The sequence below is a fragment of the Trichosurus vulpecula genome, chromosome 4 (assembly GCF_011100635.1).
Source record: "Trichosurus vulpecula isolate mTriVul1 chromosome 4, mTriVul1.pri, whole genome shotgun sequence".
NCBI lineage: Eukaryota > Metazoa > Chordata > Mammalia > Diprotodontia > Phalangeridae > Trichosurus > Trichosurus vulpecula.
This window is the reverse complement of record NC_050576.1, coordinates 199,956,604-200,100,259: the sequence shown is the minus strand read 5'-3', so window position 1 is coordinate 200,100,259 and position 143,656 is coordinate 199,956,604. Positions and strand designations below refer to the sequence as shown.

General features: G+C 44.4%; 5 protein-coding genes across 7 annotated transcripts; 3 read left to right on the top strand and 2 right to left on the bottom strand.

Moving 5' to 3' along the window:
* Window positions 1-38,641: 38,641 nt before the first annotated feature.
* On the bottom strand, window positions 38,642-45,379 carry USH1G (USH1 protein network component sans). The gene is made up of 2 exons (XM_036753294.1): window positions 45,216-45,379; window positions 38,642-39,866 (listed from the first exon to the last, which is right to left on the bottom strand). The coding sequence occupies exons 1-2, from the start codon at window positions 45,377-45,379 to the stop codon at window positions 38,642-38,644; spliced, it is 1,389 nt and encodes a 462-aa protein (XP_036609189.1).
* Window positions 45,380-48,850: 3,471 nt separating this feature from the next.
* OTOP2 (otopetrin 2) lies at window positions 48,851-58,462 on the top strand. 2 transcript variants are annotated; one of them, XM_036758208.1, is made up of 6 exons: window positions 48,851-49,163; window positions 49,848-49,984; window positions 51,471-51,529; window positions 52,111-52,235; window positions 54,221-55,098; window positions 58,069-58,462. In XM_036758208.1, the coding sequence occupies exons 1-6, from the start codon at window positions 48,851-48,853 to the stop codon at window positions 58,237-58,239; spliced, it is 1,683 nt and encodes a 560-aa protein (XP_036614103.1). In that variant the 3' UTR covers window positions 58,240-58,462. The 2 variants fall into 2 exon arrangements, with proteins under 2 accessions (XP_036614103.1, XP_036614102.1); XM_036758207.1 differs by having other exon boundaries at window positions 54,218-55,098.
* A 2,888-nt stretch (window positions 58,463-61,350) lies between these two features.
* On the top strand, window positions 61,351-70,905 carry OTOP3 (otopetrin 3). The gene is made up of 7 exons (XM_036758162.1): window positions 61,351-61,369; window positions 64,332-64,700; window positions 64,874-65,010; window positions 66,613-66,671; window positions 67,196-67,314; window positions 69,727-70,547; window positions 70,735-70,905. Exons 1-7 carry the CDS (start codon window positions 61,351-61,353, stop codon window positions 70,903-70,905), a joined length of 1,695 nt encoding a protein of 564 aa, XP_036614057.1.
* A 3,763-nt stretch (window positions 70,906-74,668) lies between these two features.
* On the bottom strand, window positions 74,669-103,681 carry HID1 (HID1 domain containing). 2 transcript variants are annotated; one of them, XM_036758081.1, is made up of 19 exons: window positions 103,442-103,681; window positions 96,668-96,817; window positions 94,775-94,945; window positions 92,079-92,189; window positions 91,108-91,214; window positions 89,768-89,884; window positions 84,436-84,658; window positions 83,943-83,999; window positions 82,925-83,065; window positions 82,378-82,468; window positions 81,993-82,144; window positions 81,723-81,801; window positions 80,830-80,994; window positions 80,160-80,354; window positions 78,886-79,019; window positions 78,125-78,205; window positions 77,087-77,178; window positions 76,522-76,680; window positions 74,669-75,874 (listed from the first exon to the last, which is right to left on the bottom strand). In XM_036758081.1, the coding sequence occupies exons 1-19, from the start codon at window positions 103,505-103,507 to the stop codon at window positions 75,811-75,813; spliced, it is 2,355 nt and encodes a 784-aa protein (XP_036613976.1). In that variant the 5' UTR covers window positions 103,508-103,681; the 3' UTR covers window positions 74,669-75,810. The 2 variants fall into 2 exon arrangements, with proteins under 2 accessions (XP_036613976.1, XP_036613975.1); XM_036758080.1 differs by having other exon boundaries at window positions 80,127-80,354; window positions 103,442-103,665.
* Window positions 103,682-122,090: 18,409 nt separating this feature from the next.
* CDR2L (cerebellar degeneration related protein 2 like) lies at window positions 122,091-143,420 on the top strand. The gene is made up of 5 exons (XM_036756671.1): window positions 122,091-122,453; window positions 137,003-137,115; window positions 137,715-137,863; window positions 138,907-139,071; window positions 140,604-143,420. The coding sequence occupies exons 1-5, from the start codon at window positions 122,375-122,377 to the stop codon at window positions 141,502-141,504; spliced, it is 1,407 nt and encodes a 468-aa protein (XP_036612566.1). The 5' UTR covers window positions 122,091-122,374; the 3' UTR covers window positions 141,505-143,420.
* Window positions 143,421-143,656: the final 236 nt, after the last annotated feature.

Sequence of the window (143,656 nt, the reverse complement as noted above, 5' to 3'; positions counted from 1 at the left end):
TCCAGAGCTTTAAAGCCAATTGCCATTTGGAGCAGGGAAGGATTTGCCGGCATCACCATGGAAAAGAGTCCAACTGAGGCTCAGGTTTCAGCCTATCATGAAGTTAGGAGGTAGACTATGTTTGACCTTGATACACAGACTTAGAACAGAGGCTGCTGGAGCTTGAGTGGTAGAGCAGACACCAGGACCCTGGAGCTGGGCCTAAAGCCACTCCTCCCTAGCTGGAGGCAGAAAGTCTGGAGCCAGAGCTGAAGGTGGACATAACGATCTGCACACACAATACTTGGCGCCAAACAATAGCTGTGCCCGTCAATATTTGTGCTCCCACATCTCTAGGCACACTGCCTAACCAACATTTATTCCACATACAGAACAAGAGGAGAAAGTTCTATGATGTGTGACTTGATTATACCTGGCAATAATTCTCTGGGACTGAAGAGTCCCCTGTGGGCCCATGTGTGTCGTACTAATGTCCAGAGTCAGCTTGGTGGTGGAAGGGATAGATGACTGCTCTTGGTGTCAGGAAGGCTTGAGTTCAAATGTGACCTCAGACACGTACTAGTTGTGTGACCCTGGTCAAGACTTTTAATGCAAACACCTACCTCCCAGGCTTGTTACGAAGATCAAATGTGATAATATTTGTAAATCACCTTTAAACCTTAAAACCCTATATAAGTGCTAGCTGAAAGCACAGTAAGATAAAGGACCTGAGGCCTCAGCAAAATTGGGAAACAAAGTCCCAGGCTTCATGCCACTCTGCCCCTCAACCAATGACCATCCCTTGGTGGACTTGACCATTTCAGCTTCAGAACTCTCTCTCTGGGGCCCCACCCCGATTGGTGGGTGCCTTGAGCAAGTCATGATATCTAAGTGGGTCTAGCCATACTTCATATTACTCCTTATCATTTCTCAACAGCCACTCTAATGGTAGATGGGGGGGTACCTTCCACTGGCCTCACCTCTTCCCTTACCAGCTTCGGAACCAACTCAGTACTGGGGGAAGGGTGTGTCAATTTATGACTCCACTCACTCATCATCCTTATAACTTCCAAACCAAAATACCCCCCTAGCCACCACTCCCCATATGTGCTATCTCCCCCACCCCCCCCGTTAGAGCAGAAGTTCCCTCTCTGCTTTTGAATGTACATCTCCAGTTCTTGGCACAGTGCTTGATATAACACAGTAACTATTAATAATAACGAATGCTCTCATTCAAAGCTGGTCTATCAGCCCCCTTACTCCTCTTTTTGTTACATTACTAACTTTTCGTATTAGACTGTAAGCTACATTGCTGCCTCTACTTTTGTATCTCTGTCTCCAGCTCCTATCCTAGTTCTCAGCACACATAGCAACTATTACAATATTGCCAAGCATTAATAACAATAAATGCCATCATTCAAAGCTGTCCTTGCCTCCCCACTTTGTGCTCCTGACCTTCCTTGTGAGAATGCGAGCTTCTTTGAGGACAGACACCCTTCTCTTCTTTTGCATCCTGAGCGCTTAGCCCAATGCTTGGCACACAGTAAGCATCTTAAAATGTATTTATTTATATTTAATTTTTTTTTACATTTTGAGTTCCAGACTTTCTCCTCTTACCCTTCCCCCATCCATCAATAATACATGTGAGGTCATGCAAAACATATTTCCATATTAGCCGTGTTGCAAAAAAAAAAAGCAAGAAAAATAAAGTTTAAAAACTATGCTTCAATCTGCAGTCAGAGTTCATCAATTCTCCTGGACATGAGTAGCATTTTCCATTGCTGAGACATCACCAATTGTCTTGACTTTTGTCTTGCCACTGGATGCTGACTATTCTGGAGGAGAGTGGGATTGATGATTTGCACAGCTCTGCCTCACTTACATCTGATTCACTTGCAAGTCAAGACATCACACTCATGCTATCATTGGTCCTCTTTGAGAATGAAGGACAAACAGCAGCATTCATGAATTGGGTCGTTGTAGTGATTAGAGTAGCCAAGTCCTTCACAACTGATAATCATTATAATGTTGATGTTACTGTGTACAACAGTCTCCTGGTTCTGTTCATTTCACTTTGTATCAGTTCATACAATCTTCCCAGGTTTTTCTGAAACCATCTTCCTTGTCATTTCTTATAGCATAATAGTATGCCATCACAATCACATACCACAAGTTGTTCAGCCATTCCCCAATTGATAACATTCCCTCAATTTCTAATTCTTTGCCACCACAAAAAGATCTGTATATTTTTTTACATCTGGGTTCTTTCCCTTTTTCTTTGATCTCCTTTGGAATACAGACCTAGTAATGGTATTGCTGGGTCAAAGCATATACACAGTTTTGTTGCCCTTTGGGCACAGTTCCAAATTGTTCTCCATAATGGTTGGACCATTTCTCCCTATTTCTCCACATCCCCTCTAGCATTTCTTAGCTATACCCTTTCCGTAATGTTAACCAGTCTTTACAGAGTAAGCACTTAACAAGAATAAAAAACGCTTTCATTCAAAGCTGATGTCCCAGGCTCCTGCCTTTTTCTTCAATCTCTTTGTTCTCTTCTTCCCCTTTACCCACACACCTTTACCCATCACCACCATCATCACCACTGTGTCATGGCCACCATCATCACCACCTCTAAGACCATCATTTTAATCATAACTACCATCCCCATCACCACCAACACCATCATCCTCATAACCTAAACCACCACCATAATTATTTGACCACTGCAACCATATTATCCTCATTTACTGTGTCCTTGTTGTATATAGGTCACCATGCCACGTAGTGAGGATGTAAAGATGTCCTCAATGAACTTACAATTTAGTTGGGAGGGTCAAATATGCCTACCTCCTAGGGTTGTTGTGAGGACCAAATGGAATAATGGTTTACTAGCTGAATGACCTTGGACAAGTGATTTTATTTCCCTAGGACTCAGTTTCGTCATCTGTAAAATTAGTAAGCTAGATGATTTATTTTTAAATTTAAAAATTTTAAGCTAAAACAACAGAAAAAATGAGCATTTCCACATATACAGCAGAATGCTAAAAGGCTTGTATATAAAATTGTGAACCTCCATTTCATATGCTTTTTTTAATCCACAATAAACTCTACACATTTTCCAAAAGTGTTCTGATTGTCTATACTTCCTTTTGAACTTCCTTCTCTTCACTTCTGTACCTTTTATTTTTTTTGGCAAAAGTCTGTCTTCTCTCCCCTCCTCTCTCAACTGAGATAAAAAAAAAAGAAAGTTCCTGTTACAAATATGTACAGCAAAGCAAAACACATTCTTGCATTGGCTATCACCAAAAACAAATGTATCCCATTCTGCACTAAGTTATTCACCTCTCTATCAGGAGGTGGGCACCAACTTTTATCATGAACCCTCTGGATTCCTGGTTGGTCATTACACCAATCAGCGTTCTTAAGTCTTTCAAAGTTATTTATCTTTACAATATTGTTTGTCATTGTATAAAGTGTTCCCCTAGTTCTGCCCACTTATATGAACTTCATCAGTTTATAAAGTCTTCCCAAATTTCTTTGAAACCAACCCCTTCATCATTTCTTACAGCATACTTGTATTCTCATTTATATGCCATCGCTTGTTCATTTATTCCCTGATTGATGGGCACCTCCTCGGTTTCCAATTCTTTGCTGCTAAAAACAGATAATTTTTTTTTTTTTTACATCTTACGGTCAAATTCGTTTTCTCAGGATTCATTCCTACCTTAATCTGTCCTTCCTCTTATTCCCCCTTTTCCCTTCTTTTTCAACCCTGTTTCTCTATTGAAATAGATATGTTTCTATAGTCAACTCTGTGTGCGTGCGTGCGTGTGTGTGCGTGTGTGTGTGCGCATGTGTCCGTGTATGCATGCGTGTGTACGCATGTGTGTGTGCGCGTGTGTATGTGTGTGCATGAATTCTTCTCTCCCTTGGACAGAGGAGAATTAGGTTCAAGCGTCAGTCACTTCTTTCATCTCTTCTTCCTTGTTTGTATAGGTGTCTATTTGTACATCCCAATTATGTAAGATAATTTTCCCTCACCTTCTTCTTCCTTCCTCCTAACCCCCAGTATATTCTTCTTCTCTTCCCTTTTCATTGTTCTTTTAAGAACATCAAGACTTAAAAGAACTACTCCTAGGCTTTCTGTCTAATTAGACTGCCTCTATGACCTGTGATTATGATAGAAGGGACACATGAATCATCTTTCATTTTAGAATGTAAGCAGTTTATCTTTGTTTAATCCCTTATGATTGTTTGCTTCTCTGTGTTTGAACCTCAAAGTTTTCATGCAACTCTGTTCTTTTTATCATGAATATTTGGGGGTCCCCTGTCACTAAAAATCCATGCCCCCATAGAATTATGCCAATTTTTATGAATAAAAAGAAGGAAGCCTATCTCCTTTGTTTTCTAGAATACTATATTCCAAACTCTCCACTTCTTTATAGTGGTAGCTGCTAAGTCATGCACTTGAATTCTTTCTTTCTGACTGCTTATGGTATATTTTCTTTGACCAGGAGGCTCTGGATTTGGGTTATAATGTTCCTGAGAGTTTTCATTTGGGGGTTGCTTTCAGGAAGTGACAAATAGATTCTTTCTATTTGCATTTTGCCCTCTGGTTCTAAGAAATCTGGTCAGTTAGTTTTTATTATTTCTTGAAATATGATGTCTAGGCTCTTTTTATGGTTGTGGCTTCCAGGTAGTCCAGTAATTCTTAATTTTTTTCTCCTTGCTCTGTTTTTTAGATCAGATGTTTTTGCCTTGAGATATCTTATATTTTCATCTATTTTTCAGCCTTTAGACTTTTCTTGATATTTCTTATTGCCCCCTTGGAATCATTCGCTTTTATTTGGTCCATTGTGATTTTCAGGAAGTTTGTTGCTTAATCAAGGTTTTGAACCTCACGTACCCAACTGTTAATTCCCTTTCCAGTTCTTCTTCCCCATAACTCTCATTTATTTTCTTTTTTTTCTATATGATCTAATTTCATTTATAAAACCATTCTTAATTTTTCTCCTTTTTTAACTCTTGCTTCATCTGTTCCAGGAATTCTAGTTGAATTCATGCCCAAGCCATGTTTTTTTTTTTTGAGGCTTTACTTCTAGATGTTTTATAGTCATTCACTTCTTTGTTTGTGTCATGAGCATCTCTAATAATACCTCTTTGTGGTCGGCCTATTTCCCGACTTCAGACTTTGTGTTAAGAGCAGGCTGTGGGCACTTCTTAAGGGAACGTCTGACATGTTGCCACCTTGTTGAAGCATTGAGTTTTGGAGTATTCCAAGATCTCAGGAACAGCTCAGGCTGGGAACCTAGAGGTTGTCAGCACTCCCAAAGTGATCTGATCTAGGACAACATCTGATTAATACCCCTCTGATCTGAGCTCTACAAGTTCCTGACTTGGGTTTGGCTCTGAGCAGATAGCCCTAGAGGCTTGTTCCATTTTGAGTTCCACTAGGCTGCTGCTGGACTCAAGTCACCTAAGAAACTCTGTTGGTTTGATGACAGTACTTCAGTCTCTCCTTTCATTTGACATACGTACCCTTGTTTTTTCTCTGTAGGTTTCAGATTGAGCTAGAAGCTAGAACTGAGATCCTGTATTAGAAGCTAGAATTGAGAACCTGCTCAGCTCCTAGATTCTAAGACATACAGCTTCAACTTGTTTCTAAATTTTCTCAGTATATAGCCAGAGCAGCTGGGTGGCACAGTGGATATAATTCCAGGCCAGAAGTCAGGATAGACCTGAGTTCAAATCCAGCTTCAGACACTCACTGTGTGACCCTGGGCAAGTCATTTAACCCTGTTTGTCTCAGTTTCCTCATCTGTGAAATGAGTTAGAGAAGGAAATGGCAAACCACTCCAGTATCTTGGCCAAGAAAACCCCAGATGGGGTCACAAAGAGTTGGACATGATGGAAACGATTCAACAACAGCCCATCTCAGGTCCCATTTTGAGACTGCTGGCCTGTTTGTCTGCACTGACCCTTGTTTTACGGGCATGCATATTTCCTATTATTCTTCAACTTCCAGGCAACTTTCTGTGCAGTTCTGGGGTGGAAGAAATAATTTACTTTATTTTATAATCAGATTCCCTGATCATCATTCTGTCTAGTAAAAATTTGAAGTTTTTGCTACAGTCGCTATGTGAGAACTGGATGATCTTTCTCCATCCAGGCAGTGGTCAATATTGACTTTGTAAAAAATATATGTCTCGGGGCAGCTAGGTGGCACAGTGAGTAGAGCACCAGCTCCGGAGTCAGGAGGACCTGAGTTTAAATCCGGCCTCAGACACTTGACACACTTACTAGCTGTGTGACCTTGGGCAAGTCAATTAACCCCAATCGCCCTGCCTTCCCCCCTCAAAATATATATGTGTATATATATATATACATATGTATATATATACATATATATATATATCTTTCTGCAGCATAAGTCTATCCCCTCCCTATCAGAAAGTAGGTATCGTCATGTTTCTGAGATCAGTTGATCATTGCATCAATCAGAATTATTAATTATTTCAAGTAGTTTGTCTCTGTGGTATTGTTCTTGTTGTCCTGGCTTGCTCACTCCCCTCTGCAGCCATTCCTAGAAATCTTCCCAGATTTTGCTGAAACAATCCCTTTCATCATTTTCATGATACAATTGTATTTCATTATAACCATATGCCGTAATTCCTCCAATGCATTTCTATTAACGTTTTCTTAAAATTCATTTTTGTTCCATCAAGTATTACATTTATTTCTAAACTGGATATGAGTTAAACTTGATGTAATAAATTGGCTATGGGTGATATGATCAGAGCATGTATGATATATTATCAGAATCATTGCAGTAAGTTGACACCTTTTTTGCTCTCTAATTTTTGCTGATGATCTGGACCTTGAGTCAGAAAGACTTGAGTTCAAATCTAGCCTCAGATATTTACCAGCTGTGTGATCCTAGGCAAGGTACTTATCTTCTATCTGCCTCAGTTTCCTCAAATGTAAAATGTGGGTAATAATAGAACCTACCTCCCAGGATTGTTGTGAGGGTATTAGATGAGAAGTCGGTTTTATATAAATGCTTGTTCCCTTCCCCGTGTTAGCTGGAATAACTTTTATTATACTGAAAATGATAAAGTATGACACAATTTCAGTGAATACTGATACAATAATGCAATGTAGTGAGTGCTTGTTACACAATGTTCCTGCTTTCAGTGATTAATCATCACTTTATAATGTATCTGTCACAAGGTCTGTACTGAGATATGTGCGTCCTAAAAGTCCCTCGGACTTTGCTTTTGGCACCAGGTGTCACAATAATAGCACATACTTCACAAGGGTTTTTGAGATCCCATGAGACAATATGGGTAAAGTGTAGTGTAGACCTTAGAGTAAAATGGAAATTTTTAGGGGTTTTGACTGGACTTGGTTCTACCAGGTTCTACCAGGTTCTAGCTTCTGGTGGGAAACCTCCTCTGCCAATAAGATAATACCTGTAAAGCCCTTAACTCAGCACCTGGCATATGGGGGACACTTACTAATTACTTGTTGCCTTCCTCCCTCTTCCCTCCCTTCCTCTCTTCATCCATTCCTCTCTCCCTTCCTTTCTCCCTCCCTCACTTTCTCCCTCTCTCTTTTCCTTTCTCTCTCTCTTCCTTCCTTCCTCCTCCTTCCCTCCCTCCCTTCTTTCCTTCCTTTCTTTCTCTCTCCCTCCCTTCCTTTCTTCCTTTCTTTCTTTCTCATTCCCCTCTTCCTTCCCATCCCTCCTTCCTTGTGCTGGAGTCAGGAAGACCTGAGGTCAAATCTAGTCTCAGACTCTTACTATGTGACCTTAAGCAAGTCACTTGACCTCATATTCTGCCTTGCTAATCTGTAAACTGGAGATAATGATAGCATCTCTTGGTGTTGTCATGAGGACCAAATGAGATATTTGTAGAGCACTTTGCAAATGTTATAGTGCTATATAAATGCTAGCTATTTTATTCTTATTATTATGTGCCACATACAGATGGACATGTCTTTGTTGAGTCAAGACCTTTATATTGCATAGAGAACTGAATCAAATTTATAAGAATACGAGTCATTCCCCAATTGATAAATGGTCAAAGGATATGAATAGGCAGTTTTCAGATGAAGAAATTAAAACTATCTATAGTCATATGAAAAATGCTCTAAATCACTACTGGTTAGAGAAATGCAAAATAAAACAACTCCGAGGTTCCACCTCACACCTATCAAATTGGCTACTATGGTAGAAAAGGAAAATGATAAATGTTGGAGAAGACAGGGGAATATTAGAACACTAATGCATTGTTAGTGGAGTTGGTGGAGAACTGATCCAACCATTCTGGAGAGCAATTTGTAACTATGCCCAAAGGGCTATTAAAATATGCATATCCTTTGACCCAGCAATAACACTTCTAGGTCTGTATCCCAAAGAGATCATAAAAATGGGAAAAGGACCCACATGTACAAAAATACTTATAGCAGCTCTGTTTGTGGTAGCCAAGAATAGGAAATTGAGGGGATGCCCACCAACTTGGGAATGGCTGAACAAGTTGTGGTATATGAATGTAATGGAATACTATTGTTCTATAAGAAAGAATGAGCAGGTGGATTTCAGAAAAATCTGGAAAGACTTACATGCTGAGTGAAGTGAGCAGAACCAGAGAACCTTGTACACAGTAAAAGTAACATTGTGCAATGACCATCTTTGATAGACTTAGCTCTTCTTATCAATGACCCAAGACAATTCCAAAAGACTCCTGATGGAAAATGCTAACCACATCCACAGAAAGAACTATGGAGTCTGAATGCAGAGCAAAGAATATTATTTTCATTTTTTTGTTTTTTCTTTCTCATGCTTTTTCCCTTTCATTCTGATTCTTCTTTTATAACATGACTAATGTGGAAATATGTTTGATATGATTGTACATGTATAACCTTTATCAGATTTCTTGCTGTCTTGGGGAGGGGGGAGGGAAGGGAGGAACAGAAAAAAATTTGGAACTCAAAATCTTACAAAAGTAAATGTTAAAATCTATCTTTAGTAGCAAGAGGAAGCAGTTCTGTGGGAGGAGGGGAGAGGGCAGGTGAGGGGGAATGAGTGAACCTTGCTCTCATCAGATTTGGCCTGAGGAGGGAATACTCGATTGGGTATCTTACCCCACAGGAAAGAAGACGGAGGAAGATAAACAAATAAAAGGCGGGGGGATGATGGAGGGGAGGGCAGATGGGGGTGGAGGTAATCAAAAACAAACACTTTGGAAAGGGGACAGGGTCAAGGGAGAAAATTCAATAAAGCGGGATGGGTTGGGAAGGAGCAAAATGTAGTTAGCCTTTCACAACATGAGTATTGTGGAAGGGTTATACATAATGATACACATGTGGCCTACGTTGAATTGCTTGACTTCTTAGGGAGGGTGGGTGGGAAGGGAAAGAGGGGAGAGAATTTGGAACTCAAAGTTTTAAAAACAGATGTTCAAAAACAAAAAAAAAAAGTTTTTGCACGCAACTAGAAAATAAGATACACAGGCAATGGGGTGTAGAAATTTATCTTGCCCTACAAGAAAGGAAGGGAAAAGGGGAAGGGAGGGAAGTGGGATGACGGAAGGGAGGGCTGACTGGGGAACAGGGCATCTTGGAGTGGGGGGGAGGGTAGAAATGGGGAGAAAATTTGTAATTCAAACTCTTGTGAAAATCAATGCTGAAAACTAAATATGTTAAATAAATAAATTTAAATTTAAAAAAAATAAAATCTATCTTTACATGTAATTGGAAAAAATAAAATACCATTAGGAAAAAGTACCTCTATATTGCCTCACTATAATAGCAAGTTTGCACTTTGTACAAACTATGACTATGATCTTACCTATTGCCTCGGGAAGAAAAAAGAAAGAAGGGAGAAGGCAAAGGAAGAAAAGAGAAGAGGGGAAATGTGGAGGGGAAATCCAATTACATTCAAAAAATTATTAAGGATTTCCTTTGTGAAAGATGGGGTGTCAGGCACAAGGGAAACAAACCAACAGTCCCTACCTTCAAGAAGATTATATTCTCTTGGGGATTGGAAGTAAGATAATTCTAAAAGCAGCCCAGGTGACTGAGGAAGCTGCAATATCTTTATAGTCACAGTGGGAAATGAAGTCATTTTTCCAAGCTGAACTAGCTAAATGGGACCCAGTAGTAACCTGGAGCTTTGGTAGAAAAGAGTAGGGGAAGTGAGGGGATATTTCTAGAAATTTTCACCAGATTTGGAAACCACACTAGAAGTTAACAGAACACAAAACTGGAACATGAGGGAATATGTTTACACCTTGAGTGCTAAGAAGACAGGAGCAGCAGCAGCCTTATCTCTGGACACTTTGCTTAGTGCCTTGGCCTCTTGGGAGAAGTGCCCAGGCTGTCCTGAGTATGCCAACAATGAAACTTACACATCCCAGTTGCAAAATAACACGTATAAACACCACTTATTTCCTAATCAAGAACTTGTACACCTTTAAAACTAAGATGGAAGGTTACAACAGAAATGGATAGATTTCAAGACATGAGACAAAGACCAGGATGAGATTGAACCTGGGGCAGAAATCTGACAAAAGATTGGAACAGAGGCATAACAAAGAATGTTTTCACTTGGGACGAAAACAACGAAGTGGGAGGGAGTGGCACAGCAGGAGTCTGGAGTGTGAAGGTGGCTGTGATGGCAGAACAAAAGGGTGGCCCCTCTCCTCTAATGTCTGCCCAACTAAAACTCTGATCCCTTGCCCTCTCCTGGGCAAACCCTGTAAAAGGAGAGGGCTCTATGGTAGTCAGGGAGAACAGGCAGCCTGTCCTCTGCCTCTCCTTCTTGCCACCAGGACAAATAAAAAGGTTTGAGGCACTAGGATGGTGGTCTCTGCAATGGGGAGGAAACATCCTCTCACCCCTGTCAGGAGTCTAGGCTTTCTTAGCACCTGGGACAAAGTCCAGACCACCCAACCCTAGTTATGGCTGTGGACTGAGGCAGAGGTAGATTCAGAAACAGAAACATGACAAGATTTGAAACAATTCTTTGAGCCTCTCTTTTCCAAGCAGTGAGGCTGCCTTCCATCTTTAGGCCAGTTTCAGTAACAAAGTCTTTACCTAGACCTGGCCTTGCTTAGCTGATGGTCGCCCCTTTCCTACGAGCTAATTTTAGAAGAAAGGCAACTGAGCTTTCATGTGGTGATGAGTCCCACAGGGTCAACAATAACCATTCTGCCTCACCTACTACAAAGGATACCTTTTAAACTCAAATACTTAGTAATTAATCTTCAAAACGAGGAATAGGATGGGAGAGGGGAAGGAGATAAGCATTTATTAAGCACTTACTATATGCCAGGTACCATGCTAAGCACTTTAAAAGTGTTGCATTTGATCCTCCTAACAACCTTGTGTGTTAGGTGCTATTGCGACCCCCATGTTTTTGTATGCAAAAACTTTTTTAATCATTTTCTTCTTTAAAATGTATTTGTTTATTTGATCCCCATTTTATAATTGAGGAAACTGAGGCATACAAAGGTTAAGTGACTTGCCCAGGGTCACACAGCTAGTAAGTGTCTGAGGCCAGATTTGAACTTAGGTCTTCTTGACTCTGGGAGAATCTAGGTGGTACAGTAGATAGAGTGCCAGGCCTGGAGTCAGAACCTGAGTTCAAATCTAGCTTCGGACACTTACTAGCTGTGTGACCCTGGGCAGGTCACTTTATCTTGTTTGCCTCAGTTTCCTTATCTGTAAAATGAGCTAAAGAAGGAAATGGTAAACCACTCCAGTATCTTGGCCAAGAAACCCTTAAATAGGGTCATGAAGAGTCAGACACTGCTGAACAACAACTTCTTAACTCCCAGCCCAGCTCTTTGAGCAGTATGGCACCACCTAACTGTCTACTGGGGAAGGAGATGATAACCATAGGATCATGGATGGGATCATAGCTCTCTAGAGCTGGGAGGGGCCTCAGAGGCCATCTAGTCTAACCTCCTTATTTTACAGAAGAGAAAACTGACACCCAGGCAGAGTCAGTGATTTACCCAAAGAAGGCCATAGACATGGGAGGTGGCATAGTGCTTGATCAGGAAACTGGAGTTGAGTTAGGGTGTTAAGAATTCAGAGTAAAAAAAAAAAGTCAGAATCATAAGATTGGCTACCTAGTCAATCAACCAACCAGCATTCAATAAGGGCTTGCTACGTGCCTGGCACTGTGCCGGGTAATAAGGCTGCAATAACAACAAAACCAAACCAGAACCCCAAAATGTTCTTGCCTTCAAGGAGTTTGCATTCAATTGGGGAAAACAAAATGTAATATTTTCTAGAACTAAATTTTGCCAAAATTCCTTTGAAAGAACAAATTTGGGGCAGGAAGTGGTTCTATACATATTTTCAGAAAATTTAGAGGAAATTCTATGATGCATTTAAGGAGGTTTATTGAATTTGCCTGTAATATGAGCAAATTGTGGAGACATCACATAGAGGCAAGAAGTCCTGAGTGACAGATGGCAGCATGCTCGATCTTACCTTTATTGGAGAGCCAAATGACATCAACACATCATCTAGTTCTTAGAGTATTAGGGAAAAAATAGTGATAGTAGCCCTTTAGCAATCAGTCTAAGCAATGGACACAGCCATATATAGGACTGACATGCCTAACAAACAGGTCTTTTATCCATCAATTTCTACCACTAGTTTTCAAAGTGTGGCCTCAGGGGTCCTTGAGACCCTTTAAGGGGGTCTACAAATTTAAACTATTTTCAAGACAATACTGTAATTAGTATTATATGTATATTATTATATATTTTAATATTATATTTATAGTATTATTTTAATTTCTAATACAGTAAATATGAATAGATACAACTCATAAATTAAAAGCTCTTTGCAGTGTAGGAAGGGGAAGTCCTCAATAATTTTTAAGAGTATTTAAGGGTCCTATGACTAATAAAAAAAAAGGCTTGAGAACCATTATTCAGTACTGTTCCACAAGGGCACAGAGCTATCCCTAAGTTACATTGAATCTCTTTGGCACGGATGTTGCAAGACTTCTATGGTTCTGATTTGCAATGATGTAGAAAAATTGCTGGATTTGAAGTCAGAGGACCTGTTTTCTAATCGTGGCTCTGTCACTACCTGTATGACCTTGGACAAGTCACTTCTCTAAAATCTCTCTGGGTCTCAGTTTGTTCATCTGTAAAATGAGATTGAATTAATTGACTTTTAAGGTCCCTTCCAAATCTAAATTAATGATCAGGAGGAAAGAAGTAGACTCTGCCAATGAACGTTAAAAAAAAACAGAATCCAACGCATTACTGTACTAGCCCACCACTATCATGGGACTTTTTTTTTAAGAGGGGGCAAGGCAGGGCAATTGGGGTTAAGTGACCTGCCCAAGCTCACACAGCTAGTAAGTGTGTCAAGTGTCTGATTTGAACTCAGGTCCTCCAGACTCCAAGGCCGGTGCTCTACTCACTGCACCACCTAGCTGCCCCTATCATGGGACATTCCGCAGGATTACCCATCCCTTACAGCACACACACCCGCTACATGGCATTCTATTGCCTTTCTGAGATGTAGGATCAAGGGATTTAGATTTGGAAGAGATTCTGGGCCTCAGTTTCCTCATCTGTAAATCGAAGATGGTGGACTAGTTAGTCTTTGATTCCCGTCCAGCTCTAGATACATAATCTGACGACCCTCAGAGGTCATCTAACCCAGCCCACTCATTCCACAGTTAAGAAAATGAAATCCCCAAGGGACAAATACCTAGCCAAGGTCACATGGCTAGAGGACAACAAATCTGGGATTCCAACTCAGGTCCCAGGTCCTCTGACTCCAAATCAATCCCCCTCTACACAACACCCCGCTGATGGCTGTGGCAGATAGAAGATCAAGAGGCTACAGTTTTCATCTTAGCTCTGTCGCTGATTGGTTTGATGGTCTTAAAAGAATAATTTAATCTCACTGGGCCTCAATTTCCTCGAATATAAAATAAAAGGGTTCAATTAAATGATCCTTAAAGTTCTTTCTCATCTGAACATTCTATGACTTTATCCTGGGATGGGTCCCCTAGGGGTTCAATTATAAAATTTAGAGCTAAAATGGACCTTAGTCACCATTAATTTCTCCTCCTTCATTTGACAGATAAGAAAGCCCAGAGAAGCCAAGTGATTTGTTCTAGCGTCCCTGAGGCAGTATACAGTAGGGCTAAGATTTGAACTCCGGTCCTCTAGCCCTAAGTCTCCTAGGATGCAGCCACAACATTCTCGAGTGTAGCCCAAACCGGATTAAAATGTAATTGAGAAGTATTTAACAAAATAAATAAAAATACAATAAAACACGGATAATATTGCATTTAAAACTAAGTCAATGTGCAACCCAAGGTGATCCTTATGGTTGGTTTAATGGCCGCTGCTTCTGTCTAAATTTGATGTTATTGCTCCATACAACATAGTGTTAGTAGCTTAAATGCTATGGAGTAGGGGGTAGGCAGGACAGCAAAAAGAAATTAGCTCTGCCATAGATCTCAGAATATAGAGTTGTGGTTGTTGCTCAGTCATTTCCGTCATGTCCAACTCTCTGTGACCCCGTTTAGGGTTTTCTTGGCAGAGATACCAGAGTGGTTTGCCATTTCCTTCTCCAGCTCATTTTACAGATGAGGAAACTAGACAAACAGGGTTAAGTGACTTGCCCAGGGTCATACTGCTAGTGAAGACCTAAGGCTGGATTTGAACTCAAGAAAAGGATTCGTGATTCCAGGCCAAGCATTCTATTCACTGCACCACCAAGCTGCCCTCAGAGTAGACAGACACAATACCAAAAGAATACATCAGCTCTAGAGGGTTCTTTTGCACCACCTGTCATCCTGTCCTAGAAACAGATTCAGTGCCCAGCTGGGATTTCTACCAATTTACTTCTTCACAGTTTCAGGTGAAACCCAACAGATATTGCTTTGGAGAGTAGTTTGACTGATGAGTATTTTTTTCCTCTTCTCCTTTCAGGAAAGTGGGCAAAACTAAGTCTTCCCACCCACACCTGTTTCTGCCCACTGGGTTTGGATCAATACATGACACGCTCCTCTTCTCTCTGCCGAGGGGAGTGGAAAAAGGCCTCATACCCCCTTTTCAAAGTGACCCGTCAGTCGGGAGATAAAGAGATTAGCTTATGAGGATTTTGATCTGGGGTCAGGGTCCAAGTTTCACATGGCTCCTTTTCTCAGAAAATTTTAAAGCTTAAATACACAGATTACAAAAGTCAGTAAAGCCCTGAGGCCTCAGGCAATTCTTTGATTTGCCAACCTGGAAATGGGATGTTCCAACCAGTTAAATTTGGCATAGACAATTATCCCTTAGCTTTCCCTCTTATCCACGATCTCAATAGTAAAGACAGTAATTCAGTAGCAATAAAAATTATCTTTAGCTAGAAAACCATCATTAAAATACCAATAACCAGTAAGCAAATTTAAAAGAGCAAATAAACACCGAATGGTAAACAATGGCTCATGGTTGTCTATGAAACAAATAAAAGAAAAATAGAGGGATGCAGGAAGAGGCTAGATTCGCCATTGTTCCAGCAGCTTCTCTTAAGTAGGCATATGTCTTTTGTTGGCTGTCGAGTTCCGTTTAGAAGCCTATCAGTGAGCTAGGGAAACAAAAAGACTCCAAATGAAGGAAGATTCGAGTCAGTCTCCTGGAAAGTGTCATGTGTTTCACATTCTGCTCCGTACTCACTACCCTCTGTCTCCATTCCCCTTGTTGATTCTTTCTCCGACTCACTTTTATATCTCTCAAAAGGAGATTTCAAAACTGTCAGTACAGCAGAATGTTTCTGCCCTCCAATTCTAAACCTTTGATTACTTCACTACAACTCCTAGAGCTTATGACTAGTCCCTATTATAAGGCAACCAGGCCAAGGTCTGTATGACCTTCTGCAAGTATGTGAGGACAAAAATGCTGAGGAATTTCTCTCTCTAAGTATGGCATCCCACATGTTTTTATTAATGTGGTGAGCTACAGACAAGTACCTTGCTCCAAGAAATAATAACTCACACTTTTATAGCACTTTAAAGTTTACAAAGCACTTTCATCATGAAAACTCTACGAGATAAGTAGTATAAATATTATTATCCTCATTCTACAAATGAAGAAACAAGTATGGAGAGCTTAAGTGACTTTCTCATTGAGACTCAGATGATAAATTTTGGATCTGGAATCGAAACTTAGGTCTCTTCATTCCGTATTCAAAACTTCTCCCATTTCAGCACAGAGTAGACACCCTATCTTAGCAAAAAAGAGCACCAGGAGTACCAGCCTGGGGACATGCAAGACCTCCTTGGACAAAATCTGACACACATGGGACCGATCCCAAAGACTCTTAGCCCACCCTACATCTTAGTGTCAGGGCCAATAGGACCTGAGTTGTAAATAGGCTTCAAGCCACCTGAACTGGGAATGGGACTCAGAAATCTGGGCTCCCAACATGCTCCATAAGATGTCTCTTCAAAAGTGGTAGGGGAAGGGAGAATGTTGATGTTCCTTTCCCAAGAAAGTTCCTTGATTTTACCCAGAGATGCCAGCTGGGAGTTTGGGGGAAAGTCCTTGTGTACCCACTAAATGCCACCAAGTGGAATGAGGGTGGGTATCATGAAAGCATAAAGGAACAGAAAAAGAACTGTCTTAATTTTCTACTTGTATTCTCAGTGCCTAGTGCTTTGTATATAGTAAGTGCTTAATAAATATTTTTTTCATTTGTTCATTCATTCAACACCTGGACATCTTGATTCTGTCTGAGGCAGTTTCCATGTGCTGAGTCCCTCAGGTCCATCACAGGGGGCAGGGACTCTCTTGCTTTTCTATTTGTATCCTCAAAACTCAGCACAGCTCTTTGTAGCTAGGTATGGAAATGGATAGAGCACAGTAAGGAAGACCTGAGCTCAAATCCACAAAAACACTTGCTAGCTGTTTGACCCTGGGCTAAGTCACTTAACTTCTCTCAGTCTCAGTTTCCTTGTCTGGAAAATGGGGGTAATAATAGCACCCACCTTGCAGGGTTGTTGTGAGGGTCAAATGAGAATATTTGTAAAGCACTTACATAGCACCTGGCTCACAGTAGGTGCTTAATAAATGCTTGTTTTCCTTTCTTTTCTTCCTTCCTTCCTTCTTTCCTTCCTTCCTTCTTTTCTTCCTTCCTTCCTTTTTTCCCTCCTTCCCTCCTTCCTTCCTTCTTTCCTTCCTTCCTTCTTTTCTTCCTTCCTTCCTTTCTTTCTTTCTCTTCCTTCCTTCCCTCCTTTCTTTCTTTCTTTCTTTCTTTCCCTTCCTTCTTTCCTTCCTTTCTTTCTTTCCTTCTTTCTGTCCTTTCTTTCCCTTCCTTCCTTTCTTTCTTTCCTTCTTTCTTTCTTTCCTTCTTTCTTTTTTCTTTCCCTTCTTTCCTTCTTTCCTTCCCTCCTTCTTTCCTTCCTTCTTTCCATCCTTCCTTCCTCCCCCCCTCCCTCCCTCCTGTCCTTCCTTCCTCCCTTTCTTTCTTTCCTTCCTTCCTTCCTTTCTTTCTTTCCTTCTTTCTTTCTTTCTTCCTTCCTTCCTTTCTTTCTTTCTTTCCCTTCCTTCCTTACCTCCTTTCTTCCTTCCATAGTAATCATGTAGACACATTGTTTCAAGCTAGGTACATGCTCAGATCCACCAATGCCACAACACTGGTGTGACCATGATGCATCTTCACATGGCCATGTATGCATGGCATGCTCAGTTGTGAATGAAGTACACACTTGGGGAGGATAAGAGTAGAGTGAGGGAGTCATAAGGGTGCAAGGGTGAATTGATAATTAATTTATGAAATTATGAAATGGAGGCAGGCATGCACAGGTCTTTGGGTACTTGCCAGGAAAGAGCGTGATAGTAGCAGGAAATGAAGTGACAATGACACTTTAATAAGGCACAGAGGCTATAAGGGTGAATAGACACATAAATTACAGAGACAGATAGTGAAAAGGGTACAGAAGCAGATGTTTGAGGTCAGGGGATTGGGTGGTGGAAGAAAGCAGGCAGTATGGGGAAGAGTATGGGGAAGAGAGTATAAAAAGAGGAAGAGGAACAGATAATCACTCATAACCATGGATTAGAGGTGGGAGCACTGAGCAGCCTGGACACAACAGAGATAGAAGAAAACTCAGGGAACAGGAGTTGGAAGTCTCGTTTTTATAGGATTTTGGGGGGAACAGACTAATCCTTAGCTATGCTACCTTGGGATTAGTTTATTAACATATCCAAATCATTTCAAAGTTGACAGTCAAACTTAGTTAACACGTCCACATCATCTGAAAACTAGCAGTGCCCTTCGGTGTTCTCTGGTCTTTTAGAACTTGTCTGAGATTTACACATCATAAAACCAAAAGGCCCTGACAGTGAGTCTTCAATGGCTTCCCCTGGTTCAGCACATATTATCAGGATGAGATTTTTGGTTAATATATGATCCAGTTTGCAAATTATACCCTTTTCATCTTGGGATGGCTTATTTATAACTTCTGGGTTCCCCTTTACAATCTTACTTCTTGCAAGTGCCACTTTATACTGACTACTTATAAACTCTCTATACTGTTATATATTACATATACATACTTACTCTACTGTTATGTTATATATACTTGTAGACTTACTATACTGTTACATATTATATATACTTACAAACTTACTATACTATTCTAAATCACATATGCATACTTACTATACTGTTATATATTACATATACTTACTATATTCACAAACTTACCATATTCTTATATATTCCATATAGATATTACACTGTTATATGTTATATATACTTGCTATACTTACAAACTTAATTATATTGTTAAATATTACAAACTTACTATATTGTTATATGTTATATATGCTTTTGCTATTATAATATATATACTTATACTGTTATATATTATATATACTTATACTTACAAACTTATTATATATTTCATATATATATAAACTTATTATACATATTATACATATTATTATATATACTTACGTTACTTGTAAACTTACTACACTGTTATAGATTACATATGCAGGCTTACTCTACTATTATAGTATATATATAAGTATATATACTATTATATATACTTAATATACTTGTAAACTTACTATACTTTTATATATTATATATACTTACTATACTTACAAACTTAACTATATTGTTAAATATTACATATATACTTACTATATTGATACATATAGTTTATATATGTGTGTATATATACTTATACTTGCAAACTTACCATGCTGTTGTATGTTATATATACTTACTATACTTGTAAACTTACTACATTGTTAAATATTACATATGCATATACTTGGTATAGTTGTAAATTTACTATACTGTTACATATTATATATACTTATTTTTCATATAAATTTCCATACTGGACTAGAATTGGATTGAGGCATGGTCAGGGAGACCAGAACAAGATACAATTTCTGCACACGGGGGCATAAGCGTAGGAAAAGAAGACTTTCTTGCACAGAGCTCGACATGTGGGTGCTCAGCCTCTGGGACCAGCTCCCAAGCCCCCATTCCCACCTCAGATCATTTGCATTTACAATCACATGAGTATGAGAGGAGTGTGAGGAGAACAACCCAGGACAGTAGCCAAAGCCAAGTGGATTTTTCTCCTGATATTATCACAAAGTCTCCCGCTTGGAGCCCCCACCCCCACCCCTACCTTCCAGCAAGCAACAGGTCTCCTCCCTGATGCTGATTCTGATCTTTATTTGTTGAAGTTCATTGGAGATAATTGTTATGTTGAAGAAACAGAGGGAACTCAGTCAGCACTTTGGGAAGATTCTTAGGATAGGGACAAGGGCTACACCTGTGATTTCATTGGTATAGGAAACTCCCAGGTGAGGAAACTTCCTCTACCAATGCAGATTAGCACCTTCTCAGCAACTCGTATCCAGTCCAGGGTCACACAAGTATGATTCAGGAGCAGGACTTGAATCCAGGTCTTTTTGGCTCTTTCCAGTTCTCTCTCTAGCCATTGTTCCATAGTGTCTCTCGGAGATGAAAAAGGATACAGGAGCCTGGAGGAGGCTAAAGGGAGCTGGAGGAGAATAGTGGGAGCTAGGGAAGGGTACAAGGTGAGATAAAAAGATAGAGGGACCTAGGAAAAGATCTGAGAGGATAGAAGAAAATGGAGGAACTATTGAAGGAGGGTAAGGGGCTGGGAGAGGATACAGAGGGTGGAGGGAGGATCCAAAGGGGATGCAGGAAGGTAGAAGAGAACCTGGCTCAGGATCTAAGGGAATAATATAGGAGGCTGGGAAGCAATACAGGGGACCAAGGAGTGTATAGGAAGCTGAAGGAAGATACAGAAGGCCTAGAGAGAACCTAAGCGGATAGATGATGATAGGTTTCAGGGGACTGGGACAGGATATTAGGACCTGGAAGAGACTACAAAGAACTAAGGGAGAATATAGGATGTTGGGGGAGGGAGGGAAAGGGAGAGAGACAGACAGACAGAGGCAGACAGATCTGGGAGAGGATCCAAGGGGGTTGAGGAGAATTAAAGGGGCTGGAGAAAGATACAATGAAACGAGTGAGAATGCAGAGGGATGGAATGAGGGAGAGTGTAAAGGGATGGGAGAGGATACTGAGGGATGAAGACAGAGGGAGAGGGATAGAGTAGGTATACAGAAGACCAAAGAGATTACAGAAGGGATGGTGTTGTTGAAAGATAAGACACTGAAGTGGAAGGAGACACAGGGAAGGGAATGTGCAAATGGGAGGACTAGGAAGAAGGTGGTTTGGAGGAGGCTAGTGAATTGAATGATTCAGAACCTTGTGAAGAGGAGAAGGGGGTTCAGTGACCCCCGCCACCAAAGGCAATGAAGTGAAGTAGGATAGCTGCTGGGTGGTAGGCATTTTTATACCTACTTTAAAATCTTCCCCTATACCCAACCCTGAGCCAATTCTTTAACCCCTTCCCCTCTCCGATGCCATCCAGAAAATAATTAAGGAACCAAGCCAGGCCCCAGCTACCCTATAAGCAGCTGACATTATTCACAAAGGGTGGGGCTGGGGCTGAGGATGAGATTGGGCATCAAGGAGGCCTGGCAGAGTCCAGGTCAGATCTTGTCCCTGGAAGAGTTGGCAGTGCCAGGCAATCCTGAACTCCCCAGCTGTGCCTGGACAGGAGTTGCTCCCCTGAAGGATTCAACACTTCTCTTCAATATCTCAGGGAAAAGGACTTCCTAGACCTTTGGATCCCAAGCCTTGGACATTTGGTAGTCAAAAATTCTCCAGTTTCAGCTCCTGGCATAGTGAAACTCATTGGTCTGACATGGGCCCCCACTGAGGAGCAAGGTTAGTGACTAATATATGGGCAGTTTATATATTTGGATACCTGGCGGATGGAGAGATCCTTATTTCCTCTCCACCCTTGCTGAAGTTATCAATGCTTAGGGTCAATGTTGGGGCTTCTGAGTTAACTGCTTCCATTCCTCTTTTATTGTACAGACGTGGAAATTGGGGTCTACAGAGGTTGGGTGCTTTCTCCGAGATGAAAGAGCAAAAGTCAGGAGTTAAAAACCTGGGGCTATAATTGTTGAAATCCTCAACTCTAGGGAGCCTCCTGAGTACTGTCCCCAGCACACGTGTGGCAGGAGCATCATTGACAGGGACAATGAGGAAAGTTTGGGCATTTTCTCACTAGCAGCCTTGGTAAAAGACCAGGGATCCCCCTCCCAGATTCCACACAGAAGCACCTTTCATAGGATCGTAAGAATTGGAACTAGAAAGGACCTGGTACCTTTAGAGATCACTTAGGTCAATCTAGCTCTACATTCTTGGGGTATAAAGGTGACCTAAAAAAGTCAGAGACTCTAGGTGGGGAGAGACACAAGGGAAGAACTGGGCCTGGGGGTTTGTGTATGGGAAGGAGGCAGTGATGACTGGAAAGGGAGCCTGATGGGAGGGCCTTAGACAAGTAATTTCTTTTTTAAAAGCCTGTTTCCTCACTATAAAATACAGCATTTAGACCAAGTGATCTCTGAGGTGTCTTCTGGCTTTAAGTCTATCATCTTGTGATCATCAAAAGAGTATTGTCTATTAAGTGTCTCATAAAGTGCCTGACAAAAAGGCTTGCCCAAGACTGGTCTTTCTAGGAATTTACAACTTGAAACCAATCGAGGAGGCCGGGTGTGTCTAATGTCTAATCCACAGCATCCTTCCATAGAGTTAATTAAACAGATGGGGTTTTACAAGCTTTGAGGGTCAAATGGGTGTCAGATTGAAGTGTCCTTTTATCTTGAGGGAAGGGCGCAATGGTTGTGTCTTAGGGCAGCGTTTCCCTCTGCATTCTCCCTTGAGAGGAGGGAGAAGCAGTTAGAGCGTTTATCCAACAGGAAAGTAGAACCCTGAAAATCCATCAACCATTAGGAGGCTTCCTGATTAACAGAGAGTAGATTTGATAAATGAGGTCCCATGTTGGTGAACCCCTGATCAGTGGATTGTGTATGAGGAGAGGCTTTTATTTAAGAGACATACAACACTATGGGCTGTAGGCTAGATTCCCTAGGCCTAAAGATTCGTAGAAGGTCTAAGAGATGAGCTAATTAGAGCAGCTAGGTGAGATATTAGATACAGCACTAGACTTTGAATCAGGAGGACTTGAGTTCAAATTTTGCTTCAGACACTTACTTATGACCCCTAAGCATGACTTGCTAGTAAGTGTCTGAGGCAGAGTTTGAACTCAGGTCCTCCTGACTCCAGGGTGGCGATCTATCCACTGTACCGCCTGGCTGCCCCAAGTCACTTAACTCTTATCTACCTCAGTTTCCTCATCTGTGAATCTGTGAATAATAACATCTGCCTCTCACAGCTGTAAGGATAAAGTGAGATAATGCAAAGTGCTTTGTAAGCTTTTAAATGTTAGCTATTGCTTATCATTATCTTTATTATTAATAATAATCTTATCTCTATAGGCCTTCCCCCTCCTGCTATGGGGCCAATTCCAGAGGGTACATTACCCAGGAGTCATGGGTACTAGAAAATCAATGTCCCATTCTTATAAAACCCTACTGCACACTTCTCAGGGGGTGAAGCATGTCAGAGGGGAGATGGCACAGGAGGGGGGAAGAGCTGTTCAGCCTTTGTTTTCAAAGCAGACTAGTGACATCACAAGGGTGCTGTGTTGACTTGCACATGAATCAGATTTAAGTGAGGCAGAGTTGGGGAATGGTCAGATTCACCAACTTGTCATCCAACCAAATCGTCACTTCTTCAGATTGGGCTCAGCTCTGCCAAAGAGGGCTGGCTGAAAGCAAAGAGCAAGGAGGAAGCACAGCATCATGGATTTAGATTTGGAAGGTGATTTTTGTCTAACCCCCTCGTTTTGCAGATGAAGAAACTTCAACCTTTGAGGGAAAGTGACTTGCCCAGTATCACCTAAGTAGGGAGTTCAAACTCAGGTCCTTTGACCTTTGACCTATACTACCATAGTCATGAGGGCCATGGGAACTTTGTCTAGAAAATAGCTTAGGAAGATCAGGTGCCACTTAAGGTAGGCTGAGTAGTTCATACTAAACACACTTTCCATTTTCTGCACCTCTACTGCTGGTATATCCACATTCTACTTTTCCCCTGGTGAACACATTCAAGGACTGAAGATTTAATCATGTGGGCACTTGATCTAGCCATACATGTAGCCACTCCTCTAAACTGCCGTGGACTGTCTTTTGTGAGTTGACTGACTAAAACTGACTAAAACAAAACTTGTCACCTAGCATCCAGCCCACTACTAGACTGATCCTCAGATGACTAACATATAGACCTATACACAGATCCTGTGGGGACTTCATGTAGCACCTCTCAAAATGCAGTGAAACTCAGCCTCTGTGGGCATATATATAGCCTTAGAAAACCCAGGGACTCTGCCATCCTGGAAGAAGACTTTTCAGTGGAAATCCCATCTGATCTGGGTATTCTGCAGGTGGTAGACATCTTTCTCCTGATGAATAAACATGAGAAGATTCACTCTTGTTCAGGAGTAAAAATGGAAACAGGAGGTGGGTGGGGCTAGATCCTCTGGCAATAGCAAAGTAAGGGGGTAAGATCCTGAAAGATCAATGTGGCCAAAGTGAACCAACAATTCCAGGGGACTAAGAGGGGAAAGAGAGGCTCAATTTATTGATATATATTTCAAGATTATTGAGGTTTGCAAAGCAGATAAAGGATAGAAGCCTGGGGCCGAAGGCAGAAATCAGCCTCAGGAAGAGAGCGGGATCATTTATAATAACCCATTTCAGCATCTTAAAATCATCCATTTTTGAAAAGTTTGGGGGTTTTTTGCTAGCAAGGTAGAAAAACAACTCCTTATTGGATCAAGGTCTGAAGTCTCCATGTAATGGGGGTATACAGGTCAACCACCTTGCTTGTAGGTCACCTCTCTGCCCGCTACTTGACTTTTTTCTATAGTTAACTTTATCATTTTATATATATTTATATATATGCACACACATATAATATGTATAATATATGCATACATGGCCACCACAAATTCCTGTCCTAGAATACATATATAACATATATAGATCATTTTGGTGTTATATATACATGTCTATATGTATACATATATATATATATATATATACACACATACGTATACATATAGCTTATTGTGAAAGCCCAATGAGGCCCCTGTTACCCCTCCCTCTTTGGTCTATGTATTACAAAATAACATTAGACTAATATTTTAGTCTGAAGTCCTTGCTCTAATCTGAATGAGAAACTCTTAACCAGGGTTTGTTTGGCCATAAATTTCAAAAGAATGCCTTGCACTGAAATATTTCTAAATCATTCTTATCAAAAGCCTAACCAATATGTAGAGGAGAGGCCTCATCAGCCTCGTTAAGGACTCTTTCCTCAAGTGATTAGGATGATGATAAGAATAATAACAGAAGGAAGAAGTCTTTGGTTAATCCATTGAATAGAAAAATCTTTTCAGTTCACCTTTGACCATGTAGAAAAGAGAATCCTTACAGGGATGAAAAGGTTTCGAAAAAAAGGCTTTTTGGGGGTATCCTGACATGTTAAATTACTATTATTCTGTCTGATAAATGAGAAATTGTTAGCCAGACTCTGAACCTTTACTTAATCATGACTGGAATTTTGTCTTTGTTTGTGAACACTATAAAATATATAAAGACCTTGCCTGGGGAGAAAGAGTTTCAATTACCAGGGGTAACTTTGCCAACTGAATATCCCTTTAAGCAGCAATGTGTGCATATCTATACACGTGTGTGTACATGTGTGTATATATGTATATATGTAAATATGTGTGTACATATGTATATATATACCTCCATATAAATACTCAACTAAAACCTAAAATGCAGAGTAATATATATGTAAAACTCTGTATATACTATAATAAATATATGTTGTCTCTAACAAACCTAAAACTCAAAATGAAGAATTTTGTGTATATATAATGCAACTATATTACTCCCTATATATGCAAAAATACATATATAATCTGACAAACATGAAACCTAAAATGCAGAGTACTAAGCTTTTCTCCCAAAAAATCAATATTATCTTTGAAATAGTAATAATAATAAATTTATACTAAAATCAAATAATACTAAACTATATATACTGTATATACAGTAATAAACAATGAAGTAAGAGTTATATGAAATTAATCTGTATGACATCAAACAGACAGGTTATTGTCTTAATTAACAGCACTAATGGGTACTTTACATATATGATTATATGAGAAAATACCTATGAAAATGTCAAAAATCTGAGACATAAACACCCATATATATCAGGATTATAGAGTCTGCTCCCAACATGTAACATGATAATCCAGCTTGATCAGTCTCATTTATGTCACCTCTCAACCTGCTAATTGACTCATGTTTATATTTAATCTTATCTTTCTGAGTTCTAGGATAATCAAGGAGAATGTTTATCTATTTCTTCAGTTAATACAATTTCAACATGACTCTCAATCAACGAAGCTCAGAGACCCTAGCAATTTATCAAATATTATTTGTTTAATAAACTGGGGGAAAACCCTTCTCCCCAATAGTATTTACTCCTATGGTAATATAAGACTCACCTTATTTCAATTCCCACTTGCACTGATGAGTCAGGTCCTTAAAGGGAAGCAAGCTCCATCTGCTTCTCAGGGTTCTGGGACTACCCTTGAGGGGTTGAGGATGTCTTTTGAATCTTATTAGATGAAGGCCCCATTCTAGTGTATTCTTCCCAATATCGATCTCCAGTTATAGTTATATCCCCTATGTCATTAATTGGTTAGTGCCCCAATGTCGTTTAATTAATTAACATCAATTAGATGTTACAAAAGGCTATATACTGAGCAGATACAGCAAGAACAGAAGTTACAAAGCATTTATCCCAATAACAGGGATGCCTTCCCTTCTCTGCCATCTTGGTCCTTGAGGATGCATAAGACTTGCAGGATTCTGTAAAAAATGCCACTGACCAGCATTTCTTTGAGACTTTTTCTGAGGTCTTCCATCAAAGACAGAGTAATCTTCCTAGATCTTTCCTAGGATTTAGTGAATTGGTGAGTTGGATTCTGAGTTACTCCTCAAGTACATCCTACCTTCTACCCCATCCCCACCCCCACATACATCTCATCCTAAGGAACATACTTGTTCTCTTACTGAGCTTCTGCCGCCATTGAGCCTTCCATTCTTCTTGTGCTAGGGATATACCTAAGTCAAATGCCTCAGGATCCAGTCCAGAATTGGAAGTCAGTGCTCCTGTGACGGTCACATACCCCTCTTATTTCTAGCCACTTGTGAGCTTTGGCAGAGTCTGTATGGATAGTCACAGCGTACAGGTACTGGCAATACCTTCCCTCATTCCCTTTGGCTCACTGGTTGAGATGAGGGAATTAAAATACTCTTGCTCCCCATTGTCACTTCCAGTCCCTCTCCATACCTCCATCACTCAGTAACCTCTCCTCCCTTAAGATCCACATCTACCACCCAATCAAAATCCTGATAGCTGTTGTCTACAGATCTCCAGCTCATTCTCTCCTTTCCTCAGTGAGGTGGTACCCAGATTACATTTTTTCTATCCTCTCCAACTCCTACCCTTATACTTGAGGGTTTCAATATACATATTGACTCTCCCTCAAACAACTTAAATACACAATTCCTCAACTGGCTCACATCCTATGACTTGCTCCTCTACCCCACCTCAGCCACATTTTTTCTTCTCTTACTCTCTTCTTAACCCCTTAGAATCTGGCTTTTGACCCTATTATTCCAATGAAACTGCTTTTTCCAAAGTTACCATTGCTATCTTAGTTGCCAAATCCAATGGCCTTTTGGCTAACATTTCTTCCTTTGAGAACTGCTGGTTCATATCCTTTAACTATGTATTTATTGGTGAATGATGCTTATTCTCACATATTGGAATTACTTCAAAATATATCTTAGACATAAGATTTTTACCTGTAAAACTTGCTGCAAAGATATTTTTCCAGTTAATTGTTTCCCTTCTGCTTTTATTTCCAATGATTTTGTTTGTAAAAATGTTTTAATTTTATCTCCTGGTATCCTTTTTTGTCCCTTGTTTGGTCAAGAATTCTTCCCCTAGGCATAGTTGTGGAAGGTATTTTCTTTTATTGCTTCTCTAATTTGCTTATGATGTGACTTTTTATACCTAAGGTGTATACCCACTTGGACATGTGTCTTCAGTGTCTTGTTTCCTAGAAGCTCATTTACATATGTGCAGACTTTGAGGGTGATAACTGGGAAATTCGGATAACCAGAATTTTTTAGTAACTGTGGGACAATTGTGCATTGCCACTGTACAATTACACATTGTCCATGTGTGAAATGGTGTTCTACACCTAGTTTCTACCAGACTGATTTGCACTTTTCCCAGAAGTTTTTGTTGAAGTCTTTGCCCCCAGTAAAGATTTCTAGAAAGTCTAGATTTCCTCTAAGAACTGTTATATATTTCAGTATATTAACATATTACAATTTGTTCATCCATTCCACGACTGATTGATATCACTTTCCTTCCAGTTCTTCGTTACTACAAAAAGCACTTCTATAAATATGTTTTTAAATATATGGGACCTCTCCCTCTGTCTTTGACCTCTTTGGAAATATATGGCACACTACTGCTAGCCTTTGTCCTACAGTGTAGCTATTTTCTATGTCAACTAGCTTGGTGGATAAAAGTAGGCAGTTTTCTCCTCTTCCTTCCCCAGCTCAAAACAATCTCTGCTCTTGATTAAATTGTCAAGACTCCTAGCAAATGTTAGGTCCATTCCATCACTTGCCAAAAGCCTGTCATTTCTATATCTCACTCTCAGTCACCATCTTCTTAACTGGCTCTTCATTTCCTAAATCCTTCTCTTCGGAAGCCCTTGCCTGCAATTTACAGCCATAAGGAAAGTCCCACCTCCATGCCTAAGGTCTCCAACTTACTTGATAAACTTTAGCAATGCTTTCTAGATTCCTTTATTCCTTTCGGTATCTGGTAGTGTCATCTGTGCCTACATAGAGCTACTGGAAATGGGTAATAGTCATCCCATTGGACAAATCTTTAGAGATTATCTTTGATACATATCCCAGAAAGACATCTCTCTGTTGTTATCAGATGACTCAATACTCAATACACCCCAGGATACAAACAGCTGACTCAGTACTCCCCATAAGCAAGTCACTGACCACCCCTTACTCATCCCTTTTTCTTCTGACCCTTGCTTGGTGATCTTCCACATGAAAGTTCCTGACAATCTATAGCATCATTCCATGGAGGTCAGGCAAGTGCCTCCTACACAGAATGTTCAGTTTCCTCCTCTTCAACAAGAGTTTTATACCTTTTTCTTAGCTCTAAATGTTCACTGCTTCTTCTTCACTCTCTCCTCTGGTCTATATTCTTTGTCTATGGAAAAAATGCCTCAGCTGACATTTTTCTCTTCGTTTTTATTTCCTCACCCCTTTAGACCCTTCTCTGCCCAGTTAACCATGGTAGCTCAAAATTTTTCCTCCCTACAACTTCTTATTTTAAGTAACTTGATCTTTTGCCCTGCCCTTTGTCTGCTACAGTATTTATCTTCCCTTCTAGTCTATTTCTGATGTCTATTTTCTGATTCCTGAGCTATTTTGCTCTTGCTTTTTCCTCCTTTATTTTTTCTGTGTCCTCATGAGGATAAAGCTTCTGAAATCTCAGGTTTGGGTTCCCTATTCTTTCCTATTTCCTATTCCTATTATTGTCCTTGCAAGCTATGCCCTAAACTCCCTAGTTTCTGTTGGCCTTCTCTCTTAGAAATATCAATATACGAAGGATTCATGATGGAAGCATCATTCTGCAGTGGGAGTACTTCTGTGTTCTACCCTTCATTGCTCTTCACCTAAATCATTTCCACCATGCTTCCATTCCATTTCATGATTTCATCACATGACTATATATGCTTAATATACAATGCTTCCTCACCCCATCCATTTCCTTTTATTTCTTCTATTTCTTTGGAAGAAGGCATACCCATCCAGAGCCTCTCATTCACTCACTCACTCTAAACATTTATTATAGTCATAGGTTTCATCCCACTGAGTCTCAGCAATACCTTTGAGGTCAATTTTACCTTCTTTCACTAGGATTTCTAGCCCATCTGAATTAGAAGCGCCTCTGCACATATCCTATAGTCTCCTTAGGGACTCCTACTACTGTTTTTAGGTCTATCCAGAACCTGGTGTGGTTCCCAATTGAAATGTCACACATCTCTTCTTAGAGAAGATCCTTCATTTCTCATGTCTCTCAACAACAATCCTGGAGGATCGCACAATCTTGAATTGTTCCTCCAACCTGAAATTATTCCACTCTAGAATAACTCACCACCCCTACACATGGCACCATCATCCTTCACTTCCAGATGTTTAGTTGGACATATGATGCCACCTGTGATTCTCCAGCTCCCCCTGCTGGTCAGATCATAGTAATTGCAGCGAATACTTCCCAAGGAGATGGTGTGAGATGGGGAGCGGTAGGAAGAGGACCTGTAATCTGTTCTTCCAGGAGAACATGGAGAGCAGGAATCATCCATAGGATTTTATCCCATCTGCCTTTGGGCAGAGGTCAGGGCTAGGGACAAAGCCAGCACAGTAGTGGGAAATGCAAGTACAAAAGGGTGCACAGAACAATGAGCTAGGAGTCAAGAAATTGGAATTATGGTCCTGGCTTCTAGCTGTGTATCCTTGGACAAGTCATTTTAACTAAGCCTCAGTTTCCTTAAGTGAAAAATGAGGATAATAAGACTAGTACTACCAACTTCAAAAAGTTGTCATGGGGAAAGCACTTGGTTAAAGTGCTAAATAAGTGTGAGCTATAATTTGATGATTTCCTAAGTTCCCTTCTAGTTCTAAAATACTAGGATCTAAAAAATACCAGCCTGGGTCAGGCTTGTAGAGTCTGTAACAGCAGCATACAGCCACATAGAGCCATACAATGTAGAAGTGAAGGAGACCTTCGTGATCATCCATAGACTAAGCCCTTCATTATATAGATGAGAAAAGCTCAGGAAGACATTGCTATTTGTCCAATGAAATAATGGCTAGTCCAGGACTAGAGCACAGGTCATGTTGTGGAAGATGTGGTTACCTGTCATGACGGGGAAGGGAAGGAAAAAGTACATGAATTTATTAAGCACCTACTATGTGCCAGGCACTGTGCTAAGTGCTTTACAAATATTATTTGATCAGGAAGACGTCATTCTGAAACGTAATGGCTATGTGGACAGCAGTGTGGAGTAGTAGAAAGAACATTGGGTTGATGGCCTGGATACCCAGGCCCTAGTCACAGCCCCATTACTAACTAGAACTGTCATTTTGGTCATCTCAGTTTTTACATAAAGGGATGTTTGTGGCTAGATGACATCTAAAATTTCTTCCAGCTTAAATATTATAAAATTCATTCACACTTCCCCGATACTCAGTAAATTATCCATGTCTAGATAGCATTTATATAATACTTTAAGTTTTGCAAAGTGCCTACAAATATTATCTCTTCTTATCCTTACAACAATCCAAGCCTCAATTTTCTCCTCTACTAAGGTTCCCTCCAGATCTACCAAGGTCCCACTGCTCTGTGTTGCCTCTCAATTGGCCGGCACCTTTAGAGAAGAGGCTATGATGATTCTCAGATCCCTTTCCTGGACCATAACTGATCCCTGGGAGCCTGTTAGCCTGGCAGCACAATCCCTTAACCCAGAGACAACGTCTAAAGGACAGGAGTCATGTGTGCCCAGGGACTACGGCTCCGGCATCAGATCATTTAGGGAAATTGAGTACTATAGCGGGATCCTCGGTGATGGTGGAGTGGATTGGACTAGATTGCCACAGTTAGGTGCTCTTGTTATCCCCATTCTACAGACAAGAAAACTAAGGCAGACAGAGGTGAAGTGCCTTGCTGAGGGTCACACAACTTGAGACAGTGTCTGAGACTGATTTCATCTCAGGTCTTCCTGGCTCCAGGCTCAGCACTCTACCTATCGTGCTCCCTAAACTTCATCTTTATCCTATTTATATTTTCATCTTGCTCCCCCTTTGAGAATAGCAAGTTCCAAAAGCGTATTATCAGATATAAAACAAGAATATTTCATTTCATTTGTCTTTAAATACCCTCTCTCAAACTTTAGTATGTTTGACTTTTAGTATGTATGACCCATGGCAGAGAGGGATTTAGAAGATAATATAATAATGATGATAGCAATGATGATGATGATGATGATGATGGCATTCATACAATACTTTAAGGTTTACACAGCCCTTTACATCAATTATTTTATTTGATTCTCATAATAGTTCTTTGAAGTGGGTTATATAGGTCTTATTAGCCTCATTTTGCAAATGAAAACACTGAGGCTGAGAGATATTAAGTGACCCAACTAGCAAGTGTTAAAGGAAGCCTTGGGATCCAGGTGTCCCCTCTTTCTACTACACTACATGCTGATGCTCAGTCTATCCACATCCTTCGTGTTTTTAGAAATTTGAATTATGTACCCACCTCTCTCTGCCTTCATCTTTCCAGATGGGAGTCCTAATTATTTTAATCTATCCTGATAAGAAGTAGGTTGACATAATCAGAAAACATAACTTGTAATCTGGGCTTTGACATGAGCTAGTGCAGGGGTGGGAAACCTGTAGTCTTAGGGCCATCTGTGGCCTTCTAAATCCTTAAGTACAGCCTTTTGATCTAGATCCTTAAGTGTAGCCTTTTGATCTAGATCCTTAAGCATGGCCTTTTGACTTGGATTCAGTCAAAAGGCCGCACTTAAGGATTTAGAAGGCCACATTTGGCCTCAAGACTGCAGGTTTCCCACCCCTGAACTAGTCTATGTGACCTTGGGCAAGTCACCTAACCTGGATCCCAGTTTTATTTTTAAATGGTATTAATGATAACCACTCTGCCGATCTTTATAGGGTTATTGTGAGGAGCCAAGAAGATAATAAACGTGAAAGCATTTTATAAAGCACACAGAAGTGGTAGTTGGTAGTACTATTATTGGTATCATCACCATCGTTATACCATAGAAAGCTTTTCCCAAGCCTTTGCTTGTTCTGGTTGCAATCACTCTGGACCTCCTCCATCTCTATTGGGGATTTACTGAGTTTTTGCTTTAGAACTATGCCTCCACTTCTCAGGGCAGGCACATTATGGCTCATAACAGGGGCAGAGAAATGTTTTCCCTTTTGTCTGAAGGATGATAAGCTTCACTGTTGATGCCTCTAATCTAAGCAGCCTTAGCAGCACATCTGATCATTGCTTAAAAATTGAAAAGAACCTTAGGGATCATATCCTGAATATTTAGACACCCCAATTCCATATATTCAATGATAAAAATATGACTGTTAGAAATCCTCTACACAAATTAGACATTTGCTTGGCCCTCTGATATAATGAAGGTCAGTTTCTATGTTTTATTGGGGTCTTGGAGACTATGTTTTAAGATGACCTGGGGCAGATCCCCAGCTGTAGGGGAAATGTGCCTGTCTCTTTGCCTGTAAGCCTTAAAAATAATTAAAAGGGGTACCAGTAGCACTTATAGCTAGCTCAACCGACTAGCATCCTAGAGGGTGAGTGAAACTGAGGCAATGTGTTCCCCAAAACAAGGCGTCCCTCATCAGGAGGGGGAATTATGCCAAGGCCTGCCGAAGGCCAAACCCGAGCCTATTGAAGGCTCAAACCAACCATCTCTGCAAGCAGTGCCTAGGTTGCTTGAGAGGAGAAACCATCTACAGGGTGAGGGAGGAGGAGGCTTACCTTGACTCAGAGAAGACTTGAGACCTCAGACTGTCCCACCACATTGGGCACCAAAAATGTTGAGGGGGCGGACACCAGGAATTCAGGAATCCCAAAACTAAAGTTCCCAGGACTGGAATCCCAGTTGAGGGGGAGTGCCCCTCAAGGACCCAAGTACTGGAGAGGGGCGGGGCCATCTAGATTGAATTCACAATCTCAAGCATTCTTTAAGTTAAGGTGGCAAAGATGTATTACACTTTAGAGTGGGCAAGAGTTCTTAGGAAACCTGCAACCTTAGAGGGGTGCTTTTATAAGAGATTTGGGAGTGAAACCTGTCAATTAGGTGTTTTGGGGTGGGATTAGGGAGTGATTAAAGGTGGTCAGTTCTTAAAGGAACATGCACTTTTTGTATCTTCTACACAGGCGTATTACCCAGAGTTCACTGGGAAATAGCCCAAGAAGGGGCTTCTAGGGGGTATGGTTTTGACTGTGAAACGTCACTAAGTTAACTAGTGGTCACGGCTGACTGGGAATATCTAGGTGGCTTTCATCAAATGTCTTGTTAGACGAAATAAATGTAAGCGAGTGTACATTTGACTATATCTAGGATACATAGCAGTAAGGTCAGTAAGTAGTGAATATTGTCATGACTCAGTACACAGCCAATTATCAGTACACAGGGAGTAGGTAGGCACAGCTGCCTTACAGTATCAGGAGGAGAGATAAGTATTTTGCTAGGGCATGCTACCCTGCTTTGCTAGAGAGAAACTGCTAGGGCCAATGCTTTGAAGCTAGGGAGAGATGTGATTTTAGAACTGGATGTGATTTTGGAATTGGGGTTCAGGCACAGGCACCCAAGCAGAGACTGTTAGAATTAGGGTTCAAGCACAAGCACCCAAGCACCCCATCAGAATGATTTGTCCAGGCCACATAGGTGATAAGGAGCAGAACTGCTATTCAAACCCAGATGCTATGACTCCCTAACCACTGCTCTATGCTGCCTCTCAGCTGGCTGGCACTTTTGGGGAGGAGGCTACAATGATTCTCAGATCCATTCCCTGAAGCATAACTGATCCCTGGGAGCCTGTTAGCCTGGCAGCATAGTTTTGTACTCTTAACTTGGGGACGACTTTTAGAAGACAAAAGTCATGTGCTCCCAGGGACTATGGCTCTGGCATCAGGACAGTTTGGGAAATTGAGTACTATAGTAAAATCCTCAGTAGCAGTGGAGTGGAATGGACTGGATTGCCACAGAACAACAGTACTTTAGAGCTGGAGAGAACCTTAATAGAGGAGGGAACTACAGAAGTGAATGGGGCAGATTAAGAGGACAAGGATCCTAGAGGACAAATAATTATGGATTTAGAGCTGAGAGTGTTCTCATAAGCCAACTTGTCCAATCCCTCATTTACAGATGAGAGAACTGAGGCCCAGAGGGGTTGTGATTGCCAAAAATCATCAGAGGTAAAATTTGAATGCAGGACCTCTGACTCCAGAACCAGTACCCTATAGTCCAATTGGTCTACGTCTGGAGAAGAGATTGGCCCATCTCATAGGGCGCATCTGGAGATATAGGAGCTGAGAACAACCTACCTCAGAAAGGCTTGACCTGCCCCTTAGGCTTTGGAGATGGTAGGAAGTGTCTCAGCTCTAGGAATGGGTTGAGCCTGGACTACCCACCTATTCAGTTCCCATTCCTTTCTCCATCCATTCCTGCTCCCCATACCCCAATAAAGGCAAGTCACTTAAGCCTATTTATTAGCTTCCTCATCTATAAAATGAGGTGGAGAAAAAAATGGCAAACCACTCCAGTATCTCTGCCAAGAAAACTCTAAAAGGGGGATAGGGGTCATAAAGAATCAGACATGACTGAAATAACTGAACTTGTTCCTAAGGGCCAGGGCCTGAAGTAGAACGGAGGAGTGAAGGATCTGCACAGATGCAGAAGCAAACACAGGAGTATCAGTTCCTGGACACACTAAACCTTACCTTGACTCTGTCCCCCAATTGTACTACTCCTTACTACAGACCCAGTAACTCTCCTCACTCTGCCCACCCTACCCGATACCCAAAGATCAAACATCACACCATGGCAGGAAATTCTGTACAAAATAATTATAATCAGAGTGAGTAACAATAGTACAGCAGAAAGAACCCCTGGCCCTCTCCCTCACCCAACTTATATGGAATTGGGGAAGGGGTATGTGCAGTATACGGGCAGGGTAAGGAAGGGGTCTAGGAATTGTGCAGGGGGGTAGGTCATAGCCTGGAGCTGAGTGGGAGAGATATCGGCACTTAGGGGTTGCCCCAGGCCTGGGAAACAGAGCCAAAAGACTGATCAAGATCAGGCTTGGGATGGCATATGAGGGACCCTGAAGGGGACTGGGGAATAGACACCTCACTTTAGGAAGCCCTCATCCCTGCCCATGAGCCTCTTCCTGGGGGAAAACCAAGGTCATAGCCAGCTCAGAGGCTGAAGGAACTAGGAGCTGTGGTGATAGAAGCAGCTGGAGGGTTCCTCAGCGGAAGGGCAGAGGACCAAATAAGGCAGATGGGAGGGCTATTCGAGCATGTACATGAGGATGTGTGTCCCCTGTCTACATCCTATGTATCTTACTATGGATTTATCTGAGTTTCGTCACAACCATCAGCATCTTCTGTAAAAAGTTAATCAACTCTCACTTATCTACTTTGTGGATTATCCACTAGAATTCCTAATCTTCCTGCCACCCAGGACACTCCCAGTGACCCTCCCCGTCCCACCTCATCCCCAGCAGTTGCTCAGGAACAGCAAATTAGGTGTGCTACCACACTGAGCCAAACAGGGCAGCAAAGTCTCATTACAATACTGCTCTCCTTTTCTATCCAAAGGAAGACAATTCCCCCCAAAATACAAACAAAAAAACCCCAAACACAAAAAAGGTTTGGAGTTTGTCAAATATTTCAGATTCCCCATGCTGCTGGAACCTCCCCTGCCCCCACTGGAGTGGATAATTGAGAGCTGACTGTGTTAGCACACGCCTGTACTAGGCACTAAGTCAGGTGCTCTCATATGGGAGCTGCTCTCAGGATCTCTCTCTTCATGCCTCTGTTTGAGGACAGGATGTCTCTGAGGCTGGTGGTGTGTGCCCAGCTCTACCTCAGGGGGGTGCTCATGCCCAGCCTCTAGGTTCATAGTTCAGAAGCCTGTTCCTCTAGCACCTGATGTCACCTTGGCTGTCTGAAGTTTCTCTGCAGGACAAGGGCTGTTATTCTCCTGCCTATATAGTTAAGGGGGAGATGGAAGCATAAGGGGGATGGGGAAAAGGGAGGGACCTGAAGCACATGGCTGAGCTGGATAGAGAATCCAATATTTTTCACTCCTTATTTCCCCAACTAACCAGTGTCAAAGGGAGATGGGTTAGGAGCTGGAGACGGTGAGAGGGAAGGAACATGTTCTCCGTGATCAGCATCACAAGGTAGAAATGTATTTTGGCTGAGGAGTCTGTCTCATAAATGGCTATCTCCCCTCTGGATAGAGGTTCTCTGGAGGAAGAGACTCAGTCTGAGGATCCTCTTCTAAGAGGGGAGAGGTGGCCAGCATCAAGGGGCACCCTTTCCCTCTGCTGAGCCTGGAGCACTTCAGAACCCGGGAGATATGGCTTCCCCTGACTCTGTGAGCTGAGGTTTAATGCATACAAATGCCCTTTGAAGGGTCTTCTGCCAGGTTCAGCATGGGGGCTGGCACCCTCCTATTTAACATGGCCACAACTTTAAAACTATTCATAGTGAGGGTGTGTAAGGAGTGGTTTGGATCAGGACATTCACTATTTAGGTCACTTCCTGTGTGCTCTGACCCCTCACTAGAACTCTAAGGAAGATCTGGTTTTGCCTGTGTCCCAACAAAGAAGCTGTGCTCACCTTCCCAAGTACTCAGGTCATCTAGGACCACAAAAACCCATCTGGGTATCTACACAAGACAGTGAGACCTGCATGCCTTTTCCCCTCCCCACCAGGGTTACAGCAAGACAGGGGAGAATAAGGTGAGATAGAGGGGGAGGAAAGGAAGCACCCTCTATTCCCAAATTTAGAATAATCTTGAAAGAACAGATAAACGAGGAGTCCATCCTCCCAGCAGGACCCAGGCTCCTGGAACTGCAGGACAGGAAGGAAACAAGGGCCATTGGGCTGTGGCTGGTGAGGCCTCTGGTGGTCCCACCGGGATCTGTGGCAATTTGCAACTCATTGGTTTGGGGCAAAAACCCCTCTGTTACCTGTGGAGAGAGGGGAGAATAATAGGTGCTTGCCTCAATGAAATCCTTCATGAATATTAATATCAATTAATATTAAAGAGCCATTGCGGTGACTAGCCCATTCCTAGCCTCACACCTCCACCCCACCCCACCCCCAATAATTTGGTAGTCTCTTTTTTCTGAAGAGTTCCCTGGAAAGAGCTGTAGGAAAGAGAATTTAAATGTCCCACCTACCCAACCTCAAAATCTGGTCACCTCCCACAAGTATTGTTAGATAACTATGATGCTCCCAGGATAGTACCTAAAAACACAAGACTGGTATAGGTGTGTTCCCATTAGGGAATTACCCCCAGGTATAGGACTATGTCATAGATGTAGGGCCACAACCCTGGGCTAAGTGGAGTTGTGGGGGGACCCACTCTGGCACCTAGGATGTTAAAGCTATGTATAGTAAGTAGAGAATAGAGCACTTCCCGTGAAAACTGGGCATTCACTACTCTGGTCCCTTCCCATAAGACATGTGCTTTGGTCCCTCATTAGGAGATGAAGAGAGAGCTGGTGTTTTCTGTGTCCAAGCAAAGAGGCTACCTTGCAAAGGGGGCCAGAAACCTCCTTTTCTTGCTACCACAGAAGGGGCTGCTTTTCCTGGCTCAGTCGCCAGACATCTTTAGCACAGCCCCTCTTGGACTTCCTGCAAGGGGCCAGAGCACATGACTCACTGGAAATGGTCTAAGCACATTCTCAGTTCTATGAGAAGTGCTTGAATCTGACCCTCCTTTCCCCTGATCTGTATGTATAAGGATTCCTTATGAGCCCTCATTTGCACAACTTAAAGAAGATGAAAATTTCCGCGGTCCCTGACAGTTGGGAATGGAGTACCTGGTACTGAGGTTTACATTCAGTCTTCCCCAAACACAGGAAGACCAAGTCACACTCTGTCAAGGCCAAAGTGTATAGAATTCATCTACTGGTTCCTGCTGCTCCCTGTGCCAACCCAAACCTTTGCAAGGACAAATCCCTAGGTGTGTGGCCAAGCACTTCCCCTTCTCTGGGTCTCTTTCCTCTTTGTAAAGTGACCAGCTCATCTCTAAGGCCCCTTCCCGCTCAAAGTCCTATGAGCCTAAGTACTCCCTGAGTAGTCTCACTATCCCGCTTCCTCCTTCTTGGACTTACAACTCTGTGTCCTCCAGGGCAGGGGGCCGCTCCAGCACCTGACGACGTCGTTTGACCGCCCCCAAGATCTTCTTTCTGGGACCTAGGGGGATGCTGATGCTGTGAAGGTCTAGTTCAGAGCAGAGCATCAGGGCATCCAGATCAATCTTCTCCTGCCTCAAGAGGGCCACAAAGTCATCCATGTGCAGGGAGGCAAGGAAAGTCTCTAGCGGGCTAGTCTCAGGCTCCAGGGCCTCATCCAGCCCCAGGTCAAACTCATCCCAAGGCAGTTCATCAAGGCGCTCCTGCAAGCTGTTGGCACTGCCGATGCTATCATCATCCAGGCTTGGCGAGTGCTGCATCCGAGCACGAAGGGTGCCCGCCCCATCTATCCCTCCTTCTTCCCGCCCCAGCCCCTGAAGCCCACTGCTTACATAGTTCCTCCGGAACACCATGGTACCCAGGCCAGGGCGGGTAAAAAGAGAGTCATGGCCTGAGTCTGTGCTGACCTCCGAGTGGGCCGATTCAGCCCCTAGGCCCGGCTCCAGGGTGGCACGAGAGACGCTGTCCTCATCTGAAAGGAACATGTCCCGGAGTGGGGAACGGCCCCACTCCTTAGGGTTGGCATAGGTCCCCTGTCGAACAAACATCACGTCACTGCCCAACTGTAACCCAGACAGAGAGCGGATGCTTTTCCTCCCGTCCTCCGAGATCTTGAAAGTCCCTTCGCCGTGCTTACGCCGCTCCAGCTTCCTCTGGATTTTTGTCTTACCTCGGCCGGTCCCGTGGAGGGTGGCCTGGGAGTAGGGGAGGTGGCTGGCCAGAGACAAGTTCTGGAGACGCCGGCTCAGGGTGCTGGAGGAGAGGCTGGAGAAGCTCAGCGTGTCGGCCCGCTCCGCCAGCTCTCTCCGGTAACGCCGCTCCATGCGCGCATGGTGTTTGCGCTGCAGTTTGGCGCAGTCCTTGATGCGCCTCTCGGCTTCACGGAAAGCTTTCTCTTTCAGCTTGCCCACAAGTTTGGGGTTCAGGCTGCTCTGCTTGGCCGCGATGGAGTCCAGGTAGCGCACGCACTCCATGTGCCCTTTCATGGCCGCCATGTCCAGGGGCGTGTGGTAGTCATTGTCCAGGCACCAGATGTTGGCCCCAAAGGACACCAGGAAGGACAGGCAGTGGAGATGCCCGTTAGAGCCTGCCAGGTGCAGAGGGGTGTTGCCCCAGATGTCGCATTTGTCCGGATCACCTCTGGAATAAGATATGAGAAGCTGTTGACTGTGGAGGAGTTGGGGAAGGGGAACAGGAGGTCAGATGGTACTGCTCTTTGGAACACCTTAGAGATCAGTCAGTGGTGTTACCCCTAGAGAGGAAACATTGGGAGGGTCGGGCTTCAGCCTGGACGTTCATCACTTCTTGCCTCCCGGTGGCCCCACAATGGACCATGCCAGAAGGGTCCCTGAGATGCTTGGAGTCAGAATGTCTCCTGGTGAAAAGAGGCCCTCTCTACCCCAAAACACAGAGGCCCCCTGGGTCAGCCTAAACCTAAGACTTGTATTCTAAAGCAGAGGTTCTTAAACTTGTTGGTGACATGAACCCCCCTTCTCGAAAAATATTTTCAAATGGATAAAATATGATGCATAGGATTACAGAAAAAATCAATTACATGAAAATGCATTTATAAAAATTTTTAAATAGTAATAGCTAGCATTATACAGTGCTTTAAAGTTTTCAAAGCATTTTGTAAATATTCTCTCATTTGAGCCTCACAACAACCCTGGGATCTCAGGGCTATTGTTATCCTCATTTTACAGATAAGGAAACTGAGACAGAGTTTAAGTGATCTAGCCAGAGTCACACAGCTAGCAAGTATCTGAGGTAACATTTGAATTCAGAGCTTGATTCCAAGTCTAGCTCTGTAACCACTACACCACCTAGCTTATTAAAAAAAAAAACAAACCAATAACTTAATGGGTCTCAGGGTAAGAACCCCTGCTATAAAATAAATCTGCATAGAGTTAGGAAGATAGAAAGCCAGAAATACTGAACTAAACAGACAGAGCCAGCCAGAGAGCTATCAGATGGAGTTTGCTACTGATAAAATGTATTTTTAAAAAAATCTCTGAGTACACCAGCTACTATCACCGCCCCAGTCACTGGTAGGTGGGGCTCTGAGGAAGGCCCAGCCCAGTCCCGCCTTCTGCTGTGACACACACAGGGGCTGGGAATCTCAGAGGATTAATATTTGATGGGTTGAGAGAGACGAATGAATTATTCATGCTGGCCAGCGAGGCGCTGGCCCAGAGAGGTGGTGGGCCTGGGGTGTTAGAGTGTATGAATGCCTGGGGTAGATGAGTGCATGTGTGCATATGGAAGACTGTGTGAGCAGTTTGCTCTGTGTGTGTGTGTGTGTGTGTGTGTGTGTGTGTGTGTGTGTGTGAGTGTGAGTGCACTCTAGCAAATGAACTCAAGTGCATTTTGTTTGCAGGGACCAGGGCCAGGCCTGGCAAGCCCATGTGTGAGAGGCAGGTGTCCGGCCTTGGCCTTGGTCTGAAGGGGACTGTGGGGGCAGCCAGGCTCGGGGAGGGAGGGAGGAGGTGGAGGAGAGTGTAGACTGGCAATAGAGCTCCTCAATCTACCACTTCAAAGCCTGTTTCAGGAGGCTTGGTTAGGGGTATCCTTCTATACTCCTGGGTGGGAGACATATCCTTTAGAGATCTCCAAATACTTCTTATAAACCCAACTCCTGGAATAGAATACTTTGGAAATCTGTTACCTTCCTCACTGACAAAACCCCTCACGACCATCAAAGTCACTGTTTGAGGCAGGCTCTGTCTTCTGGAGTAATCGAACACTGTCTCCTTCTATAATCTCCCAGTCTGTGACTGATTCAAGCACTCAGTCCTATCCTCCCTACCCTTCTCCACCCCCACCCCCCATTCTGCTGCTAATGAGGTCCCAGTTCAGGCTGAAGAATTGCTCCCTTGTCTTGTCAGCTTCTCCTCCATTCTTCCACCCCCTAATTCTCTTCCTAATTGGATCCCAAGTCCAGTGTCATGGCAGGCAAATAGAGAGGCCCCACTGGCTTTACAGGAGACCACTGTCAAGTTTAAAAAAAAACAACCCCAAAACCCTCCTCTAAAGTGGGAGCTGGCAATACAACTCTTTCAGGCCACTGGAATCCTCTGATTCCCCCGTGACCTCTTCCCAGAGCCAGAGCAAGATCCCCCTGCCAAGGCAAATGCCAGCAGCCTGTGAAAGAACCTCAACTTTTTTCTATATGGGGAGTGGGGGAGGGAAGAAAGAAAAGGTACAGGAGTCCAAGCCCCTGGACCAACACTCTGTCTAGTGACTTGGCCTCCTGGGGATGTGTCTAGCCTACTCTAAGGCAGTTATCCCACTCTGGCTAGAGCAGGGGTGAATGAGAGATTAAGGTAGAGGGAACAGAGAAAGCAGAGCTCAAGTAAAATGAAGGGATGCCAGATGTGGACCCCACCCGCAAAATGGAGCCAAGAGAGACCTTTCGTCCAAACCTGTCTCTGGACAAGTCACTTAACCTTTTTTGCCTCAATTTCTTCATCTGCAAAATAAGAATACCTATAATTCCTACCACATTGGTTTACTATAGAAATCTAATGAAACAGTATATTCAAGCTTTGCAAACTTTAAGGCACTATGTTATATCATATTGAATTATATGTGTATATGCATAATGGTCAGATATTGTTAATTTAATTACACATATGCAGTGTGAAATAATGGAATGACCACTGGACTGAAGAAGAGAACTGGGTCTAGTTCCAACTTTGCCATTTGCTAACTGAGTGATCTTGGGGAAATCCATTTACCTTATAAGGACCTCAGTTTCCTGGGAAGTTGGGGTTATATTTTATGAATCTATATATTCCCTTTCAGTCTCCTTGGGATCCTACATGTCTTGAGAGTCCCTTGCTGCCAGGCCCCTAATGATTGGGCAGTGATTCAGAGAGAAAGCTAATGGGGTAGAAGGTAGCTTAACAGCAGGTGCTTTAAAAAAAAACTAGCCTGAGGCTTATATACATACAGGCAACCCAACACCTATGCCCCTCACCAAAGGCAACGGGATGGATGCTCCTTCTTCACACTCCTCCCAAATGACCTTTATTTTCCTCCTCTTCACCCCTTTAAGGCCGCTCTTAATGTTGGTTTTCAAAGGATTTTACCTGGTCATAAATTTTTGGGGATACAGTGTGATTGCCTCATATGTAAACCTCTTCCTTGGATGGTAAAGTGCCTGGCGCCTTTAGAAGTCCTTTTCAATGATTGTTTGGCCCAGAGTAAGCTCTTAATAAATGCTTGTTGACTGGCTAATGGATCAGAGTCTTCTCTATTTTTTCCAGGACAGTGATTCTCAATCATTTTTTTTAAATGTCATGGCTTCCCATGGTATTCTAGTGAAAACTATGGACTCTGAGAATAATGACCCTGAGAGTATCATTCTCAGAATAATGCTTTAAATGCATGAAAAACTACACTGAATTATAATGGAAACCAATAATATTGAAATATTTTTAAAACATATTTAATATATTCAATTTTTTTTTAAGTTCACGGACTCAGGGTCAAGAGTCCCTGTAGCTAAGTGACACAGTTGATAGCGCTCTAGGCCTGGAGTCAGGAAAACCTGAGTTCAAATTCTACCTCAGACACTTAATAGCTGTATGACCCTCAGCAAGTCACTTAAACTCTGCCTCAATTTCCTCATCTGTAAAATGGGGATCATAATAGCACCTACCTCCCAGAGCCACAGTGAGGATCAAACGAGATATCTGTAAAGTACTCAGTGCAGTGGCTGCTATATAGTAGGTTCTTAATAAACGTTTGCTCCATTCCCCTTTGGAGGCAGCTAAGTGGCTCAGTAGATAGAGCACAGTCATTAGATTATAAATTCCTTGAGGACAAGGAATGTCTTTTGCCTCTCTTTGTACCACCTCCCCCTGCCCCCCATCCCCCACCCCCATGCTTAGCAGTTCCTAGCAGATAGTAGGTGCTTTGTTGTTGTTGTTCGGTCATGTACAACTCTTGATGACCCTATTTGGGATCTTCTTGGCAAAAACAGTGGAGCGGTTTACCATTTCCTTCTCCAGATCATTTTATGAATGAGGAAACTGAGGCAAACAAGCTTAAATGGCATTCCCAGGGTCACACAGCTAGTAAGTGTCTGAGGCCAGATTTGATCTCAGGAAGATGAGTCTTCCCTGGCTCTAGGCCAGGCACTCTATCCACTGCACGACTTAGAGCTTATCGGATGTTTATTGAATTCAATTGAGCCCTGGGCCTGCAGTCAGGCAGACCAGAGTTCAAATCTAGCCTCAGATATTTCCTAGCTGAGTGAGCTTGAGCCAATCAATTAACCTCTAGCTGTCTCAGTTTTCTCAGCTGGAAAATAGGGATCATAATAACACATTCCTCCCACGACTGTTGTGAGGATCAAATGAAATAATATTTGTGAAGCACCTGGCACATAGTAGGCTTTTAATAAATGCTCATTCCCTTTCCCTTCCCCCTCTAGGGTCAGTCCTTTATTCCTCAACCCCCACCCTTTTCTCCCAGGCAGTTTTTATCCCTTTATTAAGGTCTTGACCACTGGGTTCCGGGCTCACACCATCCCCACAGGAAACCACAAAGGACTGGCCTTCCAAAGGGAAATAGTGGAGAGATGTGCCCTGTACACAGTCATACACATGGCTTCAAAACACATAGGACAAGCTGCTTACGGGAGGGAAGTGTAGGGGCCAGCCGAGGCTGATGAAGAAAAGCAGTGGAGAGGAAGAAAAGCAGGGGCAGTCATATTTCACCCCTGCTGATGAGAGCTGAAAGAGGGGAAACCCAATTAACAGGGGCAGTGGAGCAAGGCAGCCGTGGCATTTTCAGGCTGTACCATACAATATCCATAAATTCCAGGGAATGAGCAGGGAGACAGAGTGAGGCCAGGGGGAGGCAAAGGGTGGTAAAGCCAGGTTGGATAGCCTTCCCCCAGCCTTTCTAACTATGGTGGAGAGGGGACAAGGACACCCTCCCCTCTGTCACCCTGCCATCTTTGACCCTTCTGTAGAACACCTCTCTTCCTCAGGAGATAATTTTTGGAAGAGGATCTTGATCCCTTCCTCCTCCTATTCCTGCAGCTTCCTTTCTCCTAAGTTCTCTGGTCATTACCTTGACTTAAGGACCTGGAACCTCAACCCTTCCTCTCTCAGTCTTGCTACAAATCTACACACAGACACAGATATAGACACAGACACAGACACACACACACACACACACACACACACACACACACCCTGCCCCCTACAAGTGTCACAGGTTATTACACACATGCACCCCATACCTAGGTCAGGTCACAAGAGCTGGGCTTTTGGGGGAGGGGAAGGCCAGGGCACAGGATTAAAAACTAGATCCTACGAGAAAGGTATTCTAAGAAAGGGCAAGGAGAGACTATGGGGAAAGAGGACTGGGGTCAGCAGCCGGGGTCTCTCTCCTCCCTAAAGTTTTCCAGGGAAAAGAAACACCGAGATCCGCCAAGGGAGAAAGAGCCAGGGTAGCGGGGAACCGGGACCTCACCCTCGGCTAACGATGAGACGCAGAGACTCCAGGTTGCCGTGGTAGGCGGCCCAGAGGGTGGGAGTCATGCCATCTTCATCTGGAGCATTAAGTTCCTTCCGGGTGGCTTCTTTGAGAAGGTCTAAGTAGCCATCCCGGGCCGCCCGGTGGTACTGGTCGTTCATGGTGCCAGAGTTAGATGGGACGGGGAGGGGGAAGGAGAGGACTTAAGGCGGGGGGAGGGGGGAGCGGGCTGTGTTATTAGAGCATTGGGTTTGGGAAGGGGGGCGGAGGGCACAGGGCCCGCCGGCCCAGCTGCTACAGACAGAGGCTGCCTAGAGCCTAGAGTCGTGGTTACCCAGACATCTGAGATGCCCTCAGCCGAAAGGCGGGGGAGAGGGAGCAGAGGAGGGAGAGGGGGGCACTGGGAAGATCTCCGCTCGCCGGCTGCACTGACAGCCAGCCCCAGCTCCCCCTGGGTCCTAAGTGCCCTCTATCAGCCTGTCCAGACGGGGTTTACCTCACCGTATCTCCAGATACAAATAAAGAGGGCATCCAGGGCGCACCAGAGAGGACAGGATCAGAGAGCAGCTAAGGGTACTCCTGATAGTCCTTTTTTTGAAAATCATTGCACATCCTTTAAGTGCTCAAATATACCCTTCTCCTGGGCCTTGGTTATTTATTCTGGGATATGTCATAGTGTAGTGGCTAGAGTGCAGGGCTATGCCAGCAGGAAGACCTACATGCAAATCCCTGACTTGTGCCTCTGATTTACTAGCTGGGTAATCCTGGGGAAGTTCCAGAACCCTAAAATGCGCCTCAGGCTACTAAGTCCTTAGGAGCATTCACTGCCATAGCTATGTCGCTGCCAGCCTAGATGGAAGAGCTCCCACGCATAGAGTTCCCGATACTAGTGAAATCATAGATCTTAGTGTATTCGCCTAAGTCTCGAAGCATGGGTGACAACGAAAGCTTAAAGCCTCGGGGAACTTAAAGTGACTGAGAAATGGGCAAAAAAATAACCTTATCCTTCCTCTTTCTCGTCTCGAAAAGGTCCTAGTATCGGGATTTTCTGTCTGTACCCTTCAACGAAGTGGTTTGTTCATCTACAGACAATTTTGTATGTCATTTGCGTGGCATCAGCGCAGTGGTCTTTACCTTGGGGTCCGTGGACCCCCAAGGGAGTCGTGAAGAAATTTCCGTGGATCCGAAAACTGGGAAAGGAAAAACAGCACGATTTCAATATATATGATTTCCTTTGTAATCCTTTTCATTTTATTTTATGCATTTAAAACATTCTTCTGAGATAGGATTCACCCTTGACTTCACCACACTGCCTATCAAAAGGGTCCATAACACAAAAAAGGACGTCTGTATTTGTAGAAGGATAAAATTCACCAGTTGCATGTCTCCCTTCCCTACCCCCCCCCATCCCTTCTCTAAAGATTCAGTGAGTTGTTGGGCTGCTTTAAAATGCTGTGGACTTCCACCCCACCCTTCCCGATTAATAAATAGATGAAGAGCCAGAAGGGACCTTATAGATAATCTAGACCAATTCCTTAATTTTATAACTGAGAAAACTGTTTCCTGGGGAAGTTAAGTGATCAAGGTCACACAACTAAGAAGCTTGAGAGGTAGCGTTCTTTCCATTGAAAGTCTGTCTAATAGAGCAGCTAGGTGGCACAGTGAGTAGAGCACCGGCCCTGCAGTCAGGAGTACCTGAGTTCAAATCAGATCTCAGGCACTAGATATGTTTCCTAGCTGTGTGACCTTGGGCAAGTCACTTAACCCCAATTACCCTGCCAAAGGAAAAAAAAAGTCTGTCTAAGGAAGGAAAGAAGGAATCAAGCATGTATTAAGTGCCTGCGATATACTAGACAGTGCTAAATACTCTCGTTTGTAGGTACTATCACTACTCCCATTTTACAATTGAGAAAAATGAGACAGGTTAAGTGACTTGAGTGACCTTGACAGGTTAATTAATTTGAGTTCAGCTCTTCCTGACTCAAGGCTTCCAGACTCAGTACCTTACCCACAGCTCTATCTAGATGCCTCTAGGCACATTGGGGATGACTTGAAGAAGCCAGAACTTAGAATCATAGAATCTCGGAGTTGGAAGGACCCTCAGGCAACATCTAGAGCAGACCCATCCCTATCTAAGAAGAAATTTCCTTTCCAACAACCCTAACAAAGGATGAATGGGGAACTCAACTGCCTCCCGAGGCAGCCCATTCTCTTCATGCCACACAGGAAATAAAGAGGACCAGCACAGGTATAAAGGTAGGCCCATCGGGTAAAATCAGGGGGTACTTGCCAACTTGAGCCCACGTAAGCACCAGATCGAGCTCGCTTTCTGGGTACCCGACTTGCAGGCTTAGTGATGAGCAAAGCAACTAGAGCTCCTGTAGTCTTCCTCCGGGGGGCGCTGCAGAGCCGGGAAACCACCGCCCCCCCACCCCCACCCCACACACACACCTTAGGAGCCGAAACCAGCTACAATTCCGTGGGATGAGAAGGAAGCCCGACCTTAGGGAGGGGGCTCGCGTAAAGAAAAGGCAGGTGCGAAGAAGTCCTAGGTGGCAAGAAAGAACAGGCGTTCTGGGCTTTGCTTCCTAAGGTCTGGAAAGGCTGGGAAAGTAGAGAGAAAGAAAGGGGTAGGGAGGAAGATGGAGGTGTCACGAAATGTTCCGGAAAAGAAAACTGTGCCGTCGGGTGGAGATGGGAAAGGGTGCTCCAAGCTTTGCGTACCAGGGTACTAAGAGGGTGGGGTCGTGAAATGAAGGATAGAAGGACATAGCTATGGAATGTGAGCTTCTGAGTAGCATGGAGGTGGGTAGAGTTGACTACCAAGAACCTAGGAATACGCTCAGGAGGTGAAGGACCAGGGACTTTGGGGGGCGAGGAGGAAGAAAAGACAGAGGGCAAGGTACCCTCCCCGAATCGCAACTCGGGGCGGGGCTGCGCCGGAGCCCAGAAGCACTGAAAGGAAGGAGGGAGACGGTTAAGGGAGGGAGGCGAGATCAGGAAGGGCCTGTCACCGGATGATTATAAATCTAACCTTATCTCTCTCCCAGGTGCTCTTCCCCAAAATCAGCTCCGAAATAAAATGGATCATGTGAGCGGGGCAGAGAGGTTTATGGAGCTGGGTTGCCCTCCCGCCAGTGGTTGTAAAAACCCATGCCAGCCCAGGTATAAAACGCCCATCCAGCCCGGCGTGGGAGAGAAGAGCCGTCAGTCGACCCCCGTTTTCCAGCTCAGCCCTGGCTCCAGCCAGGTGGGTACTTCTCTGGCAGGGAGCATCAGGCGGGCTTGGGGCTGAGGAGAGCAGAGAAGACGGAGGTGGCTCGCGTGCCCTAAGAGCCCCCAGCACTTGCTGGTGGGGACGCCCAGGGAATTCCATGGGCCACAGCTCCTCCTCCCCTCCCTTCGAGGCGACCTTCTAAATAGGAGGGAAGAGAGAGGAGCGTGGACTTTTGTGGTCCTCAGTTCCAGAATCTTGCCCCTTCGACGGCTTCAGAAAGTGGTCCCACTTCAGAAGTGGCGTTGTTAGGGGAGGGGGTACTGGAGAGAGGGGAGCTCTCGGGGTTGATATGGGGTCCTGTCTGCTCCTCTCCCGCAGTGACTCACCACCTCTACCTTCCCCGGCCGCCACTGCCATGTCAGAGGATCTGGTCCCGGGCACCAGGGAAAGCCCACAACCCCCTGGACCTACTCCTCCCGAAGGATGGAAGAAGGGCGGCCGAATGCTGTCGGTGCTGCTGTCTCTCAACGTGCTCCTCCTCGCCTGCTCGCTCATAAGTAGCGGCGCCTTCAACAAGGTGGCGGTGTATGACACAGATGTGTTCGCACTGCTTACCACCATGATGCTCCTCACCCTCATCTGGATTCTCTTCTACCTCTTCCGAACCTCCCGACTCCCGGATGCGATCCCCTACCTGGACTCCCACGCAGGACCAATCTGGCTTCTAGGTTGGAGGGAAAAAGTCCGGGGGCCCAGGATTGGTGGGGGCAGGGTTGGAAATGAGGTGCAGAGGAGGGGTGGGGGAATATGCGGAGGGGGAGGGAGATTCTGGCCCAAGGTTGTCCTCGGAAGAACTGGGTATGGTTGAATTGCTGTGCCTTGGCATGGGTAGGTGAGCCAGGCTTGGTGAGGGGACCGAGTGGGTCTGAGGGGGACTTGGACTGAGGAAATGGAAACACTATAAAAGGGAGAGAAGCATCTTAAGGTCTGCAAGGTGTAGTGGAGACGTAAAGTCAAAAAACCCGAGATCAAATTCAGATACTCACTTACCATACCTGAATGACCTTGGGCCAACCATTTAACCACATTAAACCACCGTTTGCTCCTCTTTGAAATGGAGGTGGGGAAGGACTTGGAGATGATTTCTAAGGTCTCCAACAATTTAACAATCTTATTGTGGCAAAGTTCCCTTACAGCCCCAAATGTGACGACCCTGATGTATTCCTTGCTTCCGGATCAGGCAGAGGGACTAAGCCACCCAACTGATGGGAACTTTAACCTCTAACTTCTTTGGACACCCCCAACATCTGTCTTTGACCGGTGGGCAGTGCAAGATAGTGTGGGGACTGAGCCACAGGAAAGTTTGAGATGATATATCCCAGCATCTCACCTCCACTATCTCTGCTCCCAAGGTGGGCTGGTCCTATTTGGTGTCTGTACCTTGATCATGGACGTCTTCAAAACAGGCTACTATTCCAGTTTCTATGAGTGTCAGTCAGCCATTAAGATCCTGTATCCCATCATACAGGCAATATTTGTCATTGTTCAGGTAAGTGGGGAGTTCAACGTCTGACTGATGCAAAGGGGAACCCCTGGGATCTATGAGAGGTGCGGGAGGTGTTTAGGAGTTGGGCATTTTGGTTAGGAGCTCTGTTCATGGTTAACATCTGGTGGGGGGGTGGCTTGGAGAGAAGGACTCAGCAACAATTTTTATCCTCAAGGCTCTGGCCCCCTCTCCTTAGCTGACCTCAGCTGCAAACAGACCAGAATTCCTATTCTAGCCAGAATTCTGCCTAGCCTGGGCCAGTTTGGACACAACCACGGGCAAAAGGCAGGGATGATTCAGTTAACTAAGCAGTTGGGAAAAAAATTACCCAATCAATGAGCATTTATTAAGTGCTTACCATGCGCTAGAGACTGTGAAATACAAAAGCAGAAGTAAACAGTAGTTGGGGCTTTTTAAACGAGTGAGATTATTTTGTCAGAAGCCTTCTTTGCCCATTGTCTCTGGACCTGGTAATGGAAAGCACCAATCACCAGCAGGTCAGAGAGGCATGAGGCAAGCTATCCCCCTTCTCTTCTCCCCATTCCTAACATTTTCACTGTTCATTACTTCAGTTAAAATTTCATTATTATGGGGCAGCTAGGTGGCTCAGTGATCCAGAGCACTGGCCATGGAGTGAGGAGTACCTGAGTTCAAATTCTGCCTCAGACACTTGACTAGTTGTGTGACCTCGGACAAGTCACTTAACCCCAATTGCCCTGCCAAAAAGCAAAAAAAGAAAAAAATTCATTACTATAAATTCTCTTCTTTGGGATCTGTGTACTCTGTTAAAGTAATGTCAACTAATACCTTAATGAGGACTCATTGACACCTATTTGACAATAAGAGCTTATAATGGGATGTGACCACAGACAGAACTATGTAGATGTGGTAGAAAAGTAAGTGAGAAACTACAAAGGCCAGACTTTGCTTTCTGGATGATTTGCCTAAGGCCAACCCTACTATCTAAACTGAGGAACTGATTTGGGGGGGGGGGGGCGGGGTGAGAGTGGAAACCAGGAAACCACTCTTGTCTTGTGCTGAGAGATACCTAGGTACCCTCCTGTCTCCACTCCAGAAAGGAACTGTTACAATAAATAATGAAGGAGACCTTGACAGCACATATCATTGAACATGAATTTGTTATTTTTGAGTCAACAGTTGGTGTGCTATTTTTCTTAACCTACTTTGTACACCACCCTTCCCTTGATCTTTCTGGCAAGCATCGGAGAGGTCAGAGGATCTAGGTTCAAGTTCTAGCTCTAATACTTCATCTCTTGGACCATCAATTCCCTCATCTATAAAATGGCAATAATACTTGCAGGTGCCACCTTGAAAGGCTGTCTGGAGAAAGACCCTTGGGAAACCTTGTTATGCTGGGTAAATCTGGGCTGTTATGGATATTATAAAGGCCTGTGAAAGAGGCAGAACATAAGCAGGGTTTCCATTTCAGTGCTACTCAGGAGGCCTCCTCTGTCCTCTATTCTTGTAGACATACTTCCTCTGGGTCTCAGCTAAGGCCGTTATTCATGCCCACCTGGACCTGACCCGGTGAGTACTCCCTGCCTGACTATCCCCAAATTCAAAGCCAACTGCTTTAGTTCTTCCCAGATTCGATGCCAGTTGCTTCAGTCCATCCCCAAAGTCAACATCAGTTGATTCAATATATCTCTAAACTCAATGCTACTTAGTGCAGTGTGCCCCCACATTCACTGCCAATTGCTTCAAAGCCACTGCTCACGTGGTACCACACCTTGTAAGCAGAGGCAAAGGCTGTTCATCTTGGGACACCTGTTTCCCAATTGTCAAGATGAATAGAATTTTACTATAATTTACCAGAGGAGAGAGGAAATGCACCATGTGCATTTGGCCCCCATGAAGAGAGTATCCCCAAGGCATCTTTCTTGGTAGCTTGGTCTACTGGGGACTTGCCAAGTCTGTCTGGGGAAGAATGCCCAACCATACAAATCCCACAAATTTTTTTTGCCTTTCCTAAAACTCCTTCCCTATTCAGAACAAAGTACGAAGCTTTTCTCCCCAAGCTCCTCCCCTGACACATCCCAGGATGGATAGCCCCAGTACAAAATGGGGACTCTCACTAGCCTCTTCGCTCTCCCCTTCCCCCCAAATAGGTGTGGTCTCATGTTCACACTCTCTACCAACCTGGCCATCTGGATGGCAGCCGTGGTGGATGAATCTGTTCACCATGAACACTCCGATAGTAGCAATAGCAGCCAGGCCCGCCTCATTTCCTATGGTGAGTCTCTTGATCCTCATGGGCCCACATACCACTATTGACTCAGGCAATCTCCAGTGGGTAGGTTGAGCTAATGCTCAGGTGAGCAGGCCTCTGACTTCAGGAGATTTGTTGAACTCTCTGCAATATAACTAAGTGAGGCTGGGATAGGGTTCAGGGACTACTATTATTCCCTACTCCTACCTCTGGCTGTGAACAATTCTTCCTTGACCTCTGAAAGGAAGGCTACTCTGGTCTTGATGTCTGGCATATTCTCCTTGTTTGTGCCCATCCCAAAGAAGAGGGGAACCTAGACTGGAAACAGGGCAAGGATGGTTCAGCTGGTGAGAGCAAAAGAGAGCTTGGGGAAAGAGAAAAAAATACAAAGAAGTCCAAGAGTAGGAGACTAGAGAGATAAAGAGTTTGGGGACCTCAAGGAGAAGAAGGAGAAGGCGGAAAAGGAGGAGAGTCTCTTAATTGCCAAGAAATGTGGCCTCCACCCTTCCTCCCTTTCTATAATTTAACTGGCCCTCATTCTCTTAGTTTCTCTAGGGCCTCTGGTTCAGCTCTGAAAAAAAAAATAGCATGTTTTATAAGGCAATGAGGTAGTCACTCAACTCAACCAACTGTGAACCTTCAGTGGGTGGAAAACCATCCCATATTGGCCACTGTGAGGAATCCCAAAGAGAGAGGAGGAACAATGTGTACTCTCAGGGAGCTGGTCATCTAGCTGGGGAGACAAAACACATATCTTCATGCAGATAATTTAATATGCTTGTAAACCTGCATAGGAACAAGCACAGGTTAATAACATACTAACATAATAATGATTAGAGCTGTCTCAAAGAGGAATATGCCGCCTTGAGAAGTGAACTCCCCATTACTGGAGGTCTATACATGATTGTAAAATGGATGATTAATTGTCAGGAATTAGAGGGGGTACCTGTTAGGTATGGTTTGGACCAGCTAGACTTTGATATCCCTTCCAACCAGGCGATTCTAGGTAAAAGCTTCCTGGAGGAAGTGAGTTTCAGCATGGGTTTTGTGAAGTGGGTAGAAGTCAAAGTAGATAGAGCACTGGACCTGGAGTCAGGAAGACCTGAGTTGATATCCTTCCTCACTAGCTGTGTGACCCTGGACAACTCACTTCACCTGTGTTTGCCTCAGTTTCCTTGTCTGCAAAACAAGAATAATAATGGCACTCACCTCCCAGGGTTGTTGTGAGGATAAAATGAGATATTTATAAAATGTTTTACAAGACTTTAAGCACTATATAAATGCTAACTATTATCATCATCATTATTATTATTTTAAAATAAGTTTTTATTGGTATCTTTTGTTTTTACATTACTAGATTTCCCTCTGTCCTTTCCCTCCCCATTCTGTTCCTATGTCCTATCCCCCCAATGTGGGTGTAGCTCCAATATATTAAAATCCTAAATTTGGATACATTCCTAATATAGACACATACCCATAAAGCTGTGTGTCCAGTACAGAAACAACCCCAATGTAGGCAAAGCGTCTTCCCTTATAACAAATACTTTTTAAATAAAAAGGAAGGAAAATAATAAGCAAGACCTATCAATACATTGAAAAAGAGTCTCACATTGAATGCAATGTTCCACATCCCTGGATTGATTAGCATGAGTTTTAAAGGATGATTGGTTTTCTGTTTCCTAGAGCAGGGGTCTATGATGTTTTTCTAAAAATACATTTTGGCAACCACATTTGATTATGATTGGTTTCCTATGTATTTTTATTTTATGCATTTAAAGACATTTTTCTGAGGAGGGGTCGATAGGCTTCACCAGACTGCCAAAGGGGTACACACATGCACACGCGCGCCCGAGCGCGCGCATACACACACACACACACACACAAGTTAAGAACCAGAGGTTTCTCAAGTTGCAAAGTGCCCAAGGACACTTAAAGGAGAATAGGAAAAAGCAGTCCTTTACTCACCAGCATCCCAGCACCTGCCTATGCCCCTCCTCTCTTCCCAGCAGCACGGTCAGGCAGCACCGAGGAAGAGGACTGTCCTTGCAACACAACCTTCTGTCAGGTCTTCAAACAGGGCTACTTCTACCTGTATCCCTTCAACATCGAGTACAGCCTCTTCGCCTCCACAATGGTCTACGTCATGTGGAAGAATGTAGGGCGCCTGATAGGCCCTTCCCACGGCCACGGCCATGGCCATGGCCACACCCCATCCTTCAGCAGCTTCTTCCGGGAAACCTTCTTCATTGGGCCTGTGTTGGGTGTGCTCATATTTGTGGTAGGGCTAGGGATCTTCATTGTCTATGAAGTCAAGGTGAGTGGGGACAATAGTGGGATCCACCAAGCCCTCATCCTCTACTACAGCTTTAACATAGCCTGCCTGGGCCTTATGACCTTAGTCAGCCTCGGGGGCTCTATCATCTACCGTTTTGACCAAAGGACAATGGACCATCACAAGAACCCAACTCGTACAGTGGATGTAGCTCTGCTGATGGGGGCTGCTCTTGGGCAGTACGCCATCTCTTATTATTCCATTGTGGCTGTGGTGGTGAGAAGCCCCACGGACCTGTTGGGTGGGTTGGACCTTGCCTATTCCTTGCTAATGATTGCCCAGCACATCTTCCAGAATGTCTTCATCATTGAAAGCCTCCACCGAGGCCCCCCTGCCATCCAGGGAAAACCAGGCAATGAGCCCGTCCATGGCCTCACCTATGCCAATCAGGATGCTCTGCACACCTTGCCTGACTACCCATCCACTCCTAGACTGGTGGGCTCCACCCCTGCTGGCCCCCAGGAGGCAGTTACCATTATCTCAGCCCCCCAGAGGAAGTGGAGGAGCAAGTGCCTGAAGGATATTTCACTATTTCTACTGTTGTGCAACATGATTGTGAGTAAAGATGGAGAGGTGGTGAAGAGGGGAGGTGAGGGGGTGGGGGAATGGTCACTGCTTATTTGCCCAAAACTAGTGAAGATGTTCTTTAACTCACCTTGCCCTACCCCATACTTTAGAGATCTCCAGTAAAGAACTGGTTCCTCAGGTTCAGAGAAAGCAAAGTGTTTTCTTTTAGACAGACCTCCCCCCCTAAGAAACAGGGTAGAAAGTGAATGAAATAGCCAGGTTTTGACTTCCTGGGAAAGTGATAGGAGAAAGAGGAGCTGGAGGGTTCCGATTAAATGCTGACCCAGGGAAGAGAGAAGGGGAGGGAGGTGTGAGAGCTCATGTAGAGGGAGGGGAGCCCTCATCCACAAACTAGAGATGTGAGAGCTCATTTCATCTTGTGACTTGACTCTTTCTCAGCTTAATTAGAGCAGCAGCAGGAAGTACCAGAGTCCCCTGGAAATGTGAAAACTGAGCAAAATGAAGTGTTAAAGTGTGATGGGGAAGGAGAAGTAGAAGGCTACCACACCCCACAGTGAATCAGCAAAGCTGCCTTGCAAGAAGTCTCATAGATAGATATACTCAACAAATATATAGCCCTGATATGCCAGCACACCTAATATAATCATATCCCGAATATTTAGCCACCTCAAATTCAGATACCTCCCCATTATAGAAACCTCCCAGAATAGTTATATACCCAACACGGAAATATCCTCAATGCAAGCAAATCTCCAATATATACACTTTAAATTTTGATGCATCCCAAATATACCCTTAAAGCTATGTACCCAATATAAAAACATCCTCAATACAGGCATATTCTCAATATAGAAACTCCCCAAATCCAGATATATCCTCGATATAAACACCTTATTAGTGAGACTGTACAGATATACAGAAATATATCCAAAGTAGGCACATCTTCAGTACCTCAAACAGCCCAAATCTGGATACATTCTTTGCCTGGGTTAATTTATATCCTCACTACAGAAACACTCTCAAAATGAATATATAGCTAATATAAAGTACCTCAGTGTGGGTGTATCTCCAATATAGAGACCCTTGACCCAGTGTAGTTACAACCCCCTCCCCCATAGATGTAATTAATACCTCCTCCCAATGTATCCCTAGTATACTCATCACAGACATTTCTAATATATTCCCACTTTAGAAACATCTCCAGTAGAAGTAAAGCTCTCTGTAAATATGCCATCTATACTGAAACTCCAGGACAGGGGGATAGCTTCTTTAAAACTGAAGCATCTCTAGATCTTTGCTCTCATTCGTCAAAGTGCAAGAGCTGATACTTTAGCCATGCACCGGTCTGGGTTTATTATGTGTCTAAGAATTTATCTGATATCCCTTCCGCCTTTCATGTACCTCTCCAGTCACTATAGCCTAGACATGAGTTCCACCAAGAACTAATTCACTGACTGACCCAGGAGCCTGGGTACCTATCTGCACACACAAGCACCATATTCCAGAACAGATTAGGAACTGCTTTTGCCTGGGGCAGCTGAACCTTAGCTTGGTTCCCAGTTTTCCCTTAGTTCTCCCTCAGCCCAGGGGAGAAAAGAGGGGGCAGAGTGATAAGACAGAATAATGTGGCAGGGAGGACTCTCTGTACAAGGGGTTAGAAGTGAGGAAAATCTTGCTGGAGTCCTCTAGCTCAGCCCCTGCCATCTGGGTGTGGCCTTCCCTCATCTCTCATCAACTCTCAGTGCCTCAGTGTTGTAGATATCTCACAAAAATATTTAGAATGGCAAATTTGTCTATGTACACATACTTTCTATACTATATGGCATTGATTATGAGAACCTTAGAGAGCATCTAATCCAACTCTCTGAAGAAATAGGTCCAGAAATGTTCAATGATTTTCCAAAGGTGTAGGTAGTGAATGGCAGAGCCAGGATTCAATCTAGGGTATCTGACTTCAAATTTGTTTCTCTAATACTCTGTACCATACAATAAATGGGATTCAGAGCTAGAATGGCTGAACTAATGAAAAGTATTTATTAAGTACTTAACTATGTTCAAAACAGTGTAAGTGCTTGAGAACACAAAATTTTGCTTGAATTTGTATTCCTAGCACTTAGTACAGTGTCTGGTACATAGGACTTAATAATTGCTTTATCTTTACCTAAATAGAAAATTAAGACAGTCCCAGTGCTATCCTCAAGGAGCTCTCATTCTAGAGGGAAAGGTAACACAATATAGAAAGTTTTAGCTACAAGTAGGATGGAAAGAGCTCGTGGTCCTTAGGGCACTATAGCAAAGCAGATGGTAAAGCATCATCTTCAATGGAAGTGCCCTTAGAGATCATTGAGAATCCCTCTCCACTACAACCTCATGGTCCTCTCCCCGTTTTACTTGGAAGGAGAATAAAACCTTGTACTTAAATATGAAGAAATACCTTCCTCCAATCACATCCGCTCTTTCTTTGTTTCCATACCCTTCAACACTCAGGCAGTTTCAGTTGGGTAGGACCAGGCTAAGGGTGTGTGGTAAGTGTAACCACTGGCTGGCTCCCTTGGAGTTGAGGGGTGTGTGTGTGTGTGTGTGTGTGTGCTCTCACCTGAGCATTTGTGTGCATATGTCTATGTGAATGTTTCTTGAATAGTGACTAAGGCTAAAGGAATATAGAATTGCTTTTAAAAAAAAACAAAGCATTATGGTAGAAAAAAAACAAGAGTCAGAAGATTTAGATTTTAATTCTGACCCAGCCACTTAATAGCTGGGTGACCTTGTGCAAGCCACTTAATCATTCAATTTCCTCACCTATAAAATGAGGAGAATTGAATAGCGGAGCTCTAAAGTCACTTCCAGCTCAAGCATTCTATAAAACTAAGGCTACAGTCCTACAAAATGTGTTGGAGGGGTGGGTAGGTGAGCCAAATCCCTAAAGGTGACTTGGGTTCTAACTTGTTGCTGGATGCTGACCCACCCACCCACCCATCCATTCCCATCTCTCCTTAGCTCTGGGTCATGCCTGCCTTTGGTGGCCGCCCTCAGTTCAACAACGACTTGGAACTGGATTTCTACGGCTACTCCCTGTGGGCAGCCATTGTCAACATCTGCCTTCCCTTCGGAATCTTCTACCGAATGCATGCTGTCGCCAGCTTGCTGGAGGTCTATGTCCTGTCCTGATGTTCCTCCCTTCCCCCATGAGCCTTTGTACTTCCCCACAAGATTTCTAGAACCCAGGCCAAGCTAACAGACAACATCGATTGGTACCCATATTCTCCTGGGTGAGGAAAAAGACAACTCTTTGGACGTTTTAACTTCAGGAGATGGATAGGGGGCCTCTATACCCACTTCCTCAATTCCACCCAAGTCTAACTGCCTCCTTACCCAGTTCTCCCATTCCTCACTTCACCTGCCCAAGGGACCCTCCTAGAAAACTAAACTGATGACAATAACTGGAAGAATGAGAGTTTTAATATATATTTTCACCAAATAGGTCTGCAGTTTGAGTTGGGGTTTTAAAAGTCAAAATCCTTAACTTTAAATCATTTTAAAGTCAAAATCGCTTTTCTCCCACTTTGCCCTCCAACCTATACAATGAGACTTGTATTTTGGTATAGGCTTGGGCCCCTGAATTGATTCAATTTCTCCAAAGTGCTTTGAAACAGATAGTCTGGATATGGGGTGAGTGGAGAATAACCTTCCTTATGTTCCTGAACTCCCCAAAACTGGGCTGCAGGACCCACCCACATTCCCACCTATTGAATCCTTTGGTTTTCTATGTTTTGAGCCAGGAATCAAATAAATTTGTGATTCTCTAACTGTCCCCAATAACTTATTAAAAAAATTATTGATACCTTTTGTTTTAATATCACCTACATCACCCAACATATCCCTTATAACAAAGAATTTAAGAAAGAAAAGTTTGCCAAAACTACCCACACATCAACCAAGTCCAACATTGTAAGTAATGGTCAATATCCATTACCCCCTGCCCCTTTGAAGGAGGAAGGGTAGTATGTTCTCAAATCTCTTCCTTGGGGCCAAACTTGGTCATTATAATTTCACAGAATTTAATTTCTATTGTTTTGTTGTTCTTTTTTCCCATTTAATCATTGTAATTATTATGATTCAGTCAATCAACTAGCATTTATTAAGCCCCTGTTGTGTGCCAGGGATTGTATTGGTTGCTGGAGATACAAAGACAAAAGTAAAAAATGAGCTAATCCCTGTCCTTAAGAAGTTTATAGTCTATCAAGTGGGACAACACATAAACATACATACATATATGTATATACACACATATACTGTATATATGTATAGTGTATGCACATATCTATCTATATGATATGTGTATAGTGTATGTACATATATCTATGTGATATATGTATATAGTATATGCACATATCTATAAACCAAGTACCTTGTGTTTGTTTTATATGTACACAGAGATCACATATATCTATGTGCATATGCAAAATAAACACAAAATATTTGTTGGAGAAGGCACTAGGAGATGGGAGAAAATATTGGGTTAGAGGTTCTGAGTGGTGGACAGCAAGAAGGGCAGTTTGGGTAGACCACAGGGTATGATATGGAGTAATGTGTAATAATCCTAGTAAGGTAGGCTGAAACAGATTGTGAAGGGCTTTAAATGTCAAACAAAGAAGTTTATATTTGACTCATAAGATAATTAGGGAGCCACTAGAGTGCATCTCCTGGTTCTTCTTACATCATTTGGCATCAGTTCCCATAAATCTTCTTATGATTCTCTATATTCATATTAATCCTTTTATACAATGGAGTATGGAATATTTTCCATTACATTCATGTGACACATTTTGCTTAGACGTACCCCAATCTATGGTCATCTCCTCCTACAGTTCCTTGCTCTTTCAAAACAAAATCAGCTTTTGGTGTCATGAGACTTTTATCATTGATCTCTTTATGATATATGTCTAACAGTGGGATCTCTGGACCAAAGGGCATTTTAGAGTGACTTTCTTAGCATAATTCCAAATTGCTTTCCAAAATAGTTGGACCAATTCATAGCTCCACCAACAATGCATTAGTATTTGGTATCAGTAGATATCAGTATCCACTAGCCCTCCAAAACCTCAGTACACTTCATAGCCAAGCCAACATCAATCTGAAGGGTTCTGAGGAGAGAAGAAAAATAATTTCTGCCAACAAGAATACCCATAGAAATAACAGAGACAAACAGAGCCAGAAAGGGAGGAGAAACCAGGTGAGAACCAGTGGTAGGGAAGGCAGCTGCCCTCAAGTTATAACCACCCTAGAGGGCACAAAGACATTTTTGGGGTGATAAGGAGAGGAACCAACAGGGTCCTAAGGGCAGCACTATGGGGATTTCCTCAATTTGCTTTGGGAAGAAGTCTCTTGGCCTGTCTATCCCAAAAATCCCAACATGCAACATGTTCAGTCAGCCCTAGGACCAGACTCAGCAGTTCAGTGACATTCTAATTAGAGGGTGGGAAGGACACACAGAAGAAGACAAAGGGATTTCTTGCAGGGAGGAGGAGAGGAAGCCTCACAGCCCAGTCAGAATTAGACTCCATATTTTTTCCTTCAACCTCGTATGGAACAACAGGGAGAGGAAAAGAAAGAGGAAAGGGAGTATGGATATGGCAGCTGAGGGCAGAAAGAGTGCTGCTTCGTGGCAAGCAGATGGCACAGGGCTTGGCATCAGGGGAAGTTGACATGGAAAGGGGCCATGAGCTTTCTGGAGCAGTTGTACTTAGGTGACTTGGGCACCCTGGGAGAAACTTGTCTCTGTTTCTTTTCTGTCCTATTTCCCCGGGGGCCCAGTCAGGCGCCTCGAATGCATGCCTCCCAGGGTTGGGAAGACCCCCTCAAATCTTGGCTCCCTGCCGCCCTCTCCATCTGACTCCCTTAATTGAAGACTTGATCCCCGCCCAGTAGTCCTTGGCTAGCCAGCCAAACGTCTCCGACCCCTGTAGGTTCTGGCCCGTCCCCTCCACGCCCGACAGCGTGGCCCATTTGCCAACTCGCTCTGAGATGGCCCTGCCCCCGATCCTATTGGTTGCTCTTCCCGGGCCGGGGAAGCCTTGGGCGGTATAATTAACGAGGGATTAATGAGATTTCCAAAGTCAACAGGAAAAATCGATGACCCGCTGGGACTGAGCCAGCTGGTGCGCAGTCCAGCTGAGGGAGAGGGTCCGGGGGGGCATAGGTCGGGGTAGCAGGGGGAGGCTAGAGACACACCTGGACGGAGCAGCCCAGCTCCTTCCAGTTGGTTGTTAGTCCGCAACGATGACAGCTCAAGTCTCAGGTAAGGCGGCTCGGGCCCTGCGCAGCACCCCCGTACATCTCCCCACTTCTGCCATCTGCCCACGGCTGCCCCTAACTGGGATCGAGCTGCTTTGGAAGAAGCGTAAAGGACCCAAAAGCCAGGCTTAAGAATGGGGATCCCGGAGTCAGGCATGGGGCGGGGTGGGGAGTCTTCAGGGATGTCGAGGGAAAGAATCCAGAAGAGGAGAGAAGCCACGATCACTCTGTAAAGACCCTTAGGGGTCCCAGCACCCACTGCCTTTCCACCTCTCCCGCCTAGGCCCCCGCAACACTACTCTTCCAAATTCCAGGCAACAGCCACCTTCCAGACTGATTCTGGGCTCGAAGCCATCCAGAGAGCAGCGCTACCTGGGTCAGTGGGGGGAGGGGGGGGGGATTCTCTGCCTTTCCTCCCCTAGGGCCTCCCTACTCCTTTCGCCTCTGGAAGAAGTGGGAAAAGACCTTGAACCGGAGACCCAGTCAAAGCTTACATCCCCAAGAATGGGGATAAAATCCGGAGGAACAAAAGTTAGGGTCGCTAGGAAAGGGAAGTCAAGGGTTGGAGTAGGGAGGGGGCTGGAGTGATTTTGACCCTTATTTCTACGTGTCCTTGGGGAACTCAAACTATCCGTAACTCCAGACGTCCCCTGGCCTCCTTCTATCACTACCAGGTCCAAGGTCTACCCTGTCTGTGTTCTCCCTCCTCCATTTCCCCTCCCTAACAGCTCCAGGGGATTTCTATCACCTGCCTCTCTAACCTAAACCCACAAACCAGTTTGGCATCTGGTCCCTCCCTCCCCTTGCAACATGCCCAGTGGTGAACAGAGCTGACACCTCAACTTCCTTCTGTTCAGTCCTAAAGCACCTTCTCCAGTGGCCTTCCCACAAGCTGCTCAGGCCTCCTAGCTACAGCTTCGGTTAGCTGAAAGGCTACCATCTCCTTGGAACTAAAGATTCCTGGGTTTGGGGGGTGCTTCCAACCTTATGGGGTCTCAATTCACTGAAGTCCTAAGCTATGAGAGTGGAAAATTAACTAATCTCAGCCCCAAGCTCCCCATTCCCCTGCCAGCTGGAGAAGACACCAAGGGAGAGAATCTTAGCTCCTCACCTCCTAGTCATCTCTCCAATGCTGGCTTGTAGAGCCTTCACTCAAGGATTGCATCTTCCTATCTTCATCCCTCTCTCCACCACCCCTAGTCCCCAAGACCTCCAAAGAAAGCATCCTTCCAAGGAGAAGTTGCCTGTTTAAGAAGAAATGGAGCAAGAAGATACTTAGAAAGAATGTTTTGGGCCTCCCCCACTTAGATGTGAAAGCCCAGGAGAAAAAGAAAAGGATCATTATTGAGGGTCTGCTCAGTGCTAGGTCCTGGACAGCACTGACAGATTGAGTGTCAGATATAGTGGAATCTTTGGACAAGTCAATTTTGCACTCCCGGGCCTCAGTTTCCTCATCTGTAAAACAAGGGTTTGGGTCTCTAAGGTCACTTCCAGTTGTAGACCCTATGGACACTAACCAGGGACCTCTTTGGGACTACTCTCCAAAAACATGGTGCTTAAAAGCTGGCAGGATGATAAAGATGGGGAGAAAAGAAAACCTAACAACTTTAAAGGGGGCAAGTTTATTTTTAAACCTAGATGCATAGGAAGAGTGCAGACAATTGGATAATTTTGATAAATGTTTAAAAACAGATTAACCTAGGCAATGGCAGGGTTTTGAACTTGCCATGTTTATCTCCTTCTAGGTTACTGAAGTAGGGAACTCTTAAAGGTCCCTGAGACAGACCAGATCTCAGAATGAGTGGGAATGATGGGGTGAGAGGAGGAGGCAGAGGAAGAAGGTGAGAGGGCTGCATTGCTTAGGAACTCAATTTCAGTGGAAGGGGGAGGAGAAGGATGCAAAAGGAAAAGAGAGAATCATAGCACTGGATTAGAATTGGAGGAGGAGAAAGGAGAGGAAGGGGCAGGACCGTAATAGTTAAGTTTGAATACTTTGGAGTGGGGAGCACCTCAAGGAGTAACATAAAGAAGGAGTAGAAAACTAGGAAAGAGAACATACATTTCAGCCCAGTGACAGATTGGGAATTCCTGACTCTATAACTACAGATAGGGAAAAGGGCTGGAATGGAGTTGGCCAGAATCAGAGCAGTGAACATATAAAGCTCAGGCTGTTTGGGAGAAGAAAGGGACAGTGGCTGTACTATCTGAAAGTTTAGAGAGGCAGCTAGGTGACATAATGGATAGAGGCTTGGACTAGGAGTCAGGAAGACTTGAGTTCAAATCCAGCCTTAGACACCTACTAGCTGTGAGACTAGGGGCAAGTAAGTCACTTAACCTCTCTGTGCCTCAGTTTCCTCATCTGTAAAATGAGATGGTTGAACTTGATAGCCTCAAGCTATAAATCTATGCTATTCTAGCTATAAATCTATGAGCCTTTGGAGAAATCAATGAAAAAGTGGGGAGTAATCCGTATTTTTTTTTGGTAAGGGACAATTACAGAATTGGCCTTCACCCACTGGCAGATACCTGGTTAGGTTGGTGAAACTTGGTTTCTGAGGTATCAGAGGCTGGTGAGGATGCAAAAGGAGGGAAAAAGAGAAATCCATAAACTGACACAGGAAGGTGGAGGCTCTCCTCCTACCCCCACCCCAGATAACAGCTAGTTGTCCCATATTATCTGACTCTTTGTGACCTCATTTGGGGTTTTCTTTGGAGTGGTTTGCCATTTCCTTCTCCAGATCATTTGGTGGATGAGGCAAACAGGGTTAAGTGATTTGCCCAGTATCACACAGCTAGTAAGTGTCTAAGGTCAGATTTGAACTCAAGAAGATGAGTCTGAATGCAGACCTGGCACTCTACTGTGCCACCTAGCTGCCCAGACAACCACTAGGGGCAGATCTAAAGTTATATTGAGCTTGGTGTATACTCACATTAAAGTCCCACTGCCCCTTCCCTGCCCTCTCAAGACCCTCAGGGGATCCCAGAGACTTCGACTAAGGAAGATGAGAAGGAATTGGGGGCCCCTGGCCCCAGAAGGGATAAGTCATGGCTGGAGCGGCACTTCTCCCTGCTCCTTCGTCGAGATCGGCAAGCCCAAAAGGCCAGCCAACTCTTTTCTGGGCTCCTGGCACTCAATGTGGTATTCCTGGGGGGAGCCTTCATCTGTAGCATGATCTTCAACAACGTGGCCATCACCCTGGGTGATGTCTGGATCCTCCTGGCAGTGCTCAAGGTGCTCGCCCTCCTTTGGCTATTCTACTATGTGGTGGGTACCATACGCCTGCCACACGCTATCCTGTTCCGAGATCCCCACGCTGGGCCTGTCTGGGTTCAGGGTAAGTAAGCATGTGCCTCGTCCTTGTTCAGCACCAGCAGAAGAATGATAAGGCAGAGACCTGGGTCCAGGGATAGGGATGCTATTCCCTAGAAGAGGTAGGTGGGAGGCACAGGGTGAGGGGAGAGGGCTGGGAAAGGATGGAGAAGGTTCTGATGGTTCCACCTTGGCCAGGCTCCCTGGTGTTGTTCGGTAGCTGCACCATTCTTCTCAATGTCTTCCGAATCGGCTACATTATCAGCCACATCCACTGCAAGTCTGAGGTGGAAATTGTCTTCCCCATCATCGAGATTCTCTTCATCAGTCTTCAGGTGCTGCTCCTTCTCCACCCCGCCCCAGACAAATGCCCTCACACTCTCACCTGTACTACATACTAGCCACACACCCCTTGGTGTGCATATACACCTACACATTACACATCTTCTTGATGTGTATGAATACACCCATGCACTCCTAGACACACACTCCTATGTACACTCACATCCCTTTGTAAACTAAATATAGATACACACACATATCTATCATCTATCTCTATCTACCTATCATCTACCTACCTATCTATCTATATCTATATATAGATATAGATATAGATATATATATATACACATACTGCCTTATAAATGTGTAACCTAAAAAGACTCACACAGGGTGTGCCAAAAATCTTAGTGCTATTTTAAGTTATTAAATCTTAAAGCTCTAATAGTAAAGCTACTGCTGCTTAATATAGTATTTAGGAACATACCTACAAACATACAATCATTCATTCTTGCTCACTCTCTCTCTCTCTTTCTCTCTCTCTCTCTCTCTCTCTCTCTCTCTCTGTGTCTCTCTCTGTGTCTCTCTGTCTCTCTCCCTGTGTGTGTGTGTGTCTCTCTCTGTCTCTGTCTCTCTGTCTCTGTCTCTGTTTCTCTGTCTCTCTGTCTCTGTCTCTGTCTGTCAGTCTCTCTCTCTTTGTGTGTGTGTGTGTGTGTGTGTGTGTGTGTGTGTGTGTGTGTATGTCTCTCTCTGTGTCTCTCTCTCTCTTGCCCCCCGGTAGGCAGGTGGGAGGGAGTGCTGTGAATAAAGCATGGAATTAAAGTCCAGCAAAGCTGAGTTTAGCAACTTTCAGCATGGAGGACCTAGATGGATCAGGAATTCATCATTCTATTTCATTATTCTCTTCCCCAGTGGCATGTCTGACAGCTGGAGTAAGGAAGACCTGGGTTCTGATTCTGCTTCAACCACTTCCTAGATGTGTGACCTTGGGCAAGTCACTTAGTGCTCTCAGACTCAGTTTCCCCAATTATAAAATGGGGACAATAATAGCACCTACCTCACTGAACAGTTTGTGAGGATGTAACGAGATAGTAAAATAAATGCTAAAAATTTTGTAGACATATAACTGGGGAAAAAAATAAAATACTATTTTAAAAATAAATAAGTAAAACGTATATGTAAAGGGCTTTATAAACCTTTAAAGGACTATGTAAATTCCAGTTACTATTGTTTGCTATGGATAGAGTGGTTATAGTGCTGGGCCTGGAATCAGGAAGACCTGAGTTCAAATCTGGCCTCAGACGTTTTGCTAGCTGTATGGCCCTGGGCTAGTCACTTAATCAGGGGTTTGCCTCAGTTTCCTCATCTATAAAATTAGAATAATAATAGCGCCTACCTCCCAGAGTGGTTGTGAGGATCAAAAGATATAACGATTGTAAAGGGCGTAGCACAGTATCTGGCACATAGTAAGCACTACATAAATGTAAGCCATGATTACTATCGCTATACACGTACTCTTACGCAAACTAAATGTAGACCCCTCCTACACATCTATACTGACATGCACAGACATATACACTCACTCTTTGCACCCCTGTATCTCCAGTCTCTCCCCACCCCCACAAGCTGTGATCAGCTCAAGTCCTTCTTCTTTTCAGACCTATGTGCTGTGGAGCCACAGTAAAGACTGTATTCAGGTCCAGATGAATCTCACCAGGTGAGAAGGGCTTCCTAGACCCCTTCCATTCTTTTTTTTTATTGTAATCTTTTTTTAAAAGCTTTTATTTAGTATTTTATTTTTCCCCAGTTACATGTAAAATACAATTTTAACATTCGATTTTAAAACTTTGAGTTCCAAATTCTCTCCCTTCCTCTCTCCCCACCCGCCCCAGTCCCTTCCATTCTTCTCTGAGCCCCTTGAGACACCACACTTTCTTGCCCGCGCCCAACAAACATCTCCCAAAAGACCTATCCTGGTTCTACAACTGGGGAATTCATTGCGAAATGGCTTCAGTGGGTCTCTCCCTGGGCATCACCCACACTTAAATATCTGTGGCTCTCACTCTTAGACTCCCAGCAGGAGCTTCTTGAGGGCATGTTGGGAAAGCAATCAGGTAGGGGAGGGGAGCTGAGGATTCAGGACCAGACTGGGAAAGAGTTATGGGATGGCCCAGTATCACGCTCAAAGTCTGAGTGGCTCAGGGTCAGGGATCAGGCTATCAAGCGTTTCCCCCCACCCAGGTGCGGACTGATGCTAACTATGGCTACCAACCTGCTCCTCTGGGTACTGGCCGTCACCAATGACTCCATGCATCGGGAGATCGAGGCCGAACTGGATGCTCTCATGGAAAAGCTCACAGGTATAAAGCAGCCGCAGGGGCCGGTGGAAAGAGAACCAAGCCAGGAGGCAGGAAGCCCCGGTTCTAGTCTAGTCCCAGCTCAAACTGGCTTTGTGACCTTAAGGTAGCCACTTACTCCTCATGGGCTTTAGTTTCTAAAGTGATAGGATTGGAATAGGTGACCTTTAAATCCACCCACTTCTAACATTCTCTGATTCTAGGATGCCCACGCCTTTCTCTCTGCTGAGCCCTCATATCCCTGATACAGTACAACCCACTCCCACAAATCCTCGAGGCAACATGGTATAATAGAGCTGGAGGAATGATCTGTCCATCCACATCATCACATCATTATGCACTCACAGAGACATGCTGTCCTCATCATTTATATTCACACAGGAACACATGTATTCATGACTGGTAATATGAAGATGTGAAAAAAAATATGATTTTTCCCCAAAAAATGTTCCAAGCATCACCCTGATATATATATATGTATATATATATATGTGTGTGTGTGTGTGTATACATGTATGTATGTATATGAATGATATATGTACCCTGGTATAAATATAAATATACAAATGTGTATATGTGTGCATGCATATATATGTGTGTATGTATACATATCTATGTATGTGTGCATGTGTGTAATATACATATCTATATGTATACATATCTATGTATTATGTATGTATATACATATCTATACACATACGTGTATGTCTATATATACTTATCTGTCTATATAGTTCTATATATACGTATGTATGTATTGTGCAAATATGTATGTGTATATGTACCTATCTATATATGTATGTGTATATATATCTGTCTATATATACATATGTGTGTGTGTATATATATATACACACACACACATATGCATGACAAGACATGGAAAAGTTTGTCTTTAGTGCTCACACTTCTGCTTCCTCTTTGACACTCACCTGTCCTGAATTCCTTGACAACTTCTACCTTCCCCTTCACAGCATCTATCTTGCTCCCAAATGATGGTCTGTCAGCTAATTTCTGCTAAACTATTTCCTGAGAAGGACCTCATGCCAGGGGCATTTACATTGTCATAGAAGATTCTCAAAAACTAAAAAGGCTTCAGGGTTAAAATGAATTAATAGTAGCCTGAGAGACAAAGGAGGAGAGAGATTTGGGCAGGGTGGGGAGGGGGGGATAGAAGGAAATCAGCATGTATATAGCACATACTGCATGCCAGGGGGGCCATCTCCAGTCATCCTGATCTAGATCTTGCCACTGGACCCAGATCGCTCAGGAGGAGAGAGTGAGGCTGGTGACTTTGCACAGCCCTCCCTCCCTTAAATCCGATTCACTTGCAAGTCGTGGCATCATCTCCCTGATGTCATGGTCCTCTTCGAGAATGAAGGACAGACAATAACTACATGCCAGACACTGTGCTAAGGGCTTTCAAAATGTTATTTCATTTGATCCTCACAACAACTTCGCAAGGTAGGTGTTATTATTGTCCCCTTGTTTGCCCAGGGTCACACAGCTAGTAAGTGTTTAAGACGAGATTTGAACTCAGGTCTTCCTGACCTGACTTAATCCACCTCATCACCTAGCTGGTGGACAGGGAGGATCTTCGTGGTGCTTCACAAATCACGTCAGTCCAGCCTGCAAACCTGGAACTTACACCCACAAACACACACACGTTCAAGTCTGCGTGACATGGCCACATGCATATATCAACTTTATACTTTTCATGCATTCAAACCTGCACAGCCCACTTTCAAGGGCACATAAACTGATTAGGTAAAAGCCAGGTTTGCTGCTCAGTCATGTTCGACTCTCCATGACCCTGTCTGGGGTTTTCTTGGCAAAGATACTAGAGTGGTTTGCCATTTCCTTCTCCAGATCATTTTACAGATGAGGAAACTGAGGCAAGTAGGGTGAAGTGATCACACAACTAGTAAGTGTCTGAGACCAGATCTGAACTCACGATGATGAGTCTTCCTGACTCCAAACTGCTCAACAACTGATTCTTTGGACAACTGTCCAGGACCTTCTTGTATTGGATCAGGAAAAGGGATGGAATCAAGAGGATGTGGCCTCTGGCCTGCGATTGGAGAGCTAAGGGGTCAGTCAGCATCAGACCAGCCAGCAACAAATTAAAACCACGTCCCTGGCTGACGTCAATAACCTTATGGAAATGGGGAAGGGGGCTTCCGCCCCCTACACACTTTATGTGCCCTGTAAATATTTCTGTGACAGTACAAAATTTCTGCATTTCTCCCACATTGTCTATCAGGTTTTCTTAAAGCAAAGACCATCTGTGAGTCTATGAAATGACCATACTTTTTCATACACAGGCCCGCTTTTGTCTTACTTACTAATCTTCTACCTCAACCATCCTTTCCTCTCTTAATAGCCTCATGAGACTTTCTCCTCTCCCTTCCCTAGGCAATGAGACCAACACTTGCCTTTGCCTCAATATAACTATATGTGAAGTCTTTCAAAAGGGTTACCTGATGCTCTACCCCTTCAGCACCGAGTACAGCCTCATCTGCTGCGCCACCCTGTATGTCATGTGGAAGAATGTGGGTCGAAAGTTGTCTCATCACGTAACTGGTCCCGGTCGGCCCAACTTCCACCTCCATGGGGCCATCTTTGGTCCCTTGTTGGGCTTCCTAGTTCTAGTGGCAGGGGTCTGTGTCTTTGTCCTCTTCCAGATCCAGGCCAGTGGCCCCTCCATTGCTTATCAGTACTTTACCCTTTACTATGCTTTTTATGTGATTGTCCTGCCCATCATGACTCTGGCATGCCTGATGGGCACAGTCATACATGGTCTGGAAGAGCGGGAAATGGACACAGTCAAGAATCCCACTCGAAGCCTTGATGTGGTACTTCTGATGGGTGCTGCCCTGGGTCAGATTGGTATCTCCTATTTTTCCATTGTGGCTATTGTGGCCACTGACGTCCAAAAGCTGCTCAACAGACTTATCCTCGCCTATTCAATCCTCATCATCATTCAGCACATCGCCCAAAACCTCTTCATCATTGAGGGTCTGCACCGGCAGCCACTCTGGGACAGACCCATTCAGGGCCAGAATGATAGGACAGAGGAGGAGTGCCCACCAGGGCTTCGCCGAGGATCCATGCTGGAGCTGGGCCAGGGCCTTCGTAGGGTATCCCTGGCCTATATCCACAATTACAGCCACCTCAACTGGAAGCGTCGAGTTCTTAAGGAAATTTCCATCTTCCTCGTCATCTGTAATATCACGGTGGGTAGCTGATGGGCTCAGGAATGGGGCTGATGGAGCCAGTTGGCTAAAACGGGAGGTACTGGGTCAAGGATAATGAGCTGGCTAAATGAAAGGTGGTGAAGGGGTTGTCTCTACTACAGCTATGAGCTGGTGGGAGGGGAAAAGGTCCTTCTCAGTCAGTCACCCATCTCTTCCCTCCCCCCAGATGTGGATGATGCCAGCATTTGGCACACACCCTGAGTTTGAGAATGGATTGGAGAAAGATTTCTATGGCTACAGGACTTGGTTCACCATTGTCAACTTTGGCCTGCCCCTGGGGGTCTTCTACCGAATGCACTCCGTTGGGGGGCTGGTAGAAGTTTACCTTGGTGCCTGATTCAAGGAAGTCCACAGCAAGACATCCCAGTTGGCCCTGGCACTGTTCCTGCTTCTTTCCTCCACCTTGATCCCAAGCCACACAGTTACAGGGGCTAGTAGAAGACACCTGCCCCAAGCCTCTGCTCCATCTACAGCCAAGAAATCTGAGTATCCCTTCATTTGAGCAGAGGCAGAGACTAACTAGAGTGGGTCCCTCAAAGTCTCACTGATTCCAGAAACCATCAACTTGGACATTTGGGGACACTCTGCTGTCTTCTCCGGAGTCAAGGATGAGGTCCCAAAATGCTATGCTGGGGTGCTAGTGGGAAGGGCTACACCTGTTCATGTTTTTAATTTAGATCACCTGAGAGCTCCAAATGGCACAGCTGGCAATTCAATCCTGTACATGCTTGTGGCTCTTCTTAGAGACAGTGTGGGTAACCTGAGCCAGGGGTCTTATGAGAGTTTGGGGAGTGGGAAGGCAGTTGTACCCATTTCTAGCAAATGTCTTAGCAGGCTAGCACCTGCCTGCCTCTGGGCCTGTTTGTCCAACCACTGCTCAGGGCCATTTTCCTAATCTAAGTCAGAGCAAACCTATCATCTTTGGGGGGCCACTCCACTCTCCCTCCCTTACACCAAGCCCTACACACACACAAACACACACACACACATACACTCTGTCATCTAACAAGCTCATTAATTAGCTGCCAAGCTATGTTGAACTCCTCTCTCCTGCTGCCATGAAATCTGTTTGTTTGATCGATTACCTGCTCCTTTTATTGTATTTGTTCCCGAAGACAAAACAGTCACTCAGCCTTGGGAATGGAGGAAAGGACTTCCACTCTCCTGCAGTGGTGCTAGGCAGTGGGGAGGAGAGACACCCAGAGAATATTTTTTGCCCTGGTGTCATCCAGGAGTACAGAAAGTAATGGATCCCCACTTAGCTCTGGAGGGAAACACCTAGGATAAGAATGAAGCCACTTTGGGGGAGGGGAAGCTGGCCTCACCTTACAGAAGCACCCTCTTACCAAGTACTCCCAAACCAAGATAAATGGGGAGCAGCTTTTCTCTTTGGAGAGGGTCAGTTAGGAACTGGGGGTGTGTGTGACCCGGCTGTGCCTGTGTCCAAGCCCTGGACACTCCACTGAGTCATAAAGATGTACAAAAGGTAGAGAAGAGAAGCCAGGTCACTTTTCAGGGCTGGCCTTGAAAATTCTCTCCCTTCCTGTTTTGACCTTCATCTAGCCCTAAGCCCCAGCATCAACACTAGGCTGGGCACAGAGTGAATCATCTCTGCCAGGAAGCCCTAGCCCAGGCATTCTTTTTATCCTGACAGCCTGGGGACCACCTGGAATGGGGCTGGAAGCAGGAGGAGAATGATGGACTGGAAGATTATTAAGCTGGCTTAAATGAGCTGACATGGTGAATTAAAGAGCACAGTGAGGTAGAGAGAGTGCTAGATTTGGGTTCCTTTTCTGGCATTGCCACTTAGTATCTGTGGGATTCTTCTCCACTCAGGACTGCACTTCCTCATCTATCAAATGCAGGGGAAAGTCCTTGTCTATCATTCCGAACACACCCATTCTCATCTGCTCAAATAAAAGCTAAGCAGAACTAAGTCAATTAGTGCTTGGATAGAAGACAGCCTTAGAATACTGGGTGCTATAGACATTTTTTCCAATTACCAGTGTGGTTCTAGGGTCAGAGGACCTGCATTCAAATCCTGCCTTTTCTGCTTACTACTCACATGACCTCCGGCAAGTCACAACCTTCCTTGGCTTTGGTTTCCCTCATTGGTAAAATGAAGGCCTTGGACAAATAGCTTCTGAGGTCCACTCCAGTTCTAAATCCTATGTGCTCTGAGATCCTCTCAAGCTCTAACATTCTATGAATCTATGGGGAGGCAGTGGGATATTGCGGGGGGGGGGGGGTTGATCAGAAATCCTGGGTGATGTAGTTTTTTCTTTGGTAGCAGTGGGGCACAGGGGAAAGTACACCACTCTGGAACCAAAGGTTGTTGTCATCGTTCAGTTGTTTTATGGTTGTATTCGACACTTTGTAACCCCATTTGGGGTTTTCTTGGCAAAGCTACTGGAGTGGTATGCCATTTCCTTCTCCAGCTCATTTTACAGATGAGAAACTGAGGCAAACAGGGTTAAGTGCCTTGCCCAGGGTCACATAAGTAGTAAGTGTGAGGCCAGATTTGAAACCAAGAAGATGAATCTTCCTGACTTCATCCTCAGTACTCTATCCACTTTATGATCTAGTTGAACCCAAAGGACTTAGATTCAAATCTCAGTTTATGCCACTTACCAGCTGTGTGTGTGACTTTGGCCAGGTCCTTTGATTCAACATCTCTATGTATTTAGCATGATGCCTAGCACATAGTAGGCACTTAATAAAGGTTTATTGTCTGGCTGCCTGACACTGAAACAGACTAGGGGTAAGAGGACAGGGCTGTTTCCGTGTTGCCCTCAGGAGGGAGAACTCAAAACTTTGGGCGGGCATGGTTATACTCAAAGATTTCATCCCCTCTTTTTGCCCACATAGCCCATGGGTAGATTGCCAGAGACTTGGAGACCCAGTTAAGCTACCCCCTGGAGCTTATAGAACGATTTTAAAGATAAGGGCCCAGAAGTAGCCCAGAGAGAAGGACTAAGACAGGAGTTCTGAACCTCATTTTTGTCCATGGACACCTTTGGCGGCCTGGTAAAGCCTATGGATCCTTTCTCAGAATGGTGGGATTGTTATTGTCATTTTTCAGTCATGTTCAACTCTTTGTGACCCCACTTGGGGTTTTCTTGGCCAAGGTACTGGAGTGGTCTGCTATTTCCTTCTCCAGTTCATTTTACAGATAAAGAAACTGAGGCAAATAGGGTTAAGTGACTTCCCCAAGGTAATACAGCTATTAAGTGTCCAAGGCCAGGAAGATGAGTCTGACACTCTATCCACTGAACCACCTAACTGCCTTCTCTCATAATAATTCCTTTAAATGAATCAAATAAATACATAGGATTATAAGAAAACCAGTTCTATGGATATAGTTATCAAAATACTTATAAAAACAAGACAAAAAACATAGTTTATGCCTTCCAAGGTAATAGCCTCTGGGCAAGTAAGACCCTAAGCAGCATAATAACTGGTACTTGGGCTCAATTTAAGGGTCTATAAAATACTTTACATTTATTATCTCATTTGATCCTCAAAAGAACCAGAAACACTGTCCCGGCGTCCCAGTTTGCCTCCGTGAAATGCCAGACCAAAGCCAAGTAAGCACATCCTACTTAAGTGAAGTGTCAGCGTCTAGAACTAAAGGGGATCTGAGAAGTCATTTAGCATAAGAACATTCATTTTAAGGATGAAAAAAAAACTCAGGCCCAAATAAATTAAGATATTGACTAAGGTCACACAGATAATAAGTAGCTGACTTGGGATTGGAACCTAGCTACTCTGCTGCTGTATACACATCCTGCTTCGTCTTCATATACATGGGCCCCGAAGGGGAGGCCACTTAGCAGAGGGTCCCAGGCAAGCCCCCCAGGGTTTTGCCATTCCCTCTAACCTCAAGGAAGGTTTTTCCACCAGCTACCCCAGTACCCTACCAGATACATACAAGTACAAACCCTCACTGCCCTCTGAGGTTACTCTCATAGAAAGGCAGTGACAATGTCTTAAACCAATGTCAGACTTTTAAACCTGGAACCAAGCCCTTATTCAAGGGAAACACTGCCCCTCTTCCCCAAGGAAGCTCCCTCCGCCCTTACCCCAGACACACATACACAGCCAGGAAAAGGGAGATTTTAATTTTGTGTAAAGTAGCAGATTGTACAGTGCGTCTCTAGTGCTTGAAAGTTAAGATTGTACTGACACAGGCAGAGAGCAGGGGTTAGCCACGGATGGGGAATACCTGGAAGAACAGTGTTGGAGGACAGGGCTGAGGACTAGGGGTTTCAGAGGGGACAGCTGGGACAGCTGTGGGGAAGCAGGGGGAGGGTATTTTGGACTGTCTTCCCCTGACGCCCCTCCACTTACCCAAGATGGGGGAAAACGGGTTCTCTGCCCTTCAACATAAAGCTGTGATTAGAATGGCAGGGAGGGTTGCTCCCACATCTATGAAAAAGATTCCCATGGGAGAGGGCTTTGTACAAACATGAAAAGTGAACATGGGGATTAGATGTTCACCTAGGCCATGTCCATTGGACTCAGACTCTGGGTTGGAACTCTTACCCTCTTCTTTCCTCAAAAAACCCTAAAAAGCTCCCTCAGCCCAATTCTTCCTATGAGCTGCTCAGCCTCAGTGACATATTGGGTATGAAATGAGTAATATTTTGTAGTGGAAGGTAAAGGGCATCCCAGCATTCACACCTCCACTTCCCCACTACTACCCAGATGTTGGGGACCCCAGACTAAAATTACCCTTCTGAGGGGCCCAGGACCCTCCGAGTCACTTACAGGGAAGACCTGGAAGGTCTGGTCAAAGAAGAGGGTGAACATATAGAGAGTGGTATAGAAACAAGTCTTCAGGGGAGCCAGGGCTATAACACAGACTTGAAATGGAAGGGAAGTAATTGATTTGGTGGGAGTTGGGCCCTGGGACACCAAGAGGTATTTACTGAGAGGAAGCTTCCTCTTCCGATTTCTGTTGTTTTCTGTAACTACCACCAGAACCAAGAGGACTTCTTAAGCCAGGTATGGGGAAAGGGCACAGCTGGTTCCCCTCATTTCCCCCAATCCCTGGGCTCTTGGGGAAGTTAGCCCTTATAGCCTCCCCGCCCCCCTTCCTCAGGCCAAAGTGATAATAAAGCTTGAAATGACAGTCAGAAGGCAGAAGGATCAGAGCCAGGTAGGGGTCAAGGGCCCAGGGATCACCTTGGCACCCAAACCCTCAAACCCCTTCCTTCTCCTCTCCTTCACTCTCTTTTGCTCACACCCGCTGGATCTCAAACAGCTTCACGTCGGTGTCATACCAGACTGGTGGGTCCACATTCCTGTGAGGAATAGGGATGGGGGCCAGGCCCCCAAGGATGCTGGGTGAATTCAAGGAAGGGATAAGGGAAGAATTAGGGAATGCTGCTACCCAAACCCCCTCTATCCTCGCTTTCTCTTCTGAGCAAAGGGCTCACATCCAACCTAGTCTCTGTACTAAGCACCCTTATGGACTCACTAATAAATCCATCTTCACTAGAGACAAGGAGACTCAGGGTCAGAGGAAGTCCTAAATCTGAGCCCACAAAGGAAAATGCCCTGTTAGTCACTCTGGAGCAGAAGTTCTTAACCTCTGCTGTGTCTTGGACCCCTTTGTCAGTCTGGTGAAATCTACAGACCCCTTCTCCAAATAATGCGTTAAAAAAAACATAATTGAAGGAAATACTCAATTTCAGTTATAAGTTAATGAAAACAGACATAATTTTCCCCATTTAATTTCACCAGCCCCTTGAAATCTATTTACTTGGTAGAGGGACCCCAAGTTAAGCATCTCTAAAGGCTGAGCCAATCCCATATGACATGGTGTCAGCTACAGCTGGGGGAACCCTGTTCCTTCAGAGACTAAACAGCATGCCAGGGACCTTCACTCATTACTATGGGGTTGGTGGCTAGTGATTCTCTGTCCCCAGTCCTCATCAGACCTCTTTACCTTAGATATATGACACCCCACATGTAGGTGCGGAACCACATGGCAGTACCCGAGTTGGCCTGGTATTTGCGGATGAGGATGGGATGGGGCACAGGTAACAGCCCCACTAGTGTGCCATGCTGGAGAAACTTAAGGATTTCTGATTCATCTGTCAGCCCCCTGGAGAGAAAAGGAAAGGAGTGGAAGGCTCAGAGGATGCTCTAGGCCTCTCTCTTATGAAAAGGTCAGGGGTACCCTGGACAAAGAGTTATAGAAAGAGTAGGGAATAGCAGAAAGATACTAGACTTGGAATGAGGAGAGACTTGTGTTTAAATCCTAGCATTATCCTAGCTGTATGACCCTAACCTCAGCCTCAACTTCCTTATATTTAATATGGGAATAATAACTTGCCATATCAACTTCACAGAGTTATTGTGAGAAGTGTCTTTTAAACCTTAAAGCGCCATTAGAAATGTGAGCTATTATATAAGGGATGCCCAATGAACAGCCCATGGTCTTCCTCCTGCCATCTCCTCCTAACCTCTCCACATCCCTCCCAGCTCCCAGCCCTCCTGCTCAGACTCACTTATCAATGCAGATCTTCTCCACCTGAGGCACCAGGACCTGCAGCAGCCTCATGATGGTCTGGAGTGGTAGCTTGGACTTCCAGGAGAGGACCTACAGGATGGACAGAGTCCAGCCAGAGGGAAGGGAGAGGAGATCAGAGCCTAGCTGGGGTGGGATCTGGGAAATCAATGGTACTATGCTCAAGCCCCCATCTCCATGCACAGCCATCCATTCCAAAGACAGGGAAATCAAGCCCTAGGTAGGCATGGAATCAGATTTGAGGAAAACTGACTGAAATCAGACCCATGGATATTTATTTGTTGACTATTTATTGCAAAACACTGAAGGACCAAGGAGTATTAACATCATTAGAGTCACAACCAGAATGTATTTCATATAGTACTTCAAGGTTTTCAAAGTGATATATATATATATATCACATATAATATATATTTAAAGTGCCATATATGTACATATATATATATACATATATATGTATGTGGATAGATAGATACACACACACACACACACACACACACACACACATATGTTGTTGTTCAGGCCATTCAATCGTGGCTGACTCTTTCCTGACTCCGTGGACCACAGCTCACCAATACTGTCCATGGGGGTTTTCTTGGCAAAGATACTGGAGTGGTTTGCCATTCCCTTCTCCAATGGATTAAGGCAAACAGAAGTTAAGTGATTTGCCCAGGGTCACACAGCTAGTAAGTGCCTGAGGCTGCATTACTCAGGCCTAGCACTCTAGCCACTGAACCATCCAGCTGCCATATATCTACATGCATATGTATATATATATATATATATATATATATATATATATATATATATATATATATATATATATATATATGTACATATTTCTATTCCATACACGTACCTATGTATTGTTTTCATACGCATGCTCATGTGAAGAAAGATGTGACATCCGAGACCACTGTCCCCTGGATATGGATCCCCCACAAAACACAGTGCACTCAAACTAGGGACATTCAGCTCCTCCCCACCCTCCAAGGCTTCAGGGCACTTGTTCCCTCACCCAGTCTGGAGTTGGGTTCCACTGCCCACCGGCTGAAGCAGTGGGTGATTGTTGCTGTTCTCGACAAGCTTGGCCAGGCTCCTGGAGCACAAGAAAGGAGAATGGGATAGAGACGTGAAGGGTAAAGGGGAAATGAAGGGAGCTGCTTCCGCAGTCACAACCTCTCAGTCCAAGCCATTCTATTTGCCTCTTTAGAGCAATGGGGATAACCCTGGGAGCAATTGTAACCTAATACCCTTTGCCCCAAGGGTTCATGCCACAGGCACCTCTCAGCCCCACCCCCCTCTAGCTTGGGCCCAGCCTAGTCTGTGTGACAGGTTTAGGGCTGGGGTGGGGGAAGGACTAAACAGAATGACAAGCCAGGGTAAAGGCCAACTGCTGATAAAGAAGATGGATGAGTGAAGGCCAAGGGTGTGAACCCATTACCCTGAAAGGAAGAAAGAGGAAAGTTTGGCCAGGGGTGGGGAACCTTTTCAGACCCTGTGGGAACAAAACCTGCTTCTCCAACCACACCCCAGGGGAAGAAACCACAGAGCAAGTTGCACTGCCCTATGGGCTCTGGCGTCAAGTCAAGAGACAAATGATTGCAGAGAGCCCCACCAGGGGAGGAACTCCAAATTTCCCTTGTTCTTAGATGCTAGGCAGTATACTTCCACACACAGGGGATGTCAAGCATCTCCTCTAGCCAAGGCCCTGCGTACCCCCAGGGAGGGTACCACCAGCTTCTCCCTTCCCCTGGCTCTTTGAGGCTGGAGCCTCACCCCGTTCCATGGCTCTTCCTTGCTCTTCCTGGCTGGGGAGCTGCTCTCAACCGGGCTCCGACGGGACTCGGGCTCCAAAGATTTCATTGTTCCATCCTCAGACACCTGTGACTTCTCCGTCAGCTTGTCAATGCCTTGGGGTGGCGGGGGAGGGGGGGAGTGGAGTGATGTTGGTGAAGGAAGATAGCTAGGTTTGGGCAACAGGTGCACGTTTCACGTTTCTCCCAGCCCCACTCCCACCTTAACTGTGAACGCCCCAGATCCAACGCTTCTCTATCCTGTTTTTAGCCTATTCCAAAGTTTCTCCTTCTCTACTCCACCACTAATATTCTATTAATGATTAGTTCGTTTTACCAATGGGCTAATGTAATGGAAAGAATACAACACTGGAAGGACCTAGCCTGTGGGAATGTCTACACATGACACATATGACTTCAGCACGACTCTGTAGAACTCACCAGCCTCATCATCAAAAATAATCATCAAAAAATTATCAAAATAAGTAATTATGGATATAAAGGGGCAGTAGAATAGACACAAAGATTACAAAAAACAAACAAATCCAGAAGCCAAGGGAAATGTGCAAATATCGAAGACCAACAGAGGTGTGTACTGAGGCGTGGCAGGAGGTTCACAATATTGGGGTTCAAGTCCTAACTCTGCTTCTATTACTAGCTGGCTCAGGAGTTCTTGACCTTTTTGTGTCATGGACCTTTTGACAGTCTAGTGAAACCTTTGGAACTCTTCTCAGAATGATAATCTTTTAAAATTATAATTTAATAATATTTTTTTTAAATTCATAATTGAACAAAGTATTATATTTCAGTTAGAGGCTAATGAAAATAAAGATGTAAATTTCTTCCTCATCCAAATTCATTGACCCTTTAAAACCTATCCTTAGACTTTTTTCATGGACCCCAGATTAAGGAGCCCTGTTCTAGAGTTTGGGTCAATCCATCTGACATGGCAGGGGCTACAGTGGGAGATCCCTGTTCATTTGGATCCCAGCTTCAGAATTGCTATACTAGCTGTCTGACCTTAGACAAAGTCCCTTAACCAATCTGGGTAACTAGCCAGACTACATAATCTCTCAGCTTTCTTCCAGCTTTAGCAATCTATAATCCTATCATGACCCCTCCCTGCTGCCCATTTCCTTGACATAAATTGAGGAGGAATGACTGCCCAGGTGATGTCACCTCTCCAAAGAACCTATTCCTGCTACCTCCATGCCGGGGCCAAACCTGGTGTAGCCACTAGGCTGGTCTTGAGGGTACCAGGCTCAGCAGGTGCAGCAGGGCAGGAGCCCTCCATGGAGACACCCTCCTGGGAATTGGTTCGAGATAGGGTTTCAGGAGTTCGCCTTCGACGCTGCAAGGCCTTGTGGATGGAGGGCATGTCTGTGGGCAGGTTGGCCAACTGGTGGAAGACACTTCGCTTTCGAATGATGGCATAGACAAGGTTTGAGTTGCCTAAGAGAAATGGTGAGAAAAGTGGGTCAAGACAGTAGTTACGCCTAGATTCAGAAAGGTTGTTATCAGGAAGAAAAAACATACTCCCACTCAGTCCACAGGGATTTGCTAGATATGGTGAATTTGAAGGGACTAGGAACATAATCCCAGGTATAAGAGATAGTAAGAAACCCATGAGAGAAGGTAAAAGGGGACCAATGGAAAGCCACCAAGAAAAGCTGACACTAAGGCAACAAGCTGGCTGGCCATACCCAAGAGCACAGATGTTTCCACCCTATACACTACCCATAACCTTAGAAGCCTGGAACCCAGGCTACATCTTCAAAAGGGCTCTGGTCACATTCCCTCATCTAGGGGAGGAATATAAATAGCCCCCTCCCCAACTGGGTCACAAGGGTGACCCCGGGGATCTAAGAAGCCCTAACAATGGAGACAGAACAGGTGGATGGGTGGGCCGAGGAAGGAGAGTTCTCACCATCAAACTGGTACTGAATGATGTTGTTAAAGACCTCAAGGAGAAAGAAAACCAGGTGATGGTTCTGGACCGCAGAAAACAGGAACCAGGTGGTAGAGAAAGCCTCCAGGAGGTGGAGTAGCTTATTGGCTGCAACCATGGACAAGCTCTTGAGATATGGAGACACTGGGAGGGGGAAAGGGTGAATTACTCTGGGCAGTCCCTAAAGTCCCCAAACCACACACCCGAGGCAAGGTTTGAAAATCATCACTGCCCCCCCCCACAAGCTCCCCTTTCTGCCCTAGAGAGCAGGGATTTTCTAGCATATGAAAACATAAGAAATATAACCTTCTGCGTGTAAAGTCCTAAGCAAATACCTATCTCACCTGCCCCTGCCCCTGGCCCTACCCTGTCCAGGGCTGGGTCTATTATAATAAGAATTTGTTGTCGCTGTTCAGTCTTTGTGACCCCATTTTAGGGTTTTCTTGGCAAAGATGCTGGAGCGGTTTGCCATTTCCTTCTCCAGCTCATTTCACAGATGAGGAAACTGAGGCAGACAGGGTTAAGGGGCTTGCCCAGAGTCACACAGCTTGTAAGTGTCTGAAGCTGAACTCAGGTCTTCTTCCCCAACCTCTACCTCCCCCCAAACCACGGGCGTAGTTGGGTTCTATTTCAGAATACCTAGCCCCGCCCCCTAGTGATCTGCCTCCCACAGGGGCCCCAGGGACAGGAGGCTGAGAGAGGGCAATCCAGCTGCTCCAGTCACCAGATCAGCGCAAACTTGGTCCTTAAGGTGCCTTATCAGCAATAATGGGCCAGGAAGATTGGAAGCCACCCCGGCTGCTTTTGGGCCTGAGGACCTGGTGCCCCCTGGTGGTGAAAGTTGGGATAACCGATCCTTTCACCGGCTTTACCATTCACTATGATGGTGAGCAAGCAATCAAAGAGGGGCTGTAGGCGCTGATGGCCGCTGGTGATGATCTTGTGGAACACCTAGAGAGCAGGGTCAGTAACAGGAGACAGAGAGGGAGGTCAGTACCAGTCTAGACCCTTGGCCAGCCGTAGTACAGTCCCACTGCTCCCTCCCCTCCTGACTTCCCAACTCATCCATTGGGTGTCATCACCGCTAAGAACTGGGGCAGAAGAGCACTGCCTGATGGGTAAAGGGAAGCAGCTGTTCTCACCACAATGAGCAGGTCAGCATGGGTGCCAGTGAAGACGGGGATGTCCATGGGAACTCGAACGGAATACGGCTTGTTCAACCGAACCCCAAAGTTGCGTTCTCCACTCAGGAGCAGCAATATGAAAACTCCGATGTGCATCAGGCCCACTCGAGCTGTGGACATGGGAGAGGAACCACTTTGGCCATGAGAGATGGACAAGGGAAAAGGTCAGGAAAGGGATGGAGCAATGGGGAGAGGGTTCAGGGACAGAGACAGGGACAACCTGTATTTTGTGGGGAGTATGTAAGGATATAAGATAGGTGGATCATTTGGGAAAGTAAAGAGGTTGATTTCCCTGATCCCCAGGGACAGAGAATGAAATAGACCCACTCCTTCATGAACTCACACTGATCAGCTCTAGCATCATTGAGGAAGAAAAGGATGGGGACGAGGATATCCAACACGTCACTGCTCTTCAACACGAAGAAAAGGAATTTCTTGAAGTGGAGAGGCAGATGAGAGCAGAGGAAGACAGGCCTGGATCAGAATGGGGAGGAGGTCCGGTGCCCCAAAGCTGAGCCTCCCCAAGGGACTTCACCCCCCCATACCTATGAGTGAGACCATAACCCCCATCACTAAGTGGACCCAGAAGACCTCATTCTCTCACATTTCTAATAGGGCTCACAAGATCTTAGCACTTCCATCTCTGAGATGTCTCAGAAGACCTTCCTCCAACATCTCTGAGTAGACCTAGGAGTCCTCGCCTCTCTCCCATCTCTGGGCAGACCCAGAAGAACTTAACCATTCCCCACTTCTGAGCTAACTCAAGACACCTCACAACCATCAACCCCCACCTTCAAGTGGACCCTTGTGGATCTCCTACACGATTTCTGAATTATCTCCCCTTGGGGCAACCCAGTTCCTTCCCAGAGGGTCCAGTTAAGACTGCCTACCTTGTTGAAGTCACAGAGCTTCCAAAACAGAACTAGTAATTCCTGATGGAACTGGATTTTCTTGGCTGAGTTAGGCAGGTACGTCTGAAGCAGAGGGTTGGAGAGCAACCGGGCCACACCCTTAAGGATGAACTGGAAGTCCTGTAGTGATACAGGGTTGGGAGCCAGCCTAGGGCTAGAGAACCACGGTGATCCCCACCATCCCCCCACTCACACACCATTACCTCTGGCATCAAGTCTAAACTCAGCCTCAATTTTGAAGCTTAAGTTTTTCCCATACCTGCCTCTGTCATAACCCTTTTAATCTCACTACCATCATCTCTTGTCTCCACTGACTCTAAAAGTAAGACCCTCTCCCCACAGTAAGACAAGGACATTTCCAGAAGGCCAGGCCACTAGTCAACATCCAAGGGCTCAACCCACTGCTGTTCCATCTTACTCCCCACAAAATACAGGTCGTCTCACAATGCTGTATTGTTATTACCTTTGAAGAAAACTGACCTTCACTCCCTGAACTCTTCCCTAAGCAAGCCACCCTGTTTACTGTCCCCACCAAGGACTAAAACTCTCACAGACTCCTTCTCTTGATATGAAATCCCCTCTCCTCCATCAAAACACATCCTTCCCCCTTTAAAGTTTCACTCCAATGTTTTCTCTTCCAGAGACATCTTTCCATACTGTTTCCTCCCTAGTTTAGGTCAATTCAACCTTTTCACTATCTTCTACCCTTCCCCTTCCAAAGCATGGAGTCATTCTCTCCATGCATGGAATAATGTGTATCACTCATTGGTATAATACATCTTTTGAAATGTATGCATGTGTATGTGTGAATGCATGTGTGTCTATGTGAGCATTTGTGTGTGCCCATGTCTACTTCTGTTCTGGCTTCTCTGCTAAGCTGTGGGGTCTCTGAGAGCAGGGACTATGACTCCTCTTTTCTCTGCATCTCCTTCAGAGGTTCTGCACAGAGAAAGGGCTCAGCCCCTTCCCATTTGAATAGGGGCAGCAAAAGACTCACCTCCTCACGGTGAATTCGGGACAGGTAATTCACAAATAGATTCTCAGGGCCTGGTGGCTGTAGGGAGGGACAGGCGCTCTTATTAGCAACAGCTAATATGGCTTGGACCCCACCCCAACCCACTGAGCCTCCTTCAAGGCCTTCATCCACCCCAGGAACCTCTCTAATAGGCCTAGAAGACTAGTTGACAGGACCTCGACCAGGTAGGACCTTGTCAAGTAACTACATCTTACAACATTTTCAGGTACCCAGAGCCTACAGCAATAGTACCAGTGCCCACCTGCCAATCTCAGGCATACCAGGCAACTTGGATTCTGGCACCAAGATCTTGTTCCAGGCTTCTGATATGGGAAAAGTCATATGCTACCAAGGTCCCAGGGCCTGGAGAGCAGTCAGTCCCCCTGCTAGTCGGTCAAATTATGCTATGAAAGAGACCAGTTTGGGGATGCCCCTCACCCACCCAGGGAGGCAGGAGGTGATGTTGGACCCTTACATCTGCATCATCCATTACAGTGCCTGTGGTAGTTCCATCTACGCTGGGGCTGGTGCTGGTGGCGCTGTCATAGTCCAACGTCACAATAAGTACTTGAGCTGCTTCCTCCACTAGTGGCTCTCGATAGTCAGAGAACAGCAAGTGGTTGTAAGGAATCCCGTAGCCCACCGGGTCATAGGCACAGACGATGTTGAGAAGGGAGGTGAAGAGTGGCAGGGCGTGTCTGTGCAGGAAGGAAGGCAATGGTGGATGGGCTGCCATAGGTGATGGGGGAAGGATCAGGGAGAGGGGCTAACGAGGCCCCGTATCCACCTGCCCATGGCTGAGATGGCACAGGTACCTTGTCCTCTTCCAGGAGCTAAGAGGGCCCTTCCTCTCTGGACTCAAGCTAAGAACTGAGCAAGTTTGGGAAAGAAGGGCTCTCCATCAAGAGCCGGAGTAGATAATAATAAAAAATGACACGTCATAGTTATGGAAGGCTTGCTTTCCTCATCATAGGGTCCCTTTGGGGCAGTCACACATCCATGCCATGGAAAACAGAGCCTCTTAGAGCTCATTTCCTCCCACCTCCTCACTTCTTAGATGAGGAAACCAAGGCCTGCAGAACTTAGATAGTTGATGTCACACAGGCAATAAGTGACAGGGCCAGGATTTGGCCCGAGGTCCTCCGAAGTCAGATCATCCCACCATTTTTTAACTGTCTGCTACTGGCTCATTAAGGGCAACAATTAACACCAGCAGAACCGAGATTAGGCTGGAGGCAGGTGTGAGGGAAAGAGACCCTTTTGTTGTTCAGTCATTTCAGTCATGTTCGACCTTTTGTGACCCTATTGGGGATTTTTCTGGCAAAGATCCTGGAGTGGTTTGCCATGTTTTCCTCCAGCTCATTTGACAGACGAGAAAACTCAGGCAAACAGAGTTCAGTGACTTGCCCAGGGTTATACAGATAGCACGCGTCTGATGCCAGATTTGAATTCAGGTCTTCCTGACTCCAGGCCCAGGATATCTATCTATCTAGTGTGTGTATATGTGTGTGTGTGTATGTATATATCTATATAGAGTATATCTAGATATCTATCCATGGCACCACCTAGCTGTCCATTGTGTTAGCAGTGTCTAAGGCCGGATTTGAATTCAGGTCTTCCTGACTCCAGGCTTAATCAATCTATCTATCTATCTATCTATAGTATATATACATAGTATATCTATATGCATACAGATATACTATATAGATTGATATACTATCTGATATACTATACTAGATATACCATAGTGTATATATACTACAGTATATATAGGTGGTGATTTTGAAGGGACTAGGAACATAATCCCAGGTATAAGAAACATTACAAGAAAGGGGACCAATGGAAAGCCACCAAGAAAAGCTGATACTAAGACAACGAGCTGGCTGGCCGTACCCAAAAGTACAAAGGCTTTCACCCTGTAAATTAGCCATAACTATCTATCTATATAGTATATCTATATGTATACAGACATACCATATATACTATATTTATATTCTATAGATAGCATATATGTCTATGGATAGTGTATCTATCTACAGATAGTGTATCAATCCATAAATCTATAGCTAGCATACCTATCTATAAATCTACAGATTGCATATCTGTCTATAGACAGTACATCCATATATGTATCCACGGCGCCACCTAGCTGTCCATAGTGTTAGCTACTTTTGCTATTGAATACAGTGTTACTTAATGTGCCAGGCACTATAATTATTATTGTAACTATCACCGGATAGTGCTTTTTACAATTTCCAAAGCACCATTGCTTTGGAATGTATGTTTATGTGTTTGCATACGTGTGTCTGTGTTACAAATTTGCAAATATATTACATATTATCACAGTTCATCTCCACAACAATCCTTGTGAGGCAGGTAGGGCGTTATCCAGTCTAGATATTAAGAAACTGACGTGTAACAATGTTAGTTGACCTATTCTAGGTCAAGCAGATAATAAATGGAAAAATCAGGATTAGAATTCACGTACTCTGACTCTCCGTCTTCCATATCACATTGCCTCTGAGAGATGAAAAGGTGTAGGTATGGGTTGGAGAGGAGTTATTTGGGAGAAGTCCATTATCCATGCTATTGAATGTATATTTCATTTTATGATGATAGAAAGGGGACGGGGCAGTCAATAGAGCCATGTATGGCTCCTGGCTTCAGCAAGGAGAGATAGAAGTCCTAGTTCCTTTCCTTTCTAAAGGGCACGTGAGGTTAAAAAGGCCTCTACTTTGTAGGGACCCAGTCTAGTAAGTGAGTGTGAAGGCCAGCCAATCAATAAACATTTATTAAATGCCTACTACGTGGCAGGAACTATGTGCCAGACAACTCCCTAAGAGAGTTGTATGCTGGCCCGCTCCTTCTGTGAGAGGGACTCTGGGAATAAAACAGATCATCACAGGAGCAAATGAAGTAACATAAGTAAAATTTGTTTGAAAATTTCAAAATATTTTACAGGGTGGGCAGCTAGGTGGTGCAGTAGATAAAGTACCAGGCCTGGAGTCAGGAAAACTCATCTTCTAAAGTTCTGGCCTCAGACACTTACAAACTGTGTGACCCTGGGCGAGTCACTTAAACCTGTTTGCCATGTAAGTCCTCGTCTGTAAAATGAGCTAGAGAAAGAACTGGCAAACCACTCCAGTGACTTTGCCAAGAAAAACCCAAATGGGGTCATGAAGACTCGGAAACAACTGAACAACCACAACATTATAGAGGGCATCCCATTACTCCAGTAAGACTTCTAGACATGTTACATAAAAGGTGTCCATTCAAATAAATCCATCACATTACACACATGTATATTTGATATCTCCACCTCATTAGGTTGGGACAAGACACCCCATTTCCTTCTTCCTCTTTATAACCCCACAGGATTCAGAACAGAACAATATGCATGAGTGGTTCTGTTCTACACTATAAAGTACTAGTCTCCAAAGGGGAATGTGTGCACCTTCAGGGGATGTGTAAAGAAAATACTAGAACTTCATTTTAGATTTATTTTTTAATCTCAAAAAATAATCAATTTTTACTAATATTTAATATACTGATTAAAACTGGTGCCCTCACTCATACAGTCTATATGTCAGTCATGCGTCACCTAGGAAGGTGTCCTGAGGGAAATATGAGAGATCTATAATAGCGAGGTGGATGATGCCACCTTACTCTGAACTGTGATGTAATGCAGCTTATATGCATGTGATTACTCTGTTACCTAATTTGAACTCAACTAGCCCTCACAAAAAGGACAGGTATCTAAAAGGATTCCTGCAAAGAAGCCACAGATTGAAAATAACACTAATAATTGCGAGCACAGACAAACAACAAGAAAATGGTAGAGCTAACACTTTTCCTGCTCCTGCTATGAGCTCTTTGTCAGTTGCATTACAAAGTAAAAACAAAGATGATTTAATCAGGATTGACAAGAAGTCACCCCCGCCCATAAAAATAATCAAGAAAAGGGGTCAGTTTCAGAGAATTATGAGAAGAATTATATGAAGTGATACAGAGTGAAATGAGCAGAACCAAGAGAAAAATTTATACAAATTATATCAGTTCTGTGAAAACTTTAAAAGATTTAAGAATTCTCATCAACACAATGACCAGCCATGACTCCAGAAGACTAATGATGAAACAAGTTATCTGTATATATTTGGACATATTTGACCAATTAAAGAATTTGTTCTGCTTGAATACACATATTTGTTGCAAATTCTGTTTTTCTTTTTCCATTTCAGTGGGAGTACAAAGGGGAAAAACAAGTTTTTGTTCATAGAAACTAAGACAATTTTTTTTCCAAATTATTCAAAATATGGATTTATATCCACTATAATTAATGATCAATTTTGCCTTAAATGTATACTGTGCCTTGAAACATTACCTAATAATATATTCCAGCTAAAATCCCAACTTCTACAGGAAGCCTTTCAAAATCCCTCTTAATTTTAGTGCCTTCCCTTTGTTGATTTATTTCCCATTTATCCTACGTAGCTTGTTTGTACATTTTTGTTGTTCATTTGTTTCAGTCGTATCTAACTCTTCCAGACCCTCTTTGGGGTTTTCTTGGCAAAGATACTGGAATGGTTTGCCATTTTCTTCTCCAGCTCATTTTACAGATGAGGAAACTGAGGCAAACAGGGTTAAGTGACTTGCCCAGAGTCACACAGCTATTAAGTGTCTGATTTGAACTCTAGAAAATGAGTTTTCCTGATTCCAGGTCAGACTCTCTATGCACTGTGCTACCTAGCTGCCTATGGTTGTACACAGTTGTTTTCATATCGTCTCCTCCATTAGATTATGAGCTCCATGAGGGCATGGACTGTTTTTGTCTTTCTTTGTATTCCCAAAACTTAATACAGTGCCTAGCACATAGTAGACACTTAATAAACACTTGCTGACTACCCAATAAGAGCAGGAAGCCGCTGGGAAAAGCAGGACATTTAAAAACTAAGCTTGTGTTGCTGAAAATGTGCCACTTAGAAAAACTCTCATCTGCACACTTTAAAAACTTGGACAGAAAATTTTCTAACTTATTTTGAAATATTCCAAACTAAGACATTTAGTGGATTTTTAATCTGTTTGTCAAAAATATAAGAATGTGACGTCTTTTTAGTTTGCAACAACTGACTAAAGTCAGAAAGCTGAATTTCAGCCATAACCTTTTCATAATCAGTGGATTGCACCAAAAAATTATTATATGGATTTAGGAAGCACAGCCAATTATGTATTTTTTTACATCTGGATCTATGTATCTATATCTTTCAACTACAACATCCATAAAACCAAGTGTTGAAATAGACCAAATTTAGAACCAGACCTTCTCATCACTCCATAACAGAATGTTAAACTAAGATTTTTAAAAAATAAAGTATATTCGATTACATTGCTCCGACTATAGAAATTACTAATAATATTTTAGAGAACACTGTAATTATATCTTTATTAATGATCATGTAGTAATAATTTTTAAATTATTTCATATTTATCTCAATCTTTGAAAATTTTTATTTTGTACATATCTTATGAGTACATAATGTCAGTACAGTAGTACATGTATGTAATTTATCAGCCAATAAATATACATATACTGGGGTGCATATTCAGCTTTTTTTCCCACTGATGCAGGCTGCATGATCAAAAAGTTTGGATACAAATGCAGCAAAAGTGGTTTTTGGATGATGATGAATTACAACTCATCACCGCTGGGGGCAGGCAGGCAGACAGACACACAGACAGACACACACACACACACAGACAGACACACACACACACACACACACACACACACACGCACATAAACGCCTCACCTGTTCTCTGTGGAGCAGAAGAATTGCACCCAGGGATTGGCACTGCTGCTGTCAGGGGCTGGGGGCAGGTACATCGCCTCGGAGAAACAAGTCAGCAGCAACTTTAGCAGCTCGGTCCTAAGAGAGTAGAGGAGCCAGTTAGGACCCAGAGAGCCCCTTCCTGGCACAGATCTCCACTTCGAGGGCTCAGCATCACAGAGTCACTGAGTTGGAAAGACCTTCAAAGGCCAACTTGTATGTGCCCGAGAATCCCTACATCAAACCTCAAACTGATGGTTAAACCTATTACCTCTCAGCCAGCGCACTTCCACTTTGAGACTACTTCAATTGTTAGGAAGTTTTTCTCCAACTGAAATCTGCCTGCATCTGGATTCCCCCCACTACTCCTGGCTAGTTCTGTCCTTGAACCCGAGAAAGAACAAGCCTAATCCTTCTTTAATATGACAGTTCTCCAAATACTTAAAAAAAAGGAATCTCCCTTTTTTCTCCCCACCAAATATCTTCTTTTCTGAGCTTAAAAAAAGGGGGTGGAGTTTCTTCAACCAAATCCTCCTATATCATTAGACTGTAAGGAAGCTCCTCTTTTGCCTTTCTTCGTATCATCCTCGGTGCTTAGCACAGTGTCTGACACATAATAGGGACTTAATAAATGTTTATTGATTGACCGACTGACTGCCACAATCTCAAGACCTTTTGCCATACTCATCACCCTTCAGACAATGGGACATTCTACATTGAAAACAATATTCCAGGTGTGGTCTGACCAAGACAAAGTATAGCTGGGACAAATGCCTCTTTTAGTCTGGACATTATAACCATGTAAATGAAACTTCAGACTGAATTAGCTCTTTTGGTTTCCACATCACAATGTTGATTCATATTGAGCTAGGGATCTACTAAAACCCCCACATCTTTTTCATACAGACTGTTGTAGCCATGCCCCCCTCATCTCAGGCTTGGGAAGTTTATTTTGTTTTTATCCAAGTGTAGGGCATTATATTTATGTTGCATATAAGCATATTGTATATTTATACTATTAAATTTCAGCCTTAGGAAATTCAGTTCATCATTTTAATGTGTCCAAATTCTTTTGGATCTTGTCATCTGACATATTATACCTCTCTCCCAGCTTTGTGACTCTTCCAGAACCACTCTGTTTTAGCATCCACTATATTTCTCTCCAGGCACTGAATAAGGACAGACAGAAGGATTTACAATCACTGATAGGCTAGCTGGGAGGGGAGGAGAATGGGAAGAAATTCATCATGCCAGACATCCAGCAAGAACATGCATGCACAACCATGTATACCCTCTAGGGTCTGGGCTCCTGCTGGGCTCACCGGTTCAGGTCATGGGTATAGTTGGGCTGTGGAGAGTGGGCAAAGCCCACACCAGCTTCCCAGATGTACTCACAGCTGTCCAGGGAATGAATGTCTTCTGCTGAGTCCTGGGGGACAGGGTTTGGGGAAAGGAGGGATCAGGCTGGGGGAAGAGTCTTGTGGTTTCCCTCCTTTAAGAACAGCATTAGACCTAGCTGTTTGACCTTGGGCAAGTCATTTAACCCCAATTGCCCTGCCTTCCCCCCTCCAAAAAAATAGCATTAGATGGTTGATACCCCATTTCCCACCTCCTCCAAAACTCTAGCCATTCCCATCAGTAGCCCAACCCTCTCTCTCTCTCTCTCTCTCTCTCTCTCTCTCTCTCTCTCTCTCTCTCTCTCCCGGCCCCCATACACCAGCACCCAAGCTTCTTGCTATACAAGGGGAGAGACATTTTGTGTAGAAACTATAGGAAGCTATTTTTTCCCTCCACTGTAATATCCATTCTCCGTGCAAAGGATGAAAAGCAGGAGCTATTGGGGGGAATGGGTGTGGGGGGAAGGGGGGGAGGATGCCAGCCCTGACTGGGGGGAGAGGAAAGAAGTGAGTCAGAGGATACCTTTAACGTCTAAGGGGCAGGAAGGAAGCACAGCCCACTACATGAGATCAACCCTACCCAGACTAGCAGCCAACTCAGTAGGAGATCATGCACATCTGTCCCTCAGGCCATGCACAAAACAAGAGGCTTTCTGGCTTCTTTAGTAGCTGTCCCACCACCCCACCACCCCAGGGCAACACCAAGTACAACAGCTGTGGCCAACAGAGGCCACACTTGACTCTAGTCATTATCCACACTCTGGCTTCATCCCCAAGACCATTCCTATCTCAATCCCATAGGAACAGAATTTTTTTGCTACCCACAAGATGAAGAAGCTAGCCCATGGGCATGTCTCCACTTCCTCAATACACACACACCACAAACCCCAACTTACCACAGCACTCTTTCTATGACTCTGGACTGTAAAGTCTGGGCAGAAGAGCAGGTCAGCGATGGCCAAGAGCAGGGACTCCGCCAGGGGCCGGGCGTTCTCATCCTCTTCACCCTGCCAACAGCAGGAATATTCATGGGCTGACTGACAGCCAAACCCAGGAGCTTCTAAGACTCAAGAGTCATATACTACTAGGGCTATGCACCCAGACAGGTACACACAGACACAAGATGAAAGAAAGAAACCACCAGGCTTTGGAGAGGGAGTTCTCCACATCCTTGTATGATTTGCTTTTAATGATTTTTGATGCAGTAGATAGCTTCCTTTGTATAAATCTGTTTGCATGATGTCTTGCCCATTAGATTGTAAACTCCTTGAGGACAAGGACCTGTCTTTTGCTTCTTTTTGTATTCCCAGTGCTTAGCACAGTGCCTGGCACATTGTAAGTGCTTAAACATTTCTTGAATTGAAAGGCAGAAGAAAGGCAATATCTGCTTTGAAGGGAAGTGAAGGGAAGTTCCTCAAGTGTCAGGAATGGGAGGGGGGCTCAATTTTGGCTAACCAGGAAGCCAGGTGGCATAATGGGTAGAACTCGGGACTTGGAGTCCTGCCTTAAGTAACTTACTAGTTGTGTGACTGGTCAACAGCCTGTTCCCTCATCTGTAAAATGGGGATAATAATAGCACCTACATTACAGGCTCTTTGTGAGGATCAAATAAGATAACATATGTCATGTGCTTTGACTATCTTAAAGTGCTATTTAAATGCTAATTATTGATGACAACAATGGTGATGATGATGGGGGTGGTGGTGGTGATGATGATGATGATGGTGGTGGTGGTGATGGTGATGATGGTGGTGATGATAATGGTGGTGATGGTGGTGGTGGTGATGATGATGGTAGTGGTGGTGATGGTGGTGGTGGTGGTCATGGTGGTGGTGATGGTCGTGATGATGGTGATGGTGGTGGTGGTGGTGGTGGTGATGATGATGATGGTGGTGGTGGTGGTAGTGGTGATGATGGTGGTGGTGATGATGATGATGGTAGTGGTGGTGATGGTGGTGATGGTGGTGATGATAATGGTGGTGATGGTGATGATGGTGGTGGTGATAACAATGGTGGTGGTGGTGGTGATGATGATGATGGTAGTGGTGGTGATGGTGATGATGGTGGTGATGGTGATGATGGTGGTGGTGATAACAATGGTGGTGATGATGGTGGTGGTGATAACAATGGTGGTGGTGATGGTGATGGTGGTGGCGGTGATGGTGGTGATGATGGTGGTGGTGGTGGCGGTGGTGATGGTGATGATGCTTACCAGGAAAGGAGCTGGGGACAAGGGTCATTCAGAGAGAGACAAAGGTCCTCATATGTGTCCTCTCTCTAATCTCCTCAGTTAGCAGCTAGGGAAATAGCCCAATCTATCTTCCTCCCACTTTCCCAATCCCTCCCTCCTCCCCCCAGGCCACTTGCCTGGCATCTGACTCAAGAGGTTGAGGGTATCCTAGGCTTAAGTGACACATGGCCCAAAAGTTTCTTTGAAATGGAAAGCACCCGGGCTTTGGGGTGCCTGGCACCCAAGGCATATCCCTGGTGTTCTCTACCATCCTGTTCTTCCTTCTTCTGCCCCATCTTCCTCTCTAGCTGATTGCCATCACCTTTGTCCTAGCCCCCAAGAGACCTAAGACCCTGATGGGAGAAAATAAGGACCCAAGAGGGTAGAGGTGAGGGAAATGGAGGCCTGGGAGGAGGGAGACCAGGAGTCTGGTATCCCGTTTTCTACCCATCAGCCTAAATTCTCACTCCTTCCATGCCACATCCCAGTTAGGGATCCAAGAAATGATGTGAGGACATAATGAAAGGGAGTCATCCCTTTAGTATAAGAGATCTAAACTCTAGTCCCTTCTGCCACTAAAAAGCTATATAGACTTGGGGAAATCACTTCCCCCTCTGGCCTTCACTTTCTTCATCTGTAAAATGAGGGGATTGGACTAGATCAGGAGCTCTTCACTCGGGATTTACGGACCCCTTTATTTCAGGAGATCTAAGAAATTAAAATAATCTTTATTTTAATATAAATGATACTTAATATAATTAATATGAATAATGAAATGATGAGTAAAAACAATAGCTAGCATTTATATAGCACTTCAAGGTGTGCAAAAGGGGCAGTTAGGTGGTACTGGGCCTGGAGTCAGGAAGACCTGAGTTCGAATCCTGCCTCAAACACTTGCTAGCTGTGTGACCCTGGGCAAGTCATTTGACTATTTGCCTTAGTTTCCTCATCTATAAAATGAGCTGGAGAAGGAAATGGCAAATCATTTCAGTATCTTTGCCAAGAAAACACAACTGAAACAACTAAGCATCAACCAAAAAAGGTTTGCAAAACTCTACACATTTGATCCTTATAACAGCCCTGTGAAATAGGTGTTATACCCCATTTTACAGATGAGGAAACAGAAGAGACCCAGAGAAAGGAAGTGATCTGCCCAGGGTCACATCACTGGTGTCTGAGATAGGACTCAACGTGCCACCAAGCAGACTGCCCTCTTCCTACAAATCCTTGCTCTTCCCCCTCCCCTCTTTCCTGGAACATAGACATGTCCTGGCCCCTTCTCTCTCTCTCTCTCTCTCTCTCTCTCTCTCTCTCTCTCACACACACACACACACACACACACACACACACACACACACACACCCCTTCTTGGCCGGCTCCAGGCACTGTGGACCAAAAGAAGCCCCTCCAATCAGGATCTTCAAAGATGTAAGGCAGCACACGGGTGAGGAGCCGGCAACAGTTGAGGACAATCTGCTTCTCTTTTTCTGAGTGGCAGCCGCTCTCCGATCCCTGCACCAGCTTCTCTACTGCCTGTCATTAGAGAAAGAAGGTAGGAAGACAAGGGGTTCACTGGGACCACATCATTTGTAATTAAAGGTTGGGGGAACTATTTAGAATGTGAGCTCCTTGAAGGCAGGATTAGTCTCACTTCTGTACGTGTATTCCCAGAATCTAGCACAGTAAAGGCTTAATAAACAGTGATGATAAGAGAGAAAACACATAGTGTCTGCGCCAGTCTGGTACCAGCCTGAAAGGAAGAGAGACCTTAACAGGTCTGGGCCAAGGGATGGATCACAGCCCTACCTCACTATACACCCCACAGTTCTGTCAAGATATTAGGAGACACTGTGTTTTCCAGAAGTAAGGCCCAGCAAGCAAGCAGTGCCCTGAGCTTGGCGTAACAACAATCCTTTGCGCTCACCCTCTGGAGGATCTTTCCCTCTGGCAAAATCACATAATTAATGTATTGATTTGACCAGCACCAGGTGTTCTCTGGTCATGAAGCCCTGCTATGAATCAAACTTGTCACATCGTTGCTGTTACCTCTCATTGTCAGGGCTACGGTTCACTGCACAACCATTGGTATAATAAGTATTGAGATCTCCCCACACCGCCTCGGGTCCCCCACTAGGAGCGGGGCCCTGGCACACGTGTCTAGGTCCCCTCCTTGCTTGCAAGCCATTTTCCCTCATTTTAAAATCAAACTTCTCTTTGATTCCTGACTCTATCTCTATTCTACTCTTTTTACCATCAGCCATCCACAGGTTAGAGGCTGGTTCGGTCCAGTTGACAGTTCTAAGCTATAGAAAGGAGGACTCTAAGCTCTAACTCCAGAAGAAATGCTCCTCTCCCCTGAGAGTACTGGGGAAACGAGGAGGGGATAGATACCCCAGCCAACAGGAAATAAGCATTTCAGGCAGAGCTGGATAGGAGGAGGAACATGGGGTGGGGGAGAGGAAGACCTAAGCCCCGCAGAGACCACCCTGGACACCAGCTTAGGAAGCAAAACCCAAAATCATTTGCCCAGTCTGGAACCCTGAAGTCTAGTGGGTGGGTAGAAGAGGCAAAATCAGGGGTATATATGGAGAAGGTATAGTCACTGATATTTCAGTCCTGTTCAACTCTTCATGACCCCATTTGGGATTTTCTTTGGCACAGTTTGCCATTTTGTTCTCCAGTTTGTTTTATAGGCGAGGAAACTGAGGCAAACAGGATTAAAGTGACTTGCCCAGGGTCACACAGCTAGTAAGTGCCTGAGGCTGGATTTCAATGCATAAAGATGAGTCTTCCTGATTCCAGGCCCAGCACTCCATCCACTACAGCACCTAGTTGTACCACCTGGCAGCTAGGTGGTGCAGTGGACAGCAGAGGCGGGGAACCTTTGGCCTCGAGGTCACATGTGACTCTCTAGGTCCTCAAGTGCAGCCCTTTGACTGATGTAAAGTTTGGATTCAGGCAAAGGACCACACTTCAGGACCTAGAGGGCTACAAGATCTCCACCCCTGGTCCAAGAGAGCAATAGATTTAGAATGAAAATTACTCATCTTCCTGAATTCAAATCCAGTCTCACACACTTACTAGCCTTGTGACTCTGACCAAGTCACTTTAACCCTCTTTGCCTCAGTTTCCTCATCTGTAAAATGAGCTGGAGAAGAAAATGGCAAACCACTCCAGCATCTTTGCCAAGAAACACCTCCCCCTCATGGTCTGTGGGATAGAAGGAACATCAGCCCCCCCAGGGCAGCCCCTCACCTTATAGCACAAGGTGGCCAGGTTGGACGGCGACTCCTCCCGCACAGCCCTGATCTCCGCTGCTGGAACCAGCGCAAAGACATCCTGTACAGAGGTGGCTGAGTCTGCCCAGAACTGGTCCCAGAAAGCATCATCAGTGGCCTCCACAGGCTAGAAGGGAGATGGAGAATCCAGAAATGTCAGTACAACCACCTATCTTGCCTCCCTTAATCCTGAGGATTATGCAGAAGACATGGGACTCACCCACCCTTCCCCTTGGCCAAAGGAGATCTCAAAGGACAAAGAAAGGGAATATCAGTGGTTCCCTCAACAGTCTCAGCCAAACTCCAGGATCACAGGGAGAGCCCCATGACAACCTCTGAGACCCCCTAATGGGAGACAGTAGAGCCTTTAAGGGACCTGGTTACTGTGTAGGCAGTAAACAAAGGAGCCCAATGGGGAATGGAGTCCGGCCAACACAACAGAGCCCATTGGGGAGGGCTGGGCACTGTGGTCAGAGGAGAGTCAAAATCATGACATTTTATTCTGAGCTACACCAGAGAATAGCTGTGTGACCCTAGATATCTCTGTCCTAGCCTAAGTCAGGCAAGGTGACCCCAAATAAAAAATTCTGGCAGTGTCTAGGATCTTAGGCCACTGCTACTTCCTTCCCTCTGTTCACAAAAACAGTATCCCTCCTCACTAAAGCCAGTCCCTTTACTTGTACCCCCTACTTCTTCCAAGACCTTCCAAATATAAACTCCTCTGGTATTTTAAGCCCTTCACAATCTGGTTCCAGCCTACCTTTTAAAATTCTTAAACATTATTCCCCTTGAAACACTCTACAGTCTGGCCAAACTGGTCGTCATCCACAACATTCCATCTCCTGTCTCTGTGGTATTGCACAGGCTGGCTTCCATGCCTGGAATGCACTCCCTGCTCACTTCCAGTGGACTCAGGACTTCTTAACACCGTACCTAGCACATAGTAGGTGCTTAATAAATGCTTGTTTCCTTTCTTCTTCCCTTCCTCCCTTCCTACCTCCCTCTTTTTCCTACCTTCCTGACTAGAATCTCTATCCTTCAAAGCTTAGCTCAGATAACTCTCCCTGCCCTACCACACATACATACACACACACACACACACACACACACACACACACACACACACACAACTGCTAGTACCTCCCCTCCCAAATACTTAGAATTGTACATTTTTCTCTCTTTCAGAGCAGGGACCACCTTGTTTCATTGTTTTTGGCTCTCCAGTGCTTAGCACTATGCTTGGCACATACTAAGTGCTTAATAAACACATATAGACATAAACATAGATAAATAGAACGGAAGCACCTTGAAGGCAAAAATTCTTTCACTTAAGTTTTTGTATCCCCAGTACCTTGGACAGTGTCTGGTATACAGTAGGTGCTTAATAAAAATTGATTGACTTATCAACTCCATTAATCACCCTTTCTCTTTCAAGTATTTTCTTTTTTCTTTTTCTTTCTTTTTTTTTGGTGAGGCAACCAGAGTTAAGTGACTTGCCCATGGTTAATAGGTGTCAAGGATGGATTTGAACTCAGGTCCTGACTCCAGGGCCAGTACTCTATCCACTGGGTCACCTTGCTGCCCCTTTCATGTATTTTCAATCTTTTCCTTCCTACTGGATCCTTCCTCTCCATCTATAAATATTATCAAGTCTTCCCAACCCTTTTAAAAAAGCATTTTCTTAATCTTTCTAAGTAGCGCCTTTAACACTTAAAAAATGTTTGTTGAATTCAATTCTACCCTGGCTAGTTGTCTCTCCTCTCTTTTACTGCTAAACTTATCAGAAAAATCAGTCTACCTCACTACTCTTGCTTTCCTCAGCTCTGTAATCAAGCTTCTGCCCCCACCATTCCACTGAAACTGTTCTCTCAAAGGTCCATAGTGACCCCCTCATTTCCAAGTCCAGCAGCCTTCTTTGGGCCCCCATACTTCTCTACTTCTTCTTGACACTGCCACAGGGTACCATCACCATCTTTGCCTTCATAAGCACCACCCTCTTCTGGTTATCTTACCTCCTCTCTCACTACTCCTCTACTTTCTCATCCTCTTCCCAATCCCATTCCATGGGCATTTCTGAAACATCTCTTCTCCTTCATTTATTCATCCCTATGGTTTAGAACAATCTTATTCATTCCTTCAATCAGATGACACACAAATCTCTATCTCCAGGGCCGAACTAGTCTTGCAGTTCCAGACTCAAATGCCTAAGGACATCTCTACAATGATGGATGGTCCATTGAAACCTCAAGCTCAACATGTCCAAAACCAAACTTTTTTAATCTTTCCTCCTCAACCTGCTTCCCCTTGAATGTTTGTGCTGTCCCTCCATTCTCCCATGTTAACAATCTTGGCATATCTTTGACCCTCCTCTCCCCCTCACCAATCCTATTCAATCAACAATTAAGTCTTGTTAATTCCTCCTTCATATCTGTTGCAGTCATCCTTTCTTTTCCAGTCCTAGATTGCCATCACCCTAGTACAGATTTTCATTACTTGCCCAGATTACTGAAATGACCATCATCATCATCATTATTATCATAGATAGCATTTATAAAGCACTTTAAGATTTGCAAGGTGCTTTATAGATATTATTTCATTTTATCCTCACAACAACTCTGGGAGGTAAGTACTCTTAGCATCCTTTGCAGATGAGGAAACTAAGGCAGACTTGCCCCCAGTTAAGTGACTTGCCCAGAGTCACACAGCTAGTAACTATCTATGGCAGGATTTAAACTCAGGTCTTCCTAGCACAGTGCCTGGCACATAGTAGATACTTAATAAATGTTTGTTTCCTTGTTTCTTTCCTTCCTTCCTTCCTTCCTTCCAGTCCAGGGTTTTGTCCACTGTACCACCTAGTTACCTTTTAACAGCTTTTCTCAATTTCATTTTCTGTCCCCTCCTAGCAATCAATAGGGAACTCCCAGGTAAGAAAACTCCCTCTTCTGTGCAGGTCTGTACATTCTCTGCAGTTTATAAAAGAGTTGCCTAGAGCAGTGAGAGGTTAAATGACTTGCCCAGAATCACAATGACAGCATGTGAGCAGGACTCAGGTCTTACTGTCTTTGAAGTCAGCTCCCTATCTACAAGGCAAAGCAACTCTGCAGTTTTATACTGCTGTCAAAATAACATTTCTTTCTAGTCTGCTCAAAAAATCCTCCATGGTTCCCTACTGCCTACTGAATAAAGTTCCAACCCCTCTGCCTGACATTTCAAGGACTGGTACAATGTGGCACCACTCTATCTGACTTTTTCTTATTTTATTTCTTTCCATGAACTCTGTGGTCTGAACTGGTCAACTCCTTGTACCCCTGAATACTTCCATCTCCATGCCTTTGTGGTCATTCAGTCATGTCTGATTCTTCATAACTCCATTTGGGATTTTCTTGGTAAAGATACTAGAGTGGTTTGCACTTTGTTTCACAACTCTCTGATGCACTTAGCTTGTGAATGTAATATATTATTTGAATTAGTGTCACTTCCTCCATTAGACTCTAAGTTCCATGATGACATATATCTTGAATAAATGTTTGTGGAATGAATATTTAATGTATTTTTTCCAAGTAGGAGGGAGCAAACAATACAGGCTCCTCTTCACAAGCCCATCTGCTGTCTGGCCTCAGTATTCACAACTAGCTCTGTCATGAATTCAGAGGTGGGTAAATATCTTAAAAGTTGTGGAAACCCTCATAGCTGGTTTTTATATTAACTAAAATTGAGGAACACCACCTCTCTAGGGCTCTGAGGAAACTGAAGCAAATGAGGCTAAGTGACTTGCCCAGGGTAACAAGGCTAGTAAATGTCTGAGGCCAGATTTGAACTCAGGAAAATTAGTCTTCCTGACTCCAGGCCCAGCATTCTACACACTGCACCACCTAATCCATGGCTTGACTTATGTCCTATGCCTAAAATGACCTCTCTCTCCCTTCCCCAACCATTGCTGCTTGAATTCTTAACCATTCTATAAATCCCAATTCAAATGATGCCTCTATCACTAATGCCTGCTGTTGGCAGAGACCCCCAAATCCGCTGTTAATGCTCCCTCCTCTTCAGATCTCACCAGCAGCTCATGACAAGGTAGCATTTCCACCACCCACTGGCTAAAAAAAAAGGGGACCAGGTGACTGACAGGGATGGTGGTTTCTTTCTGGAGTTGTCCAGTTCAGACCTTAGAGTTCATGGAAAGGAATAAAATAAGAAAAAGTCAAATTGGGTAATGCCACATTGTACAGGGGAGATCGAACTTTATTCAACTGGAATCTTCAAAACTATTTCAAAACAACCACCACCACCACTCTCTCCCTAACCTTCCCATCAGGACTCCACCCATTTAGGGAAAGGGACAGGAAAGAGAAAACCATTGAGAACTACAAGGCACTCCGAACCAGGGTCAGATCCTCTGCTAGGGGCTGGACTACCGGGTTAGGAAGAAAACAGGATGCACCACAGGAAAGCCAGAGAGGCGGCTCTAGCCTCACTCACAGGAAAAGGCTGCTGGGTTCTTCTCACCTCCTAACCAGAGCCATCCGTTCAAATCCTAACACTGTCCCAAAGAGTTTGAGGCCTGGAGCTTACTCAGGTAGGTCCCTGTTGCTCCTTTCCTCATCTAGGGAGAAGGTACTGACTGTTCTGGTCTTGGCAGGGAAACCTGGCTTCACTTTCCTCATTTTCACAACAAAAGTAACACTTTTATCACTTTCCCTCCAGGCTGGGATTACAATCAGGGATAGTGAGTATGAAGTAGACCTTTGTAGGGGAAGAGAACTTGAAAGAAAAAAACTCTCAGATACCCTTTTCTCAGGTTGGCTTCCAAACCCTACTAGGTCCCTTTCGGGAACAACCACCTATCAGCCTCTTTTTAAGAGTTCACCAACATCCACTATGCCAAAAGCCACATGTCACATTCCCCAGCCAGGGTGTGTCAACCTCATAGGTAAATAAGTGAGCTTCCCACCTCTCCATGTAGTACCTTACATGTGGGAGCTTATCCTTCACCCCTCTCTCTCCTCTGTGCCCAGTTCTGGCTCTCCTACCCACAAATCCATGGATTTAGAAACCTATGCCAGCTTGAACCGGAGCCTGAGGCCAACAAGGTTAGCTGGAAACACAGAGGGGCTGAGAGGGTGTTTCAGTTGGGAAGGGTCTCCTTGCAAGAGCAATCAAGCATGTACCTGGGAGTCTGGGAAGGCAGTATCGGGAGAGCAGCAGTGGCCAGCCAGCTTTAGGGGGAGTCAGTGTTCCACCCTGAACACAATCCCAACAGTGGGGGAAAAAAAGGAAAAATAGAGAGGCCCTGGAGAGTTGCAAAGTCAAAAAGAGCCAAAATGAGAAAAACCAAAGAGGATGGTCATCTGTAATACCTGTTGCTATATTTAAAGTATCATAGATCTAGAGCTGGAAAGGGGCTTCGAGGCCATCCGGCCCAAAACCCTGTTTTACAGAAAAAAAGAACCTGAAGCCCAAAGAGATTAGAGGGCCTGACCACTAGCAAGTGGCAGAACCAGGCTTGAAACTCTGTTCCTATGAATCAAGCCTGGGACTGTTCCCTGCCCCACTGAGAGTAACACAGGATCAACAGGATTTTAATAAGAACCCCAGAGCATTTTGATTAAGGCATCTATGCCATCTGATTGGAAGAACTCAAGGGATCAGGATGGGTGTAGGAGGTGAAATGGGAAGGAAAGAAGCTAAGAAAAACAGAGCTGTTTCTGACCATAGGTAAGGAGGAAAGCAGATCTCTATAGGGGAAGAGGCGCAGAGAAAGGTTCCCAATGGGGAGGGAGGGAGTGCTAGCAGGTGCCCCCAGGGCCCTTTCCAGATCTCACAGTCTAGGGTTCTATGGTGCCCCCAGGTTGGGATGGAGACACAGTTTGGGTTCTGCTCAACGCAGGCGAGGGGCCCAGTATAGCTATCAGTGTTTGGGCTGCCCAGCTGGGTGGTGGGAACACCTGTGCCCCTGTTCTATCAATCAACCCATATACTCTGTGACTGTAAGAGGTGGCAACAAGGGGGCACCCCAAACACATCCCCGCCTCACCCCACAAACACACACATACAGCTTAGAGTCACAGATCAACTTTGTAGTCGGCTGCCTCTGGTCTGGGTCATAGGCTTCCAAGAGTTAGGGCAACCGGCAGGGCACTTGCCACCACCCCCTCCCCAGGCTGGGTTTGCTACAGTAGGCTTAGGAAAGTGTCCAGGCCCTCTCTTGGCCCCGGGGCCATTAGAGCCCAGCCAGGCCCGACCACAGCCAACGCACACCAGCTGTTTCCCCCACCAGCCCCGGCCTTGTTTGCACTGAGTCATCGAAGGCTAGGAGTCCGGACCGACTGGCACCCAGGGTGGGTGGGAGCCGGAACCGAAGGAGGGAATAGCTCCTGGGGGGAAGGGGGGGAAGGACACGGAGGGAGGGGGAGGGGAGCGGAGTTGCCAGCCGGCTGCTTCCAGGCGTAGGCACACGTCAGCCTAGGACAACAACCACCCCGGGAGCCAGGGGCCTGGGGACTCCCGGGGGGCTCCTCTGCTCAGCCCCGCACGCTCTCCATCACACAGCACCCACCTCCCAGACCAGTCCCCCCCCCCCCCCCGACGGCCGTGGCTGTGGCTATGGCCTTGAACAGAGTCGGCTTCCCTAGGCGGCCGAGGAGCCTGCGGTGCAGATCGGCTCGGCTCCCCCGAGATGGGGATGGGGATGGGGATGGGGAGGAGCGGGGAGGGGGACGCCCCGGCTCGGCTCCCTTGGCCCGGCCTGCACCTGAGTCTTGGTGGTGAGCTGGATGACCGCCTTCCGGAAGTTCAGCTTGGAGTCGGCCGTCCCCATGTCTCCTCCCGGAGCCGCCCGATCCCGGCCCCGCCGCCACGGGGTATTCTCCCGATGGCCGAGCAGAGCTCCCCGAGTCCCGTGCGTCCCCGCCTTGCTCCACCTCCTCCTCCTCCAGGCCCGGCCCTCCGCCGGCACCTGCCGCTCCAGCCCCGGCTCCCTGCGGCCCTCCCCATCGCCGCCCCGCCCCCTTCTTCATCACTGGCCAGCTCACTCCTCTGCCTCTCTCTTGCTCTCTCCCTCCTTCCCATCCTTGTCTTTGCCTTCCTCACCCCTCCTGCCCTTCGATTTCTGTTTCGCCGCCTTCTCCACTACCTCGCGTTCACCATCGCTGTCTTTGTCTCTCCCTCACGTTCATCCCTCCTCAACATCTTTGTTTTGGTCCCTCCCAGTTCATCTTTTTATTCCTCGATTCATCTCGACCAATATTTGTTAAATGCACATTATGTGAAATTCCTCTTCTCCATCCCTCTCCTTAGCCCTACCCTCACCACCATCCCGAACGCTTCTCATTCCCATTTCTTCTCTTTATAATCTGCCCTATCCTTTTCCTTTCTAGGTTTCCCTTCTTTACCATTACATTCCTGCCTCTAATTATCCTTTACCTGCCCCATTACATTCCTGACTCTAATTATCCTTTACCTACCCCTATTTCTTCTTTACCACTCCCGTCCTGTCTTTACCACTTCTGTACCACTTCGCTTCCCCACATCCCTGATTCTTTCCTTCCCCTCACCTTCCTTAGCCCTCCCCAAATGAGGATGCCTAATTCTCATATTCTCTCTCTCTCTCCACCTCTTCCCTTTCCTCCTTTCCAATTACCATTTTCCCCTTTTCTAAGCTGTTTACAACCACACTTTCTTTCCCATTCCCCCTTTCTTCTTTCTGTCTTCCTTACTCTTTTCTCACCTGTCTCAGGTCCTCCCAGTTATTCCAATGAAGATAATTTGTAACTTTTGCATTTCATTTTATAAAAGTTGGTGGTTAGGTGATTCTGCTCCTAAATAAATAGACAGCTTCTCAGTCAGGCAGTACTAGGAAGACTAATTTCCTGCCTCTACTTTCTAACCATAGCGCTTCCCTGGAAATCTTTTTTTTTAAATATTAAATCAAAATTAGCAAAAATCAAGTACACAGACAAAAAATTAAAAGTACCCATAAAATGATGAGTGTTTCCTTAATACTTGCTAAAATGCAAGGATGAAATATAGCCTATGCGTCCCATACTCAATTCAATTAAGTAGAATTTAATAAACACTTCTATCTGTAAGGCATTATGCTGGATTCAGGATACAATGACAAAAAAGAAATAGTTCCTGCCTTCAAGGACTTTACATTCTACTGGGGGAAACAACATGTACATAGATAAGTGCAACAATCAGTAGCCCAGGGACAGAGAGAGGGAGGGGTGGCACACTCTCACTAAGGGGCTCAAGAGTACTGGATCCAGCCTGGAAGAAGGTTTCTCACTTACTGATTTTTAAAATAAGGAAATCAGCGTTTTCTCAAACTCCCTAGCTCATTACACCTCTGTGATGGCAAGCAAAGTGGGACTTATCACTGTTTTTTCTTTTGGAATGCTTCTCAGCTCTCAGGCAATCAAGTGCCTTTGATTGAGTCCTGCCTTTGTTTCAATCAAGAGTCTTTGATTGAATCAAGAGTCTTTGATGACCTGCTTAAGTCACAAGAAAGCCTAAGTCACATGAGTTTGAGTCACATGGTTGTGATGCCCTCTGACCCTGAAGAAGTATATATATACTCTGAAGTTAGCATTTTGCTTTAGGGCTTATTCATTGGAAAAGCATTTGTGTGATTTGGCTAGACAAGACTCTGGGTAGCTGTTAAGGAGTCCCCTGGCTTTGAAAACCCAGATGTTGGTGCTTCTCTCTCTGGTAACTATGTATGTATGTATTGTTATGGACAGACAGAAGCTCTGTCTGCTGATTTGTGTTATTTCCTCCGTTTATCTAATTTCTGCTTATAATTTCCATTTGTGTTTTCTCTGAAGTTCAGGGTGCTGACTTTTTCCCCTCAACTAAGTGGATGATATATGTATGTTTAATTAAAGTGAGATTGTAAACCCCTTAAAGTTGCTTTCCTTAGAAAAGCAGATCAAAGAACCTGTGCTAGCAGGTTATTGGCCTTACACAGCCACAGTAGCTACAAGTAGCATTGTTGTTACAACCTCACCCAAAGCTTAGTTTTGGCTCACATGTAAGACCTCCCCAAAGAAATTGAAAGGGTTTCTTCTAGAAAGGTGCTTATTTCAAAAGTAGATCCTAGGAAGTAGGTAGCTATTTATTTCCTGTACCATAAAAGAAATGCTTAAGAGAGTGACCCTTTAAGAAAGTGACATTTCATGTGTGTGGGGCATAAGTCTGATTCTAGAAAATCATTTGATAGTTTAAATCTGCCTTAAGTCACTTGTCTGGGGTGATAGGTCTGCCCAGATTTCCAAGAGAAATGAACTCTAAGTTCTGAGACAGCAGGTGTTGATTTTTAAATCTAACAAGCTGTAGTATACAGGGAGTGATATGCACACCAGAACCATTTTATGATTATAGGAGGAATGTCATTTATCTGGTTATAGCCAGCAGATAAGAATGTGTTTTCTAGTCGTAAGATAAAGTGGGGTTAGTCATACACAGAGGGGACCCAGAGTTTGACCACCAAAAGATAGGGGAGGGGAGAGGGAGAAAGGGAAAGGGAGAGGGGGGGAGTGTGGTAAAAAAGTGAAGGAACAGATTTCAGAACGGCATCATCTAAGGTCGAAGTGAAAGAGATGGATACTACAGTTGCAGTTGAGCAGAGGAACAGTTTTGGAAGCAGAAAATATGAGAAACAATTCTATTGTTGTAATGAGATATATAATTTTCATATTAATCATAATAATAATGATTATACTATTTAGATTTGTTGGAGCTTCCCTACTTTCCAGGGGACTCTGACTTAAAAACCGAGATTTCAGCTAACATGCTGCGGTCAAAGTGATCAGTCAGATCTCCTGACACGCTAGCAATCTCCACACTTGTAACCACCAAGTGAACTAAACCAGGTGCCTCGATTCTGCTCCTGGCCATGCTTACCCTGGTTCTGTGCCCCGCTGAACAATGGCAAGGCTCAATGACCCTAACGACTTGAAGACTGTTCACACAAGACCCAAGAATGTCTGTGTTGTGGTCCAGCTGTGGACTTGGAGACTGTTTACTCTAAAGCAGGAGTGGGGAACCTTCAGCCTGGAGGCCACATGTGGCCCTCTAGGTCCTCAAGTGCAGCCCTTTGACTGAATCCGAACTTTTATTGGAACATTGTTCTATGAAGTTTGGATTCAGTCAAAAGACTGCACTTGAGGACCTAGAGGCCACGTGTGGCCTCAAGGCCACAGGTTCCCCACCCCTATTCTAGACCCAACAATGTCTGCATTGTGGTCCAGCCATTTGTGGTTTTCACACTTAAAAACCCTATCCTTGTCCTAACCAGATGAGCCACACACCACCACCCCCGCCACCCTAGGAAGGTGGACTTTGCTTGCAAGCTGTTTCCTTCACTTTGAAATTAAACTTCTATTTGATTCCTCGCTCTCCTGTCTCTGGCCTGCTCTGTTCAGCTCCAGACATCCACAAGTTAAGAGGCCAGTTCAGTTCAGCTGACACTATAAATAAACTGATTTACCTGAAATCTCGCACCTGGTGAGCTGTTAGTCAAGCACGGCCAAGCAGAGGAGGCATCTGTTCAATACGAAAGCTCCATTCATCAAAGAACTATAACGGACAGTTGCTGAGACAGAAGGAGGACACTAAAGTTTAGAATTCCAGAGTTCGGGGTTAGCAGGAGCACATTCGTTTTCCTCATTCATGTGCCATCTTGTCAGGTTGATATACGTATGTGCTCATTCTCCTCCACACATACCTTAGTAGGAGAGTGTGACCCAGGTTTATGTGTGGATTGTGTTGTTTTATTATTCCTGAATTTACTTTGATATATGAGTATCTGTGATATTCCTTTTGCCTTATTAAGTAAATGGTTATGTTTAAGAGCAAAACATATCATTACTATGAGTGGCTGGTTTTGTGTAAATGGAGGCTGCATTCATCAAGCTACATTGTCAGATATTCAAACCGTGATACAGTAATCTATCCTATTACAATTTTTCTGGGACTTTAAATAGGAATTTCACCTTTACTTGGACTCTGCATTATCTGAGTAATTCACTCAAAGTTCATATGTTTTGGCAAACCAGGGGTTTGTGGCTCATTCTCATCTGTGGTCATCTTATCCTCCAGGAAGCATTACAATAGCTGCAGAAAGCACCTCCCACAGTGCAGCTGGAGCCAAATGAGGAAGCCAGGAACCCCCGAACTCCACAGGTAGCCACGAGGCTCAGGAGCAATGTTCAATGGTCACCTCTGATCTGGGAAAGAAACACAAAACCAAAGAATCAGCTAAGGTTTTAACATCTAGTCTCAGGTTTACCTAGATAAGCTACTATTTGTGGGCAGCCTCCATCACTACCAGGTAGAAGAAATCCCTTTCCCACCCCCCTCCTCCTGGGAAGCCCAAAACAGACAGGCTTAACACATTGGGTACATGGGAAGAAAGAGTGAGAGTGATACACAATGATCCCTTTTCTTTGATGAAGCCCCCCATCACAGGGTTAAAGAGTGTTACACCTGGAGACCAACCAGAAGACTCCGTGTATGCCCTTAATAACTGAAAACATATCTTGCTAGAAATGCCCAAGCCTAGATTCAACACTCCGTGGGCAGTGTCCCAGCCAGACCATGCATGTCACCAGAAGTGGCCAGGTCAGAGGCAGGTCCCCACTCATGTTCCATGGGTTAGCCACTGTTATCCAAAGTACCGTATACAAAAAAATACAAGGCAATTGGGGAGAAAAGGACAGCCCTAACAACTAGTGGGATCAGGATAGGCCTTGTATAGGAAGTGGCCCCTCAGGTGAACCTTGAAAAAAAGCTAAAAGTGAGGGTCAGCTAGGTAGCACAGTGGATAGAGCGTTAGCCCTGGAGTCAGGAGGACCTGAGTTCAAATCCAGTCTCAGACACTTACTAGCTGTGTGACTGTGGGCCAGTCATTTAACCCTGGTTGCCTCACAAAAAAAGGAAAAAGCTAATAGTTCTGAGAGGCAGTTGAGAAGGAAAGCATGGGACATTGTCTGTGCAAAATCGTGGAGGTGGAGATGGAATGTTGTATAATTGGAACAAGTAGTCTTGTTTGATTAGAACACGGAAGTATGTGACCCTGCTGCATGCCTCCTGTTGCCTTAGAATGTTACCTACCTGTGGCAAGAAATGTGTTTCCAAGATAGTCGATATGTGTGAGGTAAATAAAATGTGAAAACTTCACAGGGAAGATATGTATAAATATATATGTACATTTATATATATATATGTATATTTATATATATTATATTATATACATATATATACATATTGTGTGTGTGTATATATATATATATATATATATATATATATATATATATATATATATATATATATACTAAGAAATGTTTAAAAGTCAAGAAATAGGGAAGTGGAAAAATTCTGAGGCCATGAGAGTCTGATGGCTCAGCCTCTGGGAAAGTTTACCCTGAAACTTTTTGTTCTTTCTTCTGGTTCTGGTTTAAAGATTTTCTCAGTAAGGATAGGGTCTGCTTTCCTTTACTGTAAAAGTACTGTAAGAGAATGGAGAGGGTCTCCCCCTCCCCTCCTATTCTCCTTCTTTAGATTTATAGATGTCACCTCAGTTGTAATCATTAACTAAGGGAACAGGAATTGGAGTTTCTGTGCCTCAATTTCCCCGTTCTTTGTCTAGCTTTCGAGCTCAGATTGTAAGCCCACCTCCCAGCCAATGGTGAGAAGGGTCAGAGGTGGGCGGGAATTCTCTTGCGTTATAATTATTGGTGCTTTGCCTCTTGTAAAGCGCCTCCTTTGCTGGTTCTGCTCTGTGTTAGCAGAGGACACCGAATTCTCGAGAGCTGAATAAAATTTATTTCTGTTCCCACCCTGCGATTAACTTTTAATTGGTGAGGGTCTTTCATCCCACACAGATATCACACTCAAGAGCATGGTGAGCACTTCAGCCATATGCAACTGTAGTAACAACCTTTAGGGTCCAAAACAGGCTGTTAAAAATTTTATTGATAAGTGTCTCCGAATTCCTACATCAAAAATTTTCAAGATTCCTTGAAAGCTACAACAACGGAGATTTTTGTTGTTATTTAATTGTTGTCAGTCATGTCGGACTCTCCGTGACCCCTTTTGGGATTTTCTTGGCAAAGATACTAGAGTGATTTGCCATTTCCTTCTCCAGCTCATTTTACAGATGAGGAAACTGAGGCAAACAGTGTTAAGTGACTTGCCCAGGGTCACACAGCTACTAAGTGTCTAAGACTGGATTTGAACTCAGGTCTTCCTGCAGGCCTGGCACTCTATTCGCTGTGCCACCTAGCTACCAGTAACAACAGAGACAGCCTTTTTCAGTGATCATCTCTGACCAACTATCAAGTTGTGACAGTCAAAAGTTCAGTTCCTCTCTTCGGGCTCATAGCTCCTGCCTGAAGCTCTTCCAGGACAATCCTCTAGGACATTCCTGGTATACATCTAAGCTAACATCTAGGTTTCTCAGCTCAAATACAAGGGGTCCCCAGCTCAAGCACAAGAAGGGCCATAGGTTCCCTTAAACAGATACAGAAATATAGAGAACATTCAAATAGTTCATTAGCTTCTGCCCTGTTGATCTTGGGTTTGCAACACTCTGACAGTGCAGGGAATTCCTGCTCTCCCACACAGGCATACAGTTCATTCCAATTCATAGCACTACCCTATGGTTTACAGTCCCCTCCCCCAAAAGGCAAACATAGTTTGTAGGCTTCTCCTTTCTGTCCAACCTGTACTGTCTTTTGAGTACTGAAGGAGTAGATTCCAAAGTCAACCCCTAAAGCAAAAAAGGAATATAGTCAATGTTACCCTCTCTCCACAAGTCTCCAAGGTGAACAGCCTCTGGCATGTTGGCACAGTATAGAAAGGGGAAGTTGGCAAGTCAGACCCCTAACTTTGGGATAAGAATTGACTGTAAGGGCTGGCCACTCCTAGCTGGTCAGACTGGGTTGAGGAAGCTGGATTGGGAGTGGAGTAGCAGCTGGATGAGACCCAGCCCCTCCCCCAACCTGAACTCCAAGCTGCTGCTTTCCACCCTCCCCCCACCCCCCAGTTCTCCTGACCTTCTCTCCCCCTCCCCCGGACCCACAAGGAGTCAAGGATTGCCAGAAGGAGGCAGAGTCTGTTGGAGAGGGCTCCAGTGAAGGGGAGGGGTAGGAGGAAAAATTTGCATTTCCCATCTCATACTCAGTCAGGGGCATAAACTCATTGAGCAGAATGTCAGGTAAAATTGCAGGCATTATTTAAATTGTTCCCTCTTTCTTTTATTTTACCTAGAATATAGCTGAATTTTCATTAAGTTAAATGTACCAATGATGTACCTCAATCAATCAACAAATATTTATTAATCACCTACTATATGTCAGGGACTATGTGCCAGAAAGAACAGAATTTCCTGGCACTAAAAATACATGCAATTATAAAAAGCAATACCTAAAATTATCCCACATTGTACCCTCCCCTACCCACCTACATCCTAGGTAGCTGTCCATCTTGCCTAGCTTAGTTGCATCTCTCTCTCAAGGGAATTGGGAGGTTTTTGTCTTCAGAACATGGCTGTTATTGTTGAGTTGTCTCAGTTGTTTCCAACACTTCATGATTCCATTTGGGGTTTTCTTGGCAAAGATACTGGAGTGATTTGCTCTTTCCTTCTCCAGTCCATTTTACAGATGAAGAAACTGAGGTAAACAGTTGCCCAGGGTCACACAGCTAGTAAGTATGTGAGGCTGGATTTGAACTCAGGAAGATGATTAGATTGTGGCCTTGAGGCTAATGGAATAATACTGGCCAGAGAACCAAGGCCTAGCATATACCATCATTAAGACTTTAACCAGCAGCCTCTACATTAAGGGATCGAAGGGCCTGGAATACGATATTCCGGAGGTCAATGGAGCTAGGATTAAAACCAAGAATCACCTACCCAGCAAAACTGAGTATCATGCTCCAAGGCAAAATATGGATTTTCAATAAAATAGAGGACTTTCAAGCTTTCTCAGTGAAAAGACCAGAGCTGAATAGAAAATTTGACTTTCAAACACAAGAATCAAGAGAAGCATGAAAAGGTAAACAAGAAAGAGAAATCACAAGGGACTTACTAAAGTTGAACTGTTTTGTTTACACGCCTACATGGAAAAATGATGTGTATAATTCATAAGACCTCAGTATTAGGGTAGCTGAAGGGAATATATATAGATAGATAGATAGATAGATAGATAGATAGATAGACAGAGGGCATAGGGTGAGTTGAATATGAAGGGATGATCTCTAAAAAGATAAAATCAAATTGAAGGATGAGAGAGGAATATATTGAGAGAGGGAGAAAGGGAGAGATAGAATGGGGTAAATTATCTCACATAAAAGTGGCAAGAAAAAGCAGTTCTGCAGGAAGGAAAGAGAGGGCAGGTGAGGGGGAATGAGTGAATCTTGCTCTCCTTGGATTTGACCTGAGGAGGGAATAACATACTCAATTGGGTATCTTACCCCACAGGAAAGAAGGAGGAAGAAGATAAAAAGGAGGGGGATGATAGAAGGGAGGGTAGATAGGGGAGGAGGCAATAAAAAACAAACACTTTTGAAAAGGGACAGGGTCAAGGAAGAAAATTGAATAAAGGGGGATAGGATAGGAAGGAGCAAAATATAGTTAGTCTTTCACAACATGAGTATGGTGGAAGGGTTTTACATAATGATACACATGTTGCCTGTGTTGAATTGCTTGCCTTCTTAGGGAGGGCAGGTGGGGAGGGAGGAGGGGAGGGAATTTGGAACTCAAAGTTTTAAAAACAGATGTTCAAAAAAAAAAAGTTTTTGCGTGCAACTAGGAAATAAGATACACAGGCAATGGGGCATAGAAATTTATCTTGCCCTACAAGAAAGTAAGGGAAAAGGGGATGGGAGGGAAGTGGGGTGACAGAAGGGAGGGCTGACTGGGGAATGGGGCAACCAGAATATATGCCATCTTGGAGTGGGTGGGAGGGTAGAAATGGGGAGAAAATTTATAATTCAAACTCCAGTGAAAATCAATGCTGAAAACTAAATATATTAAATAAATAAAAAATTTTTTAAATTAAAAAAAACAAACAAACAAACAAAAGACTTTAACCAAAGAAGTGCCTGTTTATTTCTACCCTTCCTTTCTGTCTTTGAGGATACCTGCAACTGAAAATCCCCTTCAACCCCATAGTGACCCATCTCTTTTGTAATGGCTTTTCTTGGCTAAGTTTTTGTTCCATGTGACCCTGGGCAAGTCATTCAACCTTTCAATCCCATAGTGACCCATCTCTTTTGTAATGGCTTTTCTTGGCCAGGTTTTTGTTCTCCTCTGCGTTTTCAAAATACTGGAAATTGTGAAGGTGAAATGCCTACAGCACTTCACAGAAAAGCTGTTGCCTATAGTCACCCCATAAAATGAAAAACAACTTTTGGAAGTCTTTTGTCACTATAATATAGTCATTTCAACTTCCCTTGTGACAAAAAAAAAGGTATTAAACAAAAATATCTAATAGCTTGAGTATATCTGACAATGTATGCAATATTTTGTCCTAATAGTCCCGTCTCTACGTCATGAGCAGGGAGGTGCATAAGATCTTAACAAGGAATTATGATGAGAATATTTGAACAGAGAGCCACTATGGTTATGGAGGGCAGTCAGGTGGCACCATAATGCATGGGCCTGAAATCAGGAAGACTGACCTTGAGTTCAAATTTGACCTCAGACACTTACTAGCTGTGTGACCCTGGGCAAGTCACTTCACCCTGTTTGCCTCGGTTCCTCATCTGTCAAATGAACTGCAGAAGGAAATGGCAAACCGCTCCAGTATCTTTGCCAAGAAACCCCCAAATGGGGTCACAAAGACTCAGATGTGACCGAAAGCAATTGAACAACAAATGGTTATGGAGAAGATGCCTAGAAAACACTGGAGTCCCGTGGAAGGGGACAATGAAATGGCCCCTGGTCCTTCAGGTAACCAGCTTTTATCAACTCTAAATTATCTAGTAGAACTTTGTATTACTGTTGGCTAGAAGAGTTCACAAATGCAATCGTTCAGTCAGGTAATAAGTATTTATTAAGTTCCCATTCAGGAAGCTAGGTGGTATAGAGCACTGGGCTTGGAATCAGGAATATTCATCTTGATGAATTCAAAATCTGGTCTCAGACACTCACTAGCTGCGTGACCCTGGGCAAGTCACTCAACCCTATCTGCCTCAGTTTCTTCATCTGTAAAATAAGCTGGAGAAGGAAATGGCAAACCGCTTCGGCACCTTGACCAAGAAAACCCCAAGTGGGGTCAGGAAGAGTCTAACCCAACTGAAATGACTCAACAATAACAAAAACTCCTGTTATGTTCCAGGTGTTTTGCTAAGTGCTAGGCATACAAAGAAATGGAAAAGACAGTCCCTGCTCTCAAGGAGCACACAATCTAGTGAGGGACCATTTACAAACAAGTTACATACAAGACAAGTTGGAGTAATTGACAGAGGGAAGGCACTAGAATTAAAGATCAGGAAAGGCTTCTTGTAGAAGATGAGATTTTAGCTGGGACTTGAAGCAAGCCAGGGAATGTACGGGGAAGAGGGAGGATATTCAAGGCATAGGGATCAGCCAGTGAAAAGGCCTGGATTCTAGAGACAGTTGTCTTTTCTGGATTGCAGAGAATGTTGGGATGGAGTAAGGTACAGAAAAATGGAAAGGTAGGAGAGGGTCAGGTTGTGAAGGGCTTTAAATGCCCAACAGAGGGTTTTATGTTTCATCTAGAAGTGATAGAGAGACACTGAAATTTAGCAGTTAGTGGAGGGTGACATGGTCAGATCTGTGCTTTAGGAAGATGAGTTTGACAACTGAGTAGAGGCTGGACTAAAGTGGGGAGAGAATAAAGATACAGAGACCAACCAGAACCCTATTTCAATAATCCAGGTGTGAGGTAATACAGGCATTCACTAGGACAGTATCAGAGGAAAAAATGTGAGAGATGTTTTGAAAGTAATATCTATAGGCCATAGCAACAGATTGGATATGAGGGTGAGAGAAAAATAAGAAGTCAGCAATGAAACCTGGGTTTTGAGCCTGGGAGAATGGCGGTGCCTTTGACAGCAATAGGGAAGTTCATAGGAGGGGAAGAGTTTAGGGTAAAGATAATGAATTCAGTTTGGGACATATTGATGTCTATGAGACATGTAGTTTGAGATATCTAATAGGCAGTTGATGATGGGAGACTGGAGTCAAGAGAGAGGTTAAGGCTAGATCAGTAGATCTGAGAATCATCAGCAGAGAGATGATATTCGAAACCATGGGAGCTGATGAGATAATCAAGTGAAATAATATATAGGGAAGAGAGAAGGGAGCACAGGACAGAGTGGTCCTTTAGTGGTCATAATCTGAATGAAGATCCAGCAAAGGAGACTGCAGAGTGGTTAAACAGGTAGGAGGAGACCCAGGTGTCATGGAAACCTAGAAAGAAGAGAATATCAAGGAGAAGAGGGCAATGGACCGAGTTAACACCTAAAGAGAAGTCCAAAAGGATGATTGAGGGGGGGGAAAGGCCATTAGACTTGGCAATTAAGAGATCAACAGTGATACCAGAGAAAGCTGTTTTGGTTGAATTATGAGATCAGAAGCCAAGGCTGTAGAGATTTTAAGAGGGTGAAAGGAAAGGAAGTAGAGGTACCTATTGCAGACAGCCTTCTCAAAAAGATTAGGCATGAAAGGGAGAAGTTATTTTGGGTAATGGTGGGGATGGATGGATCAAATGAGGGTTTTTTTTGAGAATGGGGGAGACATAGGTATGTTTGTAGCAGCAGGGAAATGGCTAGTAGATAACATGAGATTAAAGATAAGTGAGAGGGTGGGAGTGTTGAAAGGGGCATTTTGTTGGGGAAGACAGGATTGAATAGGATTATTTATGCAAATAGAAGCTTTCCCCTCATTAAGAAGAATAGCCACCTCTTCATGTGAGACAGGGATGAAGAAGAGATAGAGGGTGAAAGTCACTATCAATCCAGATAGACAATGGAAAGTAAATCTGGTGAAATGACAAGAGATTACCTCCAGATATTTTATTTTAACACCAAAATGCTTAGTGGGTGATTCCCTACCAATGTGATCTGTGAGCATATTTGGGAAATACCAGGCACAGAAGAATAGATGGAGGGAACTGAGATTTTGTACCTCACAAGGAGCATTGATCAGGAGGTTTAAAGCCAAGATTGTTCATTTCATTTTCCCTGCCGTAAAGTGTCCATTTAATCTACAGTCAAAAGAGCAATCCTGTCATGTGCAAAGTAAGGAAAGAGGTTGGAATACTGAGAGAATGGGGGCATGAGCCCCTATGATGTCCTAGTTATGGATTACAGTGGCAATAAATCACACCCTTAGATTTAAAACATCAGACAGTAATGTGAGAAAAGCAATCATTGGAATACTTTGGTCTAAGCAAATTCAGTTGGTAGCAACTAGATTGCACGAAATTGGAATCAAGGAGCTTTTCAGAGTGTACCACAGAAGTGAGCTAGAGCAGCCTGAGCCTGAAGCACCACCTGGTGGGTTTCACAAATATTGCCTTCTGAGTGCAATCCCAGCCCTGTCCGCTAGGAGCCACATCAACATGAAACATAGTTTCAATCATGTGTATTGGTTCTTCTTTGTTCACTTTTTTGTTTCCTTGAAGAACATTAGTGGAATAATCACCTATGATTTTGTCCTTGCAGAAGCCATATTCTCTCAGATACTTGCTAACTGTGTGACCTGGACAAGTCACTTGACCTCTCCATGCCTCAGTTTCCTTAACTGTAAAATGGAATAATAATAGCACCTGCCTCACAGGTTTTTTGGGAAGATAAAATGTGTAAAGTGCTTTGAAAACCTCAGTATTATCATTCCCATCACCCCATCCTACCCCTGCCCTGTTAGATCTGCTTAGGTTCACTGATTCTACCCTTTATTAAAAACTCTATGTCTTGTTTTGTTTTTTCTTTCTTATGGTTCCTCCTATTCATTCTAATTCTTCTATATAACATGACTAATCTGAAAACATGTTTAATAAGAATGTATATGTAGAGTCTTGTATTATGAAGGCAGAATTTATGATTTCAAAGAGAATCTCATATATGTCTGAAAGGTTCGGAACCGCAGGATATAAGGAATTCTCTAGGTAGAAGGCAGAAGAACTAAAGCATGTATTTAAACTCCACAGTAACAGACCCACAAACCAGCGTCCCCATTTCGATATTTTCATCAAAAGCTTCCAGGCCCAATAAGTCCGCCTCACAAGGGTAACCAGGAGGCCACAGAGAAGCATGATGGTATAAAGCAAAATCGTGTACATGCTTCCCCTCTATGGTAAGAAGATTACCCACTGGTCACAAGTCCTTGCTCAGCACTCCTCACTCCGCACGTGGGTCAGCTCTGCTACCGGGTCAACTTTGCTACCGGCAGCTCCTGCGTCAGCTTCGGCTGTAGGCATCTCTGTCTCCAACGGAAAGGAAAAAAGGGATCTTCAAGCCGTCTTCTCCCCTCTTATAGAGTTTTTGACATCATCAAGCGCTGCCTGAATGACCAGGGCCGATTGGTTCTTGAGTTGGCCCCTTCCCCTAGGTTAACACCCAATAGGGTGTGGCTCTGGAGTCAATACCTCCCCTCAGCCAGCCCCATGACTCATCACACAGGAAGTTCTCTGCTCCCAGGCATGGCCCAGCAAGGCTCAATGAGATAAACTGAGTCACTCAAAGAAAACAAAGGCTGCTCTAGCCACAAGTCTATATCAGATTACATACTGTCTTCAGAAGCGGGGAGGGGAGGGAAGCGGAGAAAATTTAAAACTTATGGAAGTGAATGATGAAAACTAAAAATAAATTAATTAATTAAAAAAACTCTATACCACCTCACACCTATCAGATTGGCTGGTGTGACAAAAAAAGGGAAATGATAAACATTGGAGAAGATGTGGGAAAATTGTGACACTGATGAACTGTTGGTGGGGTTGTGATCTGATCCAACCATCCTGGAGAGAAATTAGGAACTATGCCCAAAGGCCAACCAAACTGTGCATACACTTTGATCCAGCAATACAACTACTAGGTCTGTATCCCAAAGAAATCATAAAAAAGTGGAAAGGTACATGTGCAAAAATATTTATGGCAGCCCTTTTTATGGTGGCAAAGAATTGGAAATTGAGGGGAGGCTCATCAACTGGGGAATGGCTGAACAAGCTGTGGTATATGAATGTAATGGAATACTATTATGCAATAAGAAATGGTGAACAGGCAGATTTCAGAAAATCCTGGAAAGACTTGTACAAACTGATGCAAAGTGAAATGGGCAGAACCAGGAAAACAATATATACAGTATCAGCAACATTGTGTGATGATCAGCTATGAATGACTTAGTTTTTCTCAGCAACACAGTGATCCAAGACAAATACAAAGGACTCATGAAGGGAAACGCTATCCACATCCAGATAAAGAACTGATGGACTCTGAATGCAGATCGAAGCATATTTTTTCCACTTACTTTATTCTTTCTCATGGTTTTTTATGTTTCTTCTTTCACAACTGTGACTCATATGGAAATATTTCTTATATGATAGCACATGTATAACCTATATCAAACTGCCTGCCATTTTTCAGGGGGAGGAGAGGGAGGGAGAAAAATTTGGGACTCAAAATCTTGTGAAAATGAATGCTAAAAATTTTCTTGACATATAGCTGGGGAAAAAATAAAATACTATTAAAAATTTAAAAATTTTAAAAACAAAAAAAAACCTCTTTCACTTTGCCCAATATAGTAGTGAGACTCACGAGTCTTCAGTCATCGTTGCTCCCCACCAACTTTATTTTAAGTGGGGAATCACATTGACAATTTTTGTGTGCTTTGGCATTGAGGACATGGATAATATGAAGGCCAACAATTCCACAATTTCATCCTTCAATTTCCCCACAACTCTTAAGTCATTCAAGCAGAGACTGGTAGATGGTTGAGTAAACATTTGAACTTGAGTAGACTTCCCCATAGGGAAGGGCACTCCAGAAACTTAGTTTTGTTGGTATATGTGGCATTAAGTAACAGCTGGAACTAAGGACAGAGAAGGCATGGCTAAGGATCATGAAGGTTAGAACAATGAAGTATAGCTACAATTCAGGGAGGATTCTGAGGTCTGTCTGAGCCTGGGTTGGAGACCTCATCTAACAGAGGAGATGAGAACCTTAGGGTATAGTTCATAAGTCCATCAATCAGTCAATAAGCATTTATTAGGCAACTTATTAAGTTTGTGCCAGGCCTTGAGCTAAGTGCTACAGATACAAAGAAAGGCTAATGACAGTCCCTGTCATCAAATTGCTTACTGTCTAATGGAGTATAGGAGGCAGGGTTAGGATATAGGATTAGGGTTAGGAAAAGACTAAGAAACAATTTCATGTGACAAATGTATCCTCCCAACCTTCCTACCTTCAAACACCATGCCTATCAAACATTGTGCCTTGTTGCTTAATCCTGAATTTGACATTTAAAGCCTTTAATGATCTGGTTCCCACCTACCTTTCCAACATTTTTTCCACTTCGTGTTTTTTCATACACCTTCCCAGACAAACTGGCCTGTTACCTGTTCTCCATATATAACATTCCATCTCCTACCACCTCATCTTTGTACAAGTGATGCCTCCCAGAATAGTTCTTCTTACTCTTTCCCTCTTGAAATCACCTTGTATTTCCTTTTTTGTGTGCATGTTGTATCCCTTCTCCTCTCCACCCCATTCTGAAATGGAAGTTCATCTAGAACAAGAACCACTATTGCAGTCTCTTTATGTTTAGAGCCCATCTAGAACAAGAACCACTATTGCAGTCTCTTTATGTTTAGAGCCTACCTCAGTGTGTGACACAGAGCAGACATTTACTCAATGTTGACTATCGAATTGATTTAATAAATGTTCATTGACTTGAATATAACTGAACTGAATTAGGGTGGCCTGGAAGCAGAGGGTAGGACTAGGTGATTTCTTAAGGACCTTCACATCTCCTAGAAATCTGTGAAAATGACGATTCCTTATTCTCAGAAACAGCTCCCAGTGCCCAGTCCATCAGTAATCAAAGGGCTCAGAGCCGTGGGCAGCACTGTCTTCAGAAGCTAACATGATTTTATCAATGGAAATATAATTAAAGAAAAAATGTTACCATCAAGAAGCTTTGCTGCTGCCCCCTCCCAAAGACCATGGGACCTTTCCATCTGACCTGCAGCTGAAACCTTCCTTGTGTGTTGTCTTCCCTGTTTGAATGGAGGCTAGTCATCACTAATTTGTGCAGAAACCTAGCAATAGGTTCAGGGACCCAGCAATATCAGATGAGAAACATGGATTCTCAATCCTCTGTTATTTCTTGGGGGGAAGCCGGGTGGTGCAGGAAGAAGGGGCAGTGGAAGCCCAGAAAAAAGGGTAGGAGAGGGGAAATGAGGATGGAGGGTGAGATGCGGAATAAGCTAGAGGGAGGAAAGACAATTCGGGGTTGGACAGCTTCTTTATCCCTAGTTGGGGGGGGGAGGGCGGGGTCTAGTAGGTGTGTGTTTTATTACTTCTATTCCTGTGATTGGTTCCTCTAAATCAGTCTGAATGTTCATCTAGTTATTAGGTCAAGACACCTGGGTTTCTGTTTGTGTGTTTTATTTCTAGAACTCTGCAAATCTGGGTTTGTATTTTTAGGGAATACAAGATGGGGGTGGAAAGGAGCTCTTTTAACTGTTGGTTTCAAATTTATCCAGAAGGAATTTATCTTCCCTGAGGACTAAGCAAGATAAAATGGGCTTTTAAAGTTGAGTTAAAATAGACTTTCATCACTTGACCTGGGTTCCACTCCTGCCTTAAATACTTAATAGCTGTAAGCCACTTCACCCTCAGGGCCTCAGTTTCCCTTTCTGTAAAATGGGCATAATAATACTTGCATTGCCTCCTGGAGCTGTTGTAAGAAAAGCACTGCGCAAACCTCAATTGCTATATAAATGTAGGTTATTGTTGGAATTGTCTCTTTAAAAGGCTGTGGAATTTCCTTCTTTTGAAACAATTTTCATCTGCCTGGAATATTTTAGAATAGATGGATCTGGGCCCAAGGGCAGGGTGTAGAACCATTGATTTAGAATTGGAAGGGACCTCACCCAACATCCTCATTTTGCAGGTGAGGAAACTGACCCAGAGAGCTCATGACTTGCCAAAAGTAGTAAATATTAGAACCTAGTATCCAAATCCAAGTCTTCTGGCTTCAAATCCAGCACTCTCTCTGCATGCAGTCCCAACGGAAGGCCACAAAAAAAGTAATTATTAAGTAAGCGCCTACTATGCGCAAAGCATTGTTCTAAGTGCACATTAGCTAAGTGTACAAGATACACACAGAAAAGAAAGAGTCCGGACCTGCCTTTTAATAGGGGAGAAAACACATATGGAAAGTTTCAGTTGCGAGTCAGATGAAAAAGTTCCACAATCCTTAGGGCACAGTGGCAAAGCAAATGGTAATACCTCTTCTTTTATGCCATTTCCACTGACAAAATTAGACTAATTTCTGATGTTAAACCATATAACAATACCAAGTATTTTAGCGGCCAGAACTTTCTCTTCTGGGTCTGCAGGAGCAGTTGCTAGGCTGCATTTCCAAAAGGGTTGCTCTCCAGGATAACTGAGGGCATTGGACTAGAAGCATTGCTATTCCTAAAGCTCTTGGGTTCAGAGTCCTGGGCTCACTCCACTGGAGTCTTGAGGGAAAATAGGGACCTAGGTAGCGTTGGTGTTTTGACTTAGTTGGCACATGCAAGAGCAGCTTTCTAGTGAGAAATTGCCCCACCCAGGCCCCTGGTACAACAGGATCCCTCCTGATGTTTCAGCATCTGGATTCCACAATGGAGAAGAGGGCTATTGATGTGATTGGAGAAGGAAGAGAACGGAGTCAAGAAGACACGTGAGGTCCAGGTGGACTAGGGTGCTGGCTGTGAAAAGAGAAAGAGACAGGTAAGAAGTAGAGAGATGCATGTAGGTAGAGGTATGAAGGAGTTGGTCTGGATGAATCACATCCACCTTCTGACAGCTGGAGCCTTCATCTTCCAGGCCCCTCCCCCTGCTTTGCATACAGCTTCCTGATAGGTCTGGCGACGTGACTCGGCTCCTCCCCGCCCCCTCCACCGAACCTGGGGAGGGAAGAGAAGCTGCCGGCTGGGCTGCCCGGCGGGCGGGCGAGATCTGCGGCACCAGCCACGGGGCTGACTCCGGACTGAGCCGGTGGCTGCGCGCGGGCCGGGTGCGGGTGGCGCTGGCAACGTCTCCAGGGCTCCGGGAGGCCCTCGGAGCTGCTCTGCGCTGCGCACGGACCCAGCGCTTCTCGTTCTCCCGCTCTCCCCCCGCCCTTCATCCTCCCTCCCTCCTTCTCCCGCCGTCCCCGCCCCCCAGCCCCTTTGTGCCGCCGCGGCTGCAGAAGACTCCCGAGCCGCCCCGGAGCTCCGTGGCCCGGCCCAGTCCGGCCCGGCCCGGGGGAAACGCGGGCAGTGATTGGAGAGCCCGGCGCGTCCGCCCCGTCCGGGGGGCCGATGGCTAGGGGCTGCGGTGCGGGCTGGGGCGCCGCCGCCCGACCCTCCCGAGGCCCCGCCTGCCTGCGCCGCATTGTCCCGGGCCCGGAGCCCCGGGTCCTGAGCTAGGAGGGACGCCGCAGCTCCGGCCCGCCCCGGACGGGCCCATGCGGAGAGCCGGAGGCATGGAGGACTACTCCGGGGAGGACGAGGAGTCCTGGTACGACCAGCAGGACCTGGAGCACGGTAAGGGGCCGGAGAACCCGCTGCCCGGCAAACCGCCGCGGCTAAGGGTGTGGATGTTCCGACGGGGCGCACTGCGCTCCCGGGGCGATGCGTCCGGCCAGGCTGCCCGGGCTTCTGGAGGAAACGAGGGAGTTGCCAGTGGTTACCTTGACCCGACAGCCAGCTGGGGACTAGTGGAAGTGGCTTTCTCCTCTTCCTGCTCCCCCCTCTCCTCTTCCTCTTCTTTCTCCTCTTCCTCCCTCCCCCGACCCCAAGGAGAAGTGGTGTCCTGGGACCGGAGCATCTCCTTGTCCAGTTACCACCGGCAGCACACACACACACACACCCCAATCCAGGGAGGGCACACCTGCCAAAGTACCTCTTTAGTACTTAAGAGAGTCAGAAAAAAAGGAGGGGGTGAACTGAAAACTTGAGGGAGGGGGCACCTTTTGTAACATTTTGTGGAAGGGGAGGGTGATTCTTAGTCGCCTTTAGCCGAACCAGCATCTCTCCTACCACTCAGGTTGGGAGAACCTCTGTAGCTCAGGAAAGTTCCCCCCAACTTAAGGAGGATGCAACAGCCCCCCTTTCAGGACTCTGGGCTAGTCAGCAATGTGTAGTGAGGGGGCGGGCACCGAAGGGAGGCCCTTAGCACCCTCTATTCAGCTTGAAAAACGGGTAGGGGGAGAAGGGGGCTTGCTGGGGCTGTCAGAATTAGAGCAGGAACTTGGAGAGGCAACTGGGATCCCAGGGGAACCGAGCCAAAGTGGGAGGCGAGCTTTTCTGTAAGGAGGGGGAACAAGGATGGGTCAGCCTCTGTGGCTGGGTGAGGGGGGTGGTGGTGAGGTGGCTGAAGTGACATCACTGCTGATTCAGGAAGGGGGAGGGGGTGTTTCCAGCAGGAAGGGAGAGAGCTAAGAGAGGGCCAGAGCTTGGTCTCACTGCAGCTGGCATCAGTCTTGGCCCACAATGCCAGTCTCTTGGTTAGAGCCTGGCTGCATGGGTATGATTCACTGTCTTGCTCCTGGTACATGGATTCTACACAGATCTTTCTCCTGGGCTGTTTCCTCCTTCCCTCTTATGCCCAAAATCTCAGCTCACACTCATTTTCTCTAGCTTATCATAGACTTATAGGGTCACATCCTTCTTCCCAGAAAGACCCCAGTTAACTATTCCCAAAGTTCAGACCTGGAAGCAAGGACTAGTGATGTGCGGTGGCTCCAGGCTTCAGTCTCCCTGTTGGCTAGGAGGTGGTAAAAGGTTTTATCACTTGTGATCTCTGCTGGGAAGAGGACAGAGGGCTCTGAGGATGTCTAAGATTGTTTTTCTCTTCTCCTCCTCCTCTTTCACCAAAGTTCAAATATAAGTCATCTTTAAAAAAAAAAAAAGCAACTGATGATATTACTGCTGCCTTTATTTCCATTCATACACCCTTAATGAAGGCTTTGGCACCCTGCCTATTCCAGATGTGGGAGGGAGCTGGAAAAATGGAATGAGATTTAATACTCTGGAGGAGAACTGGCAAAAATTGGGACTTGCCTGTACTCTCAGCCCAGCTGTGCCGGATGTTTCTTCCCATGCTCCAGGAACATTAGTGGGAGGTGGGTCTAAAGAGGCTGTACGTAAAACCATACAAATTCAGAGGTCATTTAGTCCTCCATTTTACAGATAAGAAAACTGAGGTCAAAAGACGTTAAATGATTTGCCTAAGGTCCCACAGAACTCTGGATTGTTAGGGTTGGGAAGGTTAAAGTCCCTGTACCCCTGACCCCATTCACTTCCAAATAAAGTAGTCTTGTATCTGTTCATTATTGAATTATAGGGTTGGGGCTAGAAGGGATTATCTAGGTTAATCCCTTTATTTTACAGAAGAGGAAACTAAGACCAAAGAGGTGATGGGGTCACCCCTGGTGACAATAAATGGCAGGGCTGGGACTCAAACCAGGCCTGAGTTCTGATTTATTGCAGGGTTTTGAGGGAGACAGGCTACTCATTTTTCCTTTTTCTATACCAAGGCTCTTTAATTCTCCCTTGTTTCTTCCTCTATTTAATATGTAGCTAGGTAGTGCAGTGGATAGAGCGCTGGGCCTGAAGTCAGGAAGACCTGAGTTCAAATCTGGCCCCAGACACCTACTAGCAGTGTGACCCTGGACAAGTCACTTAACCATTGTCTGCCTCAGTTTCCTCAACTAATGGGAATAACAACAGCCACTCAGGAGGGATTTTGTGAGGATCAATTGAGATGATATTCATAAAGTGCCTGGTTGGCACATAGTAGATGCCATATGTAAAATGCTTATTCCCTTAAAAACCTCATGGAGTTTTTAAGAGCAACAAACATGCAAAGTACTTTGTAAACCTTACATCGTCATACAAGATGTCCCAAAAGTCTTGGTGCTCTTTCAATCTAAGCTTCTGGGATACCCTGTATGATTATCAAATACTATTATTTATTGCCATGTTGTTGTTCAGTCATTTCATTTGTGTCCTACTCTTCCTGACCCATTTGAGGTTTTCTCAGCAAAGACACTGGAGTGACTTGCCTTCTCCTTCTACAGCTCATTTTACAGATGAGGAAACTGAGGCACGCAGGGTTAAGTGATTTGCCCAGGGTCACCCAGCTAGCCAATATCAGAGGCTAGATTTGAATTTAGATCTTCCTGACTTCGGGCTGGTGCTCTATCCATGGTGCCACCTAGCTGCCCATTCGTTGCCTTAGCTGCTACCAAATTACCTGGAATTTATTTTTTTTTATAAAATTTTGCATATAATGATACATTTTCACGTTATCTCATCTGACCCTCGCAACAACTCCTTGGAGTAGATGGTATTCTCCTCTCCACTTTACAGATGAGGAAACTGAATCTTAAAGGGATTTGCCCAAGGTCGCACAACTAGTAAGTCTCTGAGTCGGGCATCCAGCTCAGGCCTTCCCAGCTCCAATACGCCATTCACTGAACCACTACCAAGGACTTTCAGTTTTTGTCCTTGTGTGCCCAGTGCCAAGCACAGTGCCTGGCATATGGTGGGCATTTAATAAATGTTTATTGATTGAGGCAGACTCCAAGTGAATGCAAAAGAAAACACAGGACAAAAAAAAAAACACAAGAAAAAAAAAGTTTCAAAAAAAGTATGCTTTGACCTGCATTCAGACTCTATCAGTTCTTTCTCTGCAGGTAGACAGCATTTTTCATCATAAGTCCAGGGCATTTAAAAAGGAAAATCAACCCACCTAGAGTTTATTTTTCCTCTTAAAAAACATTTTTTTATTGATGCCTTTTCCTCATATATCCCTCCACTCCCACTCTTGTTAAAGCCTATAACAAAGAACAACAGTTAAAAATTAACAAAAATTAACAAAATTTTAAAAATTAACAAATCAGTAGCTAAATTTTAAAATATTAACAAAAATTAACAAAAAGACAGCATCTGATTTCACATGCAGCTTTCTATGACTGTATTCCCCCACCTCTGCACCCACAGGAGAGAAATGAATTTTGTCATCTCTTCTCTGGGACCAAACTTGATTATTATGGTTCATCAGAGGTCAGCAGTCTTTTGGTGCTGTTTTCATTTCCACTATTTTAATCATTGTGACATGAAAATAAAATGCATTACTTTTATTTTTAAATAGTATTTTTTATTTTTTCCAATTACATGTGAAGACGATTTTTAACATTCAATTTTGGAATAAAATTTTGACTTCTAAATTTTCTCCTTCCCTCCCTTGTTTCCCCCCTCCCTAAGACTGTGGGCAAGTTGATGTAGGTCATATATGTGCAATCACGTAAAACATATTTCCATATTAGTTGAAATACATTATTTTAAAAAACAAACAAAATGAATGGGTCATCTCTAAGATCCAGATAATCTCTAAGGTCCTTCCAACTCTAAAAGTCTATGTGTGAGCCTGTGAAATTCCTTCCACTGTAACTATATTACCCCTGCTACTTCCATCTCTAGTGCCAGATGGATCCAAACTAGCTACCTAATACTGAGTAATAGTACAGGCTATCCTTTTAGCAGCCAAAGAACATCAGAGATAAGGGAAATCCAAACTGGATGACAGCATCCAGAGAATGGTCTAGGATCAGAAGCTCATGGAATACTAGTCCTCAAGATCCAGGTCTCTTACTAATGGCAATGACAAGCCTATTGGTTAGTAGCCCTTAGTCCCTGTGGGTAGAAGATAGAAAGGAAGAGTGAAGAATGGAAAGGGTTATGGAGAAAGGTCCCATAAAATTGGACTATTGGGAATGAAGTTGTCCCTAAAAGGCACACCAAATGTTTTGTTCTTGAAAATTACTTTTCTGAGAAAAAAAAAAATCTGAGTGCTGCGTAGTTATAATACCCAAGTTTGGCCATGGAGATTAGAGGAAATATACCTCCCACCCTCCATTTCAGAGGTGGGGGACTATAGAGCTTGACTATTTTATATGTTGTCAGACATAGTCAATATGTTGGTTGGTTTTACTAAATCTGTTTTTTTACAGATCTGTTACAGCAGGATGGTCCACTGGGTAGGAATGGACATAGTTAGAAATTAATGTGATGTAAAAACTTTTTTTTCATCAATAAAAACAATTTTTAGTGACCTTTTCCACCTCCCTCTCCCCACCCCCAGTGTGGCTGTTACACCCCATTGTTTATCATCCTGACCAAATAGATTATTAGGCTAGGTTCTATCACCTATGTGACTTTGAGGCAGGTCCCTGTTCTTATTGGTGGGGGGATGGAGGGGAAAAGAGATCCTAGACCTATGCTGTGTCCCCTCTGTCTGCTGCCTCAAGCACCTGTAAAAATAGAAAGGCTATTAATTATTAAGCATCAGACACATTTTCCCTTTCCTCCTGACCAAGCATGGAGGGAGCTGTAGGTACCACTCTCATCCTCAGTAAAAGGTGGCTGCTGAGTCATGAAATGACAAGGGCTTGTACCAATGCCATGGATCACTTCTCTTCTTTTCCAACCCTTGACATTGGGCCCATAGTGGCAAAGGAGAATCAGACAACCTTAATATAGACAGAGGGATCTTAGTATCCTGTCCCTAGTGTTTTCTCAAAGATGGCCCAGACTCTAGGCCTACCCTGTCCCTAGTGTTTTCTCAAAGATGACCCAGACTCTAGGCCCATGGATTGCCATTTTTTAGGTCCTTAGGTGAGACTTCTGGTCTCTCCACATGGGCAGTATCAGCACTTCCTTTTGGAGGTGGGTGTACTTTCTGGGAGACAAACTGGCATAATCCATAGAACCCTAGACTAGAAGTCAGAAAGACTTGGGTTCTAATTTTGCATTAGATACCAACTGGATGTGTGACCCTGGGAAAATCACTCAACCTGAGTCTCAAGTCAGTCAATAAGCATTTATTAAAAGTCTATTAGGTTTCAGGAACTGTGCTAGAAACACAAAGAAAGGCAACTTTTTTAAAGTCCCTGGTCTCGAGGAGTTTATATTATAATTATTTACAATATGTAAATATTGTGATAAAATGTGAATAAATATTTATAATATGCAAATAATTCGGGACAGGCAAGGTATATACAGAGAACATGAAGGTATTTTGAAAGCCTGTTTGTTTTTTTTCAGTCATGCCTCACTCTCTGTGACCCCATTTGGGATTTTCTTGACCAAGATATCAGAGTGATTTGCCATTTCCTTCTCCAGCTCATTTTGCAGATGAGGAAGCTGAGGGAGACAACATTTAAGTGACTTGCCCAAGGTCACACACCCAGTAAGTGTCTAAGGCCAGATTTTAACTCAGGAAGATGAGTATTCCTGATTCCAACCCCAGTGCTCTATCCACTACACCACCCAGCCACCCTGAAAGCCTGTTTCCCCACCTGTAAAACGGAGATAACGCCTTATAGTTATGAGGCTCAAATGAAATTAGGGATGTTAAGCATTTTGCAAGCCTTTAAAGCACCATATAAATGTGAGCTATTATTATCATTTGTCTTTGGTCTTGACAAAGTCAAGTCTTGTTTCCTCAGGTTCAAGCTTTCTATTCTTAGTCTGTCAGGGTCATTGTGTTAATGGGGTGTCTCCTCCAATGACCTCTCCCTGGGCTCCGCAGACATACAGCTCTTCTACTGACTCTCTTCCAAGTATGCTCAGCCAGAAAAGGGTAGAACTATATTAGTTGATAATATTATCAACAATGCCCTAAGCTCCCGCTCTCACAGTAAGTAGTTCATGGAATATCACCACTTGGACCCGTGGCTTAAATTAGTTTGACACAGTTTAATTCATTAATCAGACTCTTAAGAGAGGACTTTTTACTTTTTTATTTTGCTTCCAGACTAGCCCCAATTCTTAGGTTCTTCAGACCTCTCTACCAGGTCCATTTCTGTCACATGTTGAAATTTTTCCCTCTGCAACCCCCATGCCATAATGCAGGGATCCTTTTGTCCCCCAAGAGTCTTTCCAGAACCCTGGAGTAAGTTTTTTTTTTTCTCTGAACCGTTTCACCCCATTCGTGAGTATGCAGTCCACAGTGACTTCTTGTAATCTGGTATTCTTCCTCTCTAGCATTCAAACATTTTCTTTAACAATGATGATGATAATGATAATAAATAAGATTTATGGACACTTTATGCTCTTATATCAATGTAATGCCTACATATCTACACCAACCCCACAGACCAACCTCAACAGGGAATTGAACAATTGAACCCTCTCTTATAATAAGGGAAAACAAGTAAAAGGAAACAACCTAGTCAATCCATCATTTAACAAACATTAACTGCTATTTGCCTCAGTTTCCTCATCTATAAGGGGAGATGATGATAGCACCTGCCTCCCAGGGTTGTTGTGAGGGTCAAATGAGATAGTATTTTTATGGTGCTTAGAAAATTTTAAAGTACTATATAAATGCTAGTAGTAGAAGCAACCATAGCAGCAGCAGGTTTATCTGACTCCCAAGTCCAGCACTGTCCACTATACCACCTCACTGCCTCTAATCCTTTTTCCCATTAAGAAGCTTACCCAGTGAGTGTGTCAAATGATATAGGCAATATCCTGGTCTGTCTCTCTGCTGAAAGGAGGGAGATTTGTTGTCTTACATATTCTCCAGGACCACTTACTGAGAGTTTATCTTCCTTTTAGTGTTCTCTTCCTTTCCATTGCTGTGATCATTGTCTATCTTGGTCTCCTCCTTCTTTTTTTTTTTTTTACTCTGCATCAGTTCATAAAAATCTTTTGTTTGTTTCCTCCGAATTTCTCCTGTTTGTCATTTATTACCACACACTAACAGCTCGTTACTTCTGTGACCTATGGCCTCGGAGACCCCCTTCCACAAGAAGCTCGGACCTTGGACCCACATAGATGTGGATTCATCCTAAGGGCATCAGGCTCCAGAGAGTAGGGCCAGGTTTCTCTCTTTCTGTGGCTCATTATGCCCCCATCCCAGGGCAAAACTCTGAAGGAATATCTAAAACTAAGGTTAGGCCAGTAGTATACACCTTCAATCCCTCTAAAGGGGAAGGCTGAGGCTGGCAGTTCTCTTGAGATCCAGAGCCTTGAACTATAGTAGGACTAAATTAAGTGATTGAATATATTCACTAATGTGATACTAATGTGGGGAACCATATTGGAGAGGCAGCTAGGTGGTACAGTAGATAGATCACCAGGCCTAAAGTCAGGAAGACTCAAATTCCTGAGTTCAAATCTGGCCTCAGATACTTACTAACCCTGTTTGCTTCAGTTTCCTCACCTGTAAAATGAGCTAGAGAAGAAAATAGCAAACCACTCTACTATCTTGGCCAAGAAAACCCAAAATGGGGTCATAATGAGTTGGAAATAACTGAACAGCAGCATTATGGGGAAGAGGGCCACCAGGCTGCCAAAGGAAGGGCAAACTAGCCCAGGTAGAAATAGGGTCAGATCAAAGCTCTCATGCCAATCCATATTGGTATCAGGCCTATGAACTCTCTTGTGCTTCCAGCCTGGGCGCAAAAATAAATATAAATAATAAATATAAATAAAACCAAGCTTAGATATGGCTCATGTCTAGGGCAGCAGTTCATTTCCTCTATTACAGAGAGTATCTGAGACACAGAAAGACTCTCAAGATTCACAATATATACAGAAAAACCAAGTATCTAAAAGAGCCCTTTATACTCATCACCCTCCCCTGAAAGGTAAAAACCCTTTGTAAGACAACTGGACAGATCTTTCAGGTTCTGCACTGTCTGAGCAGCTCACCTGGTCCAGCTAGACTAAGCATTGCTTGGACTTCTCTCTAAAGACAATCAGCTATCCATCAGTCAGTCAACAAGCATTTATTAGATACCTAGTATATGCCAGACACTATGCTGTGTACTGAGCATACAAAGACATCAATTGAAACAGTCTCTACTCACAAAGAGCTTATATTCTAATGGGGAAGATGACAGGGACATAAATACTTCCAGGATAAATATGAAGAAAATAAATACAAATAAATATAGAGTTGTTAAATACGAAGTAACGAGATAGTTCAGGGGATAAAGTGCTGGGCCTGGAGTCAGGAAGATCTGAATTCAAATCTAGCTTCAGACACTTAGTAGCTGTGTGACCCTGGGCAAGTCACTTAACCTCTGTTTGCCTTAATCCACTGGAAAAGAAAATAGCAAGTATCTTTGCCAAGAAAAATCCATACAGGCATCACAAAGAGTCAGACACAACTAAACAACTGAACAAGTTAAATACAAGGTAATTTGAGAAAGAGAGAGATCTAGTGGTCAAAGGAACCAGGAAAGTCTTCATGTAAAAGATGATACTTGGGTTGTGTCTTAGAGGAAAAGAAATATTCTGTATGGAGGAAGTGCATACCAGGTATGTGGGAAAGCCTGTGCAAAGGTGTGGAGATGAGAGATGGCGTGTTGTGCGAGGAAAAGAGAGGCCAGTTTGGCTAGACTGAAGAGTTTGGGTAGGAAACTGACATACTACAAAGCTCAAAAGATGGGTCAGAGCAAGGCTGGAGAAAACAGCTTTATAAGCTAAACAAAAGAGTTTTTATTGCATTCTAGAAGCTATTAATAGGATGCTTCTTGAGCTTATTGAGTCGGGGAGTGGCCTGGTCAGATGATGCTTAAGGAAAATCACTTTACAGCTGCTACAGGATGATCTAGTGGTGGCAATTTCTTCAAGGAGTTCTCCTCCCAATGGCTGGCCGATCCCCAGCCACGAAATTCTAGAACTCTTCATCCACGAGATTATTGCCAAGGTGGCAAAGTGGAGAAAGTGCCAGGCCTGGAGTCAGGAAGGCATTTCTCTGAGTTCAGATTTGGCCTCTGACACTCACTAGCTGTGTGACCCCGGGACAAGTCACTTAACCCTGTGTGCCTCAGTTTCCTCATCTACAAAGTGAGCTGGAGAAGGAAATGGCAATCCACCCCAGTATCTTTTTCCAAGAAAAACCACAAAAGGGGGCCCCAAAGAGTCAGACATGACTGAAAAATGATTGAAAACAACAAAATTCCATTTCTCAGGATGGCTAGTTGATGGCCACTGCATAGGAAAGAAACAGCAAAGCAAAAAAAAAAAAAAAACTTGCCAAGGGCTCTTTTCTGTGAGAGCTTACTAGGAAAATACCTCTATCAGATGCTATATGCCTGAAGCCATCATTGCCTCCGGTAGGGGGGTGGAGGGGGAGGGGGAAGAAAAGGGAGAGGAATCCATTCTTCCCTTTGGTGGAAGGACAAGGAAAAGAAAGCACTGAAAGAAAAAGCCCTGAATAAGAAGGCCCAAAAGAAAAAACAACGGAACCTCACTCTTATAGACTACCAAAGGAGCTGGAGTGGCTTCTGGAACCAGAGAGCCAATAATCTTCAGTAGTAAGGTTTTAGTGTCAACCACATTCATTGCCTACATGGGGTGGCCATCCCTCTTCCTGCCACTTAACTCATTATCATATTCATTAGCATCATCCCGAGTTCTAAAGTAATCTAGGAGTATATTTGTATATTCTGTGAATCAGAGATGAAGAAGGAATGCATTCCCGGGAAGGGAGACAGCTGGGCCAAAGGTGTGGAGGTGGGAAATGCAATATTGTGTGTGAGGAACTGAGAGGAGGCTAATTTGACTAGATGGCAGAGTACAAAAGGTTGAATAATATGCAGTAAGGCTGAAAAGATAGGCTGGGTTAAGGTTCTAAAGGTTCTTAAGGTTCAGAGCTAAGCAGGGTGGTTTATATTTGATTCTAGAGACAACAGGAAGCCACTGGAATTTATCAACCAAGGGGAAATAACATGGTCAGATCTGTGCTTAAGGAAAATCACTTTATAGTTTATAGTAATTAATAGTCCTTATTAATTACTAAAACCATAACCTCTTTGCCATTAATCAGGTAGCTCTCAGCACCCACCCAAGTTTATTAATTACTATTTATTTAATAAAGTGAAGAAACCTCTTTTCCCATAAGTAGTTACTCACCTTTCTCTATATGAAAACTCTCAGTCTCCTAGGTTTAAATAAGCATCTGTTATTGGTATATAACTTGCTAACAAAGAAACAAATAATAACACCAAGCCATACATAGTTATTTATGATATTTTAACAGTGAGACAGATCACAACCAGTCATCGTCTCTAACCATCACTTCTACTCTTGACTTTTTCTCACTTTTGAAACACAGTCCTACCATTCAGCTTCTCAAGACATCAATTAAAATCTCTCCTCAAGAATCCTCCTCTATTTTGTTTACAATGCAGAATGTCCTAAAACTCAGTACAGTTTTAAGTTTTAATAGCTTGAGCTACCCTGTATGAGCATTACACATATTCCTCTCAGGAAATAAATTCTTTCTCTATACACTCTGTCTCCAGCCATGACAGGAAAATGGTATCTTCGCATATGACAATTAAAACTCAATTTCTTTGCAAATTATTAAAACTCGATCCCCACTGACTCCTCAGGAAATGGTGGTTAAATTCTCATTGCCCCATGTTCCAAAGCCTTTCAGTTTTTATAGTATCTGGAGAAGAGGCTGATAATGAAACTGATTTTACACTTAGATGCAACTCCCCAGATGCCAACCCAGCAAAGAGCACATGTCTTGGCAGCAAGGAACTAGAGTGAATATCCAGCTCCATGAGGATGGCCTCTTTCTGACAAAGTTCCTTATTCTGTAATGTCATCAACTAAACTGCTGATACTTCATAGATCTGGAGTCCAGAATGACCTCCTCACCAACCACCTCAATAAGATCACATTTATAGTCAGTCCTGTGTGCCACATTTTGGGTAGGATTTAGATTAAACTAGAGAACAACCAGAGGGTAGAGGGATGAGGGTGGTGAGAGACCTCCAGGTTGTATTGTGTGAGAATCAGCTAAAGGAACTAGGAATGTTTGGAGATGGAATATGTCTTCATGAATTTGAGAGATTAGGTTTATATAAGTCATGTGGAAGAGGGATTAGGCTTGTTCTCCTTGACCCCAAGAAGCAGAACTGGGAAGAATAGATACCCAAAAAACCCCAATAAATTTGAGCTTAATGTATGAGGAAAAGTTCCAAACCATTGGAGTTGCCTACATTTAAAACGGGTTTCCCCTTTCTAAATGATCTAGGGATCACCATTGTCAAGGTATGTTGTAGAGATTTGGGGGGTATGAATTGTACTGCATGGCCTCTGAATTCTCTCCTAACTCTGTGATTCTATAAAAATCTGCCCAAAAACATGGAGACCTTCTTCAGGTTCTTCTAATATTTCAGTATGACCCTCAGGGTCTGTCATCCCTCTCTCTGTCTACATGAGCAGCCCCTCTCCTCCGCTGGTCACAGAGGTCCTTCATTGTCTTCTTGTCCCCATTGTCACTTGTCACACACCAGTCATCAGTAATATCCTACAGTCCACTTATACTTACCATACATATTCCCATTGCCCTTTGGGCCATCTGCAATTTTGACTCTCTAGAAACTGTCATGTTATGTTATTTTTATCTATAGAGCATCACTAATGAATGATGGAAGATACCACTATTAAAGAGATGGGATGTGGCAACACCAAGCAGTTTGGGATCATTGACGGCATTACTCAGTTTCCCAAATGTGATCCAGTCCAATTGCCTCCTATTTGATGCTACCTGTGCTTTTTTTTGTTCTCCCAGATGCAGCACCTGTCCAGGATATAGATGCTAGTGGACCAGCGCAGTGAGCTTTTGTGTTTTCCATCATGTGTTTTCCATCCACTTGGGTTTTTCATGTGGATGGTTAGGCTGATTACAATGACTATGTATTCAAAAGGAACTGGAAGTTTTGCATAGTCCCAGGGCTTGATACAATTATCAAGGAGCATTTGGAGAATCTCACCATCAGTAGACAGTCCTTCTTCTATTTGGATTCTGAGCAACAGTAATCAGGATAGCAAATATTTATATAGTGCTTACTATGTGCCAGCACTGTGCTAAGTGCTTTACAAATATTATCTCATTTAATCTTCACAGTGGAGGGAGGGAGGTGCTATTTAACACACAAAAAAACTGAGGCAGACAGAGGTTAAGTGACTTGCCCAGGGTCACACAGCTAATAAGTGTCTGAAGCTAGATTTGAAGTCAAGGTCTTAGGCCCACCACTCCCTCCACTGAACCACCCTGCTCTCCTGTCAGAACACTAATACTAGGCAATATGTGACTCTATTCCTGTGTCTCACTTGATTTTGATAGACGGTAGACCCACGGTCAAAGTTATGTCTATAGTTGCATCTGTCTTAGAATCTTGTAGGATTCAAACATGTGAATGGGAGACATCTTGTTTGAGGAAAGCCTTTTATAGAGTGTGTTTTATTCTGATGAATCAAAATGTTTTTCACCAGACGAGCACAAAAGAATCTAATATTCTATGTACTACTCAATCAGGCTTGTGACTGTGGTCTGCTACAGAAAATCTTGAAGTCCCACTCCATTCCCTTCCCATATTGATTTAATAGGCACATAAATCATTCTCAAAAAGATATTCTAAAGAAGAGGAAGTAGACTGTGGATTGGTGTTTGTGTCTTCTCTGGCACCTCCGCGGAGAGGGCAGGTACATTGTTTCTAGTTCTTGGCTATTACAAAAAGTTCCTTTCTTTTTATGACCTTGACCTTGAGGTACATGCCAGGCGGTTGACTGTCACTTTCCTTCCAGCTTTCTTGTAGAAGAACAGATTCAGGATGCAGGAAAGGTTTCTGAGTAGTTTGCAAATCTTTGGTATTCCTTTATCTCCTCTCTTTTCCTTTCCCTCCCTCAGGGAGGCGCTGCTGCTCATGGGCCTAATCCGACTACTGATTGGCAAGAGGTTTTTTTTTTTTCCGTTTTTGGGGTTTTTTTTTTTTGAAGGGAGGAAGGCAGGGCAATTGGGGTTAAATGACTTTCCCAGGGTCACACAGCTAGTGTCTGAGGCGGGATTTGAACTCAGGTCCTCCTGACTCCAAGGCCAGTGTTCTACTCACTGCGCCACCTAGCTGCCCCAGCAAAAGAGTTGCAACCTCCATTCCTGACATGGACTTGTTTTCTCCACTCCTTAGGCAATCCCTCCTGGCCCCCAGGGAATCAACATATTAATGTCAAACTTAGTTCAGACACTTGATTGGCTTAACCTACTGTAGCTCAGAATTCCTGAACTCCAGCAATCCACTGACCTTAAAGGGGGAGGGGAGATGGGATGGGAACCACCCTCTCCAGCAGCTTAGATTACAGGTGTGCACCACCATGCTCACTGCTCTTATGTTCTAATACTAGTTTTCACCATCCTCACTTGCCTTCCCAAAGAAGTCACCAAGTGTCGAGGTATATTTTGTTTTAGTTTGGAGAATTGTATCAAACTCATTGAATTTCTCTTCTGCAACAGATGTTGATATATAAACTGGAGTCATGTTCATGACAGTCCGATTGCTTACGCTCATCATAGGTGCTGTGAGACAAGGTGGTTGTGTCCCATGAAATGATGCGACTGGGCTGATAGTGGAACTCATCTTTCCAACTCTCTTATCCACTTCTCAGCAAGGAGAACTTATGAGCCATCCTATTTAACTACAACTTCTAGCTTCATTTATACTGAAAATGCCAATATGGACATGCTTCAACTCCCCAAGGAGTATGTCAACTATCTTGACATAACAATCACACATTACAAATAACAACAATTAAGGCTTGTAGTTAATATAAGAATGCTGAATCTTAGTACCTTCTGTTCACTTTCCCACAATTCCACCACAATTTATTATGAAAGCACAGTACTGAAAGCTGGTTTGTGTTTTTAAATGGTTCTGTGAGTCTCTGTAGATAAAGATGAAATCAAGCTATGGCCATCATTCTAGCCATCAAGGCCATGCCTAGGGGAAATTAAGCTGGCAGGTGTGGGAAGAATGATTTGGAAGGGGAAGAGATAAGAGGTAGGATGACAAGTTAGGAGGTTAAGGCAATAGTCTAGATGAATGGCAATGAAGACCTATATACTAGGTTAATGACAGCAAGAATAGAGAGGAAGAGATAGAAATGGGAAACAAGGCAGAAATCAAGTCAGCAGATCTCAATAAATCAATGACATGGGAGAGAAGCAAGAAAGATCACTCCAAGGTTACAAACATGAGTGCTGCTTTCAACCTCCTCAGACCTACACTTGGCAGCCGAGCTGGGGAAGACGCTGTTGGAGCGGAACAAAGAGCTGGAAGAGTCCTTGCAGCAGATGTACTCTACCAATGAGGAACAGGTGCAGGAGATTGAGGTGAGGCTGTGAGACTGGGTGTCTATGGGTGGTGGTGAACAGCAAGCCTTGCCTAACCCCCTCCGCTTCTAAGGCTTCACTGGTGGAACCACAAGGAACCAAGACCTTTTTTTTTTTATCGGCCATTACTCTGTACAACTCTCTCTCTCTCAATATTCAGAAGGTAATTTAGACTTCTATGCCTTCTCTGGAGTTTCGCATCACCCTCTAAATCTGTTTCAGAATCATACACTAAAACCAAGTAAATCTAGTGGTTTGAGGAACCATGGCAAAAACCCTTGCCTCTTCAGTCTTTCCCCCTGCTTTTTAATAGAACCACTCAGTTCCTCCCCGAGAGTATCGGGGGAAACCTCAGTCCAAATCCCAGTTCAGCCACTTACTGGTTGTATAGCCAGCAAGTCACTTATGAATGACTGGAGTCTTAGCATCCCCATCTATAAAACTGGATTAATAGTATTAATTGTGGCACCCAGGCTCACAGGGTTCTTATGGGAAGCAAATGGATTGATGTGTGTTTGCAAAGCACCCTGCCATCTTTAAGGCGCTGTATAAAATGTATTGTTGCTGTTGTTTCCTTACCAACACCATCCACAACCCAGTACCTGACAAAACAACTAGACACACTGCGGCAAGTGAATGAGCAGCATGCCAAGGTGTATGAGCAGCTAGATGTGACGGCTCAAGACCTGGAGCTGTCCAACCAGAAGCTGGTGCTGGAGAGTAAGGCTGCCCAGCAGAAGATCCAGAGGTGGGGACACCTGTGGGGGCCGCGGGGGGTTCTGCAGCTGGAGGGGAGATGACGCCCTCCTCATGGGGAAGTATGTGTATGATACACGTTTACATGGGAGCCTCTGCATGTGGGTGCTGGGGAGTAGGTTTCCCTCTGCAGATTCTGGTATCTGGGGCAGATATTGGACAGGTAGCTGTGGAGGAATTTCCCTCTTATGACTAGATCTAGGCAGTCAGGCAAGGGCCACCATGGGTGGACTGCTGGATTTGGGGATCAGGAGGTCTTGAGTTCAGATTCTGTCTCAGATACTTCCTTGTCACCCTAGGCGAGTCACTTAACTTCCATCTGCCTCAGTTTCCTCATCTATAAAATGGGGGTGATAATGATAGCATCCACCTCCCAGGGCTGTTGTAAGCATCAAGTGAGAGCACGTTTTGTAGCCTTAAGTGCTACATAAATTTTTTATACAGGGTATCCCAAAAGTCTTAGTGCAGTTTTAAGCTCTTTCTCTCTGGATAGATAGATATACATACAAATATGTGTATACATGTATATACACATGTATATACACATGTGTATATACATGTATATACATGTGCATATATATACTAAGGCTTTTAAAATACCCTGCATGTATTCATATATTCATTATTTTATGTAATTTATATTAGACATTTTATGTATATATACATATATAAATATATACAATACACAGGTGAATGTATATATACATGTGTGTATATGTATGTATACCCTGTGTGTATATATACACATATATTCATAAATATATATAATGCATAGATAAATAAATAGACAAACTACACACATATGCATTTCAGGGCTAACCCACTGTTCCCTCATTCTACATCACCCCCTAACCCAGAAATAGCTGCCAACATTAAGATTCCACCCTTGGTCTTTCTATCTGTAGGAAGGTGCCTGGATGAGGGCCAGGCACAGAGCTGACCTTCCCCCTCTGTACAGTTCTTAAAGACCCAGAAATAGAAGAAAGACATTATAATAGGATGCACAGCTTGTCTGATTTTTTCTCAATTCTTTAGCCTGACAGAGACCATAGAGAGTCTTCAGACCCAAGTAGAAGAGCTTCAGGGACAGGTGGAAGAGCTCAGGAGCTTGGAGCAGCTGCGGGTCCGAAGGGAGAAGCGGGAGAGACGAAGAACCATCCATACCTTCCCTTGCCTTAAGGAATTATGCTCCAGCCCCCGGTATGTTGGAGGCAGAGGGAGGAGGGAAGAAGGGGACAGGAACAGAGTTGGGACCTGGGGACCAAAGGTTATATCTTGGCCACTGATACCTTCAGGGTCTTAGGAACCAGAAGGATTCTCAGTGTCTCAGACCAATCTCTGCAAAGGGGGAAGGGATGGCCTATACAAATAGAAAGGAGAAGGCTTTAGCTCTTTAACTGGGACAGTTGGTTTCCTAAGAGACTGTTCCCACTGAGATAGTTAGCCCTAAGTATGTCTTTTTCCTCGCCGTCTTTCCCTCCATCTTCTCCTTTTACTGTCCCTGCAACTGCCAGCCGTCCCCAGGCAATGACACTGCCCCTTCATATACTCTGCTGCATTATACTTAATACAATGCACCCCTTCTGCACAATGCCCGCTTCTCTGATGGAATGGGGGTGAGGGGGTCACCTCCAGCCTGTTTCTCCTCCACTCCCAGAAATACACCATTCTTAAGGCTCTCCTTTTCCCAGTGAGCTCTACCAAGACATTGCTGAATGCTTGATTGTATGTGAGGGTGATTTTCAAACAGTAATTTTCAGCTCCTTTCTCCCCCACATCTGACTGCTCTGTCTAGCCATAGACTGAAAGGCCTTCTCAGCTGAATAGGGAAGGATTGTATTAGTTAGAAGGATCTATATGCAGAGGGTACCAGGTTATGTAATTGTACACAATTAAAAGACTACCTTGGGATTCCTTATTTGTCAGAGTTGAAAGGACCTTAGAGATCACCCTGGTCCACTGAACTCAACAAGTTTTATAGTGTGCCAAAGCAGATATGTAACAAGCATTTTAAATGACATGCAATTCATTTATTAAGTGACTGCTGTATACAAGGATACAGAGATGAGGGGCTTACAACCTACTGGAGGTTGTACACAGATATGTTTAATCCAAAGTAGAATGTGGTAGGGCCAAAGGAGAGAGCCAGATAAAATGCTTTAAGAATATTTGAGGAGGGGGAACTAGGTGGCGTAGTGAGTAGAGCACCCTCCCAGGAGTCAGGAGGACCTGAGTTCAAATACAGCCTCAGACGCTTGACACACTTACTAGCTGTGTGACCTTGGGCAAGTCACTTAACCCCAATTGTTCTGCCTTTCCCTCTCAAAAAAAAAAAAAACAAACAAAAAGAATATTTGAGGAGGAAAAAAATACTTTAGTTTGGATGGATCACAAATCATGGAGGATGGTGGCCAGCTCAAAGACTGCAGTGTACATCAGACTCAATACAAAGTCAGTTAAATTGATACAGTCCTTGGCTTCTGAGAGTTTCCAGTCTAAGACAACACAGATGTATAAAGAACGTAGATAGATTAAACACAAATTATTTTCATCACCTACAGTTAGTGAGGTAGTGAGAAATTAGATGTTTTTTACACAGGCTAGGAGCTGGGGAAAGTCTATACCCATTCTTTGAAGAATTCTTTACAGAATAAAGCTTTCCTTGGCTGGGCGTTTTTCAGGGCGAAGGAATTAATGACCATGATCCAGTGACGTAGTTCCTACCTTCCCAGGTATGAGGATGCCTTCCGCTTGCATAGTTCCTCAATGGATCTGAGCCCAAAGCCCTTGGAACGGGAGAACGAGCAGCTGCAGGCCATTGTGAGCTCCCTGCGTTCCCAGGTGAGCCAGGAGAAGCAGCGGAAGGAACGGGCGGAGCGGGAGTACACGTCCGTGATCCAGGAGTACTCGGAGCTGGAGCGGCGGGTATGTGAGATGGAAGGCTGCAAACTTCGGGTGCAGGAGCTGGAGGCCGAGGTGCTGGAGCTCCAGCAGATGAAGCAGGTGAAGACGTACCTCCTGAGCCGGGAGGACAACCTGTCCGAGGCCCTGCTGGAACCGCTCAACAACGCGCCGGAGGCAGATGATCCGGAGCTTGGTGGGGACGGGACGGCAGGTAAAGATGGGGTCCAGTCACCTGCGGCCTCACCGGGTCATTCGGTGCGGAAGAGCTGCAGTGACACGGCCCTCAATGCCATCATGGCCAAAGACCTGGCCAGTCGCCACATGGGCAACTACATCCTTCATGCCAACAGCGTGCGCAAGCGGGGCATGTCCATCCTCAGAGAGGTGGACGAACAGTACCACGCTTTGCTGGAGAAGTACGAGGAGCTGCTGAGCAAGTGCAGGCAGCACAAAGACGGGGTGCGGCACACCGGGGTGCAGACCTCCCGCCCCATCTCCCGAGACAGCTCCTGCCGAGACTTCCGGGCAGGGGAGGAGGGCCTGGGGGAAGAGTGGGGAGGGGGGAAGCAGGGCGAGAAGAGCCTTATTCAGCACGTGGAGGCCGTGGACAAGCGGCTGGAGCAGAGCCAGCCTGAATACAAGGCCCTCTTCAAGGAGATTTTTTCCCGGATCCAGAAGACCAAGGCAGACATTAATGCCACCAAGGTCAAGACCCATAGTAGCAAGTGAGCCCTGCCTGCTTCCCAAACCCCCTTGCTCTTGCCCCAGTCCTCTTCTTCCCCCCAGGATACAAGGTACCCCCACCTCCTTTCTCTAGCTTTCTGTAAAAGGGAGCCCTTTCCGACTTTGGAGTTGGTATGTGATGCTATCACTCCAACCTGGAAGGGCTCCCTGCAAGGATCGGGAGTTGGGGGAAGGGAGAAATCTCATAAGAGGACACTAGTTTATGACGGTTCCAGAGATACCTAAGGAATACCCCTCCCTCATCCTTGGGGTGGGGAGCAGGAGTATGGGGAGCACTGGGGAACAAGAGGTAGGAAGACAAGATGACCCCGTTTCTCAGGAGCTCCCAATCACCCTTTGTGTCAGCCTGATGAAGTATCCCAGAGTTTAAAAGCCAGACATCCCAGGGGAAGCCCCTCTCTTCCCAGCCCTCTGGCTTCCAGGCCATATAGCTGGTTCTCAGATGTATGGTCAACTTTCTTTTCAAAGCCATTCTGGATCTGGGGAATTTTTTTTCTTTTTATGCTAGCTTCTCCCCTCCCCCCCAAGACTGGATGCACTTGAAGTGAGACCACCCAGAGCTGCCTCCTGCAGTCCTGATTGGTTTCCTGGACCCATACCCAGCACCCTGGCCGGGAATGCCACCCCAAACCCAGGTTTTTCATCACTCCATTTTGGCAGCAGCCGTTTAGTCGAGGGCATCCCTGTCAGGTTGGAGACAGACAGCCCCACTCTTGGCAGAAAGCCTCCTCTGAGAGAACAGAGGGCCTCTGCTGTCACCCCAGACTTGGGAGCCAGCTGTCTGTGTCCCCTGGGATGTCCCGGCTACCCCTCAGGAGCCAGCCCAGCACCGTGTCTGTAGCAAGTGAGCTCTGGGGAGGAGGAGGAGAGATCCTCACCCAGCTGTGAAGGAGCTTAAACTCCTCTGCTTACTGTTCTCCAGCCTTCCCGAAAAATGCCTCTGAGGGGAATCCCAACTTGAGGGGACACCCCTCATGGCAGTTGGGATCCCCTGACTAGCATTGTAGCAGAACCACTCCTTTCTCACCCACGCTTGTGGTTTCTTACCTTCCCCGCCCCAGACTTCACTATGTCTGCCCCTCTCTCAGGGACCATGATATCTCATTTACATACTCCATCCAGTGCCCACTCCTGGGTATATACAACCAGCATGTTACTCGAGCTTCAGCTTCTAGCCTGTCACTCCTGGGCCAGCCTGACTGTCCCCTCCACCCCATACAGTATTCTCCACCCAGTGGGAGAGAACATATTTTGCCTCCTGAAAAATTCCTACTTTTCACCAAGATGGCTCAGCATCCTCTCTTAACCTTCTTCTGCCCACTTTATTTGGGGGTATGGGGAAGAAAGGCTTTGACTCTCTTCTGGGGTTAACTCTTCCCGACTATGGCTGTTGCCCCTTTCTGGCTCAGTCTAGGAAGGTCTAGGGATTCACAGCCCTGCCTCCAAGCCACCAAATTCAAGAGTCCCAATCCTGTCTGCTGACCCCATAAACATTAGCCTGATGGAGGAAGAGAGTTGCCTGGCTCCTATACTGACTGGGAGCTTCCATGCCTTATTTATTTGTAACCAGAAAAGCAGTTTTCTTAAGCATCCCTGAAGGCACCCAACCTACTCTTGAGGCATCACTGTGATGGAAGCTGGTGGCTCTGGTCTTTTATACTCCCTTGGTTTTGAATCTTCACCCTGTGGGGCAGGGGAAACTCCAGTCACTTGTGCGTCTCTTCTGGCGGGGTAAGGGTGAGGGTGGGAAAGAGGAACTCCATCTTGTCCAGACTCCAGCACACTAGCATCCTACCAGCTTCACCTTTGAAGTGTACATGAGAGAAATATATTTACAAATGCTTTATTCTCTTCTTAAATTAAAAAAATGCATCAGTATTCTGAAAGCAGAAGTTGCCTTCAAAGATATGGATCTTGTCTGTCTCTGTAACATTCACACGTACACAACCCTGTGTTCTATTAGAGAACTTTATAGCTCAGCGGTTCTTAATCTTTCTCTGTGCCATGGTCCTCTTTGGCAATCTGGCAAAGCCTATGAACCCCTTCTCAGAATCATCCTTGTAAATGTATAAAATACTGATTATATTGAAATACAATTATCACAATTGCAAAACAAATTCACCAACCCTAGTTAAGA

What these genes read in the sequence shown, in the direction of transcription:
- USH1G (XM_036753294.1), bottom strand. Translation starts at nt 45,379, where the DNA reads ATGAACGACCAGTACCACCGGGCGGCCCGGGATGGCTACTTAGACCTT. An exon ending in CGTCTCATCGTTAGCCGAGG is followed by an intron (nt 39,867 to 45,215) that starts GTGAGGTCCCGG and finishes ATCTTATTCCAG; the next exon opens with AGGTGATCCGGACAAATGCG.
- OTOP2 (XM_036758207.1), top strand. Translation starts at nt 48,851, where the DNA reads ATGTCAGAGGATCTGGTCCCGGGCACCAGGGAAAGCCCACAACCCCCT. An exon ending in AGGACCAATCTGGCTTCTAG is followed by an intron (nt 49,164 to 49,847) that starts GTTGGAGGGAAA and finishes TCTGCTCCCAAG; the next exon opens with GTGGGCTGGTCCTATTTGGT. An exon ending in GGCCCGCCTCATTTCCTATG is followed by an intron (nt 52,236 to 54,217) that starts GTGAGTCTCTTG and finishes CTCTCTTCCCAG; the next exon opens with CAGCACGGTCAGGCAGCACC.
- OTOP3 (XM_036758162.1), top strand. An exon ending in TGGGCCTGTCTGGGTTCAGG is followed by an intron (nt 64,701 to 64,873) that starts GTAAGTAAGCAT and finishes CACCTTGGCCAG; the next exon opens with GCTCCCTGGTGTTGTTCGGT. An exon ending in TTCTCTTCATCAGTCTTCAG is followed by an intron (nt 65,011 to 66,612) that starts GTGCTGCTCCTT and finishes TCTTCTTTTCAG; the next exon opens with ACCTATGTGCTGTGGAGCCA.
- HID1 (XM_036758080.1), bottom strand. Translation starts at nt 103,507, where the DNA reads ATGGGGACGGCCGACTCCAAGCTGAACTTCCGGAAGGCGGTCATCCAG. An exon ending in GGAACCCAACTCCAGACTGG is followed by an intron (nt 77,179 to 78,124) that starts GTGAGGGAACAA and finishes TCCATCCTGTAG; the next exon opens with GTCCTCTCCTGGAAGTCCAA. An exon ending in TGGGGTGTCATATATCTAAG is followed by an intron (nt 75,875 to 76,521) that starts GTAAAGAGGTCT and finishes TATTCCTCACAG; the next exon opens with GAATGTGGACCCACCAGTCT.
- CDR2L (XM_036756671.1), top strand. Translation starts at nt 122,375, where the DNA reads ATGCGGAGAGCCGGAGGCATGGAGGACTACTCCGGGGAGGACGAGGAG. An exon ending in CCAGCAGGACCTGGAGCACG is followed by an intron (nt 122,454 to 137,002) that starts GTAAGGGGCCGG and finishes CAACCTCCTCAG; the next exon opens with ACCTACACTTGGCAGCCGAG. An exon ending in GAATTATGCTCCAGCCCCCG is followed by an intron (nt 139,072 to 140,603) that starts GTATGTTGGAGG and finishes CTACCTTCCCAG; the next exon opens with GTATGAGGATGCCTTCCGCT.